The sequence below is a fragment of the Talpa occidentalis genome, unplaced genomic scaffold, assembly GCF_014898055.3.
Source record: "Talpa occidentalis isolate TD23 unplaced genomic scaffold, MPIMG_talOcc4v2.1 talOcc4.3, whole genome shotgun sequence".
Taxonomy (NCBI): Eukaryota; Metazoa; Chordata; class Mammalia; order Eulipotyphla; family Talpidae; genus Talpa; species Talpa occidentalis.
The window spans coordinates 94,576,362-94,689,927 of NW_023603184.1; the positions used below are offsets into that span (position 1 = coordinate 94,576,362).

The 113,566-nt window shown below is 36.4% G+C and overlaps 2 protein-coding genes across 6 annotated transcripts; both read right to left on the bottom strand.

Annotated features, from left to right (window-relative positions):
• Positions 1-1,541: 1,541 nt before the first annotated feature.
• Positions 1,542-18,468, bottom strand: GCG (glucagon). 2 transcript variants are annotated; one of them, XM_037523425.2, is made up of 7 exons: positions 18,431-18,468; positions 10,123-10,292; positions 7,311-7,408; positions 5,666-5,827; positions 3,933-4,070; positions 2,712-2,855; positions 1,542-2,025 (listed from the first exon to the last, which is right to left on the bottom strand). In XM_037523425.2, exons 3-7 carry the CDS (start codon positions 7,397-7,399, stop codon positions 2,019-2,021), a joined length of 540 nt encoding a protein of 179 aa, XP_037379322.1. In that variant the 5' UTR covers positions 7,400-7,408; positions 10,123-10,292; positions 18,431-18,468; the 3' UTR covers positions 1,542-2,018. The 2 variants fall into 2 exon arrangements, with proteins under 2 accessions (XP_037379322.1, XP_037379323.1); XM_037523426.2 differs by lacking the exons at positions 10,123-10,292; positions 18,431-18,468 and adding an exon at positions 8,776-8,907 and having other exon boundaries at positions 1,842-2,025.
• Positions 18,469-18,554: 86 nt separating this feature from the next.
• FAP (fibroblast activation protein alpha) lies at positions 18,555-98,523 on the bottom strand. 4 transcript variants are annotated; one of them, XM_054699786.1, is made up of 27 exons: positions 98,246-98,519; positions 96,844-97,023; positions 96,431-96,515; positions 82,913-83,011; positions 81,651-81,745; positions 80,347-80,421; positions 78,835-78,887; positions 75,750-75,822; positions 74,927-75,047; positions 73,872-74,026; positions 71,887-71,990; positions 70,126-70,261; positions 65,960-66,004; positions 59,345-59,449; positions 59,176-59,246; positions 56,774-56,827; positions 54,712-54,836; positions 50,626-50,673; positions 45,433-45,531; positions 44,937-45,006; positions 44,005-44,199; positions 39,023-39,077; positions 31,398-31,497; positions 30,297-30,361; positions 29,723-29,795; positions 29,387-29,460; positions 18,555-18,597 (listed from the first exon to the last, which is right to left on the bottom strand). In XM_054699786.1, the coding sequence occupies exons 2-27, from the start codon at positions 96,847-96,849 to the stop codon at positions 18,592-18,594; spliced, it is 2,187 nt and encodes a 728-aa protein (XP_054555761.1). In that variant the 5' UTR covers positions 96,850-97,023; positions 98,246-98,519; the 3' UTR covers positions 18,555-18,591. The 4 variants fall into 4 exon arrangements, with proteins under 4 accessions (XP_054555761.1, XP_054555762.1, XP_054555760.1 ...); XM_054699785.1 differs by lacking the exon at positions 18,555-18,597 and adding an exon at positions 21,630-23,432 and having other exon boundaries at positions 98,246-98,523; XM_037523424.2 differs by lacking the exons at positions 18,555-18,597; positions 98,246-98,519 and adding an exon at positions 27,624-28,006 and having other exon boundaries at positions 96,844-97,074.
• Between the last annotated feature and the right edge of the window lie 15,043 nt (positions 98,524-113,566).

Below are 113,566 nucleotides of genomic sequence, written 5' to 3' on the forward strand. Positions count from 1 at the left end.
GAGGTTCCTCAAAACATTAAAAATACAACTACCATGTGATCCAGCAATCCCACATTCCCACTTCTGAGTATTTATGCACAGGAAATGAAAATAGGACATGGAAGAGATAGCTGTATTCTTGATGTTCATTGCAGCATTATTGACAACAGTCAAGATATGAAAACAACATAAGTGTCCACTGACAGATGAGTGACAGAAAATGTTATTTACACACACACACACAAACACACGGGGATGGGGTAGAGAGAGAGAGGGGGGAAGTATTGTATGATATGTGAAATCCAAAATAACCAAACTGGTAGAAACAGAGAGTATAACAGTGGTTACCAACAACTGAGAGGTAAAGGGGTTGGGGAAATGTCGGCGATATTAATGGGTACACACCTGCAACTAGAAAATGAATAAATTCTAGAGATCTAATGTACAGCAAAATGATTATAGTGAACAATACCGCATTATGGTCTTCAAATTGCTAAGAAACTAGATCTTAAATGTTTAAGATACTAGATCTTAAATGTTCTCACCATGAAAAGAACTGATGGGGAGTGAGAGGTGGGTGAAATAAATAAAGGACGTCCAGTTATAAACTTTCAGTTATAAAATAAATAAACCACAGGGTTGTAAATTACAGCTTGGTGACTGTAGTTAATGATAGTGTGTTGCATGTTTGAAAATTGCTAAAAGAGTAGATTTTACAAGTCCCCATCATCAGAAAACAATTTTGAACTATGTATGGTCATGGATGTTAACCTGACTTACCGCAGTGATCATTTCACAATCTATACAACTATGAAATCATTATGTTGCACACCTGAAACTAATACAATATTGTATGTCAGTTAGATCTCAATTTTAAAAAAGAAATGGTGGTGTAATATATGTTAGGTGTACGCTGAGCTGTTAGTAGAGCTATGGTGGTAATCACATCGCAATATGTTAAATGTATGAAGTCAAAATGATGTACGCCTTTTACTTACACAGTATTCGATGTCAATTATCTCTCAATTAAAAAAGAGAGAGAGTGAAAGAGTTGGCAGTATTGTATATGCAAAAAACAGTCTCTGGCATAGCAATCAGCACCAGGCTGGTCAAGATATTGGACACTGCAAGACAAGCTAGACAATGGAACAGGGCACGACAGGTAAACTTAAATGGCTGCAGGTGCCAGGTAAGTAAGATGTGAGATGTATAAGAAAAGTGGGCCAGTACAAAGTTCCTACTTTTGTACATTGGGTAGGTGAGAGTAGCGGGGAGGGAGGGAGCAGGTTGCACAACAGTAAGCTAAAAAGCATGTGACACTTCAGTAGGTGGTAGCTGCTACTCAACCTCAGTAGAAATTTTTAAAGGGAAGCTAGAAATTATTATTTTTATATAAAATACCATATTTTAAAATTTTGCCTCAAAATATCAGAGCACCAGGCTGCTATTCAAAATACAAGGCCAAGTCTGGACACCAGATTTGATTCATGGGCTACCAACTTAGGAAGAAGTATTCAGAAGAAATGGGGACAAACAAAGAAAAGAGAAAACAATGATAAAGAAGCTTGAAAACTTTATTTATGTTCTATCTTTAACATATTGAAAGCAGAGCAGTTTTATGACAAAAGTTTTGAGAAGGAAATTCTCTTTCTAGTCTCACCACTATAGCTACCAGTCCTTCCCTTATCCTATTATTATTATTAAGCAGATAAATTGTGATTGGAATAATTTATATATACAAATTATATAATAGGAAAACAATTTCATTGCTAATTGTAAGCAGGTTAGGACAATTTATCCAAAATAAGAAAAACATAACAGAATCCTGTACTTTGTATTTTAAAACTGATATTTTAGCAATATTTTGACAATGATTTATTCAATTTACAATCTTTTGGCTACACAATATTAAAAGAATATTGGCATGCAAAGCAATATGACTTCAGAATACACCTCTTAAATTTACACAACTTAAAATTTCAAACATTCCATGTTGCTGGCAGATGATCTTGTGAAGATGATCTTGAATAGTGACATACTTATTTCCTAGAGATAAAAAAAAAAAAAGAGAGAGAATGATTTTATGTGGCTGTAAGACCCAGATGCTATAGTTAACTTAGACAGGAATTATTTTCATTGATTTATTTTGATGAAAGTAATTTATCAGTCCTTCATTCTATAAATCCTTTTCATTCAATTGTATTCTTAGGTATTTACATTCAGAGATGACTTATCCTAAACATACTCTACTGAAATATTAATATAATGTTTATGAATAATTATTAAAAGTAATTAACTATAACCCATCAAGATACATAATTTTTGGTTGATCTTTTTTTTTAGATTTTTTACTACTGTGCTTATTACATTAAGTATATAATACCATGTATACTGGTATTTTATACCATGATAAAATTTCAACATATATATAGTAATTTGCAATGTGACATTAATATATAAATGACTTAACATTTCCGTGTTTTATTCATATCTGTGCTCTGAATGCCTCATCCTTTATTGACATTCAAGAAGTACTTTTTTAAAAAAGTAAATGGGTGAATGGATAAAACTCTAATAATCAAAAATGAATATAATAATGCACTTTTAAATGATTCATAACTTTGATCATATACCAAGAGAATGAAGATTCCTTTATAGCGAGCAACCTATAGCAGTATGATAGTAATTTCAGAGGTTCACATGGTTTTGAGAATGAACTAAAATGCAGTCACCTGTCAGTAATTTTGGTTTGAAGCAACCAGTTTATAAAATCCCGGGTGGCAAGATTATCAAGCACTGTGTTCATTTCATCAGAGAAAGAGCCATCCGCATGTCTGCGGTTAAGTTCTTCAACCATGGCTACTTCTTCTGGGAAACTAATAAAAACAGAAATAAAGTTGGTATTTAGTTAAAAGTTTTCAGTAAATGTTTATTGATTGTCCATCACAAAGAGCACGTGTGAAGGTCATTAAGGAAACATTAAGTTTCTATTTACAGAGCACGTGTAAACAGCCTCACAGAAGCCTGCATGTCGGAAAGGGAGTTATTTAGGTGGTAAAGAGCACAGTTGGGGTCAGAAACCAAACTTCTAGAAAGTCATGTCCTCTTCCATACTCCTGGTGCTTTAACATTTTCAGGGTATCGGCAACACAGAAATTACTGTTGAGATGATTAATTTGTCTGTAATTCCAAAAGTATATATCCTGTTAAAGCTGGCAATTATCAAAACAAACTTGTAAAATGCAGTATGAAAAAATGAAAATTTTGTTACGTTTTCTCTTTGATCGGCTTAACATTGCAGAATTTTTGGTATTCCTTTAAAATACTAGAAAATATTCTCAACTGAAACGACTATTTTACCATTGGTTTTGTATTTTTGGTTGCTAATATTTAAAAAATTAGTCACAATGCTAGTTTTCTTTGTGTTGAGATCTCTTTATGTTTCAGTAAGCTTGTCTTAAGTCTTGTTATAAAAACAGAGTTGACATGAGTTGAACATGAGCTTGAGAGAATGAGATAGGTCGGGGGTCTGTCGTGTTAAAATCCAAGGAAGTCAAACTTAAAGTTTTCTGAATTATTTCCTTCTTTTTTCCTTATCCCTAGTTTTCCTGGGACAATCCTGGTTTAAGCTTACTGTCCTGGTGTTGTCATCAAAAGCACTCTTGAAAAGTGTCCTGCATTCACAAGTTAATCCCTTAACTATAACACAACTACCATAGGGAATAAAAATGTAACCTGTTTGACGCTATTATTCATACTTGCTACCAAGGCCAAAATAAATTAGATGTTTATATATACTGTATCACTGTCTTCTGCAAATAGGAGTTATTTCCTTACTTTGAGAGACTATACTAATTGCTTCTTTAATCCAGATCCATATATAAATAACTCTTGTCTAGGTTTTCAGCATCAAGCAACGAAAATAAATGTTAAATAAGAATATTCAGACTTACTCTCTCCTTCCTCGGCCTTTCACCAGCCAAGCAATGAATTCCTTGGCAGCTTGGCCTTCCAAATAAGAACTTACATCACTGGTAAAGGTCCCTTCAGCATGTCTCTCAAATTCATCATGACGTTTGGCAATGTTATTCCTGAAGGAAATGTGAAAGTTAAATTGAAGATCTGTCTCTTTAGCAATATGGTTCTCACCTATAAGCAGTGGCAGCTTTGGGTTCGGGATTCTACGTAGGAGGAGCGTAGGGAGATAGGATGGCTGGGAGGTTTGTCTTGAAGCTACATTAATTATCTGTGTTGAAGATAGATGAGAGAACGCTAAATCTCCGCCACTCCACCCAGCACAGCCATTTTTACCCTGTCCTGCTTCATTGTGTCATTAATTATTAAAGCTGTGTTTACTTTAGTCTTGATAAATATGACTTTCCGATGAGATATGCTAGTGCAAAAAAGGCAGCTATTTGTCATTCCAATGTAAGAGGTCAGAGTTAATTGATTCAAGGGAAAGCAAAGGATCATCTCAAAACGTCATGTAGAGGACCACATGATAATGGACTAAAGAAAATGTGTGGTCTGCTAGCCATGGAGGAAAGCTAAGAAGATGGCCATGTCACTTTCAGTATGTGCTGAGTGCTCCAGGGATGTGGTTGACTAGCTGTCCTCAATCGCCCTGGGATTATTACCCCTGAAAGGTCTTATCTTAAACACACAACAGAAAAGGGCTGACAGTAAGGATTCCTTTACATTAATTTACCAAGTTGTGGCATTTCCTTTCTAGGAAAGAAGACAGCTGTTTTCATTTTTTCCAAATTTGTGATTTCTTACATTTCGCCAGTGATCTCACTTGTCCTTCACAGGAACTTCCCTCACGGTCTGCCCTGACCAAGACCATCTTTCCTGCTGTTGTAGCCTCACTTGAAGCTCTAGCTTACCGCTCTGTCTCTCTTATTCCTCCTGCTGGCTTATGTTCATTCTCTCTCACTTTTTCTTCTCCATTCTATCCAGGCAAATATATGCCCTTTTCCTGATTTGCAGATTCGTTTAGCTACTTTGTATGCATAAATCCCTTCCCCTTATGGGCCACCCTCCAAAGAAATTGTGAAATTCCACCATCTCTGTGAAACCCTTGCGGATGATTTCCTCCAGTAGCCTAGATGCAGCAAAAAACCCAACACTGTCAAAGAAATTCCAACATTAAAATGTATGCTTTATGACAAGCTTGTGTTCTTATTTGCCTTCTTTTCTCTTTATGCTGAGGAGTGAGGCTGTAATTTTAAATGTGTATCTTGGATTGTATTCCACAAGAAAATGACTGCATCTGTTTCTATTCCTTACCATTATTAACTTGGCTGTGGGATATTTTCAATGTGATCAAAGTTACTACCTTGAGCCCTGCAAGAGTATGTTGAATTTACTCCGTCATGTGGTCTGAAATTAAACCCTTTCTCTCAAAGGTCACAAAAGTCAGCTCTTGATTTCAAAGGAAATTGGGCAAAAGAGTAAATATTACAAAGATCACAGTTTGGAAAATAAAGTCTATGTCCCATTGGAGGGTGGGAGAGTGTTCTGAGAAGTAAATGAATGGAATATTCAGAGAATGACGTCCCCAATCTTGAAAATCATTAAAACTGGAGGAGTTTATGGGCACTATTTGAGCAGGATAACTTAAGAAATTCTGGGGATATTTTAAACATATTTATGTGTACATTTCTGACCAAGGTCAGACTCTTACTTGTTCCTCTTAGTGTTCATCAACCACTGCACAAAATCCTGGGCACGCCTAGAGTCCAGATACTTGCTGTAGTCACTGGTGAATGTTCCCTGTGAATGGCGCTTGTCTTCATTCATCTGATCTGGGTCATTGAGTGGGTCTGTCTGGGGAGCTGGGAATGATCTGTAAAGAATGGTGACTGGTACAACAAAATATCTTCGCAACACTGGATTTACTTATTAAGTATTTTATCTGTAAAATTCAGCTTTGGGCATTTCAATAGGTAGTCGAGAGACCGTAGCTTGTCATGGGATTCCCATAGTTTTATTAAACTTGAATACACCTCAATTTCAGCAACAGATTTTTTTCAACTGGCTCCTCCCCCTCCCTAACAATGACAGGAGAGAGCAATGACTTGAATATTTTAAATGAGTGAAGGATCCCAAATTATTTGTTTGGACAACAGATAGGTTCCCAAGTCTGTTTTGCGTATATTAATATTTTTAAAAAGTGGTGCAATTACCCAATTATGTGGTAGTTAATGTAGAACCAAGACAATTCAAAGTTCAAAGAAAGATGAGCAAAAGCACATGTGCTCATTTGAAACTGAATAATGGGCAATCCACATGTCAGTAATCAACAGTTGGTTGACATGGAAAATATGGGAAAATATTCAATGTGATTAATACCGTTAAATGGAAATGAGATTCTATTTTTTTTTTTACCTGTCAAATTAACAAAGATTAAATTTGAGGGGAAATATCGTGAGAGGACTGTTTCTATACTGCCGATGGGGAATGTACACGTGTATAATTTTCCTGAAAATAAGTTGGCAAGATAGTATATAAGAGATTTAAGCTCATTTAAACCCTTTGACATAATAATTTTGCTACTAGAAATCCATCCTCAGAAAAGAGTGAGACACGTAGGGGAAAATGTTATTTGCACTACTCCTTGTGCAAAAATTTGAATAACTGTTAAGTGTTCAATATAGGAGGAACAGTTAAATAAGTACATTTATGAGATGTAATAGTATGTAGCCATTAACTACTATACATCTAATAATATTTTTAGTGATAGTAAGAAAAGCTAACAGTATAATTCCAAGAGTAAAAATACAACACAAAGCTATATATAATAATCTGAGGTCTATTTCCATGCAGGACACACACACACACACACACACAGAGGAGAAGAACATACTAGATTTTAAAATTATGAATAGTTTTCTCTGGACAATGAATTTTGAATACTTAAGTTTTTTACATATTTTTTATATTTCCTGTCATGAACGTGTAGGACATTTACAATTAGCAAGAAACAATGTTATTTTTAAATGGAATAGAAAAGAGAAAAAGTTGGTATACATAATGAAATAATGTACTATGTATGTGAGCAGTGAATGGATGGATGGATTGGATCAACTGAAGATTTCAAAGAACCATAATTATCCATAGGACACATTTTCAACATGCCTGTTCTTGGGGTTATGAAACAACATACACTTTGGTTTATACTCCAGAAAAGTCTTATCACAATGATATTTAATATATGAAAATTGCTTACAGTAGTTACTCTAAATTACTGAGCTATTCATGAGCCATTATTTTTCTAAGGTGTCTTCTAACCCCAGTGCTATTTGAGTTCTAATCTAAAGATTTAGTACCTGGCTTTCTCCTCTGTATCTTGAAGGGAACGTTGCCAGCTGCCTTGTACCAGCATAAACAATCCAGCCACAAAGTAAATGATCTTCATTTTTGCTGTCTGTTGGAACATAGAGTTGGGGTGGGGGCATGGGCATGTTGGTCTAAATTAGTATTTTGACTAAATAAATATTGTAAATTGAAAGAACAAGTGAATTAATTTTATTCTGATTATATCTCCAGCTTCATTTTAAAGAGGATATATTATTCCCCAAGGTATTTTTTTGTGGCAAAAAAAGGATACAAAAGATATGTTCCACCATTAAGATTTTTCATTAGTATAGGGCACTTCTGTTAATGATTAGAAGGCTCACTTCCAGACTCAAAATTAAAAATGTCCACGATAAACATTAAAATATCCACTGTAGATGATATGCTACATATGGTTAGCCTGAATGGCACCTTATCCATAATGCCTCCCCCTTCACTATCAGTCTGGCTTTCAATTAATAGTCCTTCACTTCCAAGCATTTACATTATACTGCATTTCAACCATCTTAAAGCAGCCTCAGGCTACAACTTGGCATACCAGCTGTCGGTTCAGATGTATTATTCATTTATATTTTAAATAGTGTAACTTGGTCTAGACTTTGTAATTATAAAGCGGCCAACAGATTTGAGGTATTTTAGGGTGCTTTGACCTGTTCTAAATTAAAGAAAAAAATCATTTTAAAGACAAGCAATTTGCAACAAGAACTAATGCTTCTGGCAACTTGAACAATCACAACTAAGAAACTAAGAGATCACTGTCATAAGGAAAATTAATGCTTGCTTTGAAGTCTTGGAAGTCCCTCGGATGTTTTATAATTGGACTTAGTCCAGGACACGTCATTCGTCATTCACTGCTAGTGACACCCTAGACCTGGTTGTAGGATACACCTGGTTGCCTGTCCTCATATCACAAGCAGATGCTCTGTGAAGCTAGAGGCTGCCAAGGACATGGTGCTGCGGTGCAGATGGGTGGGGGCACCGTGAAGTAGGGCAGAGTCCCCACGGGGCTAGTGCCTCTATTTTCTGAATAGAAACCTCGTTCAATATTGCCCTGGACTTTCTCTGCTACTTTCAAGTCTGACCATGTTTACTGTGAGAAGTGGGGATTTTAATCCAAGTTTGATTATGCTTATCCATAAATAATTTGAAAAGAGTATTTTTAGCAAAAGGCATTTGGTTTGAAATAAAGATTTTACAAATATAATTTTTCACTATCAGTCTTTTCTTTAACATCTTAGCCATATTTGCTAGATATCTTTGGCACTAAAACATGGAGATTGGAAGAGCTACTATGGTATTTTTTTTTCTTTGAAATGCTGTTTTTTTTAGATTAAGTGGACAATGAGACATAGCAAGACAATAGAAATTATATATTCAATGCTTTTCATTCATCAACATCAAATTACTAATTTTGTGTTTTGTTGTGCTTCAGTTTACCTAGTCAGTAAGCTTTGGCAATCTTGCCATGGATCTAGGTAGAGTATTCCGATTATGATTCGCAATCATAAATTCATGCTTTCAGGAAGAGACAAACACAGAAGTGAAAAGTCAGAACCCCCTGCAGGCAGTAAAATGAGTCCTATTGGAAGCAGGCACTCATTTTGTGGAAGTCTACAGAATTGTGAAAAAATGAAGAATAAGGTTAATTGTTTAAATACCACTACTGAGAAAACAAATCTATGTATAGTATCAGAATGTTATTCAATACAAGAAAATTTCCCAAGTATCTCCACCCCCTGCAATTTAATTTAGGTATTGTAAAAAGAGAATCTGAAGTTTTGTAAGAAATAACACATTTCCATCCAAATTTAGGAGGAAACTATGATAACAATAATATTCCCTTTTTAAAAAGTTTTCTTTTGAAAGATTAGACTTAGGCAAGTTGACATTATATCATGTCCCTAAATACATCAAATACTTTTTTAAACTGGTCAGCTCATTTCCGCACAGGTTCTTAAGATGTGGAAAAAACACTGGACTTTGCAGTTGACTCCATTGAGGATCGTTGTAAAATTGTGCTTTGTCCTTATGAACTTAAAAAGGTAGAAGATCTGTTTTGTTTTTCTAAAGAGATTTACTAAAATTTCATTTCAGAACATGAGTATGTTTTATTTACAACTATTAGTCCTCAATAGTAAGTAAATAATTATTAATCTGTGGTTTTACTCAGCTTCATCCAAAGAATTATACATCAATGATATTTGTTCTCCACACCAAATAAGTTGTATTTTACTTACAAAGAGCTGATTTCATGGATTTTGGTTTTTTGATAGACTTATTATAAATTTGAATATTTGAAATATGATGTTGATTCGGTTCTTCTGGAAAAACCAATGAGCTTTCATTGATGAGGAGCAATTGCTGTGATAGCCTCCCTAATGGACACATTTCTGCTGAATTAAAAGGCGCCTTCTGTTCAAAGTAATATATGCATTTATCAAATCCAAGAAAATGTTTATTTTTCAAAATGCTATCACTTATTTTTAAAATGCAGTTACCATAACAGTTAAATCTTCTTAAAGTGCATTGATTTGAATCTGTTTTCTTTCTATTTTATATCTTTGCATTGGGTGACTTCTCTCACTCACTTTATAACTTCACTATGTTGAAGTAAATGGACATGCATTTTATATCACCTTTTTAATCTCAATTATGCTCAGTGTATTATTATCAATAAAGTATAAAATGAAAAAAACAAATCTTTGAGTCATAATATTTTACCCCCTTAAAAACTAATATCCTTAAATCAAGATTAATAATCTTACAATCATTCAGTAATCTTACCTTCTGACCGTGGGAGGAAGAACAGAGCAGGTGGAGAGAGAGCGAGCTCTCTGTAGAACTTTCGAGGTGCTGGTCTTGAGCTCTGTACTCCTGCACCAAAGCTCACTGCTTTTATATACTCTCCAGTGTTTAGCCTCACAGATATTACGCTGACAATATAAATTTCTCATCTGTAAATAATGGGTTTTTGTTACGAACGATTTCACTCGCCCACTCACTTTGCTCATCAGCATTCTTCGCTTACATTGGGTGGGACCTCAGAGATGAGGAAACTTTTTATTTACTCTGTCTTTTTTTTTTTTTTTTGATTGAGAATAGAAAGGGCAGTTTGGAAATTCACCTTTTATTCAGTCAACCATGAAAATCAGGTAAATACTCTAAAGTGAATTTTGATGCTGATGACAGAAAAAAAATGACATTGACACGTCAAACCCCACTTTGAGTAACACCTCATGTGATTCTTAACACGTCCTTCTGTTTGCTATCTAGTTATGATGAATTTTTCCGAATATACGTAATTCATCTACTAAACAATAAATCAGTCACTCAGAATACCTTAATGAAGAGTCTTCTTATCCCCACTATATGGAATTTACTTATATTATTTTGGTGGGGAATTTTAAAGAATATGAATTAAGACCCTATATTTCTTGGTGCAATAAATTGGAACAAGGCAGAAAAGATAAAGCAAAATCAGTATTAAAATCCAGGATAAGTGATGCTGTTAAGGCAAGATTTAGTATTTTTTTTCTTGTAATGGATATTAAAGGCTAATAAAATAAGAGATACACATCAGCATGACAAAACTGATGATGAGCACAGAAACAAATCATTGTATTCTTTATTGATAAGAAAGCTGGAGCCTAATTTGCAACAGTAAGGTTGGAGGAATGCTGTTGAGATGAGGTGAACACTGTCCTAATTCCTGAACTTTGTGATCTACCACTTAGGACTCGAGTGATCCATAGGATTTAGCAGGACTGAGTCTGTTCACTGTGGAGAAAGAAAAATGAAAAACAACTGAACAAATAGCATTGGGCAGTGTTTGTGTAATTAGATTTTCATCTCTCTGCTATCGACAAGCTGTGTGACCTGAGGTAAGTCATAGTCCCTTTTGCCTCAGCTTCCTGATTTGTAAAACGAGACAGTTGGCTAAATGACTCTTCTGAAATGAAAATCTGATTACATCTGATGACATCATTTCAACATTTCCCAACTAGATTCAATGTTCTAATACAATCAAGTGTGTGACAAAGCTGATGACGAGCACAGAAGTAAATCATTGAGGTAATTGGAGAGACATTCCCAGTAGCTTAAACTGTTAAATTTGTGGATTGGATGCTCTGTTGGATATAGCATATTTAAAGTCAACAGAGATAAATTCTATGTGAAACTGGGAGACTGAAGTAGAGCTTTTTTGTGTGTGTCGGTCACTATTGATGATAGAAAGTCTTGCTCTTCAAAGTTTGGCCCTTTGGCCCAAGTTGCAGCATAAACTGCGAGCTTACTAAAAATGCAGAATCTTTGGTCCAAACACAGACTTACTGAATAACAATTTGCATTTCACTAAGACTCCCAGGCAATTTGTATACCAATTAGAGTTTGAGAAGGTATGGCTTTACATAAAATATCCAGCTCATTTTCCTCACTTTCTCCCTGATACCTGCAATTTTGACCTGAGGACAGTTTTTTAGCACTACCAGCAGAGGGGGTGAGAGAGCAGAGAACGTGGCACACCTCACTGCCCTCTGCATTACAATTATAAATACAGTGAAGACATGAAAGTGTGGATTAGTTTAATATGTTATCCAATTGTTCTCGCTAGCCTCAATTCTCATAAGTATATTGGCTATATTTTATTGTTTGGCATTCCCTTTGCAATTTGAACAAATGTTTCTTTGCCAGCTTCTACCTGCCTGCCTGCCTGTCTGTCTCTTTACTTTCTAAATACTACCAATTTGGGGAGTGTCCTAAGAAAGCTCTTGGGATGATGTATTTAAAAACCATTACATGGTGGAGGATTATTGGTGCTTTGGTGGTGGGCGTTGTGTGAAAACAAACATTTATAGAGGTGTGAACCTATACACCTAAAACATACACAGTATTGAAAGCCAACATTACCTGAATAAACGATTATAATAAAGTAAAATCAAAATCAACAAGCAACTATAAACCAGGGACACACTACAGGGGGGAGAGAAGGAAGTAGGATCAAAACCAGGGTGGTGGGAATTGTATGGGGACTATAACCAAGATGAAAATGCATATATTGTGCAAAAATGATGTAACAAATATATAAAATAAAAATAAAAAATAAAAAATAAATTGCAATCATAAAATACAAAAACAAAAACAAAACACCTGACATCTCAGTCAATACAGCCTACCAATATCTACCTACAAAATGTGTTTCTTTCCCTCACTCCCACTTGCTTTCTAGTATTTCAGACGTGACTACCCCAAGTTCTTTTAGCAACTTCCTCTAGCTTCACCTCCAGTCCACCAACCCCTAATTCTTGGAGTTCCCCAACACCATTCTGATAAGCATTCTGAGAATGCAGAAACATTAAGAGAATTGCTATATAGAATACTGCTTCCTCTCTTGGAAGGGCAATGTAATAGGCAATGTATTGTCAGAAATTAAGACAAACATTAAGTGTAATTTGGACTTCTGGGTCTTCTTTCATTGACTGTCCCAACACAGCCTCCACTTGGTGTCATTGCACTTATTCAGGTCTTTAGACACAAGGCAGGAATAAGTATGGCCCTTTATATATAGAAATATTGTTTAAAAGGTTGTATGGAAGCAGGAATTTTCTGAGACAATTCCTTTCCCATCAGGCAGTATGGGGGTTCCTGGTAATGACAGGTGTGTTGCCATACAATAGCTGTTCTATGTCTTTCTGAAAGGTCAGTTTGACTTGGTATACATGATGTACCACATAGTTATCAAATGAGTTGAGTGCAAAAACTTACATTAAGTTTTAAGATAAAAAAGCTACTTATTCAAAGATTTCTTCCTTGCTTTATGATGCTTAGGATGGGGGACAATTCTCACAGACTGATGATCTGGGCCATTCCTTTGGGCCACATGCTTAGAAGGGTCCTATGTTTGACTTAATACTTCACTCTTATCCTGTTGAAATTCTTAATTCTATTTGAACATGACTTCAGGTTTTTGTCTTACATTGGTCACACAAATTATGTAACTGGTCCTACTTAGGACCTCACCTTAGAAAATCACTGGGTAATTTTTTTCAACTGTTCATGTTTTTCAACTGTTCATAACACTTACTTTGAAATGTTGGAGAATATAAAGATCCAAGTTCACGGTGCACTCTGGTGGCAAGACTGGACATGGGGGATTCTCTTATTGATGGGAGCATAGTATGTCACCACCCTTATGGGGGGCAATGTGGCAATATTATCAAAATTGCAAATAACGATAACCCTTCATCATATAAGGCTAAAGCACAATTCTGAAAATTTATCTCATGTGTATTTCTACATCTCTATGTGATGATGTGCTACAAGGTTCTTCACTGCCGCACTGTGTATATTAGTAACAGGTTGTAATCAATCCAGCAGTGTCTAGAAAAAGAACGAGGAAGTTCTTCATTTGCCAATATTGAAAGACTCCAAGATAATGCTGCTAGGTGAAAATAAGGAGTTGCATTGTAAATATATAGTAGACTACCTTTTGCATTAGAAGAGAGGGAGACAAATAAATGTTTATTTGCTCACAGCTGTGTGGAAGCAGACCCGAGAAATCAATAATATATACTTACCTGTAGGAGGCAGTAGGGAAGACAGAAACAAAACACTTCTCAATATATATTTGTTACACTGCTTGGAATTTTTTGCAATTTAATTATCTCTTTACAACAAAAATAAATGCGATTTAAAAGGCAGTGATAACAGTATAGTGACTTTGGGGGAAACGTTAAACTTTAAAGCTAAATATACAACTATCCTTTGACCTAGCAAATCCACTCTAGGTATTTTACCCAAGAGAAACGAAAGCATATGTCCACAAAATTGAGTTGTACAAAAATGACCAAAACAGCTTTGTTTACAATAGCTAAAAATTGAAAACAACCAAACTGTCCATCAACAAAGAGAAAAGATAAACTGTGGTCCTGAATACGTGCAGTAAAATACTACTCAGCAACAATAACAAGAAAGAACCAATAACTGATACTGGCAGCAAAGTGGATGAATTGCACAGATAATGCTGAGCAAAAAAAAAACTCTGGCACAAAAACCCGAAGTACTGTATGAATCCATTTATAAAAGTTCAAGAACAGGCAAAAATAAGGTTAAAAATCCCCAGTACTGTGGTTGCCTCTTGGAAGAGAAAGGGAGAGGACTATTTAGCAAGAAAGTTTGTGGAGAGATTTAAATACTATTATGAAAGAGGTTTGCTTACTCAGGTATGTCCCATTGTCCAAACAATCAGCTAAAATTTGTGATTTCACGTCACATAAATTTTAGCTAAAAGACAAAAATAGTGAAGAGGTGCAGTGTACAGGTATAACTAATACAAGTATGATGGAATCATGATTAACTGTTGTAATTAACTGATGAGTAAACAGGGTTCACTGTGTGATTCTGTTTACTTTACAGAAATGTTGGAAAATTTCCAAGCTAAAAAGTTAAACTGCTAATAGAATCAGCACCTTTTGAAGGTAGAGAGTGCGATCCTTCAGTTACTAACTACGAGCTGGCTGAAGTGAAAGAAGTTGGGAGACACAGAGCAGCTAGTCGGCACAGAGACAAGATGGCGGAGGCTGGGCCTGGGCTGAGGAAACTTAGCTGCAACAGAGCCACCATTTGGAGGTGATGGAATAATGATGAAGCGCTGCTCTTCTCAGTCTTTAAGATCTGTCTTGAGCGTGCGCCCTGCTCTGTAACCTAAGACTTCCTAGTGCATTTGACTAATTTTTGTTTCTTGGAGGTAATCCTCTCCATGTGCCATTCTCTTCCCAGGTTAGAACAGTTTTCTGCAAAAAAGCATCTTGTGAAAATGGGTGTAAGCCATCAAAAGGTTAAAAAATAATAATTCTATATTGCACACAAGAGAAAAGTTTATCTTGAGATTATTTTTAGTTTTGAAGGAAAAAAAGCGGTCGTTTCACAATAGTCTTGAAATTTGAAAAACTGAGTGCGTAGAATATCGAGTGTGATCATCAGATCCCCTATCCTCACTAAGCCTGATGTATTTGGTTCAGGGATGCAGGGGAATAAAGGAAAAACTTCCAGGGGAAGTTCTGAGTTTGCCAGAGGATGGGAGAAATATCCCTATGAGAGATACTGAAGAAGCGGTTCACGACCCATCCATCTGGGATGATTTCGAGGAAGCCTGGCAGGTGCGGAAGATTCAGTGAACACATCAGTGGACAGTCTTCCCGCCCTGAGGCTCTGAGACCCTGGAGATGTCCCCGCCACCAGTTTGAGCTGGAACTTTGCATGCCGTGATTTTATCTTTTGCTAGATTCCTGGTATAATGAGATGTTTAAAATTGTTCTAAGTTTCGGTTGTTATTTTTATTCATAAAGGGAACAAGAAAGAGAAAACAAAATCACATTTGTACAAAATAATCTTATCTCATAATTTATAAGCAGAATATATATTTATATGTATAAATACATATATATCATTGAATACATGTGTTATGCTTCTATTTTTTCGCATATTGTAGCTATAAAAAACAAACCATATGTCATTACATTTATCCAACCTCTTGCTCATCTGGAAAGACTTTTTTTCTTCAAGCTTCTAAGAGTCTTTAATGTGAACCAATTAAAACATTGCAATTTTTCAAAGGCGATGTAAAAGGAAGTAACTTCAGCCATTAGAAAATTTAAAAGTTGAAATCTGTATACTAAAAAAATGCAGAAAATGTAAAATGGAACTATAAACAGTTCTTCCTAGCATTATGCCTGTAATCAGATTTACCCCCTGCCTGAAACTCGCTCAGTGTGGTCAACTCATATTTTATCACATGTATTGTAAAGATATGCCCTGGTTTTTGGTGGTATTGAAATGCAATAAGCATAAAGTGGAGGATAATTTATAAAGCCCTTTAAGCATAAAGTGGAGGATAATTTATAAAGCCCTTTAGGCTAATATCCTATTTTTAAGTATTCAACTGCACTTTAATCCTATTACTGATAAATACGCCATGCTGTCAGAGGTAATAGAGTTTAATTAAAACTTTTTTTGAACAAGGTGTAGTTGATTTATCAAATGCCAAAATAATAGATACTTTACATATGGAGGGGTGTTTGGTCGCATGGTACTTGTTAATCACAACTGATTCACATTTGGTTTAGGCACTCGGGAGTATCTAGGTTTCAGATTTTGCTAGGAAGACATGTGGGGAGGGCAGGGGAGGAGGGGAGGGAGGAGGGGAGGGAGGAGGGGCAGGGGAGGAGGGCGGGAGGGGAGGAGGGGGCGGGAGGGGAGGCGAGATCTGGAGCACAGATCATAGCAGAGCAGCAGGCACAGAGAGAAGAGACCTTCTGCTGCTCCACATGCGCTCTAGCTCTCACGCCCCCTTATTGGGGCTAACTCCCACGCACCTTTGTGGGTAGCTCCCTGGCCGGGACTTGAACTCAGGTCGCAGCGGTGAGAGCGCTGAGACTATCCCCTAGGCCATCCTGGAGGCCCCGCCAGGGGCTTAGTTAAATGGAGCCTTTAACCTTTATTAAGAGGCTTCAGGAGAACTACTGACAGCTGCTTCTCCAGCAAGTCAGAAGAGACTACGGCTGCCCTTCCCTTCCCTCAGTGATCATCACTGTCTCCTCCTAGGGCCCGTGGGCGCTGAGGGAAGATGGCTTTCAGCGGCACCTCCATGTCTTCATCGGTGACAAGAGGAGGCAAAGTATGGGGATTTTTCAATTCTAAAACAAGTATCTTTCATTGATGAATCAGAAGAAAAACCTACACAGTTCAGAAAGTAATCAGGATTGTACTGATCCTGAAAGATTTCTTTTGTGATGATCATGTGTAAAATCAATATTTAGTAGAAGTTTCTAGAGATTTAAGTCCACAGACTTCTGATGTCCTCATGGAATAATGAATCCTCTTAGCGAGCTGAAGAGACTCAACAAAAACAAAGTAAATAATCCAGTCACAAAATGGGCAGAAGAGCCAAAAAGGAACTTCTCCAAAGAGGAAATGCCAATGACCAACAGGCACATGAAAAAATGCTCAGCACCACTTGTAATCAGGGAAAAGCAAATCAAAAGTACCATGAGACACTTAGTATTTGACTAAACATCTGGGTGAAAGTGTACTAATCATTCATTCCAGTGGTTAGCATGTAACACCAATCACTAGGTGATTGCTTTTTTGTATTTTTCAGTTAGAATTCATATAGAGAATTTTAGGCAACAGACTTAGAAGATAATTTGAATGGAATAAAACATATTTTTGCTGTTTTAGGCCAGATTTTTAAGCTTCCTGGATGAGCTAGCTCCTGGAAGTTAGAATTGACTATCATTTCTTGAATGGTTAATAAAGGCAAAGCACTCTGAATATATCATTTTCCAGTGCTCATCAGCCAATGCAAATTAGATATTTTGCCTCCATATTACAAATAACACAGGACCTTAGAACAGGCAACCAAGTTACTGATGGTCATAAGAGATGTGAATGTAGACAATGCTGCCTTTGTCAAGTGAGAGTATCCAAGTTGTCAGGGAAATGGAGACAAGATCTCCTGGCTTCCATGGAATCTGCTTTGACTGCTGACTAAATCCATTCATGCCTGCTAGATGGCTAAGATAGCAGGGCATCTGAAGATTAAATAATTGGCAATTCCAGTGCTTTTTAGTTCAGTTTTTATCGTTTAAGTGTATGAATCTGTGGTTTTTCTGAAGTTTACAGTGTTGTATAAGCATCATCACTAATTTTAGAACTTTTTCATCACTGCTAAAAGAAACCTTATATCTATTGCCTATTTCCCAGTTCTTGCTGGTCATCCATTTACATCTGGAAGTTTATGTATTTGTCTGTTGTCTACATTTCATATAAATGGAGTCACTCAGGATGCCTTTTTGTGTTTCACTTCTGTTACTTAGCATAATTATTCTTAAGTTTCATCATTGGTGTCATATGGATTAATACTTCATTCCTTTTTATGATTGAATAAAATAACATGAACATCCCTATCACTTTCCATTAGCCACTCATCAGTTGATGGACATTTGGGTTGTTTTCATTTGGGGGCTATAAAGAATAATGCTGCTGTGAATATTTGAGTATAAGTTTTTGTCTGAACTATTTTTAATTCCCTTAATACCTAGAAGGAGACTTGCTGAGCCCGATGATGACTCTATGTTTACCATTTGAAAAACTGTCAATCTGCTTTTCCAAGTGAATGTTGAGATTCTACGAATCAGATCCATGAGTTTGGGATATGTCACCTGATTGACTTTTCAAGCTTTCAAACACCTGCAGATTTCATTCCTGAGGAAAAAGTCAGAGATATTAAAAGAGCAAGTTATAGGAGTGGGACATGTCTTGGCAAACAAGAGAGCTCATCCTTATTGTTTTCTCTATAAAGACATGAAGACAGAACGGGAGTGTAAACACAGAAAGAGGCAGTATAAGGCTTGGTAGTTGAAAAAGTCCCTTTGGAAGAGCTGCTATAATGAGTGCAGATGAGCAGAAAGTTGAAAGAATAGAATTAATTCAGCAATCAGGCAAGGAAATTTCTGACATTTAAGAGGCTTAAGAGTTTGAGGACTTATGAGATGTTAGGTATGGATCAGTAATGACTGAAGGGGTGAATTCCATGGGTTTCCTCTCTTCTGCATCCAGAGGTATGGTGGTGTGACTGACAACTAGTAGAAATAGATATAACAAATTTTATTTTTTTTCTTTTCTTGAGCATGAAAATATCTCTTTAGCTGGCAATAAAGATAGATCAATATAAATATTTATAAAACATCCATAAGCCTAATTTCCTAGACTATATTCTTATATCAAAAACTAAGTCTGATTCTAGAAATGATTCCATAATACTTATAGATTCCTTAAACTAAGAATCAATACAAGTAAAATTTTAGAAAACAGATTTTTAAAAAATGCATTGAGATTAAATCCACATAAAATCAACTCTTTCAACGTGATTGGATGGCATTTGGTACATTCAGAATGTTGCACAATAATATTACTTCATTTAGTACCAAAACATTTCAATTGCTTCAAAATAAAACCTCATATCCATCAGGCAGTTTCTCTTCATTTCTTTCTCCCTTCAACCTCTGGCAACCATCAGTCTGCATTCTATCTATACAGATTCATCTATTCTAGATATTTCATAAAAATAGAATCATATGATAGCTTTTTGTACCTATCTAACTTCTTCCACTGAGTGTTTTTGAGGTTCATTCACATTTTAGCATGTATCAATATGTCATTCCTTTTTACAGCTGAATAATATTCCTTTACATCTATGTACCACAATTTCTTCATTCCTTCACCAATTGGTGGACATCTGGGTTGTTTTTACCCCTGGACTCTGAGGAATAATGTTGCTATGAACATGTCTATCCATGTATTTTTTTAAGAACCTTTTTCAGTTCTTTTGGGTATATAGTATATCTAGGAGTAGAATTTCTGGGTTATATAGTAATTTCACAATTAGCTTTTTTGAAGAGCTGCTAAACTGTTTCCCATAGAAGCTGAATCATTTTACTTTCAATTTTACTGAATCATTTTACTTTCAACAGTGTATGAAGATTCCAAATTTTCTACATCCTTATTATTATTTCTGTTCCTTTATAGTCATCATTGTAGGTGTAAAGTGTGGTTTTGATGTGTGTTTCCTTAATGACTAAGGCTGTAGAGAATCTTTTCATGTGTTTGCTGACCATTTGTTTATATTCTTTGGAGAAATGTCTATTCAAGTTTTTTCCCCATTTTCTAATTGTCTTGTTAAATTGCAAGAGTTCTTTATATATTCTAGATAATAAACCCTAAAAATAAATGTTAATATATGTACATATGTACATACATATGCATTTGTATATATAGCTAAATGTGTATAATATATATATACAAACTATGTAAATAATATATATGAAGTTCTTTTTCAAAATGAATAAAATTTTAATAAAAAACTTTATATTTTATTAAGTTATTATCAATTACAATAAAAGTTTCCATGAAGTGGATAAAGTTTCCACTTATTTTCTGGGAAATATGACAACAGGATGATTGGCTATTGCATTATTATTTATAAAGTTTATGACAAAATTTTTACACTTTGATAATGATAGATTCCTAATGGAAATGCCGTGCAAAGATTTGAAATCTAAGTCAAGGAACTAATACTGGAGTTTCCTATGCAGTGTTTCACTAGGCACAACTTTTCACCAAAGAGATTATTTGGACAATATTTTATGACTCTTAATTACTTGAAAAAGTAAATAATGAGAGTAGTCTGGGTTTGTTGTAAGTGCTTTGGCAACCTGGAGGCACATATCGTTTTTTTTTTTTTAAGCACACATAGTTAACTACTAACTAAAACAGAAAAGAGATACAAAATACTTATTTTGTATTTCACATTTCAATTCTGCTTTCTGAAAATTAGAGGAATAAAACTAAGGTTTATAATTTATGCTTTTATTTCTGGAGCCTCTGATCTGGCAGCCTGACCACTATTGGCAAGATGCACCTGATGCCAATTTGGGGGCTACTCTTGTGTGATATCTTTGAAGTTCACCCACACTGCCCCCCTCGATAGATCCATGGTCAAGGTGTGGAATTGGTTGCAGGGCAAGTGTGGAAAGACACAGTGGAGGGGTAACATCAGAAAGAAGACATTGAAAAGAAATACTGGTGAGTAGGAAAGAGGTGACAGGAAGATTGGGAAGCTAAATATCATATTGAGTCCACTTATAAGTTGGATTTACATATCGGATAACTTGTCTTCATACACAAAAATTTTCAGAGACACCATGAACAAGATGCAAATGCCATCGAAGTCACTGAGTTGTAGTGGAAGGCATAGACTCCATTTTGAAAGTCGCCCTACAAGTGTTTATTTAAGCAGTCACTTCATGACCACTTCATTAACTGCACATAATTCTAATAATGGCTGATAAGGGCCTGCTACTAGAGTTGTGTTTATTTATACTCTATGATGAAACTTTGATTAATGATGGCAATATGTAACAAAGCCCATCTGAAAAAGCATTCCACATCCTCTTTCTGGAATTCCTGAAAAAGGCAGGTAATGGGATTCTAGAATGTTCAACTCAGCCATGCTGAATGGTCAAATAGAACAAGATAATCTGAAATGTGAAACCTTTGGAAGACATATTTCCAAAGATTTGTTTTTTATGACTCCAAATGTGTAATCTGAATTTAAAGGAATTGACCAACTAGAATTTCAAGGGTTTATAACTCTTCTGATCAAGAAACAGAGACAGTATCTACCATGAGTATCCTTGCTTTGAAATGTGAAGGAAAGCATTAGTAAATGAAATATATTTATTAAGTAAAATATATTCTTAAAAATACTGGGTTTTAAAATGAAATCTGCTAGTGTAATCAATGGCACTTTAGAGATTTATCTGACTTTTTCTAGTCTGAACATTTTGTGCCAAACTCTCTCAATCTGCAATGTTCTGGTGATTCATCGAGAGGCAGCAAGTATCTGAGATAGGACAGGACAGTGGGCTGTGTTTTCTTTTCCTAACCCAAATTATTTTTGTTTCAAAGACCAACCTCTTTTAGATCTCTGGCTAAGATTCAGGTCCTCCCCAACCCATTCTCCTATGTACTATCTGCTGCTGGAAGATTTTTTTCTCTTTGTTTTCAGGGAGAAATAGCAAGTTCCTATTACTGTGTTGCAGAAAGGGCAAGATCTGCTTCCATCATGAAATCACACCTAATAATTTCAGTTTCATGTACTCTCCTGTCACAGAATATGGGAATATAGTCAACATATATTTATCGAGCTCCTCCTACATTATTCCAGAGACTGTCTATCTCTGAGTACAGAGAGGTAAAAGACAGAGAGAGCCATGGCTTATAAGGAGTTTATATGTGAATGGAGGGAAGAGGTAACAAGTACATACCTAAATAAAATAATTTTCATGCTAATAAGTGCTATCAACTAAACAAAATTAGAAAGGTGATTCGGAGTTTCTGGCCATGGTAGGAACAATATTAAATCCAGTGACCAGAGCAATTCTAAGGTAGTGACACCTGAGATTTGTTTTTTATGACTCCAAATGTGTAATCTGAATTTAAAGGAATTGACCAACTAGAATTTCAAGGGTTTATAACTCTTCTGATCAAGAAACAGAGACAGTATCTAGGACTTAGATGGCAAGGACATAGTCAGATGAAAATCCGAGCAAATCACTTTTCAGGTCTTGAAACAGAAATGTTTGCTCAGCACAAAGAAAGCAGAACAGAGATTAGTATGACTACATTTCGGGGGACTACAGGATTGGTGGGGACAAGGCCAGAGGCAAAGGCCTGTGTAGTACTTAGTGAGTTGTGTATGAAACTGGACAAATGACTGTCCTTGTTCTTCAACCAAACATTTCCCTGCAGTCTGTCTGCCCCAAAAAGTGTTTCCATCACTGCCATCCAGTATTTGTCTCTTCATATGGGTATTAAGATGCAGAAATGAATGACTCAGTTGAGATACAGTGCCAAGGATGAGGACCTGCTCAGGTAGTCATGATGCCAATATTGGTGATTCCTTAAAGGCCACCTTGTTTCAGAAAAAGATCAAGATTCACTTCTCAGTGAATGATGATTCTGATACACTAAATTCATTGACATGGGAAAGAGAGTCTTGGCTTCTGAGTCATATGTTCATTTATTGAGAGCTAATTTACTGAAAATGATAATTAAAAAGTGATTTATCCTATGCATCTAGCAGACCCCTACAAAATACTTACTGTATTCTAGACATAGTTTACTCTACAAATAGTAACTAATATAAACTTGAAATCACCCACATGAGGTAGAAACTATTAATTATGCCCACTTCACATAGAGTTCTCTCCTGTCCTTGGGGGATACATTCCAACACCCAGAGTGCATGCCCTGTAGATACCATATTCTTTTCGATGTATACACACCAATGATGGAGTTTGTTGTATTTATACAATAAGTAATAATAAAATAGGACAATTGTAACAAACACTGAAATAAAAGGCGTGAATGTTGTCTCTCTCAAAAAATACCTTATTGTAGGTAAGTATTTTCAGATGGTGGCTGGTGGTTGGAACTGGAACCAAGGAAGGAAAATGGTGACAAAGAGGGGCTGGTGTCTGAGGAAAGTGAAGTAGAAAGAACTTAGGAACTTATAACCAAGGCTGCATAACTAGTATGTTGCAAAACTGGAATTCAAATCAGTAGTCTGATTTTGGTATCTGTGCCATTACCTATTACATCTGCTGCCTCTAAAATGAGCTATAATGAACATATTATATTTAAAGGAATTGACATATGAGCTATGTTGTATTTCCTTTGAAAGAAAAGAATTTGTTATATTGCAAAATACCACTTTAATCTTCTGAAGAAAATGAGAGAGCAGCATTATTTCCTGTTAATATATAGAACATCTGCACATATTAAAGCGCCCTCCCTTTTTACTGTCATTTCTTAAAGTTGGAAAGTTAGCTCAGTGCCAGCAAGATAGAATCAAATTTTATGACTTCTTTGAAATTTTCTGTTCTGTCTCTGAATATCTGAAAGAATGTTTTAATATCAAACTGAAATCATGGGGACATGGATAGTTTTTTACCATACAAATAAATTTATGTAACTGTAAATGTCTCATTAAGACATTTATTTCAAAAGTTCACCTTTGTAACAGTGAAAAAAATTCCTGCCCCCAATAATTAATGGCTAACAAAGATGTTCCTGTCTTTGCTTGCCAATAACAAGAATGAAGAAACAAGATAAATTGTCTGACCACTGTGGCATGACCTGAGTCTGATTACCCTTCCTCATTCACAAGATACAGACTCTGTGTAGCCACAGAATGAAGGATGCAATGCAGTACCAAAGGGTATTTGTTAAAGCATATACTGTCAAAGCAATGCTTTAAATAAGTAGAGTAATAGCATTAATTAGAAGCCAGTAGAAGAAAATCATCCTGCTCTAGCTTGCCAAAGACAGTACCTGTGTGTCAAAAGAAGTGTTGATGACCAGCATGTTGCTATTGATGCCAGTAATTGGAGCAGGTGGTCACTAGAGACTTTTGCTGGGAGCCAGATCGTTCTCCCCATGAGTAAGACTGGTAAGGTCCAGGCACTTATTTCTCCCTGAATTAGAAATTATTCTACTTCAAATTGCCTAAGTACCTGTCCACAATACCAAGGAAGTGTATTAGCAGTTTTCCTTTCTCAAACTGAGAATGACTTGCTGTGTTCAAAATTTTTTGATGTTTTATTGAATAAACTCATATAGCTGCTTTATTGGATGAATTAAAGATATGTTAGCTTCCTTCTTTCGTCTTTATAAACAGCATAATTGAAAGCATTGTTTTGGTAGAATCTTCTCAGAAGACCACATAATCACCATTTAAATTAGCCCTAATTCATTTTACATTTGCTTATTTTACTGTTAACTTTCCCAGAACTGTATATTTTTTTTACAATTAGAACATCTGAATTTTAATTACATTACCATCAAGAAGCTCATTAAAGTCACTTAATTGGCAACATTTCCAAAAAAACCTTAGCTGGGTTTAATATATTTTAAAGAGTTACTGTCAAAGTATAATTTCACCATTACAAACAGCTTGGCAACAACATTTGCATAAAGATCTGTCAGTTTCTGAAAAATGCTCAAATGTTGGGAAAATCAGATTCGTTAAGTCGCCTTTACTGAAACAGTCTAGAAATGAAGAAATTGCCACATATATTCCTCTTTGTAACCCCTGCAGCACTTAGAACACTGCCATTCACAGCATAGGTATTCAAAAAATCTTCCTTGAATGAAATAAATTATACATTTATTTTGGGGTAGATTTAAAAATATTTTCAGCCTCAAAAAAAGTTTCCTCATTTGTGTTAAATTTAACTAAATACTCATTTTCTTGCTGCTTCTTTCTCATTCACTGTAAGAAATATTAGATGGCTATTTATATTTTTGAAACCTTTTCAAATAGTTCTGGCTAGCTCGGAGGGCAGAATTTAAAATATTCCAAAAAAAAAATAGAGATTATTTTTAGGTGGTCTAATACTTTATGATTTCCCTCTTACAAAAACTATGATCCCATCTTGAGAGTACTGATCTCATTAGAATTCGCAGTGCAGTTAATTCTTTTCTCACCTTTATAAGATTGTCAGTGCCTGCCTATAGACACATATCTTGTATAACATAAATTTTTTTGAAGGTCCTGGTGACCAACAGTACCAACAGTATAAAGCATTGAAATTGCATTTGTTTAATGAAAGAATGAAAATCTCAAGTTTATGAAATATGAAGAATGATACCTTGCAGCATTGATTAGGCTGCTGGGATACTCCCTCTCCATGTCTCAAATGCAAGAATGAAATGTGGTAAAGGATATTTTCCATTACAATCTAGTTTCATACAAATAGGCAAGGTAAGATGTTTTTAAAACATTCCTTTTAGTTTGATATTTCTAATGAAATATCTCCCTTTTGTACTCCATGCACCTTGTATCTTCTAATCAAAAGAAAAATCTAGTAAAATTTTACAAAAACATGAAATAAAAAAAATTTTCTTTGAGTTGTTATCTTGCTCTCCACTATGCCCTCAAAGTCTTGCACCATGCCTGATATATACTCAATAAATGTTCCTTGGATGAATGAATGAATGAATGAATGAATGAACACATGCTGACAGTCCTGAGGAAGACCAGGCTGATCCTACAGGAGGTGGTCAGGAAGGCCCCATCAGCGATAAAGAGTTCCCTGAACACACAGTTATTCATTCACCGACTGGTAAGCTTCTACCATATATGCTTCGAGACACAGGCTATTAAGATCACGCTGGGAGAGTACTATGCACTAGTACTTTCTGTGGGGAAGGAAATGTTCTACATCTAATAAACAATATTATATGTAAACAATAGAAAATCACTGGAGGTTTCTGTATGGGAAAATGACCCAGTTAGATTTGTCTTTGATGTTTCCTCTATGGCAGTGGGAATAAAGGCCTGAGACTGGAGACATCTTATTGAAAGTTGGTATTAGTTGATATTTTCCACAAAGGTAGAAAATAAGTGGAGTAACAAGATTTTCTTATTACTTGTAATTGTCCTTGATAGAATATTAGGTAATGAGTGTTGGTTAGTCTTCTTTTCTTAGTTGGAAAGAATGATGAAAAATAAGAGGAAATTTCTTGGACTTGCTTCAGAGGCTACTCCATGAGAATAGAATGGGAAGGTCGGAGCTGCTTTTTCTCTGACTCTCCAGGCATCTGTGTTGACCTGAAAGTGGAGAGGAGGTCTTGTGGCCAGTGTTGAAGCTGAGAGTTTTGTCCATGCTCCCTGAATGCTGCAAAACACCCTTCCTTGATAAATGAGGGGGGTTATGTGGCCTCAGGGTGAGGCAAATTTTCAGATAGCAGTGAATGCTGGACTGAGAAATACCTAAAGATTCTGGAGGAGTCTGTGATCTATGATCTTTGAGGCCCCTTCCTGATTCAGTGACTGGTTCTTCTGCTATAGATTGTGAGAGAGGGCATGAGGGTCTTCTATCGGCAACTAGGAAGAGTCAAGTTAGGGATGGCCAGAAGTCACCCAGGGCAATGCAGTGCTGGCAACCGTGTCAACAAATTGTCCCCTAGACTATGACTTCATAGTTCCACTTTTTAGCCAAGAATTAGCTTCTGGTAACCCGGTATGGATCTTTTTTAATTCTGTGGCAATTGCAGAGATGGCAATTTGCCATGCATTTCTAATTAATGGGCACATTTACTGGCAGAGCATTGCATTTGGGGTGGGAGGCATTATGGTTTTTCCTTTTCAAAATGAACTCCATAATATAAAACTAAAACACAAGAAAAACCTCGGAACATTTTTCCTCTCCAGCTGTTGATATTCAATTTTATCTGATTTTCTGTTCAGTTTGGTGAAGGTGATTACCATTATTAATTCTAAAAAGGATATGAAATAGAAACATTTCTAAATTTGAAGCATTTCTTAAATGGAAACTGAATTCAAAATTCTGACTTCATTCTTATCTAACGTTTTTTGGCAATGTTGAAGAAATCTGGGAGAAATTTAGTAAACATTTCTTGGAGGGACAACACAGAGCACAAACATCAGGAAGCCTTTGCAAAATGCAACACAGACACATGATTTCTGAACAAGGCTTTGCATTCTATGAACCACTGGCCGGTGTTCTATTTACAAAAGTCCAAAACTGCTTCTGGGTTCTTCTCCTCCATGGCTACCCTAAAATCACGCATGCATTTGCCTAACATGAGCACTTCTTCTACAATAGAGACTGGAACATGAAACCAGCACAGACAGAATAACAGCACTTTAACTTCTGACTTTATTTTTTGCCCCTCAAATGAACCGGCAATAAAACACTGTGTCCCAAACGAACAGCCTGACTTGCTTTTTCTCCTTTTTTTCAGAGTACCAGGAAATGTAAACAATATTTAGGTAGAACTTCTGAGTCCTCCTAATTTTTTTGTCAGCGTTTAGAACAAAATTCATTTATCTGTTTACACCAACATTGAACAGCATAAAGAGTAAAACAAGACATTTATACGAAGTGTTCAGATTGTGATACAGGCTGTGTCAGCATTGTTTTTAGTCTGACAAAGAAAAACATTGCTTCAGGAAGTGGGTCATGTGGGTGTATAAGTGCTTCGTGGACAGGCCGGGGAGGCCGTGGTTCTGGTCTGAGTACCACTGAAAGACAAACAGAAGAGAACTCTTTTATTCCCGCAGCCAGAAAATTTAGTTCTGACTTCTTCATGCTCTCAGGACCTGAGAATTATTTCTGCTGTTATTGGGAACTTCTACCTGAGAACACTTGAATAAATTAAATCGTTTACACGGAAACATTCAGAGCAGGGTGACTGAGAGACCTTTTCTTAACCTTCACCACTGTTTCATATTCTTCCAACTTGTATTTTTCTATCTCTGTGGCTGAGATCACAGCGGCCAGCATCCTGGGGGAGCGGGAGGCAGGCACGATTTCCTGAGCTGGTGTACTGGGCGTGTTATTTGGCTTCTTTGGAGCTTGGTTTCACTTGAAAAACCGAGAGGGTTGGATTTGATTTTCCCTAAGGCTCCTTCTGGCTCGAACGTTCTATGAGGCTTTTAGCCTCTGAATCTAATTCCTTTCTGTTACAGAAAATCCGAAATATATATAACCATAAACACCCTTTATGGGAGTTAAAAATAGGTTCGTACCAAAAAAAACCCCGGAAGATGTTATTACAATTTTAATGTTATTGTTGGAGAGATGCTATTAAGGTTAATGTTTTCACTGTGTAAAGGGGGGCTAGTGGTCATGATATAATGCTATATCCTTATAAGTTAAATTTACTTTTGGGGTCACAGTAAAGGACAGAATTTACCTCACCCTGGTAAATTATTTTTAAAAACACACTTCTAAAAGATGAGGGTTTCCTTTTTTGGGTTCTTGTTCAACATAAGCAAGTGAGGGAGAATTTATGCTCCCTGAGGAGGGGAAAAGGTGTCTCCCTTGCCTTGGCTTTCGCCTTATTTTTTTGTTTGTTTTTATTTCTCATTCCTCGCGCAACCTGGATTTTATAGCTAGCTCATTCATTCATTCATTCTTTCAGTAAAAATATGAGCTTCTGTGATGGTCCAGGCATGTGCCAAGCGCTGAGAACACATAGACAATGTCCAAGTGGAGCTGCATGGCTTCAGGGAGCCTCTGAAGTCTCTGATAATATTTTGCAATTGCTCATATACAAAATCTTCTAGATGCTCTGGGACTCCCAGATTTTGCTGGGACTGTAAACACATAGCTACACTTATGTAAACTGGATCACAGAACTATTGGATGCTTGAGATAGAAGGTCTTCTAATCTCGTGGTCACCTTTATATTATCTATGACTCAGCTGGGATCCACAGAGGTGACATGGCTTGCCTGATGTTTTTCTGCAAGTTAATGAATGATCCAAAATCCATTTGAATATGTTCCGCCTAGTCTAGATCAGGTTTTAGTAAAAAATAAATAAATAAATAGAAATAAGATCCCTCCTTTTGGCTTAGGGGTGTAAGGCCATGAACATGTGTAAAAAGAAATTATGTACCATTGCCTGGAAATCCACTTGTGCGTTAACCAGTGCTTTAGCAATCTGTGCTGAGTTTTGAAAGTGCACATTATCTGCAACAAAGAGAGAGAGTTAAAGTGCTGCTAAATACCAGAAAGCATAGAGTGACAATGTACTGCCTGGAAATGAACACCAACTATTATCTAGTCATGCAGTTGACATTGTCAGCAGTGGGTACTCACACTCATTTATGGAAATGTCCCTGACTTTTAGGTACTGACCCTGAGCATAGGCATAGGAGGATGCTTAATGTTTCTTAAACAAAGTGATGCTGGCTCAGTATTTTTATGTGTAAGAGTCTTGCTTAAACCTCACCATCTGCTGTTCCGTGGATGAGAAGATAGTCTACATTTCTGAAATATTCTGCTCTTGCCATCACAGTTGAATTCTGGAAAAGAGGAAAAATTAACATTTTAGTTGCTGCAAGTTCTAATAGAAAACTAGCTAAATCATTGTGCAATGGACTTAGCACCAATACTGAAATTATGTATTGCTTTGGTTGATAAATATTTAAGAGTCAGAGCAACACATTTTCATCATCATTTGCATTACTTCCATCTGATTCTTAGTTTGAAAAACTGAAAGTTTATGTGTCATATGTTACATATGAGTGAGACCTTAGGCATAAATGATGCCCGCTCAAGCTGTGTAGGGGCTGGGGATGGGGATGGGGAGGTGGATGAGGAAAAGGGAGTTGGGGAGAGAAAGAATAGAATCCAAAAGGAGTAGTAAATTCCTTTCTAGTGAGGTGTTTTGCAGCTAACAAAAGATCACCAGATTTGCTTAGGGACCCAGTAAAAGTGTAAACTCTGAATGACGGCTTTAAATTATTTAGCACATTTGAAAAGTGCTTTTCACTAATGGCCTAAATAAAACAGAAAGTGCTTACTTTATAGTGCTCCAGATTATCGTCCTTTGTTGGAAGACCCATGAATCTTTCCGTGTAGATAGATGCTATGCAATAAATAAAAATATGCTGTTTGCATGTAATATGTGCCATTTCATTAACCAACAGAATCCCTAGTTAGGTGACCCCCACCCCCCAACACTCTCCCATGTGGAGAGGAAGCTTTTTACGTTTTTGTAATGCTCCACTAAAGTCATCTGCTCTGCAATTTGCCTCAATAAGACTAAAGAAGAAGAAGAAGAGATTATAAAAATGGGAGAATCTATCATTAGAAAGGGCTGGTCTTAATTTTTTCACCTCTACCCAAATCCCTTCAATGATGGGGAGGTGTTTTGAAAGACTGACCCCATGGAATAACCTCTATGATTTTTAAAAGAAATCACAAATCCAGCCAGATCTACTACTTTAACTGGTGCTTTAATGACTAGATGGGATGGGAATATGTCCCCCAAATCATCCTCTCCCAAAACATAGACACACACACACACACACACACACACTCTTTATATAAGTGGCAGTTTTCTCGTTTCTACCCCACCACAAGGAAGAGATTCTGATGAAAGCTAATTTTTGTATAATCAGTAGGGTTAGTTCCAAATCATCATCCTGCATTGATATTAATAATAGTAATAGGCACACACAGGAGGTTTCCTTCTTGAACATATATTTTTGTTACTCTGACTTCTAGAGTCATGGAGCTGGCAGCTGCAAACAATGGTGTGGAGGTGAATTGCTTGGACCTGATTTAACTTTGTATAAAATGTTCTTAAAAGTCAGCATGCTGCCACTATGTGTCAACAGAATTTGCTCTGATTTTATATATTTGGTTCAGCAGGGGGGCACACAGTTTCTGGGTGAGAATAAGCAATAACGGATTTTGGAAGCGTCCTTCCTCACTCTTAAGATTTCTTTGTTACAACACAATTATAATGAATCATTGTAAACAACCCCATTTATAGATTATCTTTTCCCCAGTGATGCTTGGGTGAATTTTACTGCATATTTGTTTCCCCAAGCACCTCAAATATAAAGTAATTATGTGTTAAATGTTTTCCCAGCAACATTTATGAAATGTTTCCATACCGTAATATTCCCAGTTGGAGACCGGAGCCACCGCTATGCCACATTTGAAAAGACCTGTTCCCGATGCAAGGGCCAGGGATGAAACGTACCCTCCATAAGACTGCAGAGACATGTTAGGAGTCAGTCCCAGGTTTGCTTTCAAAGACTCTATATTTTTATAACAACACTATATGCTCATAATAGATGCTGGGGGGAGCTGGAGGTATGGGTAGGGTTAATTAAATATCTGCCTGCATCCTTGGCACCCACCAGACATAACACTAATTTCACCACCAGAAAATTATAAATCCTTGGTGTGCTGGTCAGAACATAGTAGGGGTGGTGAAAGAGACAGATATAATTGCAAATTTCTGTGAAAATTTCTTGTTTTCCTGTTTATTTTTCTCAACAAGGATCTTGCTAGAGCAAAATTAAAATTTTACTTGAAATAAATGCACAAAACAGGAGACGATTCCCAAAATGTAAATGCAAGGTATTTCCCATGGTTTGCAAAAGTCCTGTGAGGCAGAACTTGTATCTGTTATTTATTTATTTTCATGACAGAACAGCAAGGGAAAGACATAAGAAACATAACAACCTCTTAACTTAAGACAGGACAGAATTTGTGTACAATGTAGTACTACATGTTCTGTTTTGAGCATTTCTGACATAGCAGCTCAAAGGAGGAAAGCTGCTGGTGTCTTTAAAAACCTACATTTCCTCTCACAAATTAATGGAAAAACAAAGAAATGCAAAAGGGGATAGAAATTTCAGAGTCCGGAGTAGAGTTGGCGATCATCAATTTTCTTTCCCAAGAAATAGAGAGGTGGTTCAGAATAGTGCCCTAGTAGCAGAAAGAGATATGTTTTCCCACATCGCTTGGGGATTTGATTCCTAAAAACGAAGAAATGAACAGAGCAAATAAAACAAGCTCTCCCCCCTGGAAGACAAATTAGGTCTGTGTAAACATGCTGAGAGAGATACTTCTTGTGAAACATGGACCCCCCAAAATGGGTGTGTTAGATTAGGATGTGTCTCTCAGTGTTTATTCTTGCCCCTTGACAGTGTTTATTCTTGTTCCTACTAACCCTAGGGACAAGAGGTGACTCTACAATACAGAAGCCTTATTTCAAGGATCTTATTACCACAAACTTCTGGAGATCATTTTCCTTTGGTTTGGAGAGAGCATATCACTTTTGCTACTGAGAGTCAGTCTTTAAAGAGGGTAAAATAGAGGTGAGAGTGAGCTCTATAGAGCAAGAGCTACAAAGACAGACAGGGATGGCAGCAGGTCAGTGGCTGGGTCTATTCTTAATTTATGAAATCCAGGAAATACGGGATTAAGTTAAGTAAACAGTGAATTCAGCAGCTAAAGGAAGAATTCTCTAACTAGTTTACAGTTTTATTTTCCAGCTCTGGGGAATTTTATGGAGAAGCCTTGGCTACAAAACACAGAATAAAAGAGGAAGCTCCAGTTATACCATGGGCTTTTTTTTTTTTTTCTATTATACTTGGAGGAGAACTAAAGCATGCTTTACTAAGGGAAAAATAAGATTTTAAAAAAGAAGGAACACTTGAGCTTAAAAATCATTTTGGTAATGAAAATTCTAGCAGGTTCAAACTTTCACATATAAATTACAAATAATTTGTTTTGAAGAGTAGGTGAGCAACAACTATTACTGAAACAGGGGATCTTTATTTCCTTCTCCATTTTAGGTTCAAATGAGAAAAAAAAGTAGAAGTCCTGAGGAAAAATTGTCATTGTTAATGGCTTGATTGGAAATGTGTTCACTGCAAATAACAATGCTAGGTCCCTTCTCTCCTGGGTCCCAGATAAGAAAGTGCGTGAAAAAAGATTTGAAACTGAAAGCATCTGCTTATAGAAAAAAGGTTTTTAAACACTTCTGTTCCAAGTGTTACTAATCGTTCATCTGTATCTATTAGTGATTAGATGACAGTGCTGTGTCTAAATAAAACTTTCATGTTTTCAGGATGGAATACAAATCATCTCTAAAAGTCATAACAAACTACTGGAGCAGCCCCATGGCACATGAAGGGGCACTTGAGGTTCTTGGGCAGCTTAGAAAAGCTATTCCTATAGTAGACAGGATGAAGTGAGGGGGGGGGGAAATCAACTGGAGTTGACTTTTTTCTGCTGTCCCATGGGTGGGGCTCCAAGGCAAGAGTGGGTGGCTGCCGCAAGAAAGAACCCACGGAGCAGATTGGCCATGAGAATTCTAGAATTTTGTCCTTTGCACTTAGATGCCTTGCCATTTTGCTTAAATGAAGGATATCTTAAAAAACATTCTTAGAAGGGCACAGAATTTTGAGGGGTTTATGGAAAAGTCTTCTGTGAGCCATAATGCACACTGGAGTAGTTACCTATGGGCATCAATCATAACTGGCTGCCGTTTGTATGGCCAACGTGACCCCATTGGTGTCTGTGGTCCTGTCCAGTCCATGTCCTCATTCCCTCCTCACACACCCGCCTCCTCCTACCCCGTAGCTCCCGTGCTCACCTGATGCTCTTTCACCTTTCCAAGTGTGACCAAGATCAGGACTTTGCAAATGCTGCCACCCTCTATCTGGAATACTCTTTCCCCAGAAATGGACATCCCTCCCTTTTAAGACCCATTTAAGTCTCAATTCAAAACAAAATAAATTCCCTTCAAGGGAGCCTTCCCTGCCCTTCTAGATTAAAACTGCACTAACTCCACACCATCTAATTTCCTTGTTTTGATTTTTTCCATAGTGCTGACTTTTAACATCCTCTGCATTTTTCTTATTTATCTTGTTTATAGTCTTTCTCTCCAACTACTCCCAAATATATAGGGTAGAGATATTTGTCTGTCTTGTTAATGAATATATCCCCAGTGCTGTGACTATGACCCAGGACACAATAGGAATAAGATAAACATTGCTTATATAACTTTTCTACTAATTTATTGAACTCTGAAAATGATATGGTGAGGACATTATAACTGGCTTTATGGTGAGGAAACTGAAGCTCACTGTGAATTTAGAGTGGTTGGGGGTCAGCCAGCAGCAGCGCTGGGCCTCTCCCCCCCCCCACCCCGACTCTGCAACCCCTGCCATTTCCTCTCCCTCTCTCTATACTAGGGCAACCTCTGTGGGGAACTTGAAGTTCAGAGTGTAATATAATCTCATTAGAGGTGCATTTGTCCTACTTTTACATCGCTGATCACACATAGCAATTCAAATTGCTTATAATTAGTCACTGGAAGAGAAAGGAACTAAGATTAAATCATGAACTAATGCTTATTCAACACCACCTGGCTAGGCCTTAACAAAGCAAAGCCCATAAATGAGGTTGCTATTCTAATAATTTAGGCAAAACCCCTGCTGCTCTTCAATTGTCAGAATAATTTCTTCAGTTTTCTTCCCATAAACCAGGACTTTGTGACCTCAATATTGGTAACATTTGGGGATGGATTCTTCCTTTTTTGTGGAGGGCTGTCCTGTGCACTCTGAGTGGTTCTCTAATCTGTTCACCAGATACCAATAACACCTCCCCAGCGGTGATGATCAAATACATCTCCAGACATTTGTCCTCTACGGAGCAAAACTGCCCAGCAAGATGCATTGTCATAGTGGTGACTTGGATATAGGGTTGGGAACATAACAGGTATTTATGAACCAGCTAAAAACAAAGCCACTGGACTTTTGGTTTGTGTGAACCAGGAAAATAAAAGGGTGCGATCAAAATGTCCCTTTCCCCTTCTTGATCTGGATAATGGAGGGAAATGTATGATTTGTAAATTATTGGCCATTTAACTAAAAAAAAAGCATGGTTAGATATGGTGTTTTTCTCAGATCACTAAAGGTCTAACACTTCACGGTAATAGATTTTCTTTTCTGACACTGAAAAAAGTAATAACTAAATAACCCTCAGGGTCATTATCAATGTTTTCCTCTTTCCTATCTCCACTTCCCCACAGGTTGCTCCTTATTTGACTATAAAAGAACACTCAGAGCTATGAGCTTTCCCCTCCTGCTTCACTGCCTAATCCCAGGCCCGTGGCATTTATGGCTAGTATCACTCCTCATCTAACCCTTTGGTCCACCCCCTCTCTCACCTCAGGCCACCTTTTTATCTGCAATTAGAACTGTATTTCCAAGACACCAACACCACTCCCTATTGATTTCAAGAGCACTTTTCAAAGAGGTGTCCATTGGATGGAGTATTTTTGATAAAACTGCATTAAAATTAACCTGGATTCTTTATTATTCCTCTGTAGAACTGATATGTACTTTTATATAGAATTAGGATTTGCTAAAATATTAACCCACAGAACCTTTATATTCCTGAAAAATCTTATAGTACTAAGGAGACACTTATGGGGGAGTATTAATTTCTAGGATAAAATTCAGTTTAAACAACATAATAGATATGTGACATGATCAAGTATTGTGCTAATCATCTGAGGAAAAAAAGAAAAAAAGATAAAGTTCATTCCCCTGATGAGCTTATGTTCTCGCAGGAGAAACCGATAGATAAAACGTGCCCTGTAAGAGCATTATAAAGACTTATTGGAACATGCAGAAAGTTATATCAGAGTTGGGTCTCAAAGAACAGGTGTGAGTTTTCCACTTTCTAGTAAGGAAGAGATGCGGATGAGAGAAAGAAGATGGATATTGCAGGTGCAGGGAACAGGATTTATAAAATTAAGGGAATAAAGAAGCACAGATATAAGTCAAATTATTCATAAAGTGTGGGCAGAAGTGGAGAGAGATGAGAGTAGAAAAGCAGGTTGGAGGCAAACCGCCCAGAGCTTTGCATGCAGAAATATATTTGGGTATTAGGTTGAAGCCAATGTAGCCCTAGAAAATATATAAGCAAAATAGCAGGATGGTAATTGTTGTGTTTTGGGACAATAACTTGGTTAGCAAAATTGAAACTTGTGAGGTGAAAGCAGGGCTACCAGTTGAATACAGTTGAACACGTCAACTGGTGCCATTCAACCTATGACTGAGGAGCCAATAGAATAATTGCCCCTTGGGGTCTTGAGCACTAAATCAGAATCTCTGCTGGGGGGACCTGAAAGCCAAGTTTTAACAAGTTTTTCAGGTGATGTTTATGTAAACTAAAGTTTGAGAAGCTTTGGTCTAAATTACATAGAAGAACCTCAAACTAATACAACATTAGTGGGAATGAGGAAAACAGATTAAGACATGTGATTGCAGAACTGCAACAGAATTTACTCACCAACACAATGTTAGAGTCAGGGAATGGGGGAATTGAAATTAGCCCTGATTTGGGTGACTAGGTATGTAGTGAGATCCTCAACAAAGATGAGGCTATATTTAAAGTAGACAATAACTAATTTAGCTTGGGCAAGTTAAGGTTGAGATCTCCATGGGACACATGGGAAAAAGAATCAGCAGGTACTTGAAATATGGGGCTCAGAAGAGAAGTAGGGGCTAATGGCAGGGATGTGGCAGTCATCATCATCTTTGAAATCATATAGGTTTCCTCAAGGAAGTGAAGAACAATGAGCATGAAGGCCGGAGAATTGCCTACACTTAAAGTATGAATGGAGTATAATGATCATAGATACATAGAAAGATAAGAAAAGATGTCACAGAGTCATGGATAAGACCTACTCTCCTTTATGTGACCCAAAAAACATATTACCTGGCTATCTACCTGTCCAGATTCCTTTCCTGTATCATCTTGACCATACACCTTAGACTTCTGACATTTCAGGCATTACTGGCCACTTCAGATTCTCCATGCGCACTAAGCTCTGTTACCTCAGCATGGGCTCATGTTGTCTTCACTCTGCCTGGACTGGCCTATTTGCCAATTTCTCAATCACCCCTTAGCTTTTTCAGCCAGAATTAACCACTCTCCTAGGTGTTGTCTACAAATTCCATTTCTTCCAACAATTGAAGCATTGCTGAGCAATTGCTTTTTGCTCTCTGTTTTCTACCCAAGAAAACCAGGGCTAGAACATGCCCCTCTTTTCATTCTCTAAAGAAGCTAGTATATGACTTATTTAAGATCCAATAAAAATTTTCTGCATTTATGAAAGGATGAATGAATCAATGATCAGATGGATGGATTAATAAATATGGATTGGCTTTTAACCAAAGAATGGTTAAAATGCCAAAAAATAAGCAGAATATTAAGGTATTTTTCCACCTTTGGGTCCTCCTATTGATTGAGGGGATGCTCAATATATCCATTGGCAGTCCATTTCTTTCTTCTTTTCTTGCACATACTCTCAAGATCGACCTCATAATCACCATCACATTGGAAAATATGTCATAAAGGGGACCTAATATTCTATTGCTTTCAGAAGCATTTGCACATATATAAGAATTTCTTAGGCTGATGTGGACATAGTTTTGGGTGAGGAATGGTCTCCTTAAATCTTTCCACTTAGATCTCTTAGACTAATACCCAGAATGTTCTGGAAATGAGATAAAATTGCTCACTCTATGGATGTTTCAAAGAATGCAGTAAAATATAATTCTTTTAAGAGAAATATTAATGACTACATGTAACTTTTCAGTTTGATATTTGACTCAAGGATTTCCTTTAGGAAACTTGATAAAAATATATGGTAGGAAAGGTCTTATAGTGAAATATTTCACTATAAAAATAACACATTTATTTCCACCCATTTGAAATGCATTCTGTTTAGATACTTAACATTTGATAGTTTTAAGAAGAACCAAATGGCTTGAAGCGACAACTTTCCACAAATTCACAATAGATCTTCATCTGGTCACTGAGCTGAGCGTTGTTGAGCCCAATCCTGCAGATTCCCATCAATATTGGGTTTCATTCCCTCCATCATGTGCAGGCCGCTCTCAGAGAAAACAGCCAAGAAAAACAACCCGAGCACGAACGGCTGCAAATTGACTTGCAAATGTACAAATTTAGACCAAAAAGTGAAACGGGGAAATCTTCTTTGAAGAGTAATTATCATAATTTATAATCAGAAAATTTAAATTCCTTCCAATATTTCTCTAAACTTTCCAGTGACTTCATTGCCCATGACTGAAAAGTTTTGTCACTCCCTTTTAATGTATATTTGAAAAACCTGCACAACTTTTCAAAATGGGAAATTATCTCCATGACCTACCACTAGGAAACTAAGTAATACTTCTCTCAAGTTAGAGCAAATGTATATTCAACATGGTGGAAGAACTTTTTTTACAAAAAAAGAAAATGTTGAGCACACCCAAGATATGACAGGGCTAGACTATATAGTAGGGAATTTAGAGTGTGAAATTTCCTATAAAACCAAATTTCAGTTTAGCCTTTCATAAAATGAAATACAAAATAAAAGCTACACATTAAAATTATAAAAGAAATTAAATCTCTGATGACTATGGCTCAGGTCAGATGTTATAATCTAGTACCAAAAATTAAGTAAAAACGTGTCAATTATGAGTTGATTTGTGATACAGAAAAGAAACTAAGTGATTGAAAAAAAGGAACAAGCACTTAAAGCCACCACTTTGAAGCCAGATTATCCAAATTGACTGTTTCCACTGACAGATTAAATTATGTTGCAACATTAACATTTCAAGAGAAACCTTATAAACGAACACTTTAGAAAATGATGATTGCTGAACTGAATAACAGGCGTAAAACATATAAAACAACTCACCCAGCCCCATATGGCTATTCTTTTTTCATCAATGAAACCCATTTCTATGAATTTTCTAAAGTAAAAGAAACAAATTTTTAGAATTTTAAGTGTGTACACATGACATTTACTTCATTACACAAGCATATTTAATCCAAAGATTTAATAGAAACGCTACATTTTCTTTGTTTAAACACATGCAGAAAAAGGCTGCATTTACAAATAATTAAAAGAATATTATCATGCTTGCTGCAAGGATCAAAGAATCCTCTAGACTCTACTGGACATCTTTTGAGCAGAACGTCCAGGGGCACAAGGCCTCGTAGCCTAACTATGTTGGGGGAGTAACTTGGGACTGAGAGAGGTCACCAGACAGGTTGGTAAAAACATAAGAAGTAAAACCCCCACAGCTATGAACAAATTTCCAAAACCCCAGCTTTGGGAAGAAGTTTTGTTGTTGGTGTTTTAAGTTTTGTTCATGTCTTAGACCTTGTTTGCTTAGGGGTTAATGTTAACCACCCTCTCATTTTCATCATATTTGAGAAATATTTTGTATTTCCTCTCTCGTTTCATACTAGGTACCCTCAATTTATTATAGCATGATAATTTTATGTTACATTTAGGATATGAAAATGATTCATTCAAACTCCATCACAGAAGAGTCCCCAATGGGAAACTCTATTGAAAATGAATCCTTAAGATTTAGACCTTCATGCTGAAGATCAACCTAAATAGACAGGGGCAGCCATCAGAAATGTGACTTGCAATATTGGTATGTGTTTTTTCTGGCTAATTTATACAATGTGCCCTAGAGAGCTGGTGTTCTAGAGCAATTTTGATTTATTTTGAAAGTGGTTTAACTGAACTTCAAGAAAATCTCAGAACACAGAAGCAGCGATATACAGAAGCAACTGGATGACTCACTGCAGAGGTCTGGATGCAATAGTGATGGGTAGGAGTGAGGTGAGACCAAAGGAGAGACAAACGTGACCCCAGAAAAATTACAATATTCTTGGTTTCCTTTCGCTCCATAACTGCCCTTTCTCATTTTCTGGAAGTAGGAGGGAGTGATTTTCATTAGTTAAATAGTGGTGTTCCTTAAAAAGGATTTCACAGCAATCATTTTGCTCATTGCATCGATTCAACATGCACGTTTCAGATGCACAGAGTAGTTGGGCAAGTGCCCGAGACAAACAGATGGGAAGAAGCCCCGTCAGTCACAGCTTACCCGACACTGATTCTGAGGGACACCAAGTTGTCTACAGGGAAGAAATGCAGTAGCAAAGGGAAAGTTGCTACCTGGGCGGATGCTGCTCAGGATAAAGCAGAGAAAATGTGTAGCAAACTGTGGCACTTTGGCAATTCTTCCATAAACTTCCAAAACCAAATAAAGAAGAGAAACTTCCCTTTCCTTGTAAAAAAAATCTTGTCACTAGGGCTTGAAGACAGTTCTGAGCCATAAAAATCAATCGTGATTTTATGATCTCCTACAAGCTAGCAATTACATCTGGGGTAAAAGTAAATAACAGGTGATACATCAGAACAGGAAATTCTTAACAACTCCCTTCCTAGGTTTATTCTGAAAGGATGACATTTACAGGAAATGATAGTGCAATAGTTAACATGGAAATAAAACATTAACACTTAATGTGGCAGGACTAGGTTAAAGGTTAGCTAGGTAATCTAGGAGCTTGTTGAGACCAACATGGCTGCATAAAATTTACCTCCAAGTTATGAAGCACTTTCAGAAGGTTGATTTACAGAAATACTGTTGATAATGTGGCTAAATCAACAATATGTTAGCAAGAAAGGATAAGTATGTTTTTTAACTTTGGAGACTGGAATGAACTTACCAGTCTTTCTCATAAAAATGGTACTAGAACAAAGGTCAGTTTAGAATCTTAGTGATCAATTAGTTTCTTATTTTGGAAATATCCTTATTGACACTCTAATAGTATGGCATGGTATTTTTTTACTGATTGAATTTGTCCATATCACTAACCCAGTTATATAAGATGGAAAAATTGTCAAAAAGGCCACATATACCCTGAATACACAAAGCTGGCCCCATAACTACTGAAGTTTTATAGGCCTCACATATGACCTTTTGCAAGAAGTCTGAAGAAAGCAGATCCCAGTTTCTCTTATGCTTTTGTCCTTGCCAGCATGTCCTGGTAAGAATTCTCTTTTTTATAGATAAGAGTTATAAGGTTATTTTACTTTTTTTTTTCTTTCCTGCTCTGCTTTGTTTGAATCTATTTATTGACCCTAACTAGCATTTTTTAAAAAAGATTTATTTATTTATACAAGAACCGGGGTACAGGCCAGCTGTGCGGGATGGTGAGAGGATTCACCAGAGACAGAGCGGGGAACAAAACAGGCAGGCTGATGAAATACACTGCTGAGGAGCATCAGGCAAGACAGGAGAGGTCTGCCACGCCATGTGGGTTGCCCCACGGCCTGGCGGGGATTGAACTGGTACTGCAGAGGCTGTGGACAGCTTCACAGCACTGCACTCAACCACCTGCACCACCAGGGAGGCCCCCCTAACTAGCATTTTTTTTTTTATTTCCAAATATGTTCATATGATTTTCTTTTGATATGTAGAAAATTTAGCTGGATTGTAGTTCATGAGATTCAAACGGACCAATTTCATTCTTGAGTGAAATTGGAGGGCTTCCATAGAGAGATTATAATCTCATTTCCCCAGGTAAAACATTTAGTGTCTGAGTACTAAAACACTCCTTAGGGAGACATGTTATTGAATTATTCCCAGGATGATCATTATAAATCTATCCTATCTAGCTTTTGTTTTCTTAAAACATCAGATTCCAAGGTTTTCCTATCACTTTTGCAGAATAACGGTTTGAAGCAAAGACCAGGGCAGTTTCAACCAGCATCTCCACCATTTCATACGGGCTTTGCATGGGTCACAAGTCTCTCCTTGTTCCTACTGGGCATGCCCAAAGATGTATACTTTAAGTGCTGTCTAATAGCAATGCTGTCCCTTCACAGGGCAGGTGACTTACTCACTTACAAAGATTGTTAGTGCATTGAAAGTAGAAATCGTAAGTCGCACCAGTTTATAGAGTATATTGCTATGGCATGTATAGACCTGTTGTTGGATGGCTGAGTAAATGAGTGAACATAATCCTGTTTTACAGCAGGAAGTCTTCAGATTCCATCCTAAAAGTGACTCAGAGAAGGTAAAGATAGCCAGTTACCACCTCTGGATCTATCTTCAAACCTAAATGCCAAAGACATTTAAGCTATAGTGAAAATTGGTAGTATTTGTGGCTTTGTGTCCTATATGTTGAACATGAGAAACAGCAGTTTGCATTAAGGTCTACACATGGGTTTCAGATTTAGATTTTCATTCCATCTAAGGAACATATTAAGAAGTTATATGCTCTGCTTTTAATTGTCTCATAAGTCTCTGTCCCTCTGTCAAGCAGAAGACTTTTCCAAACAAGTTTAGAGTGGAAAGGCCAAAAATATGGATCAGAAACCATGATTAATCCTCCTAGAAAGTAGATGTGAACACTGAATGTTATATTAAGAGTTATTTAATAATATTGAGTGTTATTTAATAATCAACACACTAGTTTTTCAGGTTTTATTTAAATAAACTATTTCTAATAGAATATTTTGTGTAAGTGTGCACATATTACTGTTCACAGGATGGAAAAAATGGAAAACATGTGGGTTATGATTACTTTTCTATTTTTAAAAATAATTACTTGTGAGTCAAAATTCTTCTGCTTTGATTACAGACAAAAATACAGAAAAGTGTCTGGGCCTAACTCCTAGCTGTTTAATACAATCTGTGCTGTATATACTACATTGAAATCAATAACTATTAGTGACATTAAGATGATAAAAGAAATCTACTAATGAATTTCTAAATTGGTCTTTGCTGCTAAAGAGTGTTAAAGCTTTGATTGTTTTGTGTGCATATGTGTCCATGACTGTGAATGTATTAGCCTATGTTAGCTTTTAGGTTTACAAACTATTTCCAACTTTACTTACTTACACTATGAATACAGAAACTCAACAACTATGAAGAAATCTCCAGAAGAACCTTGTATAGTATTTCCAAATAAGCAACAGATTAGGTGACTCTATTCTTTTTGTTTCAAAATAAGATAGTGGAGTCATCATAGATCGTGGTTGAGAATTAGTTGGGCAGAATTCAAATTATGAATCTTTGTTTAAATATTTCATAATGTAATTTCTATTATGGAAAATTATTTCTTTTTTGTTAAGTGATGGTAGGCAAACACTTTTACACTACCAGAGCCAAACTCACAGCTAGTTTAATCACAAATGAATTACTAACTTCTAAAAGCACATAGTACATCTATGTGGTAGGATTCACAATGCTTAAGCAAATTCAGGTGTTTTGTTTTCTGCAGACCAACATCAGTAACTTTGCATATTTTATTGCTTGGTTGTGAGTCATGTTAATAAATGAAAGGAGGACCTCTCTGGTGGTGCAGGGGTTAAAGTCTCAGTGCTTTGAAGCTATTGGCAGCCATTGAGGCATGAGTTCCATTCCCAACCAGGGAGCTAATCCACATGGCACAGCAGACCTCTCCTGTCCTGCCCACTGCTCCCCTCAGTGTATTTCAGTAGACCCCCTGTTCTGCTCCCTAGTTGGTCTCTGGTGAATCCTCTCACCCCACCCACCCCATGCCTTTGGCCTATACCCCAGTTCTTGTATGCATGAATAAATAAAATAAATCATAAATATATAAATGAAAGAATATTAAAAGAGGACATTTGTCATTTAACACTATAAATAATTTTCTATACATTTATTAGCTTTCTTCCTTGCATTATTTTTTTTCAAATTTGGATAAAAATATCCCCTTAAGATTGATAGTTTTAGACCAAGTTAGAAAAAGACAAAAAAATTTGAAGTCATTAAAAATGGAGAAACACAATAGTGACTGCGTGACCTTTGTTGGATGTTACTTGTGTTCGAAGGAGAAGGTGCTCACCTGACAGCTGTGATCTGGTCGTCAACTTCATACACACCCAGCTTTCGATACACCGCATACAGGAGTTTATCCCCTTGGAAAGCTGTTCCTCGGCCATCCACCAAGGCAACGACTATCCCTTCCTTACTTGCAAGGTAAGATATCCAACTAATAGTGAACACAGACCTTACACTCTGACTGCATGGACCACCATACCTAAAATTAAAAAAAAAAAAAATCTGATTCCTTTTAAAACTCAAATTCCCATCATGGCCAGGAATTTCCTTCCTGTTTCACAGTACATTTGTGTGATAATATTTCAATAACAATGGCATTAAAACTGGCTCATAATCAAGAACGGACCAGGCTTTTCCCAGAGGTTTGCTACAAGGAAGTTGTTTTGGGACACAATCTCTCCTATTCCCCAAAACGGATACATCTAGGGTTGGCATTTCAAGGAATATGTGTGGGTTTTTCGTCATTTCTGCCACCTGCCACTTGCTAAAAGCAGGCATAAGATATACTAAAAAAAATGCATGGTGTTTTAAGCAAATTGTGTGTAGGTCAGCACTGATTTTGGGTGTGATTCCACTAAATGTATTCCATTCCCTTATTTCATTTCTAACTCAATTACATAAGATGTTAAGATGATTTACAATATTTTTTTGGCTGTAATTTCTCTATCTCAAAGGTATTTTGACACATTCGGCAATTTGCCATATAAACGAAATTCAACACAGCAAATTCAAGCAAGTCCATCTAAAACCTCAAAACTTCCTCAATCTATTTTAAATAGCCATATTTTATTTACTCTGATTAGTTGAGGAATATATAAAAACAGCATCAATAGGAACTGTTACCAAGGAGAATGGTTCATTCTATCTCATAAATGTGTATTTAATCCAACATATTTTCAGTAAATAGTTTTTACACCAAAGAAAAATATTACATACACTTGAATTAGCAAGGGATACTTCTTTGATCTGTCAAATTGTGGAGGAAGAATCATCTTGTACCATAAAGCTTTAAAAAAAAAAAAGGAGGAAATTCTCATTCTACAATGCTCATAGAATATACACCACAAAATAAGTGCACATCTATTAAATTATTAGAAACTGAGAATATATTTAATTGATTCTTATTACATATTTTGTCTAATTTACAAATGACTAGAACTATTAAATAGTTATTTGTCCTAGAAACATGCATTCCAAAATTAAAATTAGGTAAGTTCTTTTTTTTTTAAATGTCAGTGTTAAAAAAAAAACTATGGAAAGTACAGGTTTAACCCTATTCACAAATATAGTAAAGATATTCATAAAATTATTTTAATGAAGATTCTGTCATTTTCTAGAATTTGGACTATACCATTTAACCCTCTATATTTTCAAAAGCAAGATAAGAGTTCAGATTCACGTCTATAAATGGGAAGTCTTTAAAAGAGCTTACTAATTTCATCCACTTCAAGTTTCTGAATTTCCTCTTTTGGCAGCTGGATATTTTTCAAGGCATTTTCCAATTCCTTGTTTTCCTCCAGGATTTTAATTTCTTTAAAAAAAGAAATGTTCATTTTTAATTAACAGCATTTCCATAAGAAAATTCCTCCTTAAAATTCCATAGGCCTGAAGCACCTGCAACTGTTTAGTAATTAAGGAGTTTCATATTAAAAAGCACATTTTAATCCAGCTTTTAAAGGAGGTATGACCTTATGAAGTACATCATTTTCTCCTCAACTTATTCTAAGGCACTTAAACACATTTAGAGCTGAATCACAGAAGCAACACTGTCTACTCAACCATTATGCCCCATCTATCACTTTGCTTTTTCAATACAAAGCCATGACCTGACAGAGTAGTTGACATCTCTTTTATCATGTACTAAAAAAAAAAGTAGTAGAAGTAAAATCTATATTTGTTGAAACCTCAAGTTTAGAATAATTGTATAGTTACAAAGCTTGTAAATTTTCAAACTGAAAAATGAAATATTGTTTCTGTGATTTTTATACCAATTTGCTTCTTAACCTTTTCCCATTATACTTGATTAATATAGGATGGTCTTTTCAGGTAAATTCCTACTATCCCCATTTCCTTTGAATCCTCTCTTTCAAGGTAGTCATTCATATATCTTATTAAAACAACCATATATACACACTATGATCTCTTTTTGTCTTTCTCCTTAAAAGATCTGAAATACTGCTGTTTATAATTGAGTCTGGTTATATTTTGCACTTTAATCTTTGAAACTGAACAAATCCATTGATCCCTGATGCTGCAGACTGGCGGTATATACAAATGGGCTCCTGGCAATAGAAGGTTTTTTGTCTTCTTTATAGTGAGTGGGGATTGACACAAGGCATCTTCTAGAGAAAACTTAGACTTTCATATGCTATGTGGAGTTTGTAGCTTTATATTTTGAAAGAGGATTTGGATGACATCTGAGTAATGGCGATTTCTACAAAAGACATCCTGTGGACTTCTTGTTTTGTGCCTTTTTAAAAGTTGTCCTTGAAGATAAGGAGCTGGAGGAGTACTTATAACTACACTAAGTTTGCCAAACCACTTTGCTTGTAACTCTCAGTTTTCATATACTCATGGCATTTTGCTCCAACATGTTATATTTAATCTTAGAACAAATATAGATGTTTTGGTATGAGTTGTATAAGATACATAATAAATTTTATTTTAACTTTGGATAATCCATCAGCAGAAAGACACTTGTGGTATCTTAAAATTTAACCCCCCCCAAAAAAAAATAAAACCACCAACACACAGTTCTAAAGACAATGAAGAGCTGGCTCCTGCATGGGAACTGTGGCTTCTGCATGGGAACTGCCATGGACCAAGGGAATGCTATGTGGCGTGAACACGCAGAGCGGCTGCCTCATTTATTTATTTCTTAATATCTGTATCATCTTGCCAACAGGTACTGAAAAGTGGAGATGATACATATGTGTTGCCTGTGTGCCTGGTTGGTTTGACTCCTTCCCCATTCTGTTTCTAGCTGTGGAAATTTTTTGATTCATAATGTACTGAAAATGCCAAATTTAATTTTTAATGACTCTACAGTGTAGGGCTGCATTTTTGTGGCTGGAAAGTGGGCCATTCCAACCCCATTTTGCAAAATGGAATTTCAGAGGGCTGTGAGCACAGGCGAGAGGGGGCAATTGGGCTTTTCTATGGGACTTTGCATTAAAAGTCTGTAACCTGGCAACGAGTGCAACATGCAGACTGTAACTTCTGCCTTCTTTTACTCCACATTGTATACACAGTTCCCAGTGTACTCAGTACCTAGTAATGTGTAGTGTGTGCTCTTTCTATGTTGTGGAGTCTTTATTATGATGGAATCAAATGGTATGAATGATGGGTCATATGTGAGATTTTTGTTTAAATCATTAAATATGATATATGAAGTATGGCATAGTTTTCATTAATCAAATTATGGGAAGAGTCTGTGAAAAAAGGTGATAAATGAGGTTATTCAATCATCTGGGTCATTTTAATGAGCGCATGTTGTAACCTAAGCAATTTGAGCCTCAACTAGGCCCTTGATGTCAAATGCCAACTCCTGTGGGTTTCCTTATCATCTGGTTCAAGTACTATTTGTTATTTTTCAAAGACCTTTGCAGCAAAATGAAGCCATTTCACTGTTTTCTGCAATGTCTACAAGTTTTTATATGATTGCACAGCAGTTTCTTCATTCTGTCTCATTGCAATGCAAACAATGAATCCCTTCACCTGCCTGTGGGCTCCACTTTTCCCAACTTCTTGGGGACTTCCTTTAGGTCTGCAACCACTATTGGTCTAATATCTTCCATTAGCATTTAACCACACTCTAATGTTTGCCATCTTTCAAAAACAAAATCAAATCTCTGTATCAGCTTCTACCCCTAAAATAGATAAAGTGTTGCAAAAAAAAATTTAGTTAAAAGAATGCAACCAATCAATCCTTTCAGCTACTTTTCCACTTTTTTCCTTTTCTGGTCAGTTCTTTGAAAATTCCATCTCTTTTTGCCTCAGCCTGGCTTCTGCTTTCACTGCTCCACTGAAACTGCTCTAAGATCATGTGAATCTCCCTCTTGATTCATCAACTTGGAGCAGGTCTCGCTTCACTCTCTTCAGCAGTTGACACAGATTTCTTGACATCCTCTCCTCCCCTGTTTCCCTGACACTGTAGTCTCAAAGTCATCTTTCTTTTGCCCCCTCTCAGTCTCCTGTATAAACAGATCTTTCTCTTTCTATTTCTCATGTTGATGTTTTATTCCAGGTTCACTCTTCCATTACTCCCAGAACTCTCATTTTCCCACTGTGCCATCTCATCCCCTCCCTTGACCTTAGTAACCAGGTATTCCATAGACAAGCACTGTGTGATTTCATGCATATGTGGTACATAGGGAAAACAATTAAGCAGATCACTTTTGGACTAACAGTGGTTCCAGAACAGAAGGGGACATGGGTAAGTCAGGAAAAAGGGGCCAATAGTATGGTGAAGGATAGAATTGGATTTTAGCAAAGAACTTAAAGCAATAGGTACACATGTTAATTCACAAAGATGCATCCCTGAAACTTATCTAATGATGTAATACACTGTAACTCAATTAAATAATATGCATATCCATAAAATAACTAAATGACAGCAACAGCAAACACAACAAAAACAAATTACTTCTTGAATATCATCTTCAGTCTAAACTGATTCTCGAACACCCAGATCCAAAACAACATCATACACTGAGACAGCTTCATTTGGACATCCCATCAGTACCCCAAACTCAACAACAACAACAAAAAATCATCATTTCTCCAAGAACATTTTCTCCCCAGTGAATCCTCTCTTTCAGTGAAAAGCATCCATATCAGTCTGCCTGATGAACCAGACATGCAAGCATCACCAATCCCTCCTTCATATTTATGAGTCTCCAGGGCAGTGTAGCCATAATTAAAGGAGACCACATGTCCTAACTACATACCAGATGATATGCCTGCCTCTGGGCTTTCATACTTTGTGTCTCTATCTTAAAACTTTGCCCTACTATATTGTAACAGCTCATGGACAGACAGTTTGCATCTCCATTTATCAATAGTCTTGAGGACACAGACCACGTCTAACCCAGTATCTGTTCATTTAAACAATCTAGTACCCAGCACAGCACCTGGCTACAGCGGTAGGTGTTCAAGAAACACTTGTTCAGTGAAGACTGTTTGCAGTAAATACAATTAAAAATGGGCAAAAAAAGCTACAAATAAGCAAAAAACAATATCTGGTCTAAAAAGCAACTCCCAAACTTACCTAGGTGTTTACTAGATATACAGATTCCCTAACCCAACCTAAGAACTACTGAATTTGACACTGAAGAATTTTATCATTGGGCAAGTTTATCATTGCAGGCTGGCATTCTAAAAGAACTGCATCTCACAAGTTAGCATATAAATGCATGTCATGTATATGAGAGTGCAAGGAGACTGACCTATTTTTGTAGATATTGGGTAAAGTAACAAAGCTTTGTAAGCAGTACTGAAATTGGTACCTGGCAGAAATATACATGAATAGTAAGAAAGAAAAGTTTGGAAAAAGGAAAGTTGATCTTTATTTGTAGTAATGATAAAATGAGCCTTTTATAGATGATTTCCATTAAAATACTTACAAATTTAAAAGTAGTAATGTTTTAAAAGTTCTCTCACTGAAGTTGAGATGAACCAAAATGAAAAGCACAATGTTATTCTTAAAAATATTTCATCATTAGACACAATGTTAAAAAAAAGCAACACTTCAAAATGAAGTAACTTCACAGTCCTGTTATTACAATGCCTCTCCTGTCCTGAGCTCCTGAAATGACTCTATTTTTTCTCATTACTTCACTTTCACCTACACTTGGACCATATTAAGGTGGCAGTCAAACTAATCCCAAAGCAGTGCCCTGACTTGTCACCAAAGCTGTCCAGGAACCATCACAGCGTAAGTGCTGAAGTCCCTTGCTGTCCCCAGTCTCCATCAACTTTAACTCTATAATGTTGTCTAACAGTAAATCAAAAGATTATGGACAACAGCAGGAAGTGGATCTAATTATACACTTGGATAACTGTTGAGAGCAAAAATGTTTATCTTTAAGCTGTGAACTACGTGGAACTAATATCACAAATACGAGATGGAGGAGGACACTCTAGGTAGCAACTGAAAATGGGAAGAGTCTCCTAATTTCAAGGCATTCATACATGGCAACCATGTGATGTAGCTGTTAAAACAAAAGAGCTAGCATGACAGTTACCCTTTGCTTTGAACTACAGTTGTGTCTGGAATTTTTCTTCAGCTTTCGGATGTTACTGAAAAATAGACATTCTTCTTTGGGAGGGAGTTGAGCTAAATACCTGAGTTTTCTTCTGTGCTTTTTATAAGGCTGATTGGGGAAGATAGGAGGAATCCCTCTGATAGGATTATCAGCCCATCTGCTTTATGCCAGGTTACTGCAAGTAATTATTACATTTCATACACTCCGCTTTGACTAAAAGACTAATAAGCTCCATGATAAGAGGATTCCATCACAGTTCCCCTTGTTTGTATAGGGATACTGTCTTGCTTCCTTTAATGTGGTGTCAGTAGGAGCTCATGATTTCTTTGTCAAAGGCAACAGCTTACAAGAGAAATTACCTTGATCTGTGCGGCCATCGTGAAGGGTAGAAATGGGGAGACCTGGGCCTGTAAGTGAGATCCAAACAAAAACATGGCTTACTTTAAAAATAACAGTCATTTTCAACAAGAATTGGTGATAGTTTATGACTAATATCAAGCTTAAGTATATCTTTTAGTTCTGCAACTACTTTCTTTCCCAGAGAGAAATACTACTTTTTTTTTTTTAAGATTTATTTATTTATACAAGCACTGGGTACAGTCAAAAGCGCAGGAGGGTGAGAGAATTCACCAGAGCCAGAGCGGGGAGCAGAGCAGGCAGAAGGACCGAGGTACACTGCTGAAGGGAGCAGCAGGCGGCAGGAGAGGTCTGTGTGCCATGTGGGACCCTCCTCCAGTGGCCGGGGAGCAGCCGGGGATCGAACCAGCGCTGCAGAGGCCGCGGGCAGCTTCGCAACCCAGCACTCAACTGCTGCGCCACCGGGGAGGCCCAAAATACCACTTTTTTAAAGTTGCATTTGAAGATCATACACAATCAGAAACCCAGCAAAGACAGGATATGAAAGCAGAGCTGCCTGTGCACTTTTCCAAGGAGGAACCTGACTAGTTAGGATGTCATTACTTGAATGACCCAGAAGCTGCAGTGCTAGGAGCCTCTGAGAAGATGTCCTGCTGGGTGGGCAGTTTTAGCTGTGTCTTTATTATCAAATAACCTTCACCAGGACCCAGGTTATATTTTCAATCTGGTTTTTAGTTGAATGTTCACTTTATTTTGGTGGGCAGAATCCAGCATTGTTTTATTTTGAATGCAATGAATACATGCAGAAGAAAGTTTACACGGAATGTGTTACCTGTTTATATATGTTATGGCAGGTAACATTCTCCAGGAAATATACCAGGAGGAGTTGTGTGGGGCAGAAATATTCCCATGGGCAAGGGAGGAAAGGGAAGAGCAGGCAGATCTCAGCCAGAGCCTCCCCAGGGGGAACTCTAAGCTGTCTAGGCTGGGATGCCATTGGTCACTCGATGTGGCCCCAGCATCCTGGGCAGCTGGCGAAGTAAATGATTCAGTCCTGAAAGGAGGATGTGGGGATCTGGGTAATATACCAGGGTCCACTACACATTTCAAAACAGAGCACAGTTTCTCCGTGTAGAACCTGGCCATTTTAACAAGATCTACAAATAATTTAACATTAGTTACCTACCATTTACTTGAACTATAGAATAAACTAATACCTGGAAATATACTTTTAAAGGCTACATTTGTTCAGACAGGCTCGAGTTAGAAGCAACAAACATGGGGATGGCATTCCTGAAGTTTCTATATGGAGGGAGCATCATTCAAGTAGAACCCTGAGCACCAAGGAAGCAGAGTCAGAATGATTTTTTTTATTTTTGGTGACTGCTGTGAAGAAGTAGAAGTAGCTCCTTCTTCCATCTTGTTCTCCCTGCATTTTTCTGACGGCACAGAGCATGCTTTAACATCTGTGTGATATTAAGTGTGAAGGTGCCAGGCCCCCTGGGGGATGCCCCTGGCTGTTCAGTTAGTTTCATATTTGTGTGAATAATTGTAATTCTGAGGTGTCCTAGTAGGAACCCACACACATTAGCCACATCTTCTAACTAACCTTTATAGCTAATACAGGAAATGCTGTGATTGCCTTCCTTACTCCTCAGTTTAGCTTGGGAGTAAGGAAAAGAGATATTATTATTTATCAGGTATCCTGAAAAACCAGGAGTTCTTTTGTATAGGATCCCAGGAAATTATAGTATTTAATTTTAAATATTTTCATTTTGTCAATTTTTCTTCAAAGTTATTAAAAGGGACAAATACATTTATATTTTTGTCCAGAATGTAAGGGTATGTAGTCCCAGAACTGAAAACTGACTTATCTTTTATTGCTCAAAATATGAAACAAACTAATGACCACTCGTCCTTGACTCAGTGCCTGAAAGTGTGGTCCCAATGGCATAAGAATCGCATTGTTTTTGTTCCATCAACATCCTGAATACAATTTTACCTATTTTAATTCTATTACCTGGGATTTACTCACCACCTCTCTTGAAGAGTTTAAAGTTACATAATGAGGCTTTACTCTTAGTCCTAAAGTGAAAGATTTCAAGGTTTTTCCTATGATGGTGCAGTGACTCATTTTGCTGGAGCTTCAAAAACACCAGACGATGTGATGCTTCCCACACAGTATATTTTTTGCTAAATGGGAAATTACCATACTGCCTAGGAAGAGTGAGTGTGGAAAAGTCAGGGGATTCAAGTTCTAGAAAGGACTCTTCCACCAACTTTTGATGAGAGCTTAGTTTTGGATTCTTTATCTTTCCAGTGGGCACTTAGGTTCAAGTAGAAAGTAAGAAGACAAAATGATACAAGTGGGAGGGAGATTTCAAAATGTACTTTTAAAAGCTTTTAAAAAAAAACACTGCCCAAATCAAAATGCATATAAAAGTGTAGTTAAGTATGGCATCACTCATGTCTTGATCAGTAAATATATCACCATCAAAATGAATTTGGAGGAGACTTTGCAAAAGGCAGCCATGCTCTGATCTTCTCTAGCACCTATGTTCTTTCAGCAAGCATTCAATGTCATTATGCTTCAACCATTGTTAGCTTTATGAATATAAAGATTTTATTTTATTAAAATAAATTATTGTCTGCCATCAGGTGGGAGAGAGAGGGACCAATAAATAACTCAGTATAGTTAGTCCAATGGCAGCATGAGACTGGCATGTAAGCTTTTAATAATGTTTCATAAATATGTCTTGGGTTGAAAAATGTTGCACATAATTTATGAGGGACATTTAATGTATACCAATAAATGCCATAAACACAATCAACACATATGGCCTTTAACAACAGTTTCTTGAATTTTCAAAGATGCCACTGACCGAATATTTTGTGAAAGTGTTATGTCAGACTGACATCTCACGCCATCTTGAAGGGGGCCTTTGGGTTAAAATACTTATTCTTTCCCACAAAGCTCAGGATCTGGGGCCCAGTATTTGGACTGAGGGGTAGGCATGCCAGGGTGACATTTCTTCTGGTAAATAAATATGACATTTCTTCTGGGGTCCTCTGCAACTGAGCAGAGGTCTCAATCAGTCAAAGTTCCCGTCTGTTCTCTGAGATCCCCATACCACATGAAGAGCTAACACCACAAACAGGAGAGTGGCATACATTTTGAAATAACTCCCTCTGTTTTCTGTCCCTCCAGGGAAACTCAGGGACTAGCTGTGGGGAAGATAGGAAGTGGAGAAGTAGATATTTCCCAAGTCAGCTTTCTAAATCTCCATGATTACTACCAAGACCTTAACAGTACCTTATCAATCTACCAATTGCCTGACCTATCCTATGTCTTTTTTTGCCATAAGACCAAGATATAGATAAAATGTTAAGCATTTGGATAGAAATTATTCACTAAATGTACACATGGCCTAAACCACCAGGAAACATTTAGTATATTTTATAACCTATGATTTATTTTTTATATTTGAATGAATATCTTACCATGTTTTCAAAGCTCAGAAAGGACATACTAGGTGATAAAGTTTATTTTCCATCCCAATTGAAATTACAACTCAAAGAATTACTGGCCTCCAAGGGAAGGAACTCAGATTTCTAGGTCATTATTCTTCCTCTGGCTGTAGAAGACTGACATTTCTGGGTAAATGGGACCAAAGGGCAACAACCATTTCACCAGACAACATGTCTTTTTATGGGATTGTTTGAATCCTGCTGTAGATAGCAGGTGGATGGTGTTTGCGTACAAATCCTAGTGCTGAGGCACTTGGTGGATAAGAGCTTGGCATTTACAGTCAACACACCCTTACTCCCATCCTGACTATGATGCTGACCAGTAGCAGGGACTTCTTGTAAGTTACTCTCAGTTTCCTCCACTGCAAAACAGTGGGGATAATAGTGTCTTCCTATCTTCCTGTCATTTTTCCATAAACATTAGATAAGATAACATAGATAAGATCCTCATGTAAAACAAGTGTCTAATGATCTGTAGCTAAGGAGTGATCAGATGGCAGTGAAGAAGGGGATGACAGTGACGGCAAAGAGGTGGAATTTGTATTAGGTCCATTACCTACCATAGCAGATGAGTGCATAGTACTTGGTGTAGTCGCTGAAACTTGCTGTGTAATACTGGCACCTTTCTTTCCTTAGATAGCAAGTAATGCACTTCTTGCGTGGAGGATAGCTTCCAATGCTAATTCTAGAGGAAAATGAAAAGAAAACTCAGCTGAAATTTTAAGATTGTATCTATTGAAATGTGATACTCCATGTAAAATGACTAATTTGCACATTAACATCAAACCCACTTTATTTTTCTGTTGCCAATATCTTTTAAAGGAAAGGGGAATCACAGTATTTTGATGTGACTTGAGTTTTGATCCGTCTTTACCCTAACAGGTGGCAAACTGAGAAAGAGGAGCCCTCCCTGGTTTCTTTGGGACCACCACTTTATAAAGTGTTTGGGAATGCAGAGTTCCTCATCTCCCGTTATCTATTGTACTCCCTTGGCAGAATATAGTAGGGAAATATGGCAGTGTCATCAAAAAAGCAGTGTCTGTTCTTACATATATCTGGAAGGGGAAATTAATATTTGGCAAATTAGAAAGAGGAAACCATGATTTTAAGTGCCTCCTGTGCCTTTCATTCCTTTTGGCAGGAAATTTGGGGTCTGCGATGCTCCCTCTACACTAGCCAACTGCACTTACCACATGGATTGCGCCCTCAGTGTGGTTTCTGAGTGGGGAGATTGGCTTTAACAGACAGACTCCCAGACCTTACCCCAAACTCTCAGAAATCAGAATCTCATTGAGGACAGACTAGGTGGTTGTGCCAGGATGAGGCAGGAGCAGAGGCTCCTGTGGCTCGTAGGGTTACCAGTGGCCACTGTTGTGCTCTTTCTGCAGCTACCCACCCCTGACCTTGCCCTGGGCATAGTGGAGAGTGGACGGAGACATCGCTGGTGCCAGAGAGAGGGATTCTCTCCAACAGAGAAGGAGCCATGATCCAGGAGGGAACAGATTAATGCTGCAGAGGGAAATTTTCTTATTTCCTCAGTTATGGTTCATGTTCATATTTTGGTGTGATCTTAGAAATAGTAGGAAAGCAGTTAACAAGAAGGGGTGAAGGTCAGCATGGGTATAGGTACAAATTTTGACTCCAACAACATCACAGACTTGTAGAGTTGTGGGGATTAAATGAAATTATATATATGTAAAGAAGAGAAAGTGTGCGGCCTATATAGTAAACTACCAGTCCATGGTAACTATTGCTTTTTTTCCACATAGAAGGGGCTGTTGAGGGTGATATTCCAATCAGCAAGGGGACTGCAGAACTGAATTTTGACAAATTTAGGAGCAGAGATGAATTGCTTCTAAGCATGATAGGTTTAAGCCAAATTGAACCATATTAAAAGAAACCAAACATAATGGTAATAAATAAAATACCTGATACACGATAGTACTTAATATATATGTGTTAAGTGAAAGCTTGTCCTCAATTACCTTTAAATGAAGTAGAAGTATTTAGAATCATGTTTATAGCAGCATTAGAGTTTCTAGTTTTTTTTTTCTTTTTGAAAGCAAAACCTTTTGAGTTGATTAATATTTGGTGTATATATTTTTTATAGTGATATGGTATACAACATTCTCTGAATGTTTTAACTTAATAAGTTTTATTATATTTCAGAATTTACTTTTTTTTATTGAAGTAACATTGGATCACAACATTATGCAGATTTCAGATATAGAGCATTATACTTTGACATCTATATAGATATATCCACCAAAATCTACTTTCCATCCTTTACCTTCCAACTGACTCTTTTTACCTGATTTGTCCACCTCTACCCCCATCCCCTCTAGTGATCACCATTTTATTCTCATAATCTAAAAATTTGCTTTTCTTTGCTCATTTTTTTTTGTTTCAAGTATACAGCTTTATAATCTCATGTGTATATACTACATTATGATCATCACTAAAAGTGGTTTCCATCTAATACCATAAAATTGACCCCCTTTACCAACTTTGCTTACTCCATTTCAGGCTTTTAAATAATATTCTATATCTTCTGAGTTCCTTGATGGTTTTTTATTCAAATAGCAATCTATGAAAGGAGCAGAATGAATTGACATAAATTACCTGTAAATATTCCTTCTTCCAGGGTAGCCTTCAAATTCATTGCTAGAATAAAACCTGAAAATATATTCAGAAATTATTAAATATTTATGAGTAAATGGTGATAGAATTGTTAGTACTAATACCAATATAGTAAACAATATAATCCAACTCTCATTTAATAAAACTATTAGTTGGGACTTATCTGTATGTTTTACTGTGTTCATAACACTGAATTTTGGTTACCTACTCTGACTTTCAAATCACCAGAGAAAGATTATACTATGCTGAGTACTCTTTTTACAATTAGGTACACTATATTTAAATGCTTAATTCATTAATTATGAGCCACACAAAAATAATCTGGATATTCCCTTTCCTTTTGAAAGATTAATAACAGTTTGTGGGTTTCTCTATACTATATTATTTAATTTTGTCTGTGATTCTGAACATGTTTTGAATTTGTTTTACAGAATCCCTGACAGTAGATACGTTTGCTATAAATCAGGAAACTCATCCACACTGGGATACCACACAAAAAGCCATGCCAATTTACCCAGATGCAAAACAAGTCACAAGAGAACATATTTGTTACTTAAGTACCCAGGTCCCAGTTCTAACCTGTCTTAATATAGCCATGAAGTGGGAAATCCAATTTTAGCTACATGATTTTCACTCCTCAGTGAATTCATCTAAATATCACAAAGTCAGTTTCTCTCTCTCTCTTTTTCTTTCTCTCGCTCTCTCTGTATTTCTCTCTCTCTGTTTCTCTTTCAGTCTCTCTCATAATAATAATAATAATAATAATAATTATAATAGTAATAATAGGTGTTAAAAATACTTGGAACCACCTAAATTTGGTCATTTACCATTATTTCAATTCTTAAGACTATTCAACAGTCTAGATATTTTTATGTCCTCACTGTCATTAAAACCTTGCTACACACACACACACACACACACACACACACACACACCCACTCACCCACACATGAAGGACAAGGTAGCAGAATACAACTCACTCCTAGTGTTAAATTTTCTTCTAAACCAGCATCTTTTCCATGCCTTTACTAACGACTTATACTTTAGTCATCACTTTTATTTGTCTTTACTAAATCCTCTCAAATCACCCATTAATTTTTTCCAAACAACTCCTGGCAGTTCTCTTGTTATGTCTAAGTTTTCACAATAGTCTTCATATATAACACTTGCTACAGAGTCCACTTTTCCTCTTTCCCTTTCCTTTTCCCTCAAAGTCACTAATTCATCAGTCCTGTTCAGCCTCCATCTGTCTTTACCATCTATCTACCCTTCTTATTCAATATTTATTGAACTCCAGCTCTTTGCTAGGCATTGTGCCAAATGCTAAGGATGCATAAAAAGGGGGTATCGTTTTGCCTTGAAGAGTCCATATTTCATAGCCAGTATTCTTGTTCAAGCCTCTTTCACCCCCAGACTAGATATGACCATAGATGAGTTTTCCTGCATTCAGTTTTCCTTTATTGCCTAAATACATTATGTCTGAATCATCTCCCCTCTCTTTTTTTAAACCTTGCCACTCCTTTTACACTGGTGATTTTAATGACTGTTCCATGAAATGTCCAATTTTCTTTGCTGAATATTCAAAGAATTCCATGAATTGGTAATCAGTTTTTATCCAGTGAGCCTGAACTATGATCTTGCCTTATTTGCTCCCAGAATCCCAGCTAGTGGCAGGCATATAATGAGTGGTGAGAGGGTTCTACTCTACCCTTTGATTTATCTTTATTAAAAGTGAGGAAAAGGAATCATTAATTCATGATTAGAGAAGTTTTATCACAAGTGATTATTTTAAGATAATTTAGTTAGTGTTCATTATGACCTAAAAGGAAAGGACTAGAAGAAATAAATCCCATGTTGGTTAGTAATAGTTTAATGTGTTCTAGGTTTAAGTCATAGTTCTGCCACTATGTGGCCTTGGCCACGTTAGTTAAATTTCCGAGTATCAGTTTTCTTATCTTTAAAATGGGTATAATCATTTCTATGTCACAGTATATGTTACATAGTATTGTTCAATAAATGATAACTGTTATAGATAATCTTAAACTTATACAACAGTGAGTCACCACAAAGGAATTTCTGTATCTAGAGATTATCCTAAATGGATTTTTGAAGTTTTCTCATGGCTCATTGTTTTTTAGACAAACTATGCTTGTTGTATAATTACTAAGTATGAGAACAGAGAAGACCATTTGCTAAACATTCTATTCAAATCATCTTGATTAGTTATTAAACAACATGCAATCTTAATAAAAATCTGTCTCAACTAAACTATAGAGGAAGTGACAAAAATGTTCCTAACTAAGAGAGGTGGTGTAGTACCATTTGGACATCCATCAGTGCCAATTAAAACCTGAATGGTGCAGCGTGCTTCATGTAATACTTACAGCGAATCCTGTGTTACTCTGAATATATTTATGGCCTCCCACTTGCCACTTGTAATTTGAATAGCATTTTCCTATAAAAAGACAAACATTATGTTGTGTGAAGTTGAGCGTTATTTGAGCAACCTCAAGTGAATGATCTTTGAGGAGATAAATCTTGGAAGGAACGTACCACAGTGTCTTTGATATAGTGAATATGTTTGTAGCCATCCTTGTCGCTAAATATTTTGTAGTATGAAATGGCATCATAGCTGAAAACTGGTGTTGAAACAAAGAACTGAAAGAAATGAACAGAGGTTATGTTCAAAAGAAAAGCTGAACTGAAGCTCTCTATTTTATATAAAAATATCTTAGAGTCCTGATTATAGGACTCAAAAAGCCTTGACACCCTACCTTCCGTCACTCACATCTGAAATTCCATTCTTTCAGATAGACAGCTTTTCTAGTGATTCTGTTACTAACACATCCCAACTACTGCTCAAATGCTACTACACACCCATAAGTTTGTAATGTTTAATTTGACTGAATTTTTATGATCTGAGATGATATAGTTTGAAATAGAGTTAAAAGAATCACAAATGAATGTTGATATTTAAACAAGTCTAACTTCAAAATAGCATGTTTGACTAAAGTCTGACTCTTGTTGAGACTGACTGCCCTTTTGATTCTTGGTTGTCAGATGCCAACACCTAATGCCAATGACTCAGCGAAGACATTTTTAAAGATTTAAAAACCATGGCCAGCTAGTCTCAGTTTTTAATGGCAGGGAGGAACTTGAGTGAAAAATGTTACCCTGGACAAGGAAATGAAAGTTTTGCTCCTTGAGACCAGCAGGGAGCTGAGCTGACCTCATTGTCCATCTCTGAGCTCTTCTCAGAACCCTGCTGGGTACCTGCTGGAAACAGCTTAATGACATAAGGAGTCCCTAACACTGAGCTCTAGTGTTTGGAACAAAGCAAGTCACACCTCAGTATCCTCAATGGTACTGACAAATAAATTCCTTCAGTGTCTTCACACTCAATTTTAGCCAGTAGTGTCATGGTTTTTCTCCCAATAAAAAAATAAAATTACTAATCTTACATTTGCTAGGTTCTTTTTTTCCAGTGGTGAAAGTACCATAAAATGGTAAAAGAAGCTACATGAGGAAAGAGTTACCCTATGTCAGGCAGAATAGATATTCCCACAAATAATCTGAAACCTTCTATCTCTAGCTTGAGTCCTTCCACATCCCAGTGAACCAAGAAGTTCAACACCATTACAACTAACAAATAACACAAACCAAAAAAACTACTAGTATTTTTTAGCTATAAAGAAGACCTATCTTTATGACATCCAATTGGAAACCCATTTTTGAGCAAGACAAGATCTGGAGAATCTCTGTTGGCCTCTGATGTGTCAACTGACACTTGCAGTTTTTTGATAAATTGATGATTACAATTATATGTTATTAAAATATAATTTGATGTAATATCTATAGTGATCTTAGTATTGTTCCCAAAAACTCATTTCTACCCAGAACTTCAGAAGGTGAAGTTCATATGTTGAAACTCTATCCCCCAGTGGAATGGTAAGAGGATGCGGGGCCTTTGTGAAGTACTCTGGATTAGAGGAAGTTATAAGATAGCACCCCATTAATGGCATAAATGTCCTCTTAAGAATTACCAGAAAGCTTGTATTCTTTGCTCTGCCCTACACCATGTGAAGACACATAAGAAGATGGCAGTCTGCAAGCCCTTACCAGAACCCAACCATGCTGGCACACTGATCTTAGAATTACAGCCTCCAAAGCTGTGAAAAATAAATTTTGGTTAATTATAAGACATTTAGTGTGTGGTACTTTATTATAGAAGTCAAGTGGATTCCTCTTTGGAATAAGGTCTTTGCAGATTAACCAAGGTAAGAATTCAGATGTGATCATATAGGATTAGGTTGGGCCCTAAGTCAAATGACTATTATCTTTACATGAAGATGAGAAGACACAGAGAGACACAGGGATAAATGCTCTGTGAAGATGGAGCAGGGACGGGACCAATGCAGTTTCAAGTCAAGGATTGCCAGGAACTACTCAGCTAGAGAGAGAAGGAAAGCTTGTTCACTAGGACTCCAGAGGGACTATGCCATCCTGAAACAACTTTGGACTTCCACTTTCTAGGGTGGTGAGAGGACACATTTCTTGTTTTAAGACACAAAGTTTATGGTAGTTATTTGTGTCCTAGGAATCAACTACAATGTCCTAAGTCTTAACATTTTGCCATAGAATTGATGTCTTTAACAAAGTGAAAAATGGGTTGATGAGAAATTTGTCTCCTAACATGATTTTCTCAGTACCTTTTTTTTTTTAAGATTTATTTATTTATGCATATAAGAACTGGGGTACAGGCCAGAGGTGCAGGAAGTGAGAGAATCCACCAGAGACAGAGTGGGGAACAGAACAGGCAGACTGACTGAAATACACTGCTGAGGGGAGCAGTGGGAGAGTCAGGAGAGGTCTGCTGTGCCATGTGGGTAGCTCCCTGGCCAGGGATCGAACTCTGCTGCAGTGGCTGCAGATAGCTTCATAGGTTGTGTCTTAACCCCTTGCACCATCAGGGAGGCCCCCACCTCAGTACCTTTCTTAATAATAAGACCAAACTTGGCAGTTTCTGTGCAGTGAGACTAACCATACCTCTAAGTAAAATTGAGAGCCTAGAGGACCTGGAATAAGAAATTCTGATTTCTAATTTTGTAGATGGAATTTCATTAGTAGAGGTCTGACAAAATCCTTTTCATTTTAGAATGAATCTTTATACTGTTAGCCAAATGATAATATATTTACTAGTAATCACTTTAAAATATCTCTGCCTCACTCCTCAGATTTAAAGATAAAAACTGGCTCTACGCTGTCTTAACCACTAACATGGAAAGGGGTCACAAAATATTTTAAAGTATCAGGGAAAAAAATCTTACATCTGTTGTTAGTTAAGGAACTTTTAAATTGTTTTGTTCTAAGTTAAAAATTAAAATCTCATTTTCATTGAAACTTTAAAAATAACAGGGCAGAATATTATCTATTAGATATTAGAATCAAGCAAACAGGAAAAGTATTATCTTCTCAGGAAAGACTGTTATCGTCTCCCCTTTTATTGCACACATCCAAGATAGCTGCTTTAGATGCACAGGTAACTTGGGTGAGGTAAAGAGAGTGTGAAATATTTCCGCATTCACTTTGCTACAGCTAGGCCCGTAATGCATCCTGAGTTAAGTGCTTCTTGCAGCAAATTCTACCTGGGTCAGAGATAAGTGCACATATCTAGGTGGTCCTCACTTTTACCAAAGTCTCTATACAGGTCTTTTTATTTTGCATAGATTTTCTGAAAAAGTACTCACCACTACATGAAATGAAAAGCCATTTAAAATATTGTACTTGGATGGTAAGATTATTTAAAGAGACAGTTTTTTGCCACCGTTGGTGAATGACTGGTGGGCCTATTTGTCTAAGGCTAACGCCTAAACTGAATTCATATTCAGTCAAAAGCAGACTTATAAACATCAAGCAGAAAATTCATTTTTCTGAACCAAAGGATTTTTCCAACTGCCTAAAGAAGGTGTTGTGTATGTTTAATTATTTTAAAATAGCTTAAAACTGACTTTTCAGTCCAAGTGTTATGCTTTCAGATTGTTATCCAAATTTTTGTAATTAAATATTAGATTCTTTGATTAAATCCTCCTTTTTGCCTGTTATCTACAGGTCAAAAGCAATTTAAAGTTAATTCATTGTTGTTATTTTTCTGACTAAATGTCAAAGGAGAAGTTAGCTTACTCTTCCCAACTTGACATAAATATCTCATACTGGAGGAAAGAAAGAGGTAAGTAAAATTCTCAAGAAATCCATTTTATAGTTCTGTGCCTGCAACTATTCTAAAGAAGGATTACTCCAAAATTGCTCTTTAAATTTATACTAATATGACTAGCCTGTACACGTCATCTAAGACCTCACAAATATTATTTGAACTAACATATTTCCACTTTATTTCTCTGTAATTTTCTTAAGTCATTGGTTTGATCAATGGTCAAAGGAAGCTATTCAGTATGTTTTGACATAAGAGTTACGACCATGTAAAGTTATGGCCCAGCTCTTTCAAAGTTATGTCAGATGGGCCTCCCTGGTGGCGCAAGGGGTTAAGCACCGCACTATGAAGCAATCCACAGCCTCTGCAGCATGAGTTGGATCCCTGGCCGGCCAGGGAGTTACCCACATGGCGCAGCAGACCTCTCCTGACTCACCTGCTGCTCCACCTCAGCAGTGTATATCATTCAATCCACCTGTTCTGTTCCTCCGCTCTATCTCTGGTGAATCCTCTCACCCCCCACATCTCTGGCTTGCACCCAAGTTCTTTTTTTTTTTTTTAAGATTTATTTATTTATTTATACAAGCATTGGGTACAGTCAGAGGCGCAGGAGGGTGAGAGAATTCACCAGAGCCAGAGCAGGGAGCAGAGCAGGCAGAAGGACCAAAATACACTGCTGAGGGGAGCAGCGGGCGGCAGGAGAGGTCTGCGCGCCATGTGGGACCCTCGCCTGGTGGCCAGGGATCGAACTGGCGCTGCAGAGGCTGCAGGCAGCTTCGCAACCCAGTGCTCAACCGCTGTGCCACTGGGGAGGCCCCTGCACCCCAGTTCTTGTATGCATAAATAAATCTTTAAAAAAAAAGTTACGTGAGGACTTAGAAAACCCAGTGAATGACCTCTTCAGAGCAGTTGCTTTGAGAGAGTATGAATTTATTATTGGAAGTTATCATTGTAAAGAGTTTTTGACAGTTCCTCTTTTGGTAGGTAGAAAGTTTAATGACAGATAAATTTTAAGAGATTGAGATTAGTACATAATAAATATTGTTTGCCAATAGAATTCTATAAAGGTAGATATTAAAATAACCTAACATAAAATCTCAAGGTATCGAAAAATTATTCATTTATTCACTAGATTTATTTTGACATGACTTTTGATCCGTAGAGATAAGGATAAGATAGGATCTTATCTTATAAGGATAAGATAAGATAAGGATCTTATCTCCACTCAAAGGACACAGTTACATCTCCACCAAGAGTGCTTAAATCACTGTTCTATACTTTAGATGACAATTTATTTATGTATTTATTCATTTATCCAGTGAATGTTCTCTGAGATTGTAAGGTAGGTGCTATGCAAATATTTAAAATTAATAAGATAGAATTGTCAACATCAAAATGCATGTAAATAGAAGAGTTCAAAAGATGCATTCTAAAATATCTAAGGTAATACAAATGTTGGTAGTAGTTAAGAGAGTAAATGTGTATAGATTCCTAAGATCATGTCTTTGAGAAGATTGTATCATTGTTTCACTATTTATAAAACCATAACATTCATGTTACTATTTGTAGTAACTAATTATATTATCATCATGGAGAACACAGCTAAAGGGAATTTTCAACTTTTTTCTTCCTCTCATTCTTTATGAAAATCTTTATAAGAGTGAATGCACTGATTAACTCTCCCTTTTCTTCAAGTTTTCACATGCTTATCTAGGAATTATATTTCTAGTAGGTGAGATTCTGACAGATCAAGAACTCAAAAGTTGGGAAAATCTGTACTTTCACAGAGTGTTTCTAATTTTTCCTAGGTTAGAACAGTGGCAAAAAGTAAATTCAAATAACATTTCCCTTTAACTTTCTGAATTTCATATCTATCTTTTATAGTTTTTTACTTTAGAATGTAATTTATATTTATGGTATGTATTAATAAAGTCATAGTTATAGTTAGTGAATAAAACAGAAGTATCTTTTATTGAAGGAGAGCAAATATAAGTAAAAATCTAGAGCTACTAAAAAAGAATTTTAACATCTGAACTTTTTTACTTTACAATTTACCTTCTTCCTCCCTATCCAAAACTTAGTATTTTATAATACTTCTCATCTTAGAATTGTAATTCTATATTGTCTTTGTATCATGGGTTTTACTGTTTTGTTAAATCAGGGCCTGAGTATTCTTTTTCTTTGCATGTGTCCAAATTTCAGAGAATTTCAAAGAAATATCTTTGTGATGAGTGGCACCATCCACACAGTATTCACTTATTCTCTCTCCTATTTTGAAATATTCATGTGGATAGAAGATACAATTGATATTTTCCTATGACATGATTTTTTTAGGTTTAATTAGGTTACTAATTAGTAATTAGTAAAAATTAGTAAATTAGTAAAATTAGTAAAAATTTTAGTAAATTTAGTAATTAGTAAATTAGTAAAAATCCTAGATTTAGCATCATAAACCATAACATTTTCCCATTTGATGTCACTTTACTTAAAATCTAAAAAGTAGGTATGAAATTAATCATTTGTTTATGTAAAATCTAGTAAGTGGAAAAATATCTCTAAATTTCTAAGAATATCCAATATGTATTTTCTGGAACTCAAATTACTAATAATTACTAAGATGATTTTTAGCAGATCAGGGGGTGGTGTTCTCCTTTGAAAAAATGATCTCTATTGGATTATGTAAGAAGTAATATTAATTGCAGATATCAGAGAATCAATTGGAAAAGTTAAGGTTTGGACATGAGAAGTAATGTTTTATTCTCAATAGAAATCTAAAAATATAAATATTGAAACTGTCTGACCCGAAATAGCTGAAGGGATCACTACCTTTGTGTGTTTTAGCTTGATATTTTTTCTATGAAAACAAAATTCCAGTTTGAATACATTTCTAATAACCCTTAAATAGGTAAAAGCCTGTCAAGTTTCATTAAAATATAAGGAAAAAGATAGCAAAATCATACTCCACCAGCCCATCCATTTGTGCTTTCTTCTATGTGCTCCTGGGTCTAAAAGACAAAAGAATCACATTAGACATCATATAATCGGGATATTTTGAACCAATTAAGTTGTTGAGTTGTACAGTATTGCTAATGAACTAACTTCGAATTTGACTTTTAGATGACTATATTCAAAATCTTATACAAAAGTGCCATTGCATATATGAACATGATATAAGTGTTTGAGCTTTTAAAAGAGCAACCCTTTAATAATTGTGGTTAAATCTTTCATGAGGCAATGAGTGAAAATTATCACGACATCTAGAAGGGCCTGGCACAATCCAAGCACTTGGTGTTATGTAGATAAAAATGTATTTCATGGGCCTCCCTGGTGGCACAGCGGGTTGAGCACAGCGCTGTGAAGCTGTCCACAGCCTCTGCAGCACAGGTTCGATTCCTGGCCAGCCAGGGAGATACCCATATGACACGGCAGATTACTCCTATCTTGCCCACTGCTCCCCTCAGCAGTATATTTTGGTCTGTCTGCCTGTTCTGCTCCCCACTCTGTCTCTGGTGAATCTTCTCACCTTCCCACACCTCTGGCCTATACCCCAGTTTTTGTATTAAAAAAAAACTGCATTTCACACTGGAGTGTAGGTGTTATGAAGTAGAAATCTCAAAACTTGCACTGAATTTTATTTTGTTATATATTTTAGCTTAATGCAATCAGTTGTTTATTGAACAAATAATTTTTAGTGAGCCTAATAGAATGAATAAGTTTTTCTAGACAAATAGAGAAAGAACATTCTAGGCAGAATGAAGAGCATAGAGACCAGACAAGCTTAATAAACTATAGGTAGTTTCAGTAAACCTGAGTGGACAGTGACTATAGAAAAGAGATAGAAAATTAAAGAAGATATATAAGTGTCAGCAAGATTTTGGAGAAACTTTTATCCTAGCCTAGGAAATTTGGATTTCCCCTGAAATTAGATAAACCCTTTAAGTATTTCAAAAGTCACAGTTTGGATAATGTAATTGTGACTATACTACAGAAAATAGATTAGAAGTGGGTTAGCTAGAAAGAGGCAGAGAGAACTATTAGAAGACTATTGTGGTTTGGAAAAAAGAATGATAAAGGCCTGAATCTAGTAGTGGTATAATGAAGATGGAGCAGAGATGCCCAAAAGTTCAAACCTCAGAATGAATTTGATGGGTAAAGTGGTAATAGAAGTTCCTGGTACACACAAAAATCACCAAAAGAGAGTAAGAAGAGAGTTATGAGATAAGCAGCAGACCCATTTCCTTTCTTTGCTTGGAGTATAAACTAAATTTCCCAGTCCCTCTTCTAGTTGGCTGTGATCATGTGATAAACACTAACCAATGACACGAATAGAAATGATTCATGCTATAGCTATCTATAACCTACAAAAAAACAAAAGTTCTCATACATGATCCTTTATTCTTTTATCCACCCTCCTCACTGGATATTGATACTCAGATCTGAATACTCTTGGACTAACAATGATGATAGCTGAGATGCCATCAACCTCGGTTACTGAGTGACTGAGTAGAAGAGAGCGCCCCTCACCTCACCCCTCACCTCATGCCCTACACCTCACCACTCCTTGCTTGCTTGGACTCATTATTGCTTGGATGCTTACATGAACATGCAAAAAATGTCTACTGTAGTAACCCACTGAATTCCTGGAGGTTTGTTTTTTGTTTGTCTTTTGGCTGTTGTTATTATAGCAATTAGCCTACCTTGCAAATACATTAACTTGGAGAACAGTAAGATTTCTAGAGAAGTCAGAAGAGCTGGAAAGGAAAAGAATAGTCAGTGAAGGAGAAAGAGAAATATTAAAGTATCTACATTCATAAAAAACAAAGAAATAACACATTTTAAAAAATACAGTTTGGATTTTTTTCCTATAGGGATAGGCCAGTGCCTCAGAAAGAATAAATTGAGATTTGAAGAAGTGGTAAAAAACAAAACAAAAAATATTCATTGTTTTTAGCCATATAAGTAAAGTTAATTTTAATCCCTTTTTCAGAGGAGGGAAAATAATGTTAAAGATGTTTATTCCCCAAAGTTCAAATTTCTTAATATAACTCAATATAGTAACATCATAAGTAACAATTGCCAGTTTCCTTTCCTCTTTGTTCTGGATATGACTTCCAACATAAATAAATGTTCCCACTTTCCTTAATCTTAAATACTTTTTTGTTTTTAACACGCACACATACATACAAACACACACACAAACACTCACAAACACACATAGCAGTCATGAGACATGACTGATGAATCACATGAGCGTGGTTGCTGAAAAATTCAACACTGTTGTTCTTAAAATTGAAAATATGTTCCATGTGTTTACCAGATTATTTTGAAGCAGAGGTTGTTTTGAATCCTAAGGTTATTCAAACCTGGTAGTCTAAATTTAAGCACTGTTTTTGGCCATAATACTAAAGTTTATATTCCAGGGAATTCCACGTCTCCTTGAATGAGCATCTTATATGTTCTGTCAGTTTGGATTAAAGTTGTCTCAGATTTTGATAAATTAGAATTTCAAATTCCAAAGCAATCACAGTTTTTACATGCCTAGTTTTAAGAGCTAAAAATTGTATTTAAATGACCAATATTACAATTTTAAGATAAAAAAATTAAAGTTATAATTCCTAAAACCTAGGCTCAACAAAAATGTTAAGGGTATATTCAGCCAAAATTGACGAATCAGACTAGTGGTTTCTAATTAACTAGTACAATCAAGCTTATTCTATCCTTTTTTTTTTATTTGCCTGTGATACTGCATGAAAGCCAAAATCTTTCTGCTTTGTATATGAAAATATAAATAAGACAAAAATAAGATTCTAGCAGATTCCATCAAAATTAGTCAAGCTTCTTACAGACACAGTAGTGATTTAAAAACATATTTTTAGCCTGAGTTATGTTGACTATTATAGTCCTGATATATTTCCAAACACATTCATATGACTTTCTCCTTGCAAAACATAATGTCCTAATTTCTAGTTGAAATTTAGTGATTTACTTTGATTGTTCTGTGCTTTTCCTTTACTTTATGAAATAGGTTTATTCTATATTTGGTTTAATGAAACATTTCTTCATAATTAGACGTCTCATGAAATGAACCCATCAAATTTCCCATGCAAAAACATTTTGTATTTCTTAGTCTCTAATATGTGTACTTATGAATGCACTTATTTTAAAGCTTTTAGACTGGTGAAGTAGTTTTCTGACTCATTAATGCAACAGATTATGTTTGGATTTCAGCAATAGAAACAATTAAAAAGGAACAATAAATCTGTGCCTGGTTTTCATTTGTTTCTCCCTAAAATAAGTATCATGTGAAGCAATCTCCTAATTCAACAGGATAAGCTGATCTGATACTTCATGACATATTTTCAGTTGTCCACTTTTGACTTTAAAATGAGGCTATCTCACTTTGTTTTAACAATATCCATTTCCTGTGGAATTTTTATCATTCAATTTTGATACTAAATAGACCCTGCCCAATTTTCATTTCTCCTTTGATTTTTTTGGACAGAACATATTTATTTCCCTAATAGATTTATCATAGCTTTTCATCTTTATTCCTTTTTTTTTAAAACACTTATTTATTTATTTATACAAGCACTGGGTACAGTCAGAAGCACGGAGGGTGAGAGAATTCACCAGAGCCAGAGCAGGGAACAGAACAGGCAGACTGATGAAATACACTGCTGAGGGGAGAGCAGCAGGTGCAGCAGAAGAGGTCTGTTGGGACCCTTGCCGGCGGCCAGGGATAGAACTGGCACAGTCGCAACCCAGCGCTCAACTGCTGCACCACCAGGGGAGGCCCTCATCTTTAAAGTTTGCTTTTGTGACTGCCAATCTGCATGGCAAAGGATGGATATCTATCTTAACTGGTCACCAGATACCAGAGTGTCTCAATTTTACTTTGTTTCTATTAGTCTTTTCTCTATTTAATTCCAATGTTAAAAACAAGGGGTATCTTATTTACTTAATAAAAATAACGGACCTGTGAATAGAGAGTATTTTTTTCTTTTTTACAAAGCAATCAGATGTCAAATGCAAAATTTTGGCTTTATGATATACAAATGGAGCATTGCTAACTCGCCGCTCTTTCATCTTCAAAAATGCACATCTCTATGGCTTTTATAAAACCTACCTTTGGACAATCCCATATCTGCCAGTTTTCCTTGAAGTCACATATAGATAAGACTGAAACATTCTGGATTCTTTTTAGCCACTGCAAACATATTCGCTCATCAGTAACCCATGTGAGCCAACTGAAATAATAGTCACTGCAAATAAATCAAAACAGCGTCACAACCATAAACCAATATCACATCCAAATAATTTCCTAATTTCTGTTTTCAAAGGTTGTATTTTATTATCATGAAATATCTATCTTATAGATCAATAAGGCAATTTTTTCCTTTCTCTGAAGAGAAAGTTTTGATATACCAGCTAACCTTTATTCATCAAATAGAATGATTTCACATGGAATTTTCTCCCCATTTTGGATTTTTACATTTTAGAAAAGAATTTAAGATATAAGGTCAAAGCTACTGGTCAATCTAGAGCAGAAAAAGCATTAAACTGGCTATATACAAGTATTTTTTTAACTTTTTAACTAGTTGAGAGAAAACCAAGTGTGGTAAAAGGCCATCTTTTTCTCCAGACAGATTTGTGTTGGAAGCTGAGTTTTAAAGGGGCCACAGTCAAGGAGTGGAAAATATGGTTAGTGTAATAATCAGACATGATGTAGAAGAAGTAACTGAAATAGTACTTGCATACAGTAGGTGTCAATGAATGGCAGCAATGATTGCTTTTGAGGATGAACTTGTCAATAGAGAATATCAATATAATGAACCATAGAATTTTGGAGATTAATTATAAAAGAAATCACAATACTGAGAAGGATCTCAGTCTCAAATTGTGGCTTTATCTCCTATTTTGTCATACTATTTTAAGTCAGTTACTTAACCTATCTGAGGCTCTGTTTCTATACAAAGTAGGAATAAGAATATTACCAGCTTTAAAAGCAGGTGTAAAGATTTTCTGAACATGGTTAAAGTTCATAAAAACAGTATCTTTCATGTGAATGCTCAAAAAATACTAGTGATTATTACTATAATGTTAATACTTTACAAATATGCAAGCAAATCTCTGGACTCCTTATATAGTGCTCTTACTGTCATTCCATTTGCCTCCTGAAGAGAATTACCTTTGAAAAAAGATTCATCTAATTAAGCTTTTGTCTTATCAAATTGGAGTGGGAATAACAGATTACTCAAAAAGTTAAAGACATTTTGGATTATCCAAAACTGAATTCATTTTCGCAAGCCCCAGCAGAGGTCTCTGATAAGGTTCATTTCCCTAGTAGCAATCAATCATTTGTCTGTGACTGACTCTCCTTCATGAGACACTTCAGGGGGAACCAAGCCTTTGCCTCCTGGGGTCTGGGAAGTGGTAAGGAGCCTTACCAGGTAGGACTTGGGGATCCCTACCTTTTATCTATTATGGCCTGAATGACCACAGAGGATTGAAGGGGGTCTGAGAGGTTGTTATGACCAGGCTAATCAGACCAGATCTACATAGGTCACCATGCTGGGGAAAGTGAGTGTTTCCTGTTCCTATCTGTCTACAGTTAATCCCAAAAGAGATACATCTACACTCCCAGATCATTGAATAAAGGCTGCATCCTAGGGAAAAATTGACAACTGTGTGACAACTACTAACATTTCAAAATGAATATAAGACACTTACTTGGATCTTTAATTATGTATTTAGCTTTGCATGCATTTTATTTTTATTTCTAGTATACACATCATAAATTCACTAGAAAAGCAGTATAAACCCTGATTAAGAAATTTCAGTATTAAAATTCAGATGAAAAGGTGTAAAGCATTGGCGATCACTGTACCTTGAGGCTATCATTGCTGGAACTGGAACTTCTCTGGGACCTACATGGTCAGGGTAAGTGGTATCGATAATAAATACACGAACAACAGGATTCTTGGCCCCAGCCTGGCAAGAAAATAGAGCTATATAAGTTCATAAAATTATAATTTTCTCCAACATTTTAAAAACACATTGGGAAGTTAGGCATATATTTATAAACTAGTAATGTTAAGTGTATTACTTTTGAAAACATTCTAATTAACATCACCAGGAATTTCATTTCAATTTTACTTGCAGGACAATTACAAATATTAAGTCAACCAGAGTGAAAACATACAGTTAAAATAATTAATGAGGAGGTTTAATTCATAGGGAAAACATTGGGGCATGAAAATGCAGTTTTGATGATATACTCTTTTCTCTCCGATTGATTTTCGGGGAAGATTATAAAGACCAAATAATGAAAGATTATTCTAGAAAAATTCTAGGGTAAAGGACTAAAGTATCTTTCATCAATAAGCACTCAATCTCCTAACTAGTCACACCACTGGTACTTCCACCCCGAAGGATTAGGAGTATTTTACTTCCAAAGTGTCCATCAGACACTTGTTTTGTGTTTTCTGTGCCATTATAAGTCCTATATTTACATGGCAGTATAGTTCACATCCAGAAAGACTCTTACAGTTCCTCAGTTATTTACCACAGGAAAAGTGAATATTGCAAGAATCTTATCATTGCAATACAATTTATTTCACCAAGTTTTGGTACCGAGTCTTAAATGGCTCCATGCTGCTTGGATTAATCTAAGGCCTTGCACATGTTCTCACCATCCCGTTTCACTCTGAGGTTCAGTCGGCACTTCCTAGGTTCTTTGGAATTGTTCAATGCTAGATATTTCAGCAACTTCATTATTCAAAGACACATGAGAATCTGGGCCTCAACTCTTCTCATTGTCAACCTGGGTTTCTTCATCTCTTTTTCTTCCCTTACAGCTTCCCAAAGATCCAAGTTCTTTTACATTTTGGGTCGCAAGTATCACACCCTTGATGTTCAAACATTTCCAGCTTTCAGACTCCCTATACCACCCTTGATGATGAAACACTTATCTTCTATCCATTGTATTTTCTCAAATGCCTTTTAACATAAATGTTAGACTAGCAGACATGTGTATTTTTCTTACTACTAACTCCTGTGTTTGCACATCTGGCCCATCTTTTTCACAGATATAAGGGTGCTTTATATACAGGGAATTCATCCATGACATTGTTTCACTTGAAAAATAAAAAGAGTAGGGGTGAAAATCACTTCCAATCCCAATATCAGCAGAAGATTTATGCTTTGAACACCCTCTTTCAGATTTCTTATCTAAATTAAATTAGGAAACAGTATGTCTCCTCTTTGACCTGGTCATTTTCCTACACATACAAGCCTCCTGTCTTCAGACATGTGATTAAATGAAAAAATATATACAGTAAGAATTCTAGACTGTTAATGCAGAAAATTTTGGGCTCACATTATGTCTAATTCCCTCAAGGAAGAAAGTACACTCACATATTTAATCCACCTTAAATATACAGAAAACATCACAATTCATGCCTCCTTCCACCTGACAGGAACATCAAGTTCAACATTTGAATTTCTCCAATCTACTTTGCATTTATATGAGAACGCAACAGGGAATTGCAAAACAGAACTTTACCCTGAATTTGGAGCATGAAATATGAAAAAAATGAAAATTAAGTTAAGCTTGTTTTTCCTCCATGATCTAGACCATATGTTTTCCAAAGATTCTGCAATGGATTTTGCAAAGACTACTTCATCCAGCATAACCAGATGTCCAAAGCAACAGATGTCCACATAAATAATAGAGCACAGTACAATGTTTGCCTTACAATGTACAAGGCTAAGAAGCTCTCAAAACTTGTTGATCCCACCTCTATTCATGGTATTGGTTGCTCATTTTGACAACATAAAAATGAAAGCATCTGCTAAAAGTATCCAACATACCTTTGGGTATGGAATATTAATTGTTCTTGGATATTGTTCATCACCATAATAGGAATAAGCAATAACTGGTATCTCTGTATCATTAAATTCTGCATATGCCAAAAATTTTCCATTAGGAGACCACCAGAGAGCATATTTTGTAGCAAGCATTTCCTCTGGAAAACAAACACTGGCATATTAACTACAATTATGCCTTACTCTTAACATCATTGTAAGTATATAAAATATATATTATATAAAGCAATTGACTGAAAATAAATTTTATTGGAAAATAAATTTATTTAATTTCATTGGAAAATCATTTTATGTGGCTATGGCATATGTCATACCTTCAATGTTAAAAATATAAATAATCTGGGTTTAGAGGAATAGTTGATCTTTATGTCTCATATCAAACACCAGAATACTGCTAGAAATTGACATTAATAAAAAAATACAATTTTAAATAAATAAATAGGTATATCAACAATAATAATTAAGAATAATTATTCTCTTTTGGGGGCAGCTTCTTGTATTTATTGCCACCCAAAATAACTCAAATAAAGAGAACTGTAATTATATAGTGTAACATAAACATTGAAAGTTGACTTTCTCATGGAATTTTTTTTAAACAGACTTAGTTCAGTAATATATTTTCAAATAAAGACAAGGGCTAGAAAGCCTTTTAAAATCATTTAAGTCCTGGATCCTACCTGACACAGAAAGAAAACAGAATTCACAAAGGTATCAGAAACTAAGAATATTGCCCCAACATAATATAGACAGCTGTTAAGTTTTGGAGAAAAGTTTTATTTCTCAAGAAAACATACTGATACTGCATCTAAGAATCATATTCCTCTCAGAATATAAATTATTACTGCCACTTTATAATGTTATAGAAATAAGTTCTACGAGTCTGCTGATGACAAGATTTTGTTTTTTAGAACATGGACGTCCTGTTCATAACCTGGTAACAGCATCAGAAATATCATTCATCTAAATTCTACATGTATACAGTTTTAATTTTTTAATTAAAAACCTAAAAACAGAAGCAGTGGAAAAATAGTACAGCTTACCTTCATAAACCCAGTCTGGGATTCCATTAAATATTTTATTTTCTCTACCATTATGTGTTATTTGAAAAGGAGGATCTTCTGGCCTTTGTTTCAAGTAGATATTGTTTTGATAGACATAGGCCTATAAGTGGTTGCAAGTTAGTTAATAACAGGAAATTCCATAAGAAGTACAAAGAAATAGATATTATTTTTGTTATATATTGATATTCATTATTTTGTGTTAGTGTTAACCCAGTATCTTTAAAAAGAATGGTAATCCAGATTCAAAAACTCACAATGAAAATACCACTTTAATAGGTAATAAAATCCAAGCAATTCACATTAGATCATTATCATTTTTAAAGTCTGTATAAATAAGGGATGAAGTCTATTATCATATTAGTTGTTTTATTACTCATATAACTAAAGATGTGTATTGACAGAAAGTCAAATAAATCTCTGAATATTAATAGCTAGCCAGATCTAATCTTTATTTAGAGTCCTTAAATAAGAGCTTGGACAAAATTTCATGTTGTCTGAAGCTAGTCTGGGAAACTTGTGAAAACCATATTTTTCCTGAGCTTTCTGGCACAACGCATTCTGGCTGAGGATAAGGATAAAGTTTTTGACTGCGATATTTAAAGAAGTCTATCCATGAGCTTGAAATTTTGCGGAATTCTCAGATGGGTTTCAATTTATCAAAACTCTTCCCATTTTTAACCACTAAAATAGTCATGAATGTATTATTTTTTTTCTTGTAGGCAGGAAAATTTAACAAAGGCCAAAATCAAATGGCTCCTCTTTTATTTAAATGATTAAACACTTCTATAATTTAAACACTTACTAATTTACTCCCAACAGGCGACCAGCATAAATACTGAATTGGACGAGGAAGCTCATTTCTTCTTACAAACTCTCTAGAAGGAATGACAGAAAGAAAGAAAAAAAAAAAAAGACCTTTACTATTCAATGCAAAAAAAATCTGCAGAGGGAAAAAATAAACAAACAATAAAAATGCAGGGTCATCCTCTCTGCTTCTTCAATTCAAATGGAAAGAATGTGGGAGCATAAGGTTGAACACAAGGTAGTCTTAGGTTTACACTAATGGCTTATAAGTCACTAAACTTTTTCTGGGTCTCCATTTTCTGACCTTTGTAGTGAGGTAAATAGAATAAAATCTTATAGACAATGAGAATGGGAATGTGTCTAGAAATTTCCTAATAGAATTCCCTCATTTTATAGAAAATAAACTGGAGGTTAGAGAGAGCACACAACTTTTTAAGGTCACGTTGATAGTTCTTGGCAGACCCCTAATTAAACTCAAGTCTTTGAACTCTCAGCACTGTAACATTTGTACACACCAGGCTGAGATGGTCGCTGAAGTGCCTTCCAGCTCTGAAATTCTATAATTGTACTGAAGTTTAATATGTACTCTTCCACATTCTCATTCACAACCCCCATCTCTGGGAATGCATATGCATTTCAAATTTTTGAAAATAAGATGCCATTTGACAATCTCCCCAGGGATCTGACTTGCAATCAGAAAAGGAAAGGAACATCTGATCTCAAGCTAAACTGAAAAACAGATCGTATACTGGGCAGTCTGCCTTCAGCTCGCGAAGTCCTCCACCCAGGGGGAAATTCAAATATCCTATTGGCCAAAAATCTTACTTTGATGCTGAGAGTCACCCGGCAAATACTCAATTGACTGACTTGCATTGTGGAGTTTTTCAAGTTCTGTGGCAAGAATGTGTTCAGAATTTTCTAAGTGTTAAAGAGTAATGGTATGCCACGCTTAAGTTTTGACTACCTTCTTCTTGAAGATTGCATTTAATAGTTTCATCAAGATTGCTTTTGTGGAGAAGCAAAACAAGACCTGCTTCCAAGGTATAATTTGAGGAGCCTCAAGAAAGATGCCCTGGTTTTCCCCTCTAGAACAATCTCTCCAACATGAACTGGTGCCCAATATTTCTACTTTTCCCATTCTTTAAAAGCTCAGCTACCTATGAAGCCTTGTAGCACATGTTATCTTAACTTAACCTATTAGGTCATATAACATGAGGCCTCGTGAACAGTGAGGGAACATGACACTGAATATATAGAGTTGGTTAGAGAAAGGAGACTGTTGGTGCTGCTGTGGGAGTCCTGAATGCCACAGTAGATGAGTGCCAGGTCTGGAAGGGTCAGGACATAATGAATTTGAACAAACAGGGAAGAGAATGACCTAGAAAAGAAGACACTGTTCATTTGGTTTGCGATTCTGCCTCAAGCCAATGTTCATGTTACCTTTGACGTTGTAACACTGACTTAATGAAAATCTCAGCACAAGGTCTCTTCATGACTGGCAAGTCACCACAGCTGCCGTTTCTGTTTTCTAATAATTAAACAGTGTGAGGTAAATGGAGGAGGTGGCTTTATGAAGGCTGTCATCTCCTTCCTTACTTAAAACCAAAGCATCTTTATTTCTCTGTGGTAGATTTTTATAGACTCTTCAGAGGCATATAGAAGATTTGGAATTAGTCATAATCAGATTTAACTTGAATCTCAACATATTTGTCATCCCTCATTTCCTAAATTTTGCTCTATTTACCTGACAAAAAACAACCTGGCAAATAAGATAGGTGTGCAGAGCAAAACAAACCAAAACAGCATTTTGATTAAATTCATTGCATAAAAGCTGAATTTTTAAGGTGATTCTAGGTCAAAGCTTACATAGAACATAATTAAAATAATAGGATTGTCATATTTTGGAATGCTGTTTGGTGAACCTTAACATAGGTAGGGCATGAAGAATTTCAAAATGATGAAAAATATGAGAATGATTAAAGATTTATGAAATGGTACTGAAAGTAACTCTTCCATCTCACTAATCTGAAGATTTATTTCTTAAGGGTGGGCTTGACACCCAAGGTTCATTTGTAGCTCCCCACTTATGCTTTTCACTTAGTAGGTATTCAATAAATACTCTATCAATAACACTGACAGAGTTAGATACTACTTTATGAAGCAGTTCCTATTTCTTAATTTGACAGTTTAAGGAGATCAGAGTTACTCTTTTCTGAAAATAAAGGATAGATAAATTTTTTGTATACTTGTTAGACAAAAGGGGAAACAGACCATAAGATTTTTCAATACCTCTTCAAGGCATGTAATTATTTTTTCCTTTTATATAACAGCAAAGAGGATATCACATTAAGATGAGTAACGAAACCAATTCATTGTCCATACTTAGCCAGAGTGATTTTTCTAAAGTGCAAATCTGATCATGTCATTTCCCATTTAAAACCCTTCAGTGACTCCCTATTGTCATCAGAATGGGCTCTAAACTCTTTTTAATGGTTTCCTCGTTATTATCCTATGCTTCCTGGCCTTAACTCCTTCCCAACCTTACACCACCTCCCACTAGTCAGCATGTGCTCCTCCAATTTCAACTTAACTGACCTACTTTGAGTTTCCCAAGCACTCCAAGCTCTCCTTCCCTTTGGGGCTTTATATATTATTGGTTCTGTCAGGAATTATCTCACTCAGTTCTTGGCCTCCCAACTTATTTATTGAATTTTAAAATCTGTTTTCAGGACTCCCATGAATACCAAAAGCCACGGATGCTGAAATTCCTTATAAAAAACGCAGTATTTGCATATAATCTATGCAGATCTTTCTCATATACTTCAAATCAACTTTAGATTACTTTTAATACTTAATACAAAATAAATGTTGTATAAATAGCTGTTACAGTGCATTTTTAAAGGAATAATGACAAGAAAAAAAAGTATGTACATGTTCAGTATAGATGCTATCACAAGCCTTACCACACAATATGTATTTTCCATCTGTGGTTGGTAGAGTCTGTATATTTAGAACCCAGGAATACGTAGGGCCTACTGAATATTATATTTAAGTAATATTAAAGAATAGAAATGAAATTTTACCCATTCCTAAGGTCAAAAATGTGATAAGTTGCTGTGTAAGAGTATCTCCAAAGCTGTCGGAAAGAAGACAGGTAAAGACAAATTAAGATTCTTAAAAAGCTTCTATCAATAATACATAATAACACATCATTCAATACAAGATTCAGAATTATAAAAGGATCACTTTCACGAGGCATTAGGAGGTATTTTCAATTCCAAATGAGTCTTCTTTTAGAGTTTCACTGTGATCTTTTGTGCTGTTTGTCCAAGTTCCAGAACTAATCTCAGCAGTGATGCAACCCTCACTCCATAAAAAGAATATCCAAAGACATATAAAAATAAATATAACAAGCCTTGCTTTGACACACTCTATCTGAAGAATTTTCCCTTTTTGCTTTATTTATCTCGATGGAAATAGAACCACTATCATTTCCATGGGCCAAAAGGATTACCCTGCACTGGGTAATTCATTATAATGATACCCTTCAAAATTGGTTAAAAAGAATTTCAATCAGCATTATAAAATATTTGCTTTTTTAAACCTACTTTTATGAAAAGTAATAGATATTTAAAACATAAATAGAAGATATAGAGGTTGTAATTCCTCCTGAAAAAATACAGCTGTTTTTTTTCCTCATCAAGTATGTTTGTGTTGTGGTTAATAATGCAAGTATTATTTTGGTTCTTGTTTCTTAAAAGGGCTTCCAAATTCTTGGCTTAGAATCTACAGATGTTTGAGGCATATCTTTCTGAATATTGCTGGTGACCAGATCCTGGTCAGTAGAAAATGTTCAGTTGACAGAACAACCAGAAAGGGGCAAGATTGACTTTTCAGTTTATACATTAAGGGGAATTAACATCTCAAATAAGATATAAAAAAGTGGTAGCCAAGACCAAAAGCTCTATACCTAAAAGTAATTATTAGAAGCTTAATTGCATGGTAACTGTTTTGCCATTAGTAAAAAAAAAAAAATCTGGAGGATGTATTAGCAGAAAAAGTAAGATAATTAACTTCCTTCAATAATTTCATTCAAAAGGGTAAATTAAGTAACAACAAGTGGCCTGGTTTGGTGACATACTCCTGTGCCAGGCTTTCAAAGTCTCAGATTTAAACCTTGGTCTACACTATACTATCCTGCTTGAGCAAGTGAGTTAAATAAGTTACATCTTGATTTTTCCATTTTCTATAATAATACATTTTCACAAGTTTAAAATATGTGATAACTAGCTAATGACTTATAATGTCAGATAGTTTTAGAAATATGAGTATAATTTTCCAATTTTCTAGCAATATCAGTGCACCCAAATGAAATTTTTCCCCCAGAGGAAAGCAGTTTGTGCCACTTGATCATAACCAAATGCCAAATTCTGAATTACTATATCTGTTTTAGTTATGCATTTAGTGCTCAGCTAGAATTCAAATTAACATTCTGAATAGAAATAAAGATAGACTCTTGCTTCTAACTTTTTCTAAACCAACCTCTGGACTACTAGGAAGTATAATCAGACATTCCCAAATTAAGCAGTCAATACCTTTGAATAATCACTTTCTAGATAAGCAAATTGCCGATCAGGTGATAATCCATAACTTGAAGCATTTACACTTTTCTGAAATTATAAAGAAGTTGATTAGAATACACAAAAAATAGCAGAGCCATGCAAATTGATTTCTAAAAGATAACATATCATTGATATAATCCTACGCACATACATTGTACTTTCAAATTTATTATTAAAAATGTGTATTACCTACTATGTACAAAGAAATTTACTACACACTATGGGACGAGGATGTGATAAGATGAACAGTGATTTCAAGATGTTTACAATATTAAGTAACTTATAAAGAAGTAACTTGTATTATAAATCAAAAATACTATAAGAGATATAAATATGCATTGCAAAAGCATTAAGGAAGAAGTGACTGAATCCAAATAAAAGGATAACGCGTTTGTACAGAGGAGAAGAGTTGCTACTTTTCTTCTAAGCTTGACATTAAAAGATTAGTAGGTGGGCATCCCCCGTGACATAGCAGGTTGAGTGCAGCGGGTTGAGCACAGCGCTGTGAGGCTGTCCGCAGCCTCTGCAGTGCAGGTTCGATTCCTGGCCCGCCAGGGAGATTCCCACATGGCATGCCAGACCTCTCCTGGCTCTCCCTCTGCTCCCGTCACCAGTGCTTTTGGTCTGTCTGCCTGTTCTGCTCCCTGCTCTGTCTCTGGTGAATCCTCTCACCCTCCCGTGCCTCTGCCCTGTACCCCAGCTATTGCATAAATAAAAATAAATCTAAAAAAAAAGATTAGTAGGTTCTTGAGAGTTGCGAATGTAAGAGGATTGAGAGTTCAGGAGGACAGAATAACATGTGCCCATATATCAGAGCTACTATTTATTATGTATTTATTTATTGCTAGGCACTATCCAAAGTACTTTCAAGTGTTACTTCATTTTAACTATTTAATTATTCCAAGGAGGTATTATTCTTCATACTTTGGAAGGGAAAGGAATAAAGCAAAGTGAGGTTGCTGTAGTGTGGAAACATACCAGAGTTTTCATAACTAGTAAGTGAGAGAGCCAGGATTTGTCTGACTATAAGAACTATGTTCTTAACTCTTAGCTCCTACCTTACTACTTTCATGGAGGAATAGATATCCTAGGTGATTTAGAGGAGGCATGGACAATAGTCCAGTGTGAGTGGAAGAAAGAAATTAAAGAACAATAGCAGAGATGGGGCTGAGAAGTTAGGCTTGATTTATATCAAGAGCTAAGGGTTTGGGTTCAGTGCTTTGGTTAATGAAGAGCTGGCAAAGACTTTGAGGAGGAAGGTGATGTTGGATACATACCAAGGTGGTATTACTCAAAATGGTATATGATTCTCCTGTTTCAATATTATAAAATACTATATTATTATCTGTAGATTGATGAAGATATTCTTGTCCTTTAAACAAGAAAGAAAACGAAACTTGAAATCATCTCCTTTAATAGAGAATGTTTATAACAACGGGGAATCTCTTTTATTTCCAGACTTTCTCTGCTTTTCATCTTGTCCCATACATATTGTTTTCTGAGATTTAAAATAAACACTCATATCAGGGTGCTTGGGAATGAATTTTTATTTTTGGTATTACAAAGAGGGTAAACTAGTAAAAAATGATGTATTTCTTTTGCAATAAAAAACACATATATTTATATGTGGGCTGGGTTTGGTTTAGTGTAAAACCTCTTTAATATACCTTTTATTTTTTAAAGAAAAAATGAAAATATTCAATGTTGTTTAGTGCCACTTTACAAGTAAACTATAATGTCATAAAAATATAGTTGCATTGATCATTTGTTTGATTATTTAATATCTTATTTTTAAAAGTTATATATAAATATCAATTTTATGATCCTTACAGGATTTGCTGTTAGAAGTGAGATTTGTCCCTTTCTCAGATTATCCAGACTAACAATGGAATTTCTCTTGTGGTAAGATTCTCATGATCTCTACTAAAGAGTTGCATGTCTCTCATGCAGAAAAACTATACCATATATTCAGATTATTCCAACAGTGCATTCTCAGCTCCTACTTTCTTGCTAAAACTCCTATTTGACATCATTACTATTGCATAAGTACAGTCTAAAAGTGCCTTGGTAGTGACTAGACTTATCTAAAGTATTGCACTTTTTCCCCATTTCAACTGATAGGACCTCTATCACCAGAGAGATGCACTGACACTAAAAGGAAAAACCCAAGCAAATTACATTTAAAACAAACGCAGAAGGGGTCCTCCCCGGTGGCGCAGCGGTTGAGCGCTGGGTAGCGAAGCTGCCCGCGGCCTTTGCGACGCCGGTTCGATCCCCGGCTGCTCCCCGGCCATGGGAGGAGGGTCCCACATGGCGCCCAGACCTCTCCTGCTGGCCGCTGCTCCCCTCAGCAGTGTACTTCGGTCCTTCTGCCTGCTCTGCTCCCCGCTCTGGCTCTGGTGAATTCTCTCACCCTCCCGCGCTTCTGACTGTACCCAGTGCATGTACAAACAAACAAACAAACAAATAAATAAAAATACATGCCTCTTTAAAAAAAAAAAAAAAAAAAACTCAGAAGGTAAAGAAATGATTGATTTACCTGAAATCCAGTTAGGAAAAAATGTTTTGTAAGTAAATGTCCCATTTAGAATGTCCTTCAGCGTGAGTGCTTTTGTTGTACTTTCTTCGGAGTTATGAACTTCAAGGGAGGAGGAAACGTATTATTACATAAAGGAAGATTAATAACAAATTCTAAGCTTATCTCTGATCTCTTCTTTCTCATATAATGAAAACATCTGCCACTTGCTAAACACGTATTTAACTCCAGTCTTAATTGGAACAAATATTATCTCCTATTCTCTAGGCATGGTAACTGAGACTTCAAGACCGAGTTTGATTGCCTGAAAGGGAAAACTGGTGGGAAAATATCAATGCCTATGAAGCGGATCAAGGAGGACCACACTGAGCAGTGGGTTATTGTTCTTCAGGCAGCAACGTGTTGTCAGAGGTTTCTAAGAAAGGGGATGCTCTGAGCTTCCAGCAGCTCAGGCCTTACAAACGTGGGATTGCCCACCACGCAGCCTTGATTAAAAACCTACTCTCTTAAGCAGTTCACTATGTTTCCTCACTTATGTGCTTCAATCTCTACTGATTTACCAGTGATGCATTTGAACATCCCAGTTGGTCAGATGAAATCATTTAGATTTTTATCTTCATACATCTCCAGAGAGGCATTAATCAATATAGATGATTTTGTATCCTGATGAGGAATTTTAATAAAGAGAAAGTGGACCAGAAGAAAAGAACCCACATCATCTAGACAAATGATCTCAGCAACTTTAAGAATAGAGGTTTTTCATGTAAAAGCTCATCTAATATAACTTTCAAACCTAAAGCAAATTTCAGCTACCTTTGAATTGTCCAAAAACAATTGTTCTTTTCAAACAGGCTATATCCCCCAAACAAACTCATTGTAGGGCCCTGAAACAGACACTCCAGATGTGCAACGTGGCAATTGACTTCCAATTCTCCTTCATAACCATATTGCCATTTTCCACCCCTCCCACCTAGTCCTTCTCCAGGCCACCACTAACAGAATGACAACAGAAAAATGTTCTGTACCTTCAATAGCATCTATGAATTTGGAATTTGTCCATGTGAAAATAAACTATTAATTATGTGAACTGAAATTTTATCCAAACTTCTAAACTCTTCCATTGCTTTCCATGACTCAGGGTAAAAAATGAAAACCTGGACCTTGGACCTATTTGGTCTGGAGCAGCCTATACCTCCAGTCTCTGCTTGCCCTCCTGATTACTTTCTAGATTCCAAACACACTGGAGTCTGTTCCTCATACTCATTTCTGTTTCCAGGACCTCTGCACCTCTTTCATTCCTCTCCCTTCTCCTCATAACTTCTTTTCAGTCCCTAGTGCTCAATACAAGGACCCTTCCTGACCCCCTCTTTGTATTTGGTTCCCTTGATATATATCACCATTTGTTTTCGAGAGCTTTTGTTTTGGTTTATAATCAGGTGTGTATTCAAATGATTATTTTATTAATGTTTCTCACTCCTCACTGTAGTCTCAAAACAATCACCAGAAGGCCAGTTACCATGTCCAATTGTGCTGAGTATCGTACTCTCAGTGTCTAGCATGGAACATGGAATGGGCATTTAGTAAATGATTGTTAAATGAATAAATACATGAAATGAAGGATGGATGTTTGGATGTATGTATGACTGAATGGATGGGGGAAATATTTATCTTCTTCACAGAATGGCTCTACTACTACTGATTTTCTGGATGGCTTTGGTAAATCAATCTCTGACACCTGTCTTGCTCAACTGTAATAAAAAGGACTGTACTAGAAAATGCTGATAATATCTTCCAGCTCTACCATACTAGATTTTAAAATTTGATACTCCACATGCTCTATTAACCTTGTAGTTTCATAAATGTTCTGCCAAACATTTATGTAAGCGCCAAATGACCAACTGAGTGATAGCATCCCTGCTATTCTTACTGATTCTCACAAATGTGTTTATGCTCCACACTCTTGCTTAGGCTATGAATTATATTTCTTAATTTGTTAAAAAATATTCTGGTGGTTATAAGAACAAAAGTGACTGGTGAACTCTTTTGCAACCAGATGCAAAAATACTCAATAATATTAGGTTATTCTATTTGTTTAAAGTAATCATCTTTTTACATTTTCTTTGCATAAGGTTGTACATGACATACAATTACTTGTAATGAAAGTTCTATTTAGTTAAATGATTTTGTGCCAGATTCATATCACTAATTTTGTAATTCCCATTCAATGAATAAAAGATCATTTTACTACACAGTATTAGTATAATTACTAAGTATTTTAATTGAATCTTTTTAAATTGCCATCTGTTTCTAATGTAGTGAAGAGGAAATTCTAACACTATTTGCTGTGGAAATTGCTTTTCAATTGAGATATGTTTAATTTGTGTCTACATGACCTAAACATCTGCATGGAAAATTTCAAAATAAATGAACCCCTTTATTGTGAATACACAGAAAACTAGGTAATTGCTTTTGTAAAAAAAAATTGATATTAATTTAGTAAAATAATATAATCTTAGTGATATCTTTTTCTTTCTTATTTTTTTTTGGGTGGGATCTAATATATGTAATGCTTCGATTATGGCTAATGACTTATATAATAGATTTTCCTATTTAAGTATCTTTGCATATAATTTTCCTTACTTGCAACTATGCTTAATTGAGACATTCATTGCTATAATTAATCTTCATTTTTATAGAAGTTTAAAGTAAGTGAGAAAATTCAATTGAAACATTTAGGTCTGTGCTTGGCACTTTATAAGGTGTATGCTTGGCACATAGAAAGCAGTCAATAAATGTTAGTTTTTGCTATTCTCATAGTGTATCAGTAGTCTTCAATACATATTTTTTTAATCCATGTTTTCCAAACTAATTTGACCACTGAGACATTTGTTTGTTGAATATCTACTGTAATTACTGTTTGGAAAATACTTTCATCTTAAACTATCAGTATATAAGATATAGTTTATTTTTATCCTAATTTAATGAAATTTATCTGTTTTACTTAGAACATTTTGGTAATTGCACAGCTTCAAAACTTAAATAGTACAACTATGATCACAAATATTGTAACTGCTAATATTGCATATATGGATACACAAAATTTGTTCTAAAATGAGAGTTTCAAATTATTTTTAAATACCTACTCATTTTCCTTCTCATGTAATTATTAACCAAGCTGAGCCTTATCATATTTCTCAAAAAGATTTCAAGGAAAATTTATCTTTTAGAACCTCTAATTTAGATTATCCAGGAAAGCTAAATGAGAGTAAATTTCATATTACTTCCTACTTAGTCATTTATTCTAAATGGATGCATAGTAGTTACAAATGCCAACAATCTATATAGAGAACTTAGCATATGTTATGACTTCAAATATCTGCAAAAACAATTTTAAACTTGTATTAATTGCACTACTAATTTCCATGATGAAAATATTCCTTACCAGTACCCAAAAAGTAATGACATGTATAGAATATATCTAGAGGAATCAACTATATGTATATTGAAATAGGGTTCATGGCACAGATTTGGGGTGTGAAATTACTCTTAGCGTCACACGTAACACAGCCAGGGTTCAGAAGGTATGATCATGCTACAATCAGGATGAGCACAGGTGTAGAGTGATAGCAAATAAAATGGGAAGAATTTTAATTAGGCATGCTTCTCTTTCTGCTGAAAATGACCATAAGTTTGTGAACACAATGGAATAATGTGTCTGCTCTGAGGTGTTGCATTAAATCATATATTAAGAGTTATTAAGCAGAAAATTTATGTAGAGTTTGCAGTGTTCCCCAGCTCTGGTTGCTTGTTCCTCTAGAAAGATCATTAACATAATAATGTTTCACTACTGTATAGATGTTGACCCCTATATCAGCCACCAGCAGAAATGCCCTTCCATTAGGCTCTTTGAAAATGCCATTGGTTTATTGCTATCGTAACACTTAGCTAAAGTTTGTTAACATGAATCTTTCTCTTTTCAGTATTTATGTGAGTTTTATAAGTCTCTATCCTTGAGAGCAGAATCTTTGATTTTCTTGCTATTACATTCCCAGCAGTTACAACAGTGCTTGGCATATAGAGGGAACACAACAGATATTTGTTGAATGAAAAAAATAAACTCAACATACAAGTTAGCTCGTTACATTAGCTGTGTTAGCCTGTCCTCATTCTTTAACCTCCTGTTTGTTTTGTAAATTTCACATATACAATGTTCTACCTAGATACGCCTTCATTTAAATATATATCAAAATTTAGTTTTGGAGTCATTTGGACTGTTCGTTCGAAAAGCAGCTTCCTAGTCTTTGTCTCAAACCCACTGAGTCAGAATATTTCAGGCCGTTTTCATTTTTACTAAGCTCCTCCTGCCCCCAAGTGATTCTTCTATAAAAGTTCAGAATCCAAAATTAACGACTGCACTGAATCTACTCTGTTCAATGTATCTCTGTGAATTCCTCCTTTAAAGTCCTAGTAGGCGAATGGGGCTGACCTGAATAGCAAGCCATTCCTCTGGGGCAGGGACTACCCAAAACTAACTAACTGCTGATCATGACTTTCAAGAAATGTTAATGGTCCCCATGAATGTTTATGCCTCTATTCAGGTCTTTTGAAGTCTGTCCAAAAGGAGTTTTCTTTAGATACACTCGTGCTATATCTTGAGGAGTGGAGAAAGAGCAAGGGGATTAATTCTGATGCAGATAAGATTTAAGCAAGATTGCAGAGAAAAAAATTGGGGTTATAGTTTTTCAGAGATCTGTGTGTGAGTGTGTGTGTGGAGGGGGGTGTATAAATCAGTATAAATGCGTTTCCATGACACACTAAAAAAGTTCCAGTAACCAGAAAAATAGTCCACTGATAATTATTGAACAAATAAGTAGATATTCATATTCTTTTCCAAATACTGTTTTTAAGATTGAAATATAATCGTGATTACTTTTGAAATTTGTTAGTAGCTTCTATCATTTTGAAACTAATAGTTTAGCAGAAGTAGAATTCTGGAAGCATGACTTCCTTCTATCTGTAACTGACACCTGATTAACACTTAATTCCCTAAGAGCCCTTGAATTTGATTTGACCGGTTGTTTGAATTGTTACTCTATGCCACTTAAATAATCCAATTAACTATGTTATAATTATTTGCATTTCAACTTATTAAGTCAGAGCCGAAATTGTTTCAATTTTTTGGATCCAAGAAATTATAATTCACAGAAATGATTCGCAAGCAAGCAATGATTCACTGTTCTCCTAATTCTTTTCTAAAACTTTGTGCTTACTCCGTTAGGATTCTGTTTCTGTTTCATGAAAAATTGGATATAAATGTCAGAGCAGAAACATGAGATGTTAACTCTAATATTCACCATAAAGCAAATGAGAAAATATGGTTTATTAAGTGGGCACACAAATGTCTGGCAGGTCCTTTGTTCTCATTTTTGTGTAGATTTGAAGTTTATGCTTATGAGACCACCCATTGAAAGTGACCTGGATTCCCAGGCGCATTGAACCTAATTTTTGTTGGCTCTGAAGAGATGCTATCTATGAGGATTCATCATTTCCAGACATCATGTTAAATTCATGCTTGTTTCTGGAGTGAACACTACTGGGGAGAAGTATCGTAAATGTTAAAATGGGAACTATATTATTTCCAAATTAATATTATATTTGGCAAAGACTGATAACTTCGAAAGAAATGTGGCTCTGAGGTCATTTTAGACCAGTAATAGGAAGTGTTACATTCACCAAGTTCTTGTAAGTATCACGTATCTCCATACATGGTGGTATTAAATCTTCACAGCCACTCTCCGAGACAAGGGTTATTTTTAACACCATTTTGAGTAGGAAATAGAAATTAAAGAGATAAAGTAACTTGTCAAATGCATAACAGATCTAGGGGTAAAATCCATCTGCTTTTAGAAGCTGGACATCATTATACAATGATTTAAAGTGAAAACAAACTGGAATGAAACAACAGCATACAATACAAAACTAAGGACAAGAACCAAGGAGCACATAGTGGGTAGAATAATTATCACTCAAAACCTAGGTTAAGAGAAAATGAGGACATTTTTACTTTATCAAAGCAAATAGGCCACTCTAAAGTTCTTAATGTCTGGTTGAAGAAGCTAGTAGCTCTCAGGAATATAATTGCCCATGTTTCACTCTACAAACAACGCTGCATAACATAGTTATTCAAAAGAATTGTCAGGTTTGCTAGAGCTCATTTTTGTGTTATGTTTTTGTTGTTCTGTATTAATGACTACTTTTTCATGATTTCTAAAGTTTTGAAGAGCATAGGTTATGGTTGACTTGATGCATTAGAACATGATTGGTAAATGCCATTTTGGTGAGGCTGATGAAAAAGGCAGACATTGTTTCCATTTGAAGGCCAATTCAGTCTCCTTTCTATACTCTGTACTCTTTAATCTCTACTTTAGATTTTGGTACGATTCCTATTGAGGTACTTGGGGTCCTCAAGAGATCCTTGGGGTCTCAGCAAGAGCCACTTTTTCCATTATTTAATTCTCTCAATTCTCAATTATATATCCTTAGGCTGGCTTCCCATAACTACCACATATGGCCCTCACTGAATTTCTTTCTGAATTCCAGGCTTGTGTATTGAACTACTTCTTTAACATTTCTACTTTACTAATTCACAGGTACTTCAAAATAATATGTCCAAAGCTAAGAAAAAAGTATTCCTATGCCGCCACTCCAGATTTCTCCAAGGTAACAACACAATCATCTATGTAGTTCCTCAACTCCTTCTTCACTTACCAACTTTGTCCAACACCCAGGCCTGATTAATCAATCTTCAAAATTTCTCTCTACTCTATCTGCTTTTCTCCATTTTTATTGCCTCCCCATGGCCAGACCATTCCTCAGTAGGTAAGCTATAATGGCCACCAATTGCTCCACTTATAATTTCATTCCTGGTGTTTCCTTGTGGTTTTGATTTTCCTAATGACTAATAATGAGCATCTTTTTTTATATGCTTATTGGTCATTTGTATATTTTCTTTGGGGGAAATGTCTATCCTTTTCCATTTTTAAGTTCTTTGTATATTCTAGATGCAAATCCCTTATCAGATACATAATTTGCAAACTTTCCTCCTCAGTTTTAATTCCTTCTCTCTTCCACGATGATATCCTTTGTAACTCCAGTATTATGTTTCTATGAAGTTCAATTTGTATACTTTTCCTTTGGGTATTTGTGACTTGGTCATATTTAAAATAGTATCAACTAATGCAAAGAGTTTTATAGTTTTAGCACTTACATTTAGGTTTCTGATCCATTTTAAGTTAAATGTTATGTATGCTGGGAGGAAGCAAGTCCAGCATCCTTTGTCACATGTGACTACCCACTTGTCTCAACATCAAATGTGTTGAAAACCAACTTTGTAATTTTGGTATAAATTGCATTTGGTCTTTGGGTTTAATCCTTTTCACATATTACTGGATTTGATATGCTAATAATTTGTTGAGTATTTTTGCATATATAGTCATAAGAGCTATTGATTAGTAGCTTTTCTTATGATGTCTTTGTATGAGTTTTGGTATCATGGTAGTGCTGATGTAGAATGAGTTGGGAAGTAATTTCTACTTTATTTGGAAGAGATTGTGAGACAGTAATAATTGTTTTTAAAATCTTTGGTAAAATTTACCAGTGAAGCCAGTTAGGCCTGGGATTTTCTTTGTGGGAAGGTTTAAAATCACTGAATCAATCACTTTAGTTATCTTTCTATTCAGATTTGCTATTTCTTCTTGAGTAAGTTATAAAAGCTTACACCCTTCTAGAAGTTTGTCTGTTTCATCTGTTATCTGATTTTTTAAACATAGTCTTCCTAGCTTATTCCTTTAAATTGTCCTAGTACATCAGTTTTTCTACCAAGTATAAAATCATGTGTATAAAAAATTTAATTTAAATATTAAATGATTCTATCCTTTTTATTAGTATGAATAAAACTGAGGACTGCCAGATAATCTGCTTTCACGACACAGTTTTAGTTCATTCATAAAGATACTGAAATGAAAAATAAATTCTTTGTGCTATATACTACTGGAAATAAATTTTAAAAAACCTGGTTATTGTTTGACTTTCTACCCCATGAAAATGATATTATTATATACTTGCTGTGTCAATTATTGCTATTTAAGTTTCATTTTGACATTCTTTTTTCTTAAAAACTTTTATCCCTGGTACCACATTCCTAATTTGAGCTTAAAAGCATGTTTTTCTCAAGGTGTATCTATAACTAGATATTCTTGTGTAAGTTGTAACACAATTCATTTGGAAATCAGAGACAGGTAAACTCCTCTGCATCATGGGAATCATCTAAAGACTTGGATTATTTTCTAAATTATTTAGAATTTGGCAAAACTCAAAAAGAGTTGGCCAAGATTCATCTTCTGTGATTTTAAAATCCAAGTACAAATTAGAGAAATATAATCTGCAAGCTTGATTTATTTACAACTCAACTCAATGGCTCTTTTATGTCCATGAACTTTCTGAACCTTTTCCTTAGCCCTTTAGACTTCCCCATATTTCCTCCAAAAGAACAGTGAATAAATAAGCTTGAAAGTCTTAAGATGTTTGAGGGAACCTGTTTCACAGTTCTGAATGTTGATACTGGGAAAATTTCAAAACTTAGAAACATATTCTCATTTCTTTTGAAGATGATTTCATCTTACATACACCTTGTTTTATAAAGTGATTGTTAAGGTAACAGTAGTAGTAATAGCAACAACAGTGATAATAGTAACAATGAATTTCTGCCTAAAAAATAAACATTCTAAATTATTTTCTTCCTATAAAATATTGATTCCTGTCCTGTCTAAATTGTCTATGAGTTTGAATACCTTCTGAAATAAATTATATATGGTATTACTTAGCTAAGTAAGCAATCACTTACTTATATATGTGTGGTGTAATCATCTGTGTTAATTTGTCTATACAAATTTAGTGTCACAGCATTTTGGTTCCTTTTGGCTCCTTGAGCTCCCCCCAAACTTTCCCCCTTTTCCTTTTGCATTCAAATTTTATTTCCTAGCATATGTCCTCCTTATCCTTATGGATAACCCCTCCCCCCAGATTCCAAGATTAAAGCTTTAACTCTCAATGTGACAGCATTTGGAGATAAAGCTTTCATTTAAAGAAGTAATTAAATTTCCATAAGGTCACAATGACAGAGCTCTAATGCAATAGAACTGAGTCCTAATAAAAAGAGGAAGAGACACCAGTTGTGCAAGCACAGAGCAGAAGTCATGTGAGGACACAGCAAGGAGGGAGATGTGCACATGCCAAGGAGGGAAGCCTCTAGAGAAACCAAACCTGCCTGCCCCTTGTTCTTAGACTTCCAGTTTCCAGTACTGTGAGAAAAGAAATATCTATTATTTTAGCCCAAGTCTGTAGTATTCTATTACAGCCCTAGATGTCTAACATATCCCTCACTCCAGTTGTCCTATAGCACCTAGAAACAATTTGAAATACTGTTAATTTATTTGTTTCTTATCCAAAGGACAGAGACTTTGTCATTTATACCCTTGACCAATGCCTAGTAATTGGAAGGTGCTCAATAAATAATTGGACAAATAACCCAAGTGTCCAGGAACCACAGTGAACTGGACTTTGTGAATAATGGATAAATATGGAATGTTAATCTTGTTCTTTTTTCACATTCAGTAGATTATTATTTTTAATACCAGGAGGAGGAATCCTATGCCTCCTTAGGCCCAAGGGTTAAAAACCAAAATGTTCTAGGTGACAAGCAGATGTTATAAATGAATATGGTGTCTTGTACAGAGTAAAGTAGAAAGTTGCATGGTCTGTGGCAAACCAGAAAATGTACTGTCCTTCTGACACTGACTTCTTAACCAGCTACAAAATGGGCTAGTGCTGCAAATCTAATATTTCAAGAGAAGATCCAAATCTAAATTCCTATGTGAAATGTTCTCATTTTTAGAAAATGGGCAACTAATACAAATTGGTATAAAACAATTTTGGCCAAAAAACAATAGGAAAATGCTGGATGGTACACAAGATTACTGCAAGGAGCCAAGGTTAGTTCTCTTTTCACTGCATGGGAGAATTTACAGTCTTCACAATAAACCACTCCTCTGACCCCCTCCACCCCCTATTTCCTTATTCTCTTACTCACTTTATTCTTCACTCCCACCTTCCTCAACTTCATTTATCTTTCCTGTTCCTTTCTTTTCTCTTGCTTTTGTCTCAGAGCTGCCAGTCCGGGGTAGGAATAGGGTGACGCTCAGGGATAAAGAGTCTTTACCATTGAAATTAAAAAAGATATTGTTGAAATTGAAATACATCACACACAAGGGCTTAGTTGCCATCTATGTGTGCCTGCATATGTGTGTGTGTGTGTGTGTGTGTGTATTTGGATGGAGGACGCAATCAAATGCTAACGGTCACTTATTAAGTAGCTACTATGTGTTAGAAATTTTAGAAAAATAATAACTATTTGCTGAGTGTTTGCTCATCACCATATAAAACTCTACACTGAGGAGAATTCAAAGAGAGCAAATAGTGCCCACATTTTGTTTCCCAGATGTACAACAATTCAGAAGCTATTAATCATCAAACAAAACCATACAGAATTTACTTTTGAAATTCTGGAGCCCCTGTCAACTTTCCAATTCTACTTTTCACTTTTTTTGCCACCTCTATAAATCTCTTAGGAGGAGATGGAGTCAGTAAGACAACGGCTGTCTTTGAGGTTGACAAAAGGAGGGGGAAGTGGGAGCTGAGTATCCATTCTCAGCTTTGTCATATCTTCATGCAGGAAGGAGAGATGTTTGGAAAGAACCTCAGGAGAAAAAGTGAATAAAGACAGGAAATAAGCAAGGGACAGGCAGTGGAGTAGGCCAAGGTCTGGGATTAACATGTAGAAACCTGTATGTGTCTTCCAGGCAGTGAAAATAAAAACAGGACAACTTGGAGGTTTCAAAAAAAGTTGTCTCTAATTTCTATTATGTATGAGTGAGCGAAATGAGTTTTCTCATCTCACCACATTTTTTTGTTCCTGAACTCCTACCTAATTCCTATGAAGTTATTTTAATCCTGAGGCTGGTGTTCCTGAGACAGTCTACTCTTTGGAAGACTGCTCTCTTTTCTTCCTTCCCTTTGACCTGGTTCGGAGTGGCAGAAGTCCTTATCCCATGTTGGTGCTGGTGGCTGTGCAGCATACTGACATTTTATCCTGCCTTTCAAAGGGAAGCCTAGACTGCTGAGCCTTTGTTTCCCTGACTGGCTACAATGATAGGCATGAATTTAGTGGGACTTAACTCATTAAGATATAAATAAATATTTCTTAAGTGAATCATGAAGCTTCTCAAAGAAATGCTGTTCTTATGCTAACACATAAACCCTGGGCTAAGAATTCAAGGGCATCTAAGGCAAAGGTGAGGTAATGGGATTGCTGATGAAGTGTTAGAAGGCCAAAGAGAAGCTTACTTGGCTTTGAATTCTTTGTTCTTTCCCCTTTCTTTTCTTTCTTTCTTTTTTTTTTTTTTTTTGGCCTGGCTACCTCACATCTTATTCTCAGCAGTTAACAGACAGCTGCAAGAGTGAGGACTGACCCTGGGATGTTTGAAGAGTCAGGTGTGAGAGGAAAAGAGGCAAGTCCTAGGTTGACTGTACCCCTGAATGGAGGAAAAGAGGACTTCTACCATGTTCCTGCTCAGGACTATAGAGGAATGACTTGCTTCCTGTACTAGTTATTTAAGTGACATTCTGAGTTTTTGAGCAAATTTAGAATAGAATAAGAATGATATCATAGACAAAAAAAAAATGTTATCAACTTTTTTGTGACTTTTCTGTTTTGAATGAATAATAAAATATCATCTAACATTGAATTTGATTATTTTAATTTATCAGGAAATGATTTTACTCTGAAAATTATCTTGCTGTTTAAAACAGAATACTGTTATAAGCAACATAGGACTTTTATAATATATGCAGTTTATAATATATTTATGTATGTACTATACATGACTCATCTGTGAAAAGAGTAAATATTGGGGCTATGGATATAATTACATAAAGGTCTATTTCATGCATGTATGCTCATATACTATTTGTAAATATTACACAGTATATAATTTTATAAACAATAATGTATTTCTTACTAAAAATTATGACTCGAGTTCTAAAGAGCAGATGAAAACCATCCTTGCCTGTTGACATGGAGGCAGATTGAAAATAAAATCCATACACATTTGTCTGTAAGGGAGCAAAGTGTGTATTTCCAATACTAGTGAGTTTCTTTAGAAACCAGGGGCAAATTTTGAATGGATTAGCTTGCAATGGGGCAGGTGGTCCTTATCTGCCATCTGACAACTGCTGGTAGGAGGGACATGTGGCTCACAAACCATGGGGTAAGAACTGATCTGAAAGCAATTTTACCTTAAAAAGAATATGAAAAATAGAGATGCACACAATATATTTCAGTAGCCTGAGAATAATTACATGCTAGTAAAGAACAGGAATAAGGACCAAAGAATAACATTAAAGATATAGGACTATTGCCTTCATCTTATTAACTTCTTCCTTTCTGTGATTCTTTTAAAGTTCCAAGAACATTTTGAATCTTTCAAAATATTTTTCTATTATCTCATATTTTTGGAAGCAATAGATATTTTACAACTCATTCATTCTTTCGCTAAAGAATTGCCATTGATTTTCCTTTATTTGCAGTCAACTTTTAACCAAAGGTATTTCCCACATTTCCTATATTTGATGGTACAAATTTTTCCTCTTTCCCTTGGTTTAAGGAAAAAATTTGTTATTTATTTTATTTTCTGTTTTAAAACATTACCTTCTCGTCATGAAACCATTCTCCTCTATCAATGAATTATTTATAGGCAGTCTCATTTAAATTCAAACTAGCCCCAATATGAATCCATAGTATCTTCCAAATTTCAGCAAAGAAAGATCAATTTTTATTCTAAGCCTTTTAAAAAAGGATCAACTTATCACTAATCATAATGCTTGCTTAATAATATTTAGTCTTCTAATTAGATTGGTTAGTGGTACTCTATCTAGAATAATAATTTCACTTTTTTCTCATACATCTAGCCCTAAGATCTCTATTCTGTACTGCCTCCCTAAATTTTTGGAAAGACTCAATAAAAACCTCCTTAAGTTCTGGTTTAACTTTTCTGTTCTTACTCATCTTTATATTCCATAAGGCAAACCAATAATGAAAAGCATTGTTGTCTCTAAAGGCCTGTCAAAGCTTGGAATTTAGCATATATTTTGGGGGGTGTGGGGGTGATGCAGCGTGCTTAGGTTTTTCTATTGCTGAAATAACACTGTAAATTTCTTCCTACCCTTGCCTTAAATTCCTCAGTATTTCTGGTTGCACAACAGTATATCTGTGAGCTGATGTGTCTTCATAGAAATAGCAGATTTTGAAAAAAAGCACACAGGAAATATTCAATCACTTGTGACCATGCATTAGTGTATTTACCAATCTATTCTAGGCAAATAGAGCAAATTAGAGACAATTCTTACCTCTTGAAGGACGTAAAACAATACACATCACCAACAAAGCAAGCACAGCAGAGATGGCAACTCCAAATACAATTTTTAACCATGTCTACATGAAATAAAGAAAATTAGACTTATACACAGTTTCTGCTAAATAGTAGAAATGGCAAGATTTTGTTTACACCTAAATCCTATTTCTCCCTCCCCACAAAGCGCTTGATTGTCTTCCACTGATCTGGCTATAATTGCTGGAATTCTTCCAGCTCTGCAAGGACAAATGTTTCTACAGTATATTTAGGACAATTTCCCATTCCCAACCCACTCCAGGAAGTAAATACTTTTGTACAAATCCTCATCTTCTAAACAATAGAAAACTGATCACATTCAATTCAGCCAACCCTTGCTCTTTAGCAAGACTTGAGGCTGTATATACTAACCTTCATTTTTCCAGATGTTTTTGAAAGTTAGCTATTCTGACTTCAGAGTGTGGGTCACTCGATCTGTGAAAACCGTTGAAAAGAAGGAAGTCTCTCTTCGTAGTTGGAAGCTGAAGCTAGCTAGGACAAGGTTTTTTCTTCCACGGACTTTTGAATACCGTGCCAAATTTCAAAAGATTTCTGTAAAATTGGAAACAGATTTTGGGGGCGTTCTTGGCCTTGAAATGAACTGTGAGTGGCTCAAGGGAGGTTTTACAGCGTTTTCATCCTTGTAAATTCTGCACCAACATCTGCTTATATTGACATACAGAGGTTTTCAATTTTTTTTAAACAAATTTAAGTTTATGTTTCATTTTCTTCTAGAAATCACTCGGATCACTTTGGCAAGTCATTGGGTTTTGTATAACTGTTCCATTTGCAGCCAAAAGAGAAATTTAAGATAATACAAACTTCCAGGTATGTACAGTCTATATATCTTTAATTTTAACAGAAGAAGAAAATTAAAGTCATGTAAAATTTTGTGAGAAATATACCATATAACTGCAATTTTCTCTTCTTCTGAGAGATTATGAGGTACTGCAGACAGAAATGTTTTTCTTTCAGCACAATTTCTTTGTCCATATAGCACCATATGCACTTTCAGTAAATACAGAAGTTTAAAAATTCAACTGTCTAAACCCACGACTGCTTTACTTTAAAGAAATAAAATGCCATCTGGTGAAATTTAGTATGGGTTAGGTGTGTATGCACAGGCCAGAAAGATGGAAAGATCAGTAAGAATAATTTACCAGCAGACCTTTGGAAGAATGGAAATGGCTCTGCAAAAGTGATATTTTTGCTTCCCTCTCAGAATATCTTCTGAGAGAACATTTAGCAATTATGAAACCTTTAAAATAAATTAAAAAGCATTTGAAAAGATAAGTAAGTCCTGTGTACAATTTCATTTTGGCTACAACAGTCCAAATTAGTCAACTTGAAAGATCAGGAAAATGGTTGACTGAAATAAAAAAAAAAAATGCACACACACACTCATACAAACAGTAACTTTTGGGAGCATTCTGGCTGGCTTAATGCGATTCAGTTGAATTAATTCTGAGTTCCACATAAACTCCATTGTTAATCTACTGTGGTTTTCTTCTTTGGAAGTTTGTAATGTTCTCAGTCTGCCTAAAACAAACTTCATGATGACCTTTCATGGATCATTCATGAAAGGTAATGAGGAAACGTGACTGAAATCTGTTGCTCTTTGTTTTAGCCAACCAGTCCAGCTACCACGGGAGATTTTCTCCCACAAAGAAGACAGTGGCTTGCAAACTTCCTCTCAGACATTCTCCAGACATCCCTCCCTAAATTCCAGCCTTATGAAAATTCTGTTAAGGAAAATGAATCATTAAGCACTTACTGGCAAAGAGATGTAACCACTTAGCTTCTAAATGAGCTCCCCTCTTTTGCAATCGCTGGGGTCAGCTCTTTGCAAACTGAAGCAATCATTAAGAGTAAGATCCAGGTTATGCCATACGCTTGTACTCATCTCCATGTGATTGTCAGATCTAAGCATCTGAGATAAAAAGCCTCCGGCCAGATTCCAAATGAACTGCTCTCAGTGGGTCTTCTCAGATTGATTGCCTTCTTTGGAAAATTCACACAGCATGTTCTCAGAAGTTCTGTCTCAGTCTGCCAAAATCCTAAAGTCCACAAGTAATTTTCAGTGGGTTATATCCAAGACTTTATGTTCTGAAAAGAAACTGGCTGTAATAAATGATTAGGGTATAATTAACATGAACACTATTCGCTTTAGCAATTAAGAAGGCATTGACATGTGACTGGTTTGAGTACCACTTAGGATTGCTGCCAAGAGTGGGTGTCCAGAAGAGGCTCATTTGACAGGTTCTATGGATATATTGGGGTGCTTTAAGGAGGAAAAATTTAAGCTGAATCTGCTAGTGAGGGGGAAAAACTGTGAGACTGAAATATGTTTATTTGGTTTTGTATTTTTTTCCTTTGGAAAACTGGGTTATTCAAACTGCAAGTTCTGGAAAATTCTTACTAGCTTGAACTCTTTTGAGAAAAATGAGACTGAGTACAGAAATAAAGATGTCAAGAGTTTTTCCATATAACTTAGGGATATATTGTTTACAATAGTTACATATGTCCATCCCTTTGAAATAATGTGTAAATGTGCTAATTTTCATTCAAACAGGGACTCCAAGAAAAATTTGGATTCTTTTAATACTTTAACATCTTAATTGGCTATTTTTCCCTTTAGGATCAAAATAAAAATACTTATGCTAACTCAGACTTTTTTTTAAAAAATCATTAAGAAAACTGACTGCTGGGCCTCCCTGGTGCCAAGGGGTTAAAGACACAGCACTGTCAAACTATCGCCAGCCACTGCAGCACAAGTTCCATTCCCCAGCCAGTCAGGGAGCAACACACATGGCACAGCAGACCTCTCCTGTCTCGCCCGCTGCTCCCCTCAGCAGTGCATTTCAGTAGATCTGCCTGTTCTGCTCCCCATTCTTTCTGGTGAATCCTTTCACCACCCCCACACCTCTGGTCTATACCCCAATTCTTGCATGCATAAATAAATCTTTAAAAAAAATAAAACTGTTTTTTAAATTTTATACAGATAAAGTTAATAGCTAGTCAACATTTTTGTTGGGAAAACAAATATGAATAAACTACAGTCTTTGTCCTCAAGGAGTTTACATTCTAGTGCAAATGTGGCACATAATGTTTATTATTATTTTTTTCCATTCTTAGAGCTCTTATTGCCAATGAACCTGAAGCTGGGTTTGTGCTTAGCAGAAAAGAGTACCCTGGCTGGTCTGATTTCTGCCAGGGGCCAGGAGGAGGGTTAGAAAGTACACATAGTGTTAAAGAGCAACCCTGATATAAAATGGGTTGCCTGACTGTGGGTCCTCACCCACGCTTAAAGGGGACTTATTAATCCTAAACTACAGACACACACAAAAGCTTGATAAAAGGTTTATTTACAAGGGCAGGGGAAATGAATAACTCAGGGAGAAAAAGAGGGAGATAAGTTCCTAAATGCGTCCTACCCGTTCCGCTGACCTGGAATCCCAATGACCTGCCAAGCTGGCGAAAAACCGAGCATGCAGCATGGCCAAGAGGGTGACCCCCGGCCACATGGCCACTTAAATACTCAAACCAAGAGCCTAGTTGCGTAACTCCACCCTCAGGTCCTCACAACCTTCCCTTTGCTGATCATGGGATTTGTAGTTCCCAGTGTCTTGATGGAGTGGGGGTGGACTCTACAAAGCCTGTGTGGAGTTTGCTCAGGACATCCTTTCCCCCTAACAATAGCACATTTTTATCAACTTTCAGCTCTGTTTTTTTGTCAGGACTGGGACTTTTCTCAGAAAGAACTCTAGATCTATAAAAATGATTTCTTTTTAAAAAATGGAAAATACAACTTTTACCTGTAAAAATTTAAGAGCAAGGATTAGGATAGGGCCTCCCTGGTGGTGCAGGGGGTAAGTCGCAAACTGTAGAGCTGTCCACAGCCACTGCAGCATGAGTTCAATCCCCCAGCCTGCCAGGGAGCAGCCCATATTGTGCAGCAGACCTCTCCTGACTCACCCTCTGCTCCCTCAACAGTGTACTTCAGTCAATCTGCCTGGTCTGTTCCCCACTGTGTCTCTGGTGAATCCTCTCACCCCCCCGCACATCTGTCCTATGCCCCAGCTCTTGTGTGCATACATAAATCTTTAAAAAAAAAAAAAAAAGAATTAGGATAGAGGCTAACTGAACTATTTTCGAGACAGGTCTTTACAAGACCTGATTATAACAATCTGATTATATTGTGGTTAGCCCACTAGGTAAACTGACTATAACATAAATTCTTAGTTTACTCAAAGTACATTCTAGAACTATCTAGTTCTAGTCATTGTATCTGTGGGATCCCTGGCCCTCCTTGTTCTCAGGGATACTGTCTTGATGCCCAGAGTTCCTGCTTGTCAGCTAGGTGTAAAGTCATGCAAGAGGCAAAGTCCTGTTATGAGGAACATACTGGGAAACAGGTATCTGCAGCAGCAGGCAGATATTAGAATAGAGAATATGCTTGACTAGCAGGAACAATGGCACACCCCAGGCAATAGCCCCTGGTCACTCCACCCTAGTTTGCATCAGGGATCACTGCATCCCCGACTCATGTACACGCCAAGCATGTGCACTCTATACATACTTGCCCCACCTTTGTACTTGATGCTAATAAATATGAGACTGCCTTGGGGTGGGGGCTGCACTTGAGGTATAAGCCCCTCTAAACCTCTCTCACTTGAACTTTGAGTATTCTTTCTCTCATCACACACCGCCTCCAATGTTGCAACAGTATGTCTGACAAAAATGCTTTTGATTTATAGGTTTTCCTAGAAAACACATTCAAGTCCAAATTCTTAGAGTATAATAGGGCTATGCCGAAAGCATGTGTAGGGATGATGTCTTTTTATGTGAGCACTGGAAAATAAAGAAAGAGGGATGCATTCATTCACCAAAAGGTAAGGCAAATTAGCTAACGGCAAGTGGTAAGGGGTTTGAAGGCAGGAATGATAGCAACACAGCCTTGATTTTGTATTTTTTAAAATAAAAATTTTGTACTCTAAGAAGGCCATGTTTATCCATTTGATTCCTTGGATTCAGCAAACATTTCCAGTTCATTGCTATACACAAAGTGCTTTAATATATTATTTGTTTTAACTTGTACCAAAATTCATTTTACTGATTATGTAATGGAGACCAGAAAAATTAGGTAACTTTCCTGAAATTTCAATAGGACCTAGTGCTACTAATTCAATTGCTACTTTTTACATGAAGCTGACTGAAAATAATGCATATTTAAAAAAATTTCTAATTGACATTGCATTCAGTTTCTATTGAAAGTCAGCTTACAGGTGTGATGATAGGATCATGGAGCTAAAAACATGCACAATTCTCAGGGAATATTGTTTACATTGTCTCAAAAGACCATAGTCTCATTCCAGGGACAGTGTCCAAAATATTAACGTGGCTAGAGTTTTGTTGGAATCAGGGTCTAGCAATCAGTACAATAGTTACATAGAGTCTGGAGTTCAACGATGTACCTCTGGGGAATTTTCTAAATTAAGGATTCATCAGAATTCCCATCACAAAGCAATTTTGGATCCAAGCTAGGAAGAGTGCTAAGCTCTTCAAAAGTCAAAATAACTAGACTTTAGAACTATAAGTGGCATAACATAGCATCAATGAGAAATGCTGAAGCTTAAACTGCTTTTTGAATCTGAGCTATTTTCTAAGTTGTTACATAAAGTAGAAGATGAAACAGCATGCCTTGCAGTATATAATTGGTACCTATTACCTTAATAAATGTTATAATTAGATGGCATTTTTTCTATAATAATTAGGGCACGTTTTCCTTAGAGGACCAGAGAGTTAACTATCAAAGTTGCCAGAAAAGAAAAATTCAAGAAACAATTAATTTCTTTAGGTGCTTTGATGTAGTACAAAAGGCAAATGTTATATCTCTATATAAATGGTTAATCAACAGGAAGCCTGAACAAACAGTATAAATTGAAAATGTGCCTTTTATATTTTACTATAACTTATTAAAACATATTGCAATTTCACTATCATTGTTAGATTAAATTACTACTACTAGCTAGTGTTTATTGATCACTTTTGTTGAGCCTAACATTTTTCTAAGCATTTTACACATACTATCTCATTTCATCCTTAGAATATTAGTGCTATTATCTTCATTTTAAAGATGACATGGATGCACAGAAAATTTAAGTAACTTCCCCCCAAATCATACAGCTTATGACTATGTGTTCATAACTTATGTGGGTGGTAGAGCTGGGTGGTAGAGCATGAACCCAGAGAGTCTTATTCTAGAATACAAGTCAATTGTGCCATGTTTAGGGTTCTGACAGGAGTGTACATTTAGGTACAGTGAAGGGCTGTGTAATCTAGACTGGATCTGAGAGGAGGTGAAAGGGAAGGAAGAAATTAGCTGGGCTAATATGATGTATATTTTGATGAGGTCAAAAGTGTGTGCTGAATTAAGCAATTGAGTGATAGAGTGGAAGGAAAAGAGGTTGCTACCAGAAAGCAGCAGATTCAAGTATAAGGTTCCAGTGCAACATGCTTACAAAGTGGGGGTATGGATACAGTAGTGAGTGGCTAGGTAGAGGCAAAACAGTAAGAGGCTAAGGTGTCATTTGGGATGCCTATGTGGTAAATTAATTCACTCCAAATTATGACTGTACTTGGGCAAAGGGAGAAATACTCCAAGCCAAATTCTAAACTCTACAAAACACTTGATGAGATTTCCAGTTCAAGATGGCTTATTAAACATATATATTCGTTTCTTTGCCTATTGAATCCCCCTGGCTGTAAAGGTAGGAAAAGCACAAAACATACAATAATGGAGGGAATATCACTAGTGGGCAAAGCAGAACAGAAGTGGCAGCTGCCTGGCACTCACCTAGAAAAGAACTAATTTGCATTGCAGAAGCTGAACGGTTCCAGAACTAACATTACCACCAAGGAGAAGATAGAGACACAGGGCTGAAAAAAAATGACTATTTGGACATCCATATACAGACTATTTACCTCTAGGTACAAAACAATCTGAAACTGGGCAGATCTCAGGAAAAACAGCAGTACTTTAAGACATTAGTCTGGTAGCAGGGAGTCCCAGAGGAGCCAACGTGGGAATCCGTGCCTCAGAGTGACACCAGTCCTCCAGTTTAGCAGCTTCCTGACCTCTTATTCTTAAATAAGCCCTATCATCCAGCAGGTTCACCTGGACCCTAGGGTTCTCTCTAAACTTGTTCTTATACTAGCTACAGTAAACACTAAGAATTAGTAGATAGGATTTATTTTTTTTTTAAGAATCAAACCTCTAAAACATGAAAGAAAACAAAGATATTAAAAAGAAAAAACAGGAGAAAATTATACTCAAGAAAAACAGAAAAAAAAAATGACCATGGAGATAATTTTGAGACACAGAATGACTTAGAAAAGCTGGAATTAGCATCATCAGTGAGATTCAACAAGATAGTGTCACAATTTAGACCACAGGTGATAGAAAATAACATTCAAAAAACCCTTACGTATTGAAAATACAATCCCCAAAAAATTTTGAAAAAAATGTAGGTTTTGGGAAATAAAACTGAAGGAATCACTTAGACCAGAAAAATGAAAATGGATAAAGGGATGGAAAAGATGAGTTATAGAACATAAATTCAGGAAGTTAAACATCTCATTAGCAGGAATTTGAAGAGGAAATTTCCCAAAGCCAAAGAAGAAAAATGAATGAATACAAGAGAATTTCCCAAAGCTGAAGAAAATACACCTTCAGGGCCCACAAAAAGCTCGGCACAACAATATGAGAGAGGACTCAAACCTAGACATGTCATTGTGAATTTCCAGAATATTAATTTCCAAGAGAAAATTTTAAATTCTTCCAGAGGGAAAAACAAGTCTTCAAAAGAAGTAAGAATTAGACTGACAAGAGACTTACCATCTGCCAAGTAGATGCTGAAAAATAACCAAAGAATGTTTTCAAATTTCTGAGAGAAAATGCTTGTCAAGCTAGAATCTACTTAACCAAAACACCAGTCAAATATGAGGACAAAATGAAGATATTTTCAGATGCATTTACACCCCAAATTCCTCCCCTTAGGAAAGAACTTGAGGATGTATTTCAGCAATGTGAGGAATTACAGCACTGGAATCATCACTCAGGGGAGAGCAAAACTGGGCTAACAAATGAAGAATCTGGCCTATGGAAACTGGCTAACTTTGGGGATGCTCCTGTCATCTGTCATCTCTTATGTCATTATTATTTTTTTTTTTGAGTTACTCTTTTCCCTAAGTTTCGGTTGTTTTTCATGTCCATTGTAAACAAGAGTCCCAGTAGTGGCATACTGGTGAAAGCAACTGAAGGAATATCAAAGTCAAATCTTAAGCGTATCCTCTGCTGAGCACTATGAACACACAGAGAATAAAATGCAATCTTACCAAACTAAGCTCAAAAGTAGTGCATACATATTGACAATAGTTTTAAAACGTTCACTGTTTTAAAATCTTTAGGATTCATTATAGACAAACTACAAGTTTTTTTTTTTCAATTCAGAAATTATCAAAAATGTTATTTATTATTTAGGTATCAATAAATTTATACTTCCTAGAAGACAGAAAGTTAGTTAGATCACTATGTCTAGAAATTACAAAACAATTTTAGTGACAAAATTTTACTTCCTTTGAACCAGGCCACTTCAGTTCCACCATACCTCACCTTTGGTGTGCTATTCCATCCAAGCTCCAAAAGTGGAGTCCTAGAAACAATAAAATTCAGTCATCAGATCAGCTGGTCAAGAAAAATATATGAAAGGCTATTTCTCCATGGAAATAAAATCTATCCCAGTATATTTATTAAGCAACGTATTTGAGGCCAAGTTGACTGTTTTGCTCTCTCTCTTTCTCTCTGTGCACTCCCATTTGGCCCCTGGCCTACAAGTGTAAGGCTGAGAGGCTATGTCTACCAGCCATGCTACACACACAACCTTTTTTACTTCTTGAATGTGCATGCTTTTTCCTGAGTCTTATTCCCATGGCAAATTTGAATTAAAAAAATTGCTAACAGTGACCGACTTTAATATCAACATCTTCACGGTAGTGAATTCAAGCAGTGAGGCTGACTGCCAAAGGCCAGCTCCGGCAAAATGTCCTGTCAGGGGTTCCTGAAAGGATGAGATGGCATTGGCGAAATTGGCGAAATGGAGGGATGAGGGGAAAAGGGAAGGAGGAGGAGGGGTAGTGAGGAGATACAGACACTCTGTCCAGGTGCAAGGATCTCCTGCTGAGGGTCTCAGCCGGTCTTCATTTATACAGTAAAGCAGGCAGTGAGATTACATCAACATTAGCAATGAAGCAGAACAAAGACAATCAGTACAGAGTTTCTCACGGGCATATGGAGACCCTCCTGGTCTCAGACCAAAAAGGGCACTTCTTTGATCACCGTAAGAAAAACATCAGGAACAATTAGTTTTCTAGGTGCAACTCATTTTCCCAGCATGATCAATCACCTAAGACAGCACAATATTTGGTAACTCTTTTAAACTCCCTTATACCAGAAAGGGCGTGAATGTCTTATCCTATATTTTGTTACTTAAATCAGTCGATTTCCCTAGCATACAAGTAATCTAGCTAATCTATTATCTACTTCAAAGTGGCCTAAAGTAGTTCATCAAATCTATTTCATTTCTACAGAAGTCTAACTCTTAACTAAAAATACCTAATCTCCATACAACCTGCGAACTATTGACCTTTTGCATACACCAGGAAATGTAATGCTGACCCAAACATGTACCCCCCTGGGTTAGACCATGGTTTCCATGCACAGCTGGTTCAGGACAGCTTGTTCTCCATCGTTCTCAGTGCCAAAACGTATCTTTGCTAACTATACCTTTAGCAATTTTACTTTCTTTTGTAATAATTCATGCGTTAAGAACGGGCCAATTAACGCCTTACTCCGAATTAGGTTCTCACAAGCCAATTTATAACTTATTTTTGCATTAACCAAGAATAAACAGTAGAGTGTTAGTAGGCATTGCTGTGGAAACTCCCGTGTTCACATATTCTGGGAAGTGTAGAAACTCCCTTCTTCTTGGGAGTCTCCCCCAATGCCTGGACCTTGTCAAGAGACAGCATGGGTAGCGCGGCCTACAGCAGCTGACTGTTGGGCAAGTTATGCAACTTCTTTAGGAAGTCGATTTTAAAACAGCAAAAGACTTGGGAGAAAAGGGGATGGGACTCTTGGTGATGCAGTTTTACCATTTAGTACTTACCTCCTGCTTGCATGAGTAAAACCAGACTTCTTAGAATTAAAAGAGGTAAACGTTATGCTATCATGAAAAAATCAAGTAACCTTTTCCTTAGGTCTATATAGACTTAAGCTGACACAAAAGTAATATTTTTATGTGTCTGGTACATGACACAAAATAAAGAGAATGACAGCAAAGATGAGAAAATCGGAAAAACATTACCATCAAGGGCTCATGTCTTTCATCAAATTTTACCTTCTCTGTTAAGCCTAATCATTTAAAATTGACAATTCTTCCCAACCTCCAGGTTTTCTTGATCTCAGTCTTCTTTTGATTTCCTAGAATTTACCACTTCCCAATGTTCTGTATCTTTTTTGTAACTTATTATAGTAGTGCCAGCAAGGCACGGAGCAGGTTCTCTATGATCAGGTGGACTGGTAAAGGAGGAGTCCGGGAGCCTTCAGTGGCTTTTTTAGGTTTTTCTTGATCTTTCTACGCTATTTGCAGTGGCAACCAGGCACAGGGTAGGCAGGGAGGCCTGAGGGCTGGGAGGCTGACAGGCCTACTAACCCTCGGATAATCTATTTTTACTCTCTCTGGGCTTTCCCTTAGTCTCTTGCTAGTCTCTACTGCTCTCTGTCCCATGGTCCTCTGCCCCGCCAGCCCTCTGCTGCCCTTATATGCTCAGGCTCTGACTCAGGTGCGCCCAGTCACACACGCCCTCACCACGCCCAGGGGTCACCATCAGGAATGCGTGTAAGAGTACAGGTGTCAACCATTGATGCTAATGGCAGGAGGGTGGGGAAAAAAACATGATCATTTCCCTTTACCCTACATTATATTTAACTTATTATTGTATATTTATATAGCACCATTATTTTTGATTTTTTCACACATATGGCCCCAAGATGGAAAAACAATGCTCGGTGTAAAACAGATGCATAATTATTGCTGTATGAATGAATGAATGAGTGATTGAGTGATTGTAGAGGCTATGACACCCCCCTGCTGCTCACTGTGGGATGAAGCTAGATAGCATTCAAAGAGAGTACCTCCAGGTGTGACCCTTAAGGGCCAAGCAAGCTCTTTATTGTCAAACAAGCAGATATTAACCATTGTTATTTAACAATGGTCATTTAATCCTTGTGCTACTGCTTCAGGGTGCCTTTCAACACGAATTGTAGTTTTGTTCATTATAATATGGAGAATTAGTAATTGGAGACATTACTGCAGCTATTCAGTTATTTTTTCCTGAGAACTGAGGAAAGATTACCAGCTATTTATGAGAAGTATCTGTTTTATGGATTAGTAAAGTGAGAATTATCCATGTCCACTTCCTTTTGACATTCCAATTAGTAAAATTTCAATGAATGTATAATCTAATAAATATATAATTCCACTCTGATAATTTTTCTAGCAACTTGTAGGTACTTACAGGTATCACAGTATCAGGATATTATAATTAATATAAGAAATCATTTGATAAAATCCTAGAACTGCTAGAGACATAGAAGATAATCTTTGTTAGGTTCATGTGCTATAATTGTGGGACAGTTTTTTGGGGGTTTTTTGACAAGTAATTCACCATGCTTGTGGTGGATGACTTGGTGTAGCAATCAATTTGAATGGCAAAGCTAGGCTGACATAATCAAAGATTTGTATGAACCTGTGGGCTCTAAAAAGCCTGTGGGGCTATCTGGAGCAGCCAGATGGGGACTGGCTTTTCCTCTAATTAGGGCAAGCGGTTATACAGCAAATTCTCTCTTTTATGAAACTTTGTTTTTTTCTTCTCCAGGCTAATATGGATGGACCCATTACTGGAGAGGGAGTGGTAAATGTTGCAAGAAACAGTAGGTGTAGGAAAAAAGATGAGCAGGACAAGGTGGATTCTGTGGAACTCCACAATCTATTCAGGCATTAATTTATTGTCCTACAATATGGTGGACTAGCCTCAGTTAAGATATGAGCTCACTTGATTTCTCTTTTGGCAAATACAGAAGATTAGAGAAACAACACTTTCTGTTATCTTGAGGTATTCATCTATTATTCTATAACCTTGTCCTCCTGTTACAGGAAAAATGAATAGTGTTCCCATCTTCCATATAAATGTATATCTTCTGATGGAAAATGAAAGGGGAGAAGTTCCTTTGTTGATCGCACAAGAACTTATTCTAGTTTTGCTTTGACTCAACTGATAGAAATATTCAATGGAAGGTGACCCACATGGCACAGCAGACCTTTCCTATCTCGCCCGCTGCTCTCCTCAGCAGTGTATTTCAATCAATCCACCTGCTCTGTTCCCCACCCTGTCTCTGGTGAATCCTCTCACCTTCTTGCACCCCAGGTCTTATATGCATAAGTAAACAAATCTTTAAAAAAAGAAATATTCAATGTGCATTACTAGATCATTTTCAAACATATACTAAGGGTCTGATAGGGCATATCCTTTATTCCAGAATCACCTTATTACTATGATTACTACATGTTTGTCCTTTTGGTAGAGTGGGAAAGGATGCACAAAGTAGCTTAGATTTATGGTGTCATCCTTGCTGGGAACCAAAACTCAGGGAAGTAAAAACTTTGCTTTATTCACAAATCAAAAGATTCTGACTCCTTAGGCCAAGGAACAGGTATCCACCACAGTTCAGTGATCAGTGTGGGTGGACTAGTGATACCGGAATTGTAGGTTTTCAGGCCTAGTCTCCCAGCCAGGAACAGATCCCAGGCTGCAATGGTATCGCTGAGCCCCAGCTACTAGACCCCCACTGGTTGGTATCTCACGAAGCCGTAGCAGGAACTTCACAGACGCTCAGGCAAGCAAGCGAGAAGAGGCAGATTTGTTTAGAAAAAGTTTATTGAGGAGAAAAGGAAGAGAAATAAAGTGGGACTCCCAGGCCAGGGAACCAGGCCAGGGAGGGGCAAGGAAGCCCAAGTGGAGTCGTGTCTCAGGGAATATATATACCTTCTTTCCCAATTATTCTAAAGCTCCCACAGTCTCTCTGTGATTGGTTAGTTCTCGGTGGTCTCACTCACTGCCTAAATGTCTCTGTGCCCAGAACTAAGTCTCTGTGTCCCAGCCCTTATCTTTTTTCTTTATTATCCTTCATTTGGCATGTCCATTGACCTTAGTCCTGGGGTGTTTGATTAATCCCCTTTGGAATTTGTTGCCCTTATCTCTGGAGCCTTCCTTAAACTTTCCTGAAGTCCTGCACTGTCCTTGAGGCTGCCTAATTATCCCTAACTTGCTCTAGGATTCACTAGGAAACAGCTGGAGCCCCAGTGAGCAAGTTCCTTGGTGCAATGAAATAGTCTGTATGCCAGGAATATGACTGCATGTGACACCAGATGATGCCCCCCAGAACTGAGTCATATTGAGAACCAAAATAAGATAATGTAGAAAAATTACTTGTGTTTGAAAATGAGAAATTATTTGTATTTGTTTCTATTACCACTGTGACGTACTTTCATATTAATTTTGTTTATTGCCATCAGTTTCGTGCTGGCGTGTTTATCCTAGCTCGTGATTTAATTTCAACATCAACCAGAAACACTCATTCCCCTGATTCCTGATTCTCACTGCTAGTGATCAAACTCAGATTTTATCACCTCATCCCTAACGATTGTAATTAGTTCTTTCCTGATTTCTGTTCTTCCCATTGTTCTCTCTGCATTTTACAATTTAACCTAGCCCCTTGTTGATCATTGCAGGGTAAGGAAAAATGTCAGGCTTTACTGCCCTCCCGCCATCAGGATAGATGATGGATCCTTGTCCTGAATGCATGCCTGATGGCGGGCACCTGGAGTAGGGTGTGGGCATAGGTAGGTGGGAGAGAGAGAGAGAGAGAGAGAGAGAGAGAGAGAGAGAGAGAGAGAGAGAGAGAGAAGAGAGAGAGATAGCGCTGGAGAGCTCAGATAGAGTGAAGACTTGCTGGGGGCTGGGAGACCTGCAGCACCCCAGCACCCCTGCCTGCTATGTACCTGGTAACCCCCCATAAAAGCCTGTCAAAAGCCACTGAGGACTCTGATTCCTCCTTTACCCGGTCTGCTGGATCATAGAAAACCTGCACTGTGACCATTCCTGCCCGTACAATCATCCTTTTATCTTTTTGTTCTTCCTTCTTCCTCATTACCTCCATGTAGAATGTACTTCCTACTCTAAGTTGTTTTAAAGAAATTGGAATTGAACATCTAATATATACAAAACACTATCTAAATTCTTCAGTCACTCTGATAGTTCTTTTTCTCAATTGATTCCTGACTTTTCTGAGCTCTTAAATACTTATAATGTTTAGAACATGAGTATTGTATTTTCATTTTTTTTTTTTTGATAAGTTTATGCCTGAAATCATTGATCTTTCAACCAATTTGGTACCTCCACAAGGTCAGAGATTATATCCTACACATCACATCAGAAAAGGACATTAATATTTATTGAATGCTTTCTCTGTGTCAGTGACTGTGGAATGCCTTTAATATTTATTATCCAGAATTGTCTGTATCTGCTTTCCCTTGTGTGTATGCTCTTCCTTCATTGTTCCCATATTGCCCAACCAGACTGCCCTGGTGCCTAATGCCAAATAACACTGACATGAGTGTATAAGTGGCAAACTTAACCAGTTTTTGGGACAATGATGGTGGAATTTCTACTGGTAATCACTAGTTGGGCTGCAGGTTCTTTTTTTTTTTGAGTTATTTATTTATGCATACAAGAACTGGGGTACAGGACAGAGGTGTGGGGGTGAGAGGATTCACCAGAGACAGAGTGGGGAACAGAACAGGCAGATTGACTGAAATATACCCCTGAGGGGAGCAGTGGGCGAGACAGGAGAGGTCTGCTGCGCCATGTGGGTTGCTCTGCAGCCGGCTGGGGATCAAACCAGCACTGCAGAGGCTGTGGACAGCTTCACAGTGCTGCACTCAACCACCTGCTCCACCAGGGAAGCCCAGGGCTGCAGGTTCTTTCCTCACTCCTGGGACTCCCTCTGTCTTCACCATTTTCTCCCCTCTTCTCTAGTTCCTTCTAGCTGATGCTGTTTTGAAACTTTAATATGCTCTATTGGCTTATTTTACTCCTCTCCATGGTAGCCCACATATCTTGAACATAAAGGGGCAGAAATGGTGGGCAGAGGTTTAGAAACATGGTCTTTTGTTTGATAGGAATTTTTAATTCAGTTATTGGTATTATAACACCAGTTATTTGGATTCAGAAAATGAAATTATCTAGCTGAAAAATGCCTTCTGTCCTGTTTCTGAATTATTTGGTTAGAGAATTGGTCATATGCATTTGAGTCATTTCTTATGTGAAATATAATAAACATAAGAGGAGTTAGATACTTGAAAATTGTAACTTCTCATGAACTAATTCTCAGTTGTCCTTAGATATTATTCTATGAGTCTGCGTCCAATCTGGTAGGAGAAGCCACATGGTAATTTGAGCAGGTAAAGTTCAATAGAAATTTGGTGAAGGAAATTCTATGGGGACTACACCTGAGGGCGGTGAACAACGATGTAAAATATAAATAAAATATAAATTAAAAAAAGAAATAATCACTAATTATAATGGGACTGAAGTAACAGAGGATTAGGTAATAAAGAGTAAAAAGAACGCTAAAGAATGTAGAAACAGTAGATATAAGTAACAGCCACTTCCCTTGTCGCTGAGAAAGAGCCCGGGAGGCTGAGTAGAGACTTCGCTGGAGAGGTAATTGTAGGCTACTGAAAGCGAAGAAGTTGTCTTTCTCCAGCTTACTGGAAATGTGCCCTCTGGGTGGGCACTAGGAGCACTACAGGAACTGAACCCTAGGGAAGCCACCAACACGGCAAAAGCTTGCCAAGCCAACCACCAGAGCCAGGAAGCAAAACCCTTTCTTTCTGCCTTTCTTCTCCACACCCTCACAAGGGAAGCAAAATGCCACGACAGCTGTCAAAGCAAAGATATTTAAAGGACCCAGGAATATTTTTAGGGAACAAATGAAAAAGGTTGAATTTGGAGAGGAGAGGCAATAAAATATCTAGTGCTGTTGTCTGATATTCCAGAGATTAAAAATATTAATGTGAATATTCACAAAAATTCCCACCACCCAATGCTCAGCTCTGAAAAACCACCTGTGATTCAGGTACCCATTAAGCCTGGGATAAAGAACACAGAGAGGGGCCTCCCCGGTGGCGCAGCGGTTGAGCGCTGGGTTGTGAAGCTGCCCGCAGCCTCTGCAGCGCCGGTTCAATCCCCGGCTGCTCCCCGGCCACCAGAGGAGGGTCCCACATGGCGCGCAGACCTCTCCTGCCTCCCGCTGCTCCCCTCAGCAGTGTACTTCGGTCCTTCTGCCTGCTCTGCTCCCTGCTCTGGCTCTGGTGAATTCTCTCACCCTCCCGTGCTTCTGACTGTACCCAGTGCTTGTATAAATAAATAAATAAATCTTAAAAAAAAAAAAAAAAAAGAACACAGAGAGGCAAATAAATAAACAGTTAAGCAATAATGACTTATATCATTAAAGGAAGGGACTGGGAGGAGCCAGGGAGATAAAAAAGAAATACAGGATGATTTTAGGGAGATAATTTTGAGGAGTTTTGAAAAGAGAAAAAGTTGCTGTCCTGTAATAGATAGTATTTGGGAACTTGGGAAACAAAAGTTAAAAAGATTTCACAAAATTTGTATAGGATGTAATTTTCCTCTTCCATTTTTGTGCAGGCCAGAAATAAATATTTAAATTACTTTTTAATTAATTTGCATGCTGGTAATGGGTTTCTTCTAAATACAAACCAAGTAAAGAAAGGCTATCCAAACCTCCATGTAGCTTCATTTGAGTTACAACAATGCTAACATTTCAAAGCTTTTTGAGTCCATCAAATTTTTAACCAAATTCAGATTTTTTCCTTTTGCACAACAAAGAATA

Coding starts and splice junctions, on each gene's coding strand:
- GCG (XM_037523425.2), bottom strand. CDS start 7,399: ATGAAGATCATTTACTTTGTGGCTGGATTGTTTATGCTGGTACAAGGC. Junction 5,828..7,310: donor GATACAGAGGAGAAAGCCAG/GTACTAAATCTT, acceptor CATTCTTTACAG/ATCATTCCCAGCTCCCCAGA. Junction 2,856..3,932: donor AAAGGCCGAGGAAGGAGAGA/GTAAGTCTGAAT, acceptor TGTTTTTATTAG/TTTCCCAGAAGAAGTAGCCA.
- FAP (XM_054699785.1), bottom strand. Junction 66,005..70,125: donor AGATATGGGATTGTCCAAAG/GTAGGTTTTATA, acceptor TTTGTCTTTTAG/ACCCAGGAGCACATAGAAGA. Junction 31,498..39,022: donor GAATAGCCATATGGGGCTGG/GTGAGTTGTTTT, acceptor ATGTCTCTGCAG/TCTTATGGAGGGTACGTTTC.